Source organism: Erpetoichthys calabaricus, chromosome 7, assembly GCF_900747795.2.
Source record: "Erpetoichthys calabaricus chromosome 7, fErpCal1.3, whole genome shotgun sequence".
NCBI classification, from domain to species: Eukaryota; Metazoa; Chordata; class Cladistia; order Polypteriformes; family Polypteridae; genus Erpetoichthys; species Erpetoichthys calabaricus.
Window position 1 is genome coordinate 104,087,532 of NC_041400.2, and position 144,179 is coordinate 104,231,710.

General features: G+C 39.3%; 1 protein-coding gene across 1 annotated transcript; it reads left to right on the forward strand.

The window, feature by feature from the left end:
• The first annotated feature begins 17,719 nt into the window (after positions 1-17,719).
• Positions 17,720-106,347, forward strand: LOC127528746 (uncharacterized). The gene is made up of 6 exons (XM_051929465.1): positions 17,720-17,868; positions 26,756-27,483; positions 98,788-98,919; positions 105,833-105,946; positions 106,060-106,088; positions 106,237-106,347. The coding sequence occupies exons 1-6, from the start codon at positions 17,720-17,722 to the stop codon at positions 106,345-106,347; spliced, it is 1,263 nt and encodes a 420-aa protein (XP_051785425.1).
• The last annotated feature ends 37,832 nt before the right edge of the window (positions 106,348-144,179 follow it).

Genomic DNA, 144,179 nt, shown 5'->3' on the forward strand with positions numbered 1-144,179 from the left:
AAGAGAGAAAAAGGTGATTCCAGATTTCTAAAAAATGATCAGTTTTATTGTCATCCAAATGGAAGCTGTCTCTTCAGCACTCTTGGAAACCCCAGCATGCACACAGTGATGCTGTCTTCATCTTGCAGTCACTCCCTTCTCAAATTAAAAGACAGACTTCATGCACAGGTGAAAAAACAGCAAATGACACACAGCCAAGTCAGCAGCCGGGATTTAAATATTCCCTACATCAACCAGCGGGCGGCAGATGCATTATGCAGTGAGCCTCTGAACTTGTAGTTGCTCTAGTGGCAGACAAGCAATCCCTATTCAGCGCACAGCGCAGTTGATTGGTTGCCAGGGTCTTAAAAATCTTTAATAAACCTTACTGTAATGGTGAGCGAGTCTACTGTACTGAGATCAGCTGATGGAAAACAATGGTAATAAAAAAATAACTTTCACTTGTTTGTTTTTAAAAATACATTAGAAATCTATAACAAAAAACACAAATATTAACTTTTAAAAGCACTTTCTTATGTCCAAAAGCTGTACATCTAAATATTTTCTCTAGGAGTCGAGGGTTGGGGATTGCATTGTGTTCGTTGTGTGCCTAGGCTAATTTTGCTGGACTTACAAACAAATTGAGTTGTGAGCACACTCTCAAAACAGAACTCATTTGTATGTACAGTAGGGAAGTTACTGTGTATATACAGTATATATATAAATATATATATATATAGTGAAATAATGAGTCTCAAGACAGCAAAGGTCTGGGGCAGCCACCCATATATTGTCCCTGGCTGCAAAAGCTTTAAAGAAAACAAGAAGTTGTTGTAAGGTTGAGTTCCAGGATTGAACTGAACTGGTTTGGAAAGATGGAGGTTTTATATGCCGTGAGCCAAAAGTGATGCCATTTGAGCAGAACAGGAAGTGATGTCAGTTTGGGTGCTGGAACAGAAAGTGATGTCAGTCAAGGCACTGGAACCGGAAGTGACATCAATCTGGACACCAGAACCGGAAGTTACGTTAAATCGGGCAGGTTTTCCCATATTTGGTCTGCAGAGATAACAGAAATAGGTGTAGAGCACCCTTCCACCCCCTGGCCTGGCAGGTAATTACCTCCACGTGGTCCACTCAGTTCGCTCTTAGTCGCACGTCTGTGAGAATATATATATATATATATATATATATATATATATATATATATATGAATATTCATTTTGCTGTATTTTTAAATGATTCCAAAGAAAACAAGCAGTAAACTACAGATAATAGGTAAATGAAAGAAAGCTTGATTAATACTTTAGAACTGAGTTTATTTTACAAAATGTATCAGGACAATCAGCACACTATAACAATCTATCATATAATAAAATGCTACTGCCTGTGTATGTGTGTGCATATGTTTGCATGTCTAATTCCTCCAAGCAATCTGTTTGTCATCTTGGCTTTGGTCTGATTGGTCAGTTTGACTTCAGTGGCTCAATGGTAGGAATCAATTCCTCATTGTGATAATTTTTTTTTGTTACAAAAAAGGTGTTAAATTGGAGCATTTCAATGATAACAAAATGAATGATATACCAAGCAACATTGGGTTTCTAAATACTAACAAGGTGCAACCCAAGTCACCTTCAAAGACATGATGTAATCGTAAAAATAGGAATGATGTTTTCACAGCTGGTAATGGGGGCCTTTCTATCATTGGTGGTAATTAAAAAGCAGACAGGAATGAAGCAAGACACCTCTAAATAACAGAATCTGAGAAGCTGGTTTTACGGGAAGTCAAGCAAGAGAGGAAGTGCCAGGCAAAAGAAGTTGTGACACACAGGGATACTCAGGAAAGGAACAAATAAGTACATGTAGGGCATGAGATAGCAAATATCAATTCTAGGTAACATAGTTAGTATAATATAATAATAAATAGATAACAGTTTCATTTTACAAATAAATCCGAGTTTAAAAATGTAATTAATAATAATGTTTAATTAAAACTCTTTGTAAAAAATACAAAAACACTTAAATTCAAAATTCCTTTTTTTCTTGACTTAACTTTGAGAACTTAGAACTGATTTCTGTTAAATCCTTGGGGTTAGCTCACTGTCCATTGATTAGGTTAGAATTATATGAATCATAAATACACACACACACGCACACACACGCACACACACACACACACACATACAGAAGGCAAGGCTGTGTAAGGAGACCACTGTGTGGATGACAAGAGCTGGACAGGGGAGCTGAAGTATTATGCATGATGGGCAGATGAGGAGGCAGCAATCAGGAGCTCTAATGATTCATGTGTGAGAAAAGGGATCACAAAAAAGGTGTGTACAAGTCAACAGGTGTGCAAATGTATAATGACCTAGTGATTACTTGTATTTGCCTGCAGAGTGGACTATGCAAAGTGATGTGTGACTTTTCCCAGTATTTAGCAGTGCATTTATTGTTTTGGATGGCATTCCTTATGACCTCTAGCATAGGCACTGTAGGGTTTAGTGACCTACCTGTCCTGTGTCCTAGTGTTGAACAATAAAAATATGCACAGTGCAGTTACTCTGCATTTGTATGTGCACTTGTCTCTTCCATCACCATGCTTGTTACAGTATTAAGTATACAATTCAACGAATGCTAAGCTTTATAAACTGCATGCAGACCAGTGCAGCAAAAAGGTAGTACTCCAGCCTTAGAGCATTTTGCTGCTCATATTCTCAGGATTCTTCCACAGCTGCATACCCATTGGGATTAATAAAGTATCTATCTATCTATCTATCTATCTATCTATCTATCTATCTATCTATCTATCTATCTATCTATCTATCTATCTATCTATCTATCTATCTATCTATCTATCTATCTATCTATCTATCTATCTATCTATCTATCTATCTATCTACAATGGCAATGCACTGTATGTATCTAATATCTGCATAACCCAATATCAAAATAAGGAAGGAAAATAAGGCAAAATAAAACTTGCACCAGATGAAAGTAATGAAAAAAGGACAATGAGCATAAAGAGAGCCTCTGTGAGGATAAATACAGTGCATCCTATGATTTGGAAGATTTTCATGTGATTTAAACGAAAATTATATAAAACGATACAACAAGGTTAATGGGAGTCAGACAGCTGTATTGAATCAGAACGTCTGTAAGCCAGGGTCAGAATTTTTTAAAAAACAACTGCCCTCAAATTTTACCACATTAGTGGCAAAATGATTGATCTGGACCTGCGTATATATCTTATAATAATGAACCTAGTCTTTAATTACTCAGTATTTAAACTGGTAAGTACAGTGTAATTAGGCATTGTTACCGCATACATAATGTGTAACACAAGTAATGGTGCTTTTAAGCAGAATTTTCTCTTTCTTATTTTATACTACTTACTAGAAAGTGTCACATAAAGCATTGCTGATTGGGCAAAGTTAGGCAGAGGCCCAAAAATAACTGTAAATTGAATTAATGAGTGAGAGGGATAATGGATTAACAAAATGACTCTCACATACAGAAGCAGTGAATTTAAAGTTTGTGAGACAGTTTAATACACTGGAGTTTGGCATAGCAGAAGCGTAATTAGTAGTATGGAGAAAGCAACTATTATATAACTAATTAAATGGTGTTAAATCTGTATTTAAATTCTGAAAAAAAAGTTGCGTCCATTGTTAGTAATGGCTTTAATGGTGTGGTCATTATAGTACCTCATTTAGTTTATTTTTGAATTTGTGTAAATTAGCTTCTTGGAAGACTATATTTGCAAAAGATATGTAACTGGGATTAAAGAACTTGAGGAAGCAACTAGTGTACTCAAGTCAAACCTTAATTACTGAGATAATCAGTACCCCGAGATTGGCACAAGTTTAAACTCTAATCCAGAGATTTACAGACAGGACCCTTGCACAGAAACAGACTCCAGGCATTTGGAATTATAATTGAATAATCACTGGGTGAGAGTGAGACAGAGCCCAAAAAATACAAACAGTTGTGATGTGAATCTAACTATAACACAATATACAAAAGCACCTCTCCCTGTACTTTTGTGTAAGGTTATCAGTGCAGAATATACCAAGATTTCTGAAGATGGTCAAAAGATGATCCTTAGCGGAAAGCATTTCGGTTTTATGCAGCTGGATTTTTCTACCTGGCCAATCTTCTTGTACGTCTTTCTGTATAAGACTATCAGTGAAGTGTTAGAGGCATCCACTGTACATTTCTCCCTAATCAGGTGAACATACTTTACCTCTTCACATTCACATTTGCACACGCATGCATGCATTCGCACACATGATCATCGCTCATTCATTCCTGTTGGTAAGTAAATCAAAACTTTCTCAAGCTTTACAGAGAAATAAACAAAAAATAATGTCCTTATCTATACGTGTATGCCGGCAACTAAACTTAATGCTCCGTATGTTTCTTTGTAGTGCGCAATGACTGTGTCAGTCTTGTGCAAACCCAGTGGGTCTCTGGGACAGTATGCTACCTACAAAGGGAAACCAAATGCTGGTGCACGCCTTTGCATCACCACCACAATATCCTCTTTGTGGAGCGATTCTTGTCAAACACCCAGTAAGATCATTTTCACTTCCAATACTTATTTATATTTTTATTATAATGCATGGGTGAGGGTGACTGACCTTTTTAAATCCCCCTGAGGAATTAGACTGAAATGTCTTGTAATGGCAGGCAAAACTGAGGAACCCTAACATGTCATCTCTTAAGTTATCCTAAGAAAGAAATATATATTTTCTTATAATAAGATTCTGTTTTTATAGAGAGATATATAGGGAGGTTTGTGCCAGCATCAGGTAGTCTTATGTTGTGTGTTGCCTTCTTGGTGCACAAGAAAAAGACTTCTCTGGGTATGTGGACAAGCACCTTGCCAGAGCTGAGCTCAATGGTATCATTCGTGTCCAAATGATTATAAATGCTGTCACTATTACAATGTAGAGCTGAACTCAGAAGTTGGTCTTCACAGAAAATCTGCTTTTGATATAATATAGTCCAAAAAAGACTGTGAGGATGTGAGGTTTAATGTGAAGCTAATATTTTGTTCCAGATTAAGTGCAGTGGAGATCTGTGAGAATGTAGAAGGTGAATGTATATGTTGAGCTGGTGAGTGAATGGGTTAGTTGAAAATTGTTAAAGCCTAGAAATGTGGTTAAATTTAAGGCATTAGCCAGCCTCAAACATGTGTTTACACAAAATATAAAAATGCATGTCAATAAGACAAATGAAAGTAAGATGTCCTTCATAAACAATCCAAACAGAACTCAATATTCAGCCTCATAACTAAATTACTACTGGAGCCTAGTTGTGAAATAATAGAATGATACAATGCTGAAATAAAATATGATTTTGTTATTACTAATAAGAAAAGAATAAGCAATTTAAACAAAATTTTTTACCATGTTGTGAGGCAGTAGTGGAAACCAAACTGGTAGCCTGATTGTAATTGTTCAGTGCTTCAGGTAATATGTTCATTATAAAAATAAGCTACTTCAAATAAAATCTATTATTGTTATTCCTTGTATTCTGCTAATATAACATCCACAGTAAAAAAAACAAAGACATTAGATCCCTTAAAAAATGAGACTCTTATCTAAAGCCTTTTTAAAATTTTCCATTTCTTTTACCAAAACACAGAATATGACAAAAGCCAATAAGTGCCTTTATCTATGTTGGGGAAAATAAATAATAGTCATGAGCCAACATTAAAAAATGAATCCAATGATGAACATCCTTTATTATACCAGACTGGTGAATCCAGACAGACTGCCCTGTCTTGACAGAACAGCATCTTTAACACAGATGGAAAGTATTTTAGTTACACCAATCAAAGAAAAAAATAGATGGTGTGATCCTTAAACAGCTCTGTTCCCTATATAGTAGATAAAAGGTCCCAAAATAAAAGTAGATTAAAAGTGTTTATTAAATAGCCAGTTCAAAGAATATGACTTCTTATATGTAAATTATTATTAAAGAACAAAATAAAAAGTTAAAATGTCACATGATCTCGTCACTATAGTGATGTTATGTTATGATATGCTGCATCCTGCTGATCACGGAGACGTGGCTGAATCCACTGCTAACTTCTGTATACATAGCACCAGATGCTAATGCTAGCTCGGCTCTGGGGCTTTTGCATGACACCATCAGCAGTAAACAGAACAAGTATCCTGAGGCTGTTCACATCATTTCTGGGGACTTTAATCATGCAGATCTGAAAGCACTTCTCCCCAAATTCCATCAACACATAAAGCGTGCAACCAGGGGAGTAAAAACACTGGACAAGGTGTACACAAACATCAGACAGACCTATAGGGCTAAACCCCTAGCACACCTTGGCCAGTCTGATCACACATCCCTGCTTCTGATCCCTGCATATACCCCTCTCAGGAAAGAAGCTCCTACTATGACCAGGACTGTTACCATATGGCCCGAGGAGGCCTCCCAACATTTGCAGGACTGCTTCCAGAGAACTGACTGGGAGGTTTTCGATCACCAACACTTGGAGAAACACACTACGGCAGTCCTGGATTACATCAGGTTCTGCATGGACAAAGTCATCAGGGACAGACGTGTAAAGATTTATCCCAACAGGAAGCCCTGGATGACGAGGGAGGTCCAGAGTCTGCTTTCAGGTCTGGGGATGGGGCTCTTTACAGTGTAGCCAGAGCGAACCTGAAGGGAGCAATCCGAGAGGCCAAGGCAGAGTACAGAAGGAGGATAGAGGACCATCTGAGGAGCAACAACACCAGGCAGGTGTGGCAGGATGTCTAGCACATCACCAGCTACAAATCCAGCAACTCCTTGGCCGCTGAGGGAGACGCTTCTCTGGCAGAGGAGCTGAACATCTTCTTTGCCCGCTTTGAGGCAACACCAACAGCAGCTCCATCACAGCCGCCTGTTCACAACAGCAACATACTTATGGTGGAAGAGTGTGAGGTGAGGCGGGTGATGAGGAAGGTGAACCCGAGGAAGGCTGCAGGACCCAACGGTGTGGCTGGACAGGTGCTGAAAGACTGTGCAGATCAACTGGCTGGAATCTTCACTAGGATTTTCAACCAGTCCCTGTCCCAGGCCACTGTCCCATCCTGCCTCAAGTACTCCATTATTGTTCTGCTGCCGAAAAAATCCATCATGAACAGTCTGAATGATTTCCGCCCAGTGGCACTCACATCTGTCATCATGAAGTGCTTTGAGAAACTGGTGCGGAGTCATATCATCGCCTGCCTGCCAGCAGACCTGGACCCATTTCAATTTCCTTACAAAGCAAAGAGATCCACGGAGGAAGCTGTGGCCACAGCCCTTCATGCTGCCCTGACCCACCTGGAGCAACAGGGGAGTTACACCAGACTTCTCTTTGTGGACTTCAGCTTGGTGTTTAACACCATCCTCCCACAATGACTGGTGTCCAAACTGGCAGATCTGGGACTGCCATCACTCACCTGCAGTTGGATACTGGACTTCCTGCCTGGTCGCTCCCAGAGGGTCAGGCTGGGTCCCCACACCTCCACTGCTCTCAGCCTCAACACTGGGATGCCACAAGGTTGTGTGTTCAGCCCGCTCCTCTAAACCCTCTACACATATGACTGTGTCCCCACTCTCCATAGCAACAAGATCATAAAGTTAGCGGATGACAGGACGGAGGTCGGACTCATCTCGGGCAAGAAGGGTGAGCTGGCATACAGGGATGAAGTGGAGTGGCTGTCAGACTGGTGCTGAGTCAATAACCTGCTCCTCAACACCACAAAAACAAAGGAGCTTGTTATTGACTTTAGAAAAAACAAAACTGACTCATCATTGGCGGGGCTTGTGTGGAGAGGGTCCGGGTGTTCAGGTTTCTGGGCATTGAGCTGGAGGATGACCTGACCTGGAGTGCCAACACCAAAAATCCTCAGAAAGAACCATCTCCCCAAAAATCTGCTCCTTGCCTTTTACCACTGTTCCATCGAGAGTGTGCTTAAATACGGACTGTATGTGTGGTACGGTAGCTGCACTTCCTCAGAAAGGAAAGCGCTCCACAGGGTCGTCAGGACAGCGGAGAGAACAATTGGTTGTACCCTCCCCACTCTGGAACAAACCTACACCTCCTGATGCCGCAAAAAAACAATAGACATTTCACAGGATTCATCACATCCCGGTCATTGCCTCTTCCAGCTTTTGCCATCGGGCAAGAGGTACAGAGCAATGAAAACCAGGACAAACCGCCTTAAAAACAGCTTTTATCCAAAAGCAGTCATGGCCCTGAACTCAGAATAAAACTGCTCCATATCATTCTCCCAATATGCAATATAGACCTTAAGTCAACCAGTGCAATTTGTACATTTAACCAGTGCAATTTGTATATTTTGTAAAGTACTTTCATTACTTTTCGGTTTGTTATTATTTTCTCTGTTTTGTCTCTTTAACTCTTACACTTCACACTGAGTCAACTGCACCTTCAATTTCATTGTTCCTTTGTAAAAGTGACAATGGCAATAAAGATCTATCTATCTATCTATCTATCTATCTATCTATCTATCTATCTATCTATCTATCTATCTATCTATCTATCTATCTATCTATCTATCTATCTATCTATCTATCTTACAAATGATTTAGGATGACCTAATTAAACCAGCAGGCAGTTTGAAGCACTTTACAAATTCATAAAGTAATTTTTTCCCTTATAATCTGAAACAATGTCAAATTTGTCATCAAAAACAAGGTGTTCATGAGGGGCAGTGGGGTTGTGCTGGGGTGAGTCTGTCATGCATTCCTTATACTACTAGACAGTTCTGTGGATTTTAATTTAATTAATTGAAAGTGTACTTCTTTGAACTGTATGCTATTTTAGTAATAAAATACTTCATGTTAGTGTCAGCACTTGAATGAATTATCATCAAGACTGTCATTCCCAAGCAGTCCCATGATAATCATTTTGCTTTAGACAGACATAAACCATATCCTGTATGGATTCAGAATTATTATTCAGGAAGCAAAAATCTAGACCAGTGTGTTCCCTTTATGTTTGATGTACCATGTGGCAAAATTCTACAATGTATTTAATATCTGGTCTTCTTGTTCTTTCTTTTAATAGTAACAGTGTTTATATGCATTTCAGATGAAAACGGCTTACATTTTTATTGATTTTGAAAATGTTTATCTAAACTTTGTATCTCTTTAAATAATTTCACATATTTCATTTTTAAAAATGCAGTACACTAAGATGTTGATATGCTCTCCTTTTACTTGTGTAGTGTTATGCATCTGCGCCAGATGATCAGCTTCGAAGGCAGTACCACTCCAGGATGAGAGGAGGTGCTACCATTAACAGCCTTGTGTCCTTTTTTTCCTCACAGTATCAAGAAGACACACAATGAGATCAAGTCAGCCATTAAGTCAGCCCCTTCTAGTCCAGACAGTAGAAGAGTAGATGTCCCAGGAAGGTGGTGTTGCATTTTGGAACTGAACAGCCAGGGGTATGAAGCTCTTTTAAAAGCCTGACCCAACACAATAAATCCCAAGTGAGGCATTAATCCGGGTGATTGACTGTTTCTTTTGTTTGTGGTCCTCACCAAAGAATGTAAATTTATTTTCATTTTTTTGTTTGTTTTTTTGTTGTCAGCATTAAACAGGGTGGCCCGACTTGCACCCCACATTAATTTATTTGTATTATATACTTGCCTTACACACATTTTTTTAGTGATTCATCCTTTGAACTATATCTTAATAGAACTAAAAAATTTTCATACTGATTGGATAACAGTTGAGACTTCTGATTTAGTTCAGCTTCACTGAGAGATGACTTCCAAGTAATTTTAAATGAATGTAACAGATTTTCATTAAGGAAGCTAAGCTCACATGTACTGCTCACTTGATATTTTTCATTTTCTCTAACATAATAAAAGACATTGAATCAGCTCAGGCTTGACATGCCACTTTGCCCTCAGTACATAAAATGACCATTCTAGGCAAATCAGAGTTGCTTTTTAAATTTCCACAGACTACTGAACATTCATTTAGAAAATGTTTTGACAAACAATTTGAAAAGCAAATAAATTTGATTTAAAACAAGCATACTTTTTTTTTTAATTTAATCATCCTGACTAAACAAAACAAAGAATATAATTTAATAGGACCTACAATGTTATTTGTCTTGAACTTGATTTTAGGCAGGCAAACCCAGTGTTCATTTCCCTCTTTCCTGTAAAGAAAGAAAAAAACAAGTTTAGGCAATTTTCCATTACACGTGCATTCTTTTTTCCCATAAATAGGAACTTATTTACCCATTATTCAGTGGCACAACACATTTCATATCTTTCTGTAATAACACTTCCTTTCCTATTGTATAGATCATTGATTGTGAATCTCCACAGTAATCACAATCTAAATAAGAATCATTCTTAACTTTCCATATTTTCAGTCATTGGATTTGCGTATTGTACCTGCATCCTTTCAGGACAGCATACAGCTGACTAAATAGGATACACTCTAAATGCACTGGGTAGGAAAGGAATCAACCATATTCCTGCTGATCAAGTTATATAATTGAACTCACCTTCACCTTCATGTATTGTTTACATTGATATCTGCAATGATAACCTGATACAAGTACATAATCTCTGAGGTAAAAAGAACTAAGCTTTTCCACTCCGCCCCTTTCAAATTGAGAAAGTGCTTTTTCATGCCTTTAATAATTTGTGAAGCCACTCATATTTAAGTAAAGCACATTCTATTTTTGGATCCAAATCACTCTACACACTACCTGTAAGGAAACCAACTATGTTTTGTTTTTGCCTGTTTTGTACCTATGCACATTCAGTAAACTTTATTCTTGCCTTGTGCTTTATACATTTTCTGCTCTGCCGTCTGTCATCCACAGTATCAGAGATTGTCTGTTTTTTTAAAAAAACATTGCTGAATGTCAATAAAAAACCTGTTTTGCCTTCCTTTTTGAATTGCAGCCTCTCTATCTACTGCAGGAGTGTCAACCTCCAATCTTCTTGTAAAAACTATCAAACGGCACCATCGTGCTCAAGAGAGGTCCTTTGAGCAGCCAGCTCACCTCTAGTGCTTTGGCACTTGTCAAAAATGAGACAAAGTGTTTCTGTAAACTATGACGGCTGCAAGGACACCTGATGAACACATCACTGTTATAAACTGCAGTACAAAAATTCAGTCTCTCCAGTTATTTAAGTTGTGTGATCTCACAGTGTGGATCAGCCAGCAATCAGCTGTAATGTAGCATGTTTAAGAGGAGAGTGCATAGAATTGAGAAACAAGTGTTCAACTCTATTCTGGTACAACTGTTATGTTTCAGCCAGAGTCTCTGCATTGGTTTGTGGGCTTGCATTTAAATGTTTTTTTATGTTTATTTTTTTATTTTGTTCATTTTTATGTCAATTTCATTACTGATGTTCATTATCTGTGTAAATATATATTTATCAGTTTTGTACACTATTTAGTGACTTTGCTTTTTGAGCTATGTTCCATTTATTTTGTAGGTATTTCACCTGCCTATGATTTTATATGGACTGTCCTCCAGCCATATAAAGACTGGACAAACAAACAATCCCTTGTGGTTTATTGAATTAATTTATGGTTTTGGTGGGTTCTGCTTTGCAGAAACTATATTAAAGATGCAATTAATTCTTCATATTTCTGGATTTTCTAAACTTGTTTTGCTCTGTTTCCGACAATTCTTTCAGATTTTGCATTGGGACTTTTTTGCTACTGGATTGCCTAATTCATGCAACTCTTTCTGGGCCTTTTATGGACACATGAGTTTCCTTTTTTACAGAGCATTTTTGTTACATAAATATTTTTATTTGTTAAAATTGTTTCCCCTTTTGCTTCAAGCTGAAGGCTGATGGATCCCTCCACTTGTGGGACTTTTTTTTTACAGTTTTTGGGGAATTTAACTATTGTGAAATGAATAGCCTTGACACATGCAAAAAGGTTTGGGGCGGCCACCCATATATTGCCCCTGGCTGCAAAAGGATTTTTGTACAGCACTCATGTGCACTGTTTTGAGTTCTCCACTGAACTGCCTGGTGGAGGAAGTTGGGGGCTTTATAAGCCAAAAGGCGAAAGTGATGTCATCTGGCTAGACCTGGAAGTGACGTCAGTCTGGGGGCTGGAACCAGAAGTATCGTTGAATCAGGCAGGTTTTCCCATATTTGGCCTGTAGAGATAACAGAGGTTGGTTTAGTGCACCCTACCACCCCCTGGCCTGGCGGGTAATTACTTCCACTTGGTCCACTCAGCTCACTCCTAGTCGCATGTATGTGACACTATATTTGTCAGTTTCTAACTCTGAGGGCGTGCTCCCTAGTTACCTTCATTGGGGTTTTGATAGGAAGTATTCCTCAATTTATGACAACAAGAAATAAATTTCATTTTAATTTTTCTTCAATCTATTAAGTAAAATAATGTGACTCAGAAAATTCACTTTACTCTAATACTTATATAATATTTCAGTTTTCTCAGTTGGAAATACTGACAAAATAGTCAGTATAGTTATAGTATTGTTCATAAAAAAACACATACAAACACATACATTCTGCCAGTTTTTGATGGATGATTATTGAGTTTATACTGTTTAGTTTCAGCATTCTGTTGTAGACAGACGACCTCTAAACCTAGCATGACTGATCAATAATTGTGGATGCTGTACATTTATTAGTTCATAATATACAGATTGATTTTATTTGTGTATCCAAAGAGCTGATTATCTAAAATTATCACATTTTTGAAACTATTATATTGTAGGACAGACTGGCATTACCCATTTTGCGATGCTGTGGCATAAAAGACTTTGCTAAAAAGCAAACAGCCAGACACTCTTAATTCCCGATCTGGTTTCAGTTCTCCTCACAGGGCCTCTTTGGAATTCATCCTCTGGGCTGTATCTGATAAAATGATCAATTACAAAGTGACAATCAAGGATGTATCATCAATGTAACATATAACTTCAGTATCAGTGAAAAGGGAGACATAACTCAACAACTGACAATCTTAATGTACAAAACTTTGTACCAGTTATCAACTAAATAGTTAGGTTTATGTAGATCTGTGAAACCAATGGCAAGACATCTGCTCCTTCCTGTAAAAACCTCTGCCAGCATTAGATCTGTGCTGTCTATACATGCTCAATGCTCTTTGCCTGGCTAAAACATCTGCTCCTTTGTAGGGATACCTAGGATATGGCTGTAAAAAAGGCCGGAGAAATTCCTTTTACTCTGAATGGTAACCTGGATTTGCCTGTAGAGTTAGATGATGGTGGCGCAAGTCTAAACCTTGCTAAAGTAAAGCAAGTAGTGCTTAAGAGGAGGAGCGTACATAAATGCCACCTGTTTGGCTTACTAACATGGAGGTAGACTAATCACCATCTGTCCAGCAGACTAAATTTTAATGCTGGCAGATGAGGACACTGTGTCTACAACTTTGAAGGGAAAACTGCAGTTCCATGTGCAACCAGAAGGAGTGACCAAAGTGAAGAAACAGAAGAGCTCCTGAACAAAGAAAGTGTGCTGGAGAAAGCCATCCCAGAAGGAACAAATCATTTCTTGCCCCAAACCATAAGTACACCTGCTTTGACCCAGAGAGCTATTAATTGTAATTTAATAGTTAGGATAAAAGCAGCTAATGTATTATGGTATTGGTATCACTGTAACTGAAAATCGATAACCTTCTTGAAGGATACTTTTTTAGAAGTTATAAGTTTCTTTTCCTAAATCAAGTAGGAAAGTTCAGAGCAGCATCTCACATGCACTAGTTAGACTAGCTTTGAGAAAATAAGCACTACAATATGGGCACTAGAAACTTAATAACTAGCTAAAGAACTTTCACTTTGACCACACTATTTGAAAGATCAGAATTCATGCCTTTTTGTATAGAAGATAAAAAGTTCAACTAAACTAGTTGTTATTGACCTTTGTGTATATATCTATATACATATACAGTATATTTATACATAGTATCATATACCCATCTTCTATTATCCTTAGATTATGAGTAAATTGTATTATTTGGTTTATTGCAACAAGTATGGTTGGGTGCAGACCATCACCACCTCCAAACTATAGTAGAGTTATTTACCATTAGAATTACCAAAGCCTACAAAAACATTTCTAATTCCTGGCCCACCTTAAATCCCTTCACACCTCTCTGTCAGCATCTTTTGTGTTGTAAATGTGTCAATCAGCAAAAAAAAACCAGCAGCCTGCTATCCCATCCACCCACCAACACAGAAAGAGCAGAAAATTCTCACAGCTCAAGTCTGTTTACTTGCGTGTGAGTTGCCTAGAGTTGTATAGGGTAAATAATATATTGTTGTTTGGAATACATGCATTTCATGTGTGTTCCGTGTCTACAACAATCGTTGTAAACACATCATTAAAACAGAAACGTTTTTCATGTTTTAGTAATAATTGACAAAATGTAGACATGAAGTGTATAATGTTTCACAAAAGGTACAAGTATAACAAAACAAGTGCGCTTTTATTGAAGAATATAACTGCAGTAAAAGAACTTGTGTTAGGGTACGACATTGACACACCCTTAATGCGACCGCAATAGTGGTGCAGTGGTAAGAACTGCTGACTCATAATCAAGACGTTCGTGGTTCAATCCCAGACGCCTCTGTTTTGAGTAGTGAGCTGCTCTTATTCTTACTATTATAGAAAAAATACATACATTTGATTTGAGTCTGTAACAGCTGGTTTAAATTTATGGTTCTTGTAAAGGTTAGCTTTTTTTGTTTTATTCAGTTTTATTTTCCTAGTCACATTCACACTCACCCCGATCTGACACTGCTGTTTTCAAATAAAGGTGTGCTATAGCAGAGGTGAACTCAGATGAGGATGAGGGTTCTACATCGGAGAAAGAGAACAGAAGACCTCCCTGCAAGAAAGGTCCACTCACATATAAGAACAATGCAGCTGCACCAGGCATAAAGGTGAAAGAAAGGTTAAGAACAAAAAGAATATGATATTTCACCTATCTATTTTGAGAAAAAGAGAATAATTGAAAAAAGTGGGACAAATATTTTAAAACAGTTATGATGTTGCATATTCAAAGGGTAGCACAATTGTGTTTTGCCTAGACAAGCAGAGTGGCATGTGAGCCCTTGTAAATAATTTACATTATATGCTGTATAAGAAACACATCCCACAGTACATCATAGGTACCAATGTCATCCAACTTTGCTCTATTCCAAGTGCATGCCAGGATCTAAAGCACATAAAATCAAGAATTGTTCATATACAGCATATCATTTCACAGTGAAAGGTCAGGTCATTGTCAAAAGGTTTTTTTCAAGGTTTATTTGTGATGGGATGACAGTAGGAGACAGTTTCCATGAACTTTATAAAGCTGGCACAGGTTTACATTAGGCAGAACTAAGGCTGGCTCATGTATTCTTAAAGAAATCAGGCAGATGTCAGTGAAACATAGCTCAGAATAATTTTTATTTAAAGCAGTGTGTCATCTGCATAGATGTGGAACACAAGGCCATGTTTGCAAACCTAATGAACAAGTAGAATAGTGTACATAATGAAAGCCAGATGTGCAAGTAAATAACCCAGAGGAATACTATATAAATTCTCCATTTAAGGGCACAACTGAGGTCTGTAAGGTATCTTTTCATTTCACTAAGCTTCAAGTAACAAATCAGAGTCTACTCCCTTCTTTATCTTTTACTTCTGAGTCCATCTAGCTTTTTCCAGATGTGTCCTAATTTATAGCATGTTTTACTGTATGCTTTCCGCTACAATAAAACTTGTTTTAATAATAAACGTAAAGCACTTCAGAAATGCAAGAATTCTCTTTGTATCACTGCTGTCAGACTTCTTTGTTTTTTCTGCATTTGACAAGTTTTTTTTTTTTTTGGTCTTTTGTCAGTACTGTATAAAAACTGTCATGACTTATTCTGCTTACCTCCTGTGGTGCTTAATCAGGCAATCAACCTCTAGCTATCTTTTCACTATTCAAAAAAAAAATCAATCTACCAATTAAAGAATTCATTTAGCTTTCCTTATAAACGTGTGCTTTGGATGTGTATTTTTGTATTTAATTAGTTTTTTTTTTGTTTTTTAATGAAATGAAGTCAAGATTCACAGTGACTGAATATCATACTTTCAGATTTTTTTTCAATTGCTTTTCTTTATCTATTTTCCTTTTATAAGATACAATATATTATTGTTTCCAATGTCATGTACTGCAGCCCTTACTTTTTATTCTCCACTCCATGGTCTGTAAAAGATAAGACAGGGGCTGTAAAAGTCTTAAAATATATATGTGATAAATATACATATACATATGTGATAAATATGTCAACCCAGAATGCTATTCTCATATACTGTATGTGTGTGGGTGCTGGTAATGTGCTCCATAAATTGCAAGGATGTATGATTTAAAACAAAAATCACGGTTATTACTTTGATTTTTTCCTGATTGCACTGCAAGTTATTGAAACTTGCATAATTTCAAACCAACTCAAAGCAGACACAAATACCAGGCTCTGCACAATAGTAGAAAAACTGAAAAAATGAAGAAATTCTTGAAGTAAAAGAAAATGAATAATTGTAATTTTGGCCCAGTGCGGAATTATAGCAAGTATTGTATAAAATAATCATTATCATAAAAGAAATCAATAATACAAGTGTACATTGGAGACCAACCAACATTTTATCATGCCAAATCAAAATACTAAGACATTACTAAATTATTTGTGTTTCTTAGAGTGCATTTTTGTACATTTATGCCTTTGCTTTTGGAGTTTGAAAGAATCACCTCCAGATGTTCTAATATTCATTTGATATTATAGCCAATAAAATGTGAGAACAGCTTGATTGGTAATCTCATGCATTAATTTTTCAAACCCACTTAATACAACACTGGCTAACAAGGAGCCAAAACCTATCCTGGCAGCAGAGAGTGCAAGGCAGGAATTGCGCATATACCCAACACTCATCTACATAACGTCACTTTAGAGATGCCACTTGATCTACATGCCAATTTTGGAATATGCGTGAAAAAACGTACACAGACACTGGTAGTATGTGGAAAATTTACACAAATAGTGACTCAGGTGAAAGTTGCCCAGGTGTAGCATGCATCATGTCACCACTCTAAAACACCATGATTTGAGAAAACAACTAAGTGAAACTTAACCGGTTGCCTAATTGAAAAGTTTCAGAATATATTTGTCATTAACAGCAAGCAGAATAAGGAAATTTATATTAAATATATATATATATATTGTCGCAGGTGGCTGGGTGCGGCCTGCAATCAGCCACCTACTTAAGGAGCCGCCGCCCTGCAATCAAGGCTGGAGTCGGGTAGGAGGAGGACAAGGCCGATGCAGAGGGGGCGAGGAGAGGCCCGAGTGTGTTGTGTGAAGAAGAGAGAGAAGGCTGAAGGAGCCAAGACTTTGGGAGACTGCGGGAGGGTTTGGTGAGGTGCACTAAGGACTTTGTAAATGAGAAGGCTGAAGGAGCCAAGACTTTGGGAGACTGCGGGAGGGTTTGGTGAGGTGCACTAAGGACTTTGTAAATAATAGTAAGTGTAAAATAAACGTGTGGTGATGAACTGGAACGTGTCTGCCTGCCTGTGTCCGGGAAGCGCCCTTTCACAGTGGCGTAGTTGGCAGGATGCTCCACCTGGGTCAAGGTGGGGACCTGCATATCTGAAAATGTTTGTGAAAGGCCTGGCACAGCAGGCGAACTCACCCACGTGCCGCCGGGGCGGCATGCACCCAACCCCGCAGGGAAATGCAGTGTCACAGACCGTTAGCGGCCCGGTATCGGACTTTGTATTTCAGGTGCGGCTCACCGACGTGGTGGACCAGAAGGGGGCTGCTGAGAAGGAGAGGCTGCAGCTGGGGAAGCTGCAGCAGCAGTAGAGCTGCCCGGAGTATCGCTCTCCAGTGAGAGAGGGGAGCGAGATGGCCGGCCAGAAGTCCCTCCTCGTAACAGGCATGGGATTGGACAGAGTGTCCTGTCCTCTCGCCAGCGATTGGTCGGAGGCGAGAGCAGGGAATGTCCGTCCCGTGCTTCACAGAAACCCGAGTGGGCTGCAGGGAAGCGCCCATAGAGTGCAGTCGGTAAGTGGAACTACTGGCAAGGTAAGCCCACCGCCGGCTGCTTCTCTCTCCTTGGCAGCGTTGTTACAGGAGTTGCATGAACAACTGCGCCTTGTGCTATCGCTGCCGGCCGAGCAATGTGCCCTCCGGGCAGAGACGCTGGAGTCAGGAGGGATGGCAGCGGCGTCGGATCGAGAGCCACAGGCAAGAGAGGATCGGTGTGCTGCAGGAGCTCCTGGACGGAGAGGCACAGCGGGGAAGGTAAGGGAGACCGACCCCGTGAAGCTCTGGACGCCAGCGGGGCTGGATCTGCCCTCTTACAATGGGCAGATCCGAACCGTCGCGGCGTCCCAAAGTAAACGGAGGAAGCGGCTTGGGGAAGCCAGTTCCTCCGATAAGGGAAGACGTGCTGCTGAGTGCGCACGTACTTCAAAGGCCCGTCCTCTGCGGAGGCAGAGGAAATACCCATTGGCTGAGAGGTGGAAACGGAGCGTGATCCCACTGGTGGTCCCATGGCGGGGAGCACGGACTGCTCGGGCTGGGAGGCTGAAAAAGAGAGCATCGGGGTGCCGATCGGAGCGGAGAGCGTTGGCCCAACTGAGAAGACGAGCCGAGGGGCTGCGTCAGGGCAACATCCCCGCCCCTTGTTTTTCTGTTTTATTTTTAGGATCGGGCCCTAGGCTACGGAGTGTCGGCTTGCCGCCGAGGGGTTCACGTCCTCGCGGAACAGTCCGCTGGTCCCTGGAGGTCTCAGCTAACGGGGGAGTTATGTCGCAGGTGGCAGGGTACTACTTAAGGAGCCGCCACCCTGCAATCAAGGCTGGAGTCGGGTAGGAGGAGGACAAGGCCGATGCAGAGGGGGTGAGGAGAGGCCCGAGTGTGTTGTGTGAAGAAGAGAGAGAAGGCTGAAGGAGCCAAGACTTTGGGAGACTGCGGGAGGGTTTGGTGAGGTGCACTAAGGACTTTGTAAATAATAGTAAGTGTAAAATAAACGTGTGGTGATGAACTGGAACGTGTCTGTCTGCCTGTGTCCGGGAAGTGCCCTTTCACTATATATATATATATATATATATATATATATATATATATATATATATATATATATATAGTAAGTGCAGCAAGGGATGGACGGGCACCCCGACCAGGAGAGGGGATGGTTCCTTACTTGGAAGGGAGGCTCTAGAAGGAAAGACCGGCATCCTTGTCAAGGGAGAGAAAGATGCTAGACCTGAAAAGGACTTCTCGGGAGGATGGATGGACATCCCAACCAGGAAAGAAGATTCCTTACCTGGGCAGGAAGTCCCAGGAAGATGTACAGGTGTCCCAACCAGACATATCTGCAGTACCTTCCCTGGACAGAATGAAAGGGAAGGACATGGAAGAGCTGGGTCTATGGTGTTCATTCCCCCAGGATGCTAGATGTCAGCAGCCATATATATCTGTGCCTGTTCAAACACCAGCATGGAATGCCGGGATTTGTAGTCCAGTAGTACAGCCCTGCTAGAGTCCTGGGGTACTGTAAAATTGTGCTGTGTGGAGGTTCACTCCCTGCTATTGGGAACTTCCATATGACCTGGAAGTGCACCAAATGAGCATAAGCCCTGCCACCGGAAGTACTCCCAGGTCCTCAATAAAAGGAGCCACAGTGCCTTATCCAGGCAAGTTGGAGCCGGGAGGAAGGAAGGCAACACTCAACTGGAGAAGAGCAGTGTGGTAGTGGAGAGAACAGGAGAGAAATAGAGAAAAGACAACTCATTTTAGTTCTTGTGTATACAAGGTGTTTGTGTAATAAGACACCCTTTGTTTGAACCCAGGACCATCTTGTGTGTTCGCGTTTAGTTGTTGTTAACTATTATGTTCACTATATATACAGTGGTGTGAAAAACTATTTGCCCCCTTCCTGATTTCTTATTCTTTTGCATGTTTGTCACACAAAATGTTTCTGATCATCAAACACATTTAACCATTAGTCAAATATAACACAAGTAAACACAAAATGCAGTTTTTAAATGATGATTTTTCTTATTTAGGGAGAAAAAAAATCCAAACCTACATGGCCCTGTGTGAAAAAGTAATTGCCCCCTTGTTAAAAAATAACCTAACTGTGGTGTATCACACCTGAGTTCAATTTCCGTAGCCACCCCCGGGCCTGATTACTGCCACACCTGTTTCAATCAAGAAATCACTTAAATAGGAGCTGCCTGACACAGAGAAGTAGACCAAAAGCACCTCAAAAGCTAGACATCATGCCAAGATCCAAAGAAATTCAGGAACAAATGAGAACAGAAGTAATTGAGATCTATCAGTCTGGTAAAGGTTATAAAGCCATTTCTAAAGCTTTGGGACTCCAGCGAACCACAGTGAGAGCCATTATCCACAAATGGCAAAAACATGGAACAGTGGTGAACCTTCCCAGGAGTGGCCGGCCGACCAAAATTACCCCAAGAGCGCAGAGACGACTCATCCGAGAGGTCACAAAAGACCCCAGGACAACGTCTAAAGAACTGCAGGCCTCACTTGGCTCAATTAAGGTCAGTGTTCACGACTCCACCATAAGAAAGAGACTGGGCAAAAACGGCCTGCATGGCAGATTTCCAAGACGCAAACCACTGTTAAGCAAAAAGAACATTAGGGCTCGTCTCAATTTTGCTAAGAAACATCTCAATGATTGACAAGACTTTTGGGAAAATACCTTGTGGACTGATGAGTCAAAAGTTGAACTTTTTGGAAGGCAAATGTCCCGTTACATCTGGCGTAAAAGGAACACAGCATTTCAGAAAAAGAACATCATACCAACAGTAAAATATGGTGGTGGTAGTGTGATGGTCTGGGGTTGTTTTGCTGCTTCAGGACCTGGAAGGCTTGCTGTGATAGATGGACCATGAATTCTACTGTCTAACCAAAAAATCCTGAAGGAGAATGTCCGGCCATCTGTTCGTCAACTCAAGCTGAAGCGATCTCGGGTGCTGCAACAGGACAATGACCCAAAACACACCAGCAAATCCACCTCTGAATGGCTGAAGAAAAGCAAAATGAAGACTTTGGAGTGGCCTAGTCAAAGTCCTGACCTGAATCCAATTGAGATGCTATGGCATGACCTTAAAAAGGCGGTTCATGCTAGAAAACCCTCAAATAAAGCTGAATTACAACAATTTTGCAAAGATGAGTGGGCCAAAATTCCTCCAGAGCGCTGTAAAAGACTCATTGCAAGTTATCGCAAACGCTTGATTGCAGTTATTGCTGCTAAGGGTGGCCCAACCAGTTATTAGGTTCAGGGGGCAATTACTTTTTCACACAGGGCCATGTAGGTTTGGATTTTTTTTTCTCCCTAAATAATAAAAACCACCATTTACAAACTGCATTTTGTGTTTACTTGTGTTATATTTGACTAATGGTTAAATGTGTTTGATGATCAGAAACATTTTGTGTGACAAACATGCAAAAGAATAAGAAATCAGGAAGGGGGCAAATAGTTTTTCACACCACTGTATATATATATATATATATGGTGAAAGTATAAAATGTGCCAAATTGTTCAAATATTCGCTGTTTGCCAACTAACGGGGACCATAACATAACAACAGAATTGCTATGATTTACCATTTATGTGTTCGAACTTCAAAAACTGTTGACATCAAATCAAAGTACAAAAGTAAAAATTATTTACGATAATAATGTATATTTACATTATTCATGTGACATTCTTCAAAACTTCTTCTGTTCACGTCTGCTATGGCACACCAAAGGTAGCAAATTTGTGAATGTGCACTTCTCTGTAAAGCAGACTAAGCCATGTTGTGCCTCCAATTAAGCTGGATGTGGTGGATGTCTGTATATTAACGCAAATTAACTCCTTATCTTTTTCAGCCTGTGGCTCTCTTCTTTTTTGTTGTCACTACAGGTTTGCTTTAAAATTCTTAACTGTTCATTTTTTGTGACTTGCATTTACCTATACATATATATATATATATATATATATTAGTGCTGGGCAATGATTAAAATTTTTAATTGCGATTAATCTCACAATGGATCAATCATAAAATTATAATAGGCACCTTCAGATCAACAGCAAGTTAACATTTCTAAATCTGTTTTCTTTTTTATCTGAACATATACCAGCAGAAACATTTTCTTTTATTAGGGACTAGCAAAATACCCGCGCTTCGCAGCTGAGAAGTAGTGTGTTAAAGAGGTTATGTAAATATACATATACATATCTACATATACATATATATACATACATATACACATCCACATATACATATATATACATATACAAATTTACACATCTACATATATATATACATATGTACATATATACACATATATATACAGTATATATGCACATATATATACTATATAATATATAATATATACTGTGTATATATATATATATATATATATATATATATCACGGCATTCGTAGTCTGATTCACAATCTGATTGTATGGGTGGTTACCTACCAGGTAACGCTTGTGGTTGGCCAGCAAGTCAGCTAACATCCGTCACGGTGCCCTCAGTTGTGAGAAGCAGATCATAGAATGGTTGAAAATAGTTTACTGTCAAATAATGCAAAGAGTACGCGACACGTGTTTCGCCCTAATTCTGGGCTCATCAGGCGTACACACTCACTGCATATAGCCAAATTCCCACGCTTCGCAGCGGTGAAGTATTGCTTTTAAATATTAATTAAATTAAAATATAAATTGAGTGAAAATATACCAATAACAATTTGTTAAGGATCTGTTTTTTTGTGAAGCTGCCTTTACACAGACTGTCCGCTGTTTTATAAACGAACGCCATATAAGGCCGTCCTTTCTCCTTGCTTAGCGGTTCTGTATTGTTTTATTGTTCGTTTATTACGATTGTTATAGTTATTGTGTAGGTATTTGAGACTCACTTTTCTGTTCAGGTACCCATTTCCTTTATGTAATCCTCGGATTCTCCGCTATTTTTTGTTCGTTTATTATGATAATAGTTATTTATTGATTCCCTTCTTTAGCTGACTGCCTGCTCATATAAGGTGCTCTGCTGTTTTTTTGTGAAGCAGTCTTTACACAGCTTCTCCGCTGTTTTATAAACGAACGCCATATAAGGCCATCCTTTTTCCTTGCTTCGCCAAGGAAGCTGCCTTTTTATTTAATCCACGGGTTCTCCGCTGTTTTATTGTTCGTTTATTACGATTGTTATAGTTCTCTTTGTATACCACATTGTCAGTTCAGCACTCCGGTTGTAATATGACCAAGTCGTGCAAGCTTGTTTCCGCAGTAGCTGCACTTATGAATATGCTTGTATACATCACTCGCTCGCTTCTTATTGTTTCGCTGCCTTCTCAATTGTGTAATGAATGTTTTCTTCAGCGCTCTTTGGGGCTGTTCCTTATTTTGTACGTACTGCGTTCACAGTCAGTTCACGTGATTACGTGGGAGGCGTGATGACGCGATACGCAACTCCTCCTCCCACGGCCAGCGAGCTGCAGTCTATTACAGTATATGGACAAAAAAGAGGTTCCAGTTATGACCGTTACGCTTTGAATTTCGAAATGAAACCTGCCTAACTTTTGTAAGTAAGCTGTAAGGAATGAGCCTGCCAAATTTCAGCCTTCCACCTACACGGGAAGTTGGAGAATTAGTGATGAGTGAGTGAGTGAGTGAGTCAGTCAGTGAGGGCTTTGCCTTTTATTAGTATAGATCAGTATAAACAGTTTATGTTCAGTACCAACTCTTTGAGGGCTAATATTTTTTCCAAAAAGCTCAGTTTCTGGTTTCACACATAAATCAACATAAATGCCTGTTGTGCCTGCTGTGGTTGCCTGTTTGCAGTTTGCGGCAGCAGCGGCTGTGCGGGTGGCGGCTCAATGGCCAGCAGGAATGCACGGTGGGCTGGCAGCCTGGCTGTCTTTGTGAGACAGGTGCACAGGGGTGGCAGTTGCCATAAGACGCAATATGGTTTGTACCTCCTGTCATCGTGTCTGTCTTCCCAGACGAACGTTGCCATAGGTGCATCAGCTACATGAACGTGTTCAGCACTACGATCAGGTGGGGACCAATCATCTGATGCCGATACCTCACTTTTATTTTCGAGCTACATCTCCAGATCACTTGCATCAAAATTGGAGTCCGACAAATTAGACTCCGATTCAGTGATAATACGAAAAAAGACATCCACGGATTATTTTGCTTTGAGCATTCACTTTGGTATCTCTCCACATGCCATTTTAGAAGGTGTTTGCTCTTTGCTACTCATGCATGCATGGGAAATCAAGGTCAAATCAACAAAGCTAACTTTCCTTCTAGCAAAACCATATTGAAAAGCGCTGTAACAAGAAGATCAGTGATCTCTATCGATCACTAGCAAGACTCAGGCTTTCAAAATAATAATAATAACTAAAATTGCATTAACGCGCGACAAAATAATTGTTGGTGTTAATTAATTAATGTGTTAAAGCAATAATAACGCATTAACTTGCCCAGCCCTGATATATATAGCCTATATATAGAAATATAGGTCTATATGGATATAGATATATCTATATATAGGTCTACATGCCTTGCAATTTAAGACACTATAAAATGTAATTCTACTGTTGTAGAGATATTGGAACTTCTTCCAAAGATTCTTCATTTCTTCCTATCCCTTTCATGTCCTACAGGCTTAATAAGTAAACCACTATTCTAACACAATGCTTGTCCCTCATGGTATCAAAAAGGAATATTTTTTACAGACAAGATGAAACAATTAGTGGTTAGAGGGGAAGGAAGATTAAAAGTTGTGCCAATTTCATCATCCTTTTGTTTTATATAATCCATTGGGGTGTCAAGTTTAATTAGATAACTCCAGAGTTTATTCCTGATTCCTAAGGATGACTGTATAAAGAAAACATTCTGACTTCTATCTTGAACTCTTGCTTCCTTAATGTTCTCTGTAGGTCTGTTGGAGTCAAATTAGCAAAGTCATGAATATTGATCCATATCAATCCTAATGACACAACACTAATTATGGCTATAGAATACCAATTGTTTTTCAAGCGTAAGAAGATTACTTCTGCCATTTCTGCCTTCAATCCAGATCCACAGGGCATTCATCTGTGGAAAAAGCACATGGGCATAAACAAAAATACTGATGCAAGGACCAAAACTGGTGGTAGTCTGAAGCTAATTTTGGTAGTATTAACAGTCTGATAGACTATTAAAATATTTCATTAGTATAATGTTTCATTAGAATGACTTTCAATGAAATATCTAGAAAAAATACAAATAATATTATTGGTATAGGCACTTACTGGAATTCTTCTTAGAAAAGCAGATCAGTTAGATAGAGGTCTTGATAAAAGTACAAAGGACAAGGAATGAGTCTTGCAGTTTTCCCAGCAGATATGCTGAACTGCATTATGCAGTTCTGTTTTTATATTTTACTCCAAAAACGTCCATGTTAAGTTAGCTGGTGTCTCTAAAAAGAAAGTATAGAAGTATGCATATTAACTCCTTATCTGTTGCAGCCAGTGGCTCTCTCATCTTTTTTGTTGTCACTGCAGGTTCACTTTAAAATCCTTAAATGTTCCTTTTTTGTGACTTGCATTTACTTATTTTGTCAACTTGCAGAAACTAAACCAATTTCCTATTTTAAGAAGCCAATAAAATGGCAGTGACACTTTAATCTAGTTTGAGAGTTTCTTTTCAATATTAGTTATGTGTTATTGTGATATATTCAAGTATAACTGAAGGCTCTATAATATAACACAGATTTTCCAGAGCGCAGCTGCGAAGAAAAGTAGGAGATGTCACAGGAGGATGTCAAGTTCATGCGCATAGCCTCAGAATCTGTGAGTCTGGTATGTGGCCACTATTCTTTAAATTTGCCTTTGAAGGATGAAACACTGAAAATGCCAAATAATCGCTGTATTGCTGAACAGCGTGCTATTGGACTCAAAAGAAAACTGAACAAAAATTATATTGATTATAAAGCCTTCATGAAAGACATTATAGATAATGGTTACGCTGTCAAGGTACCCAAAGAAAGCTTAAATTGCAATGAAGGCAGAGTGTGGTACATCCCACATCACGGTGTGTATCATCCAAAGAAAAATAAAATTCGAGTGGTATTTGACTGCACAGACACCTATCAGGGAATCTCACTTAATGAGCAATTATTAAAAGGCCCCGACCTAACTAACACACTCATTGGCGTCCTTACAAGATTCAGAAAGGAGCCAGTAGCACTAATGGCAGACATTAAATCAATGTTCTACCAAGTTAAAGTACCAGATAAAGACACTGATCTTTTACGTTTTTTACGGTGGCCTGAAGGTAATCTAAATAAAGACCTTGAAGAATACAAAATGACAGTACATCTTTTTGGTGCTACTTCTTCACCCAGTTGTGCTTCTTATGCTTTGCGTAGAACAGCAGAAGATGCCAGAGATAAATTTCCTGAGGAAGCTGTTAACACCGTTCTCAATAACTTCTACGTGGATGACTGCTTAAGGTCAGTGACAACAGAAGAACAAGCTATAAAGCTGGCAAAGGACCTCCAAGCTCTATGCCTCAAAGGGGGTTTTCATTTGACTAAGTGGGTGAGTAACAACAGAGAAGTTTTATTGTCTATTCTAGAAGAAGACAGAGCTCATGAACAAAAGGACTTAGACTTGAGCCACAGTCTCCTTCCCACAGAGCGTGCCCTGGGTGTCCAGTGGTGCACAGAAACGGACAGTTTGAAATTTCAGATTAAGTTACAAAACAAGCCCGCTACAAGACGTGGTATTCTGTCTGTTGTTAGCTCAGTTTATGATCCACTTGGTTTTCTAGCACCCGCCCTACTGCCAGCAAAACTTATTCTAAGAGACTTATGCAAAGAGAAATTTGGGTTGGATGAAGAAGTAGAAGTCAAACACATTCAGAAATGGAAAAAATGGATGGATGATTTGCAGTTACTTACAGACTACAAAGTGAACAGATGCTTCAAACCTCCTGGGTTTGGAACCATAAAGACAGCACAAATGCACCATTTTGCAGATGCTAGTGAAGATGGATATAGCACTGTCACTTACCTTGTCTTAACCAATGAAGAGGGCCAAAGGCATTGTTCATTTCTGATGGGCAAGTCAAGAGTTGCACCATTGAAACAGGTCACGATTCCAAGATTGGAGCTGACTGCAGCCGTTGTGGCAGTTAAAATGGACAAAATGCTTAAAGGTGAGCTTCAAATGCCCTTAGAAGAATCTACATTTTGGACTGACAGCACTACGGTGCTAAAATACATTTCAAATGAAAGCACTCGGTTCAAGACCTTTGTTGCCAACAGAATCTCCGTGATCAGAGATCATTCACAGCCTTCACAGTGGAGGTATGTCACATCTGTCCTTAACCCGGCTGATCAAGCATCTAGAGGGCTAAGCATAGAAAACTTTCTCAAAAGCACCATATGGTCACAAGGTCCAAGTTTCTTATTAAAGCCCGAACAGGAGTGGCCAAAAAGACCAGATCAACCAAACGATTCATTCACTGAAGATGATCCAGAAGTTAAAACTTGTGCAGTCAACATGACAAAAATAGAGGAAGCAATCGAGCCCATCAACAAACTAATCACCTATTTTTCAGATTGGCATCGCTTGAAGAAAGCAGTGGCTTGGTTCCTCAAGTTTAAAGACTTAATGCTGAACTTAAGAAATAAAAGAAAAACATACCAACTAGAAGTCAGTCAGACTAAAAGTAATCCAGAAGAACAAAAATCACTCATTGCAAGGCACATGAAAAAGTATAAACTGACCTTAAAAACAAATCCAATTTCTCTAGACGACTTAGTTAAAGCCGAAACAGAGCTTATTCGCCTCAGTCAACAGCAAGAATTTCCAGAAGAATTAAAGGCTTTAAAGAAAAAGACTTGTGTTAAAAAGAACAGTCAAATCTATAAACTTGACCCGATCATACAAGATGGAATACTGAGAGATGGAGGAAGACTCTGCAAAGCTGCAATGCCAGAAGAAGCTAAACATCCTGCAATTCTACACAAGCATTCACATGTTGCTTTTCTCATATTGCAACACATTCATAAACGAATTCGACATTGTGGGCGCAACTATGTGCTCGCACAGCTACGCCAAAAATACTGGATACCTCAAGCGAATTCAGCTATCAGAAAAATAATTTCAAAGTGCACAACGTGCAGAAGATACAATGCAAAAGGTGAGCAAAAAATGGCAGATTTGCCAGAAGATCGCCTAGCACCAAATCAACCACCGTTTACAAATGTTGGAGTCGATTATTTTGGTCCCTTCCTAGTCAAAAGAGGAAGAAGCCAAGTTAAGAGGTATGGAGTAATTTTCACATGTTTAACAACCAGAGCTGCGCACATAGAGATCGCACATAGCTTAGACACTGATTCTTGTATCCAAGCCATACTCCGATTTACCGATAGAAGAGGACAAGTTAAAATCATGCGCTCGGACAATGGAACAAATTTTGTTGGTGCAGAAAGAGAGCTACGAGAAGCTATTAAAAAATTGGAACACAAAAAAATCAGCGACGCTATGATGCAAGAACAAATCAAATGGATTTTCAATCCACCATCAGTTTCTCATCAAGGTGGAGTGTGGGAAAGACAAATAAGGAGCATAAGAAAGATCTTAAATTCAACACTAAACCAACAAACACTCGATGATGAAAACCTTCCTACAATGATGTGTAGAGTGGAAGCAATACTCAATAACAGACCCCTTACAAAGACATCAGATGATCCAAATGATTTAGAACCACTCACACCCAATCACTTATTGTTACTGAAGACAAAACCTAAATTACCACACGAACTCGTTTCAGGGAATGAACCATACCCAAGAAGACGCTGGAAACAAATTCAATACATGGCCGATTTGTTTTGGAAAAAATGGACTAAAGAGTATTTACCAATACTTCAAGAACGTCAAAAATGGCTTGTACCAAGAAGAAATTTTGAACCAGAGGACGTTGTTTTAATTGTAAATAAAGCTACACCTCGCAATTCCTGGGTAATGGGTCGAGTCATCAAGATAATGCCAGATGCTAAAGGTGCAGTCAGAAGAGTTTGTGTGCAGACCAAAACCAGCACACTGGACAGACCTGTGAACAAACTGTGCCTGCTTCAAGAAACAGCCAATGTTTAAAATGAGAAATTTTTAAAATGTTTGTTTGCAGTGTTATTGCTAGTGATTTGAAAACAATAGTTAAAATAAAGCTAACTGGCTCATATTGAAGAAAAGTATAGTAATTGACTCCGCTCCTGCATAGCCAATTAGGGGCCGGAAATGTAAGAGCCAATCTTAGAAAGTTAAAGTTTTGAGTTAAACTCATATTAATGTTTGCTTTATTTAAATAGAATATAATGTCTTCTATAGTCTTAGACAATGGTATAATCTTTTCCCCCTATAAGTTAGCAAGATATAGAATCTTCTTACTATAACTGAGAAACTGTGAGTTAATAAGCTCTTGTTGTGTTTAGAACAGGTCCTAGTAAAGAGGGACTTGATAAACCCATTTTAAGTTTAGGAATGGGATAAGCATACAGTTTTCTGACCGTTTTGAAATGGTTCAGAAATTATAAGAAATTAATAACGATTTAAGTTGTAACAAGATTTAAGCTCAGAACTACATTTTTCTAAATATAATTTTCTCCTTTTTTTTGCTATTTTAATTTTTCTTCTTTTTTTTGTGTGAACTGTTTTACTTTAAAATTTAACAAAACTTTTAAAAAACGAAGATATTTTGTCTGTGGAATTATTTCTGCGTGTCAGGCCTTTGCTGAATCCCATTTTTTGAGTTTGAGCTGCAGAATTTTAGAAACTTTGGGAAAACGCAGCTACAGATGCATTAAGATGAAAACACTGCTGCTATATAAATAGTGGTTATCTAACAGAACTTTACTGTTTAGATCAATTTCTGAGTGATACACAAGTTGCAGCACTACATTTCACATTCACTGCTCTTTCTCCTTGAAACGTATTGTTATACATTAAAGTATAACTGAATGATCTGTTGATGCATCAATGTGAAGAAATGTTAAAGTACAAGAAAGACATAGCAACAGTTGGAGCTTTGCAGAGGAGAGAAACCAGATGCATCCCAGGACTTAGGACATGTCCTACTCTCCTTGGTTTTGCTGGTGTTCAAGTGTAGGTGGTTTGAGTTGCAACATTTAACAAAGTCCTTGATTAGGTTCCTATACTCCTCCTCCTGCCCACTCCTGATGCAGCCCACGATAGCAGTGTCGTCAGTGAACTTTTGCACGTGGCAGAACTTCGAATTGTATTGGAAGTCCGATGTATATAGGCTGAACAGGACCAGAGAAAGTACAGCGCTCCTGTGCTGCTGACCACAATGTCAGACCTGCAGTTCCCGAGATGCACATACTGAGGCCTGTCTGTAAGATAGTCCACGATCCATGCCACCAGGTATGAATCTACTCCCATCTCTATAAGCTTGTCCCTAAGGAGCAGAGGTTGGATGGTGTTGAAGGAGATAGAGAAGTCCCGAAAAACATAATTCTTACAGCACTCCCTCACTCTTGGTTTGTAGTGAGGCTAAAGCTGAATCAAGTTATGATCTGCTTTCCCAAGCGCAGGCAGTTGGGTGGCGCTGTATGTGTCTTTAACGTTTGCATACATTAGGTCAATAGTCCTATTTCCCCGGGTGTTACAATCCACATACTGGAAGAAGGCAGGTAATGTTTTGTCCAGTGTCACATGGTTAAAGTCTCCAGCGATTAGCACAAGCGCCTCGGGGTGCTGTGTTTGCAGTTCAGCAACAGCAGAATGGATGATGTCACCCACTATCTCCACGTCCACGCGAGGAGGGATGTAAACAGTAACAACAATGATGTGTCCAAACTCTCTGGGCAAGTAATAGGGACGCAGACTTACGGCCAACAGTTCAATGTCGCTGCAGCAAAGTGGGGTGTTTATTATTGATGTGTTCACATAAAGTGCACCTATTGCCATCATCATGTCTTGCTGCCTAGCTGACCATCTGTCTGTTCACATTGCCATGTTTGGCAGTTGCACAAAAAGTGCTGGCAGGCAAGATCTGAGCAAAGAGATCTTTATTCCGAGATATGAAGGAAGAGTACTGGGGCTCTATTCAGTAATGGAGATTTTATTCAAACACAAAGCAAACTTGGCAACTTTTTAGTTGGCTATCTTCCTCCACTGGAAACCCTTCAGATTTAAAGAACTTAAAGGCATCTTCCTCATGAGCCCTCAGGTCAACAGATGCAGGAGTAGTGACTGGAGAGAACCAAACAGAATGAAAGTGAGCAGGCTTTAAGCCTCCAATTATTGTGCAATAACGACTTTACAGTACACACTATTATCTGAGCGAATCCTACACTGGTAAACTTTAAGTCATTTAAAAGTGTGTTTTTTTGATTGTTGTCTAAAAGTATGTTTTTTCTGTGTTGCTGAATCAATTGCAGAGAACGAAAGTGCAGCACCATCGGTCACTGCATGAAACAGCTTGACTTCCAGTGAACTTATTTTGCTGAAATTTGATAGTTATTCTTAAATAATATTTTTCAGGAAAATACAGAATTCTGTAGACATTTTTAAATTTTTAAAAAAGACCAGTGAAGAATTTCTATTAAAACAGAGAAACATTCTGTACAACTTCAATTCCACTAATTTACTCTTTCAAATTTGACAGAGGTTATTTCAACATGTTTATTTTCCTCTTTTGCACAACCAATAACCACTTCAGACAGGAAAACAAAGCTCCAATGCAATTTATTTAAACTCCAGCAGAGTCAGTTGGAACACAATGTCAGCTGCTTGACCACGTGTGACTTCACCCTCCATCAGGTGATTCTTTCAAAAATTTACTATTTAAGTTATATGAAGTACATTTAGCCATAGATTGTCCACAGTCAACAACTAATAGTAGGATATTAATTGATAAACTTTTCTTTTTTGGAAGAAAATAATATTGCATACAATCAACTTTATATAACTAATGACTTCATAATCAAACTAGAATAATCAAACTAGAACAAAAGAATGATCGACTTTGTGGTCGTGTCGTCGGACTTGCGGCCACATGTCTTGGACACTCGGGTGAAGAGAGGGGCGGAGCTGTCAACTGATCACCACCTGGTGGTGAGTTGGCTTCGATGGTGGGGGAGGATGCCGGTCAGGCGTGGTAGGCCCAAACGTGTTGTGAGGGTCTGCTGGGAACGTCTGGCAGAGCCCCCTGTCAGAAGTAGCTTCAACTCCCACCTCCGACAGAACTTCGACCACATCTCGAGGGAGGTGGGGGACTTTGAGTCCGAATGGGCCATGTTCCGTGCCTCTATTGTTGAGGCAGCTGACCGGAGCTGTGGCCGTAAGGTGGTCGGTGCCTGTCGTGGCGGCAATCCCCGAACCCGTTGGTGGACACTGGCGGTGAAGGATGCCGTCAAGCTGAAGAAGGAGTCCTACCGGTCCCTTTTGTCCTGTGGGACCCTGGAGGCAGATGATAGGTACCGGCAGGCCAAGCAGAATGCGGCTTTGGTGGTTGCTGAGGCAAAAACTCAGGCGTGGGAGGAGTTTGGGGAGGCCATGGAGAACGACTTTCGGACGGCTTCGAGGAGATTCTGGTCCACCATCCGGCGTCTCAGGGAGGGGAAGCAGTGCAGTGTCAACACTGTATATGGTGGGGATGGTGCGCTGCTGACCTCGACTCGGGACATTGTGGGTCGGTGGGGGGAGTACTTCGAAGACCTCCTCAATCCCATTAAAATGCCTTCCAATGAGGAAGCAGAGCCTGGGGACTCAGAGGTGGGCTCCCCCATCTCTGGGACTGAGGTCACCGAGGTGGTCAAAAAACTCCTTGGTGGCAGGGCCCCGAGGGTGGATGAGATACGCCCGGAGTTCCTCAAGGCTCTGGATGTTGTAGGACTGTCTTGGTTGACACACCTCTGCAACATCGCATGGACATCAGGGACAGTGCCTCTGGATTGGCAGACCGGGGTGGTGGTCCCCCTCTTTAAGAAAGGGGATCAGAGGGTGTGTTCCAACTACAGAGGGATCACACTCCTCAGCCTCCCTGGAAAAGTCTATTCAGGGGTCCTGGGGCCTCATGTATAACGCCGTGCGTAGAACTCACACTATAACATGGCGTAAGCACAAAAGCGGGATTGTGCGTACGCACAGAAAAATCCAGATGCAGGAATCTGTGCGCACGCATACTTTCACGTTCTTCCACTACATAAATCCCGATCAGCGTGAAAAGTAACGCACGTGCACGCGCCTTCTGTCCCGCCCCAACTCCTCCCAGAATTTCGCCTCTTTGAATATGCAAATCAATATAAATAGCCTTCTGTGAAAAGACAATGGGAAAAGCACAGGGGAAAATATAAGAATTTCAGCGAATACCAAGTGGAGGCAAAGGAAAAACATACTATTTGTTGGTTTAAACAGTGGTATAAGCAACAAAAGGAAGTTGATCGAGTGACAGAGTGTCGGAAAAACTCGAAAGATCAAATTCACAAAGTCGCACAGTGCCCAAAATAAAAAAGAAATCACATATCAAAGTCGCTGTGAAAAGGCGAGTTGTAGCCCACCGTCTGAGTGTCATATGAAAGCTTATTAGGGTACAGAGAAAAAAAAGGCACACAGTGGGGAAAAAAGCACGAAATGTCAACTTTAATCTCGAAATTTCCACTTTAATCACGTAGTTTATTTTGCCATTAAAGTAGAACATCTTAAACTTCATCTTAAAATCGTTTAATTTACTAGTTTCTCAAATCCTATTGTAACTAAAGTGGCATGTTAAATGCTTTGTTCTGTATTTGATCTTCTATGTGCTCTATGTGTATGAATCACTACCTGCTTTTTAAACGGGCTTTCTCTTTCTCAGACGGGACACATACTCCATTACATTCTTGATATTACAGCTCTCTGAATAATTAAAATACTGAGATGTATACGTGATATCTTTTTCATGATGATAGGAATGAAAGCATGTTATTAAACATGGGAACACGGTGGCGCAGTGATTGTTCATGTCTCACGCAAGAGGCTTGCTGCGCCATGCGCAACCTTCAGTTAAATAATTTATCACAGCAGTACTGTCTCTTTCAAACGTACTAACCTCCAATTCCTGTCCTTACTTTTCTTTCTCCAAAAACTCAATCGCCACACAATAAGCTATGTAATAGACGTGAAGCCATCTGTAAGCTTAGAACTTCGATTCTTCAAAACTTTTAAGGAACATTGAAATATCTTAGTAGTACTTGTTTAATTATTCTATCCGTCTATCTTGCCAGTGTCGCGTCAGCACCAGCAAGAATACAGCGCAAGGCAGGAACAATTACTGAACTAGCTAGCGCTGCGGCACCGTGTCCTCACATGTTTAATTATTAACAATACAGATTATTTAAATGAAGTTAAAGTTTTATCTGTATAATATAATCAACATGTTTTGCTGCATTTCGTCTTAGAAATGAATACCGTCATCACATGTAAATACGCGCTTTATAAAGTGGCGCAGGTTGTGCAATATTATAACTGTAGTGCAAGTTTACAGTGAGGTAATTGTAATTGTAAGTCCAAATATTTCTACAAGGACCACTTGATGGACTGATTTAGTGTGTTTAGAGTTCTTGGGATGAAACTGTTTCTAAACCGCGAAGTCCGTACAGGGACTAAAGCGTTTGCTGTGGCTCAGGCAGCATCTGCTTCATGCTGTGTACTGATAATTCTCTTTCCAATCAGCTGCTGCTGTGATTCACACTCAGATACAGTGATATAAATACTCCGAGTGGTGCAGTGAGAGTAATGTGGAAAAAGATGATCTGCTGTGGCAACCCTTAACGGGAGCAGCTGAAAGAACATGCAGTGAGAGTTACAACGCTAAAGCAGTTCTGGTATTTGGAATACTATGGCTAGTCCCTGGACCATTATATTGCTGCAGGTTAATTACAATCAGATGCATTACACTAATAAACAATATGCAGTTAATTTCAGTGTATTTATAAAGCCGCGTCAGGAATGTGGAGCTAAGAAAGAAAGGATGAGCACACAGGAACAGTAGTTTGACCATTCTGTGGACCATTATATTGTTACAGGTTAATTACAATCAGATGCATTAAATTTATGAACGATATGCGGTTAATTTCAGTGTATTTGATAAAGCCGCCGCCGTGGATGTGGATCTAAGAAAGGGTAACCACACAGGAACAGTAGCACTGCTTTGACACTGGGTGCCGCCAGTCTGCAAAACCGGGCGGATAAATTGCGTACGCCAAGGAATGAGTTACCGTGGAAATGTGCGTGGCTTTACGCCAAGTTTAGGTTTTATACATCGCGATTTGAGCGTGGAAAGGTTCGTACGCAACATTTCTGTGCGTACGCACCGTTTATATATGAGGCCCCTGGAGAGGAGGGTCCGTCGGATAGTCGAGCCTCGGATGCAGGAGGAACAGTGTGGTTTTCGTCCTGGTCGCGGAACAGTGGACCAGCTCTATACCCTTAGCAGGGTCCTGGAGGGTGCATGGGAGTTTGCCCAACCAGTCTACATGTGTTTTGTGGACTTGGAAAAGGCATTCGACCGTGTCCCTCGGGGAATCCTGTGGGGGGGTACTCCGAGAGTATGGGGTACCGGCCCCCTTGATAAGGGCTGTTCGGTCCCTGTGCGATCGTTGCCAGAGCCTGGTCCGCATTGCCGGCAGTAAGTCGAACCCGTTTCCAGTGAGAGTTGGACTCCGCCAGGGCTGCCCTTTGTCACCGATTCTGTTCATAACTTTTATGGACAGAATTTCTAGGCGCAGCCAGGGCGTTGAGGGGGTCCGGTTTGGTGGGCTCAGGATTGGGTCACTGCTTTTTGCAGATGATGTTGTCCTGTTTGCTTCATCAGGCCGTGATCTTCAGCTCTCTCTGGATTGGTTCGCAGCCGAGTGTGAAGCGGCTGGGATGAGAATCAGCACCTCCAAATCCGAGACCATGGTCCTCAGCCGGAAAAGGGTGGAGTGCCCTCTCAGGGTTGGTAGTGAGATCCTGCCCCAAGTGGAGGAGTTCAAGTATCTCAGGGTCTTGTTCACGAGTGAGGGAAGAATGGAGCGTGAGATCGACAGGCGGATCGGTGCGGCATCCGCAGTAATGCGGGCGCTGCATCGGTCTGTCGTGGTGAAAAAGGAGCTGAGCCGCAAGGCGAAGCTCTCAATTTACCAGTCGATCTATGTTCCTACCCTCACCTATGGTCATGAGCTATGGGTAGTGACCGAAAGAACGAGATCGCGAATACAAGCGGCTGAAATGAGTTTCCTCCACAGGGTGTCTGGGCTTTCCCTTAAAGATAGGGTGAGAAGCTCAGTCATCCGGGAGGGGCTCAGAGTAGAGCCGCTGCTCCTCCGCATCGAGAGGAGTCAGATGAGGTGGCTCGGGCATCTGATCAGGATGCCTCCTGGACGCCTCCCTGGTGAGGTGTTCCGGGCACGTCTAACCGGGAGGAGGCCCCGGGGAAGACCCAGGACACGCTGGAGGGACTATGTCTCTCGGCTGGCCTGGGAATGCTTTGGGATTCTCCCGGAAGAGCTAGAAGAAGTGGCCAGGGAGAGGGAAGTCTGGGCATCTCTGCTCAAACTGCTGCCCCCGCGACCCGACCTCGGATAAGTGGGAGACAATGGATGGATGGATGGATAGAACAAAAGAAAAAAAAATCAGGAAGTTAAAAAAGAAAGCAGGAACAAAAAGAAAAATCTAACTAAACAGAATTAAACCCCTTCCTGAGAGATAGAGAGGAGAACCAACAGCAGGGGTAAAAATGTTGTAAAAAAAAAGAAATGAAAATGCAATTTTCCCCCCAGTATAAATGCTTATTCAAAACATTTATTAATTAAATCTTGCCATATTTTAAAAAAAAGTTTTAGATCCTCTAAGTGAGAATTAATTATTTTCCAATTTCAGTTAGTATAAAACATCAGTTACCCACTGACTTTGAAAAAAGGTGGGTTAGGATTCTTTTAGTTAAGCAACATAAATCTATGTGCTAGTAGTGTGGTGTAGGCAGTTACAGTGGACCCTTGACTTACGAACTCAATTCGTTCGTGAGGGCTGGTTGTAACTCAAGTTGGTTGTAAGTCAAGACTATTTTTCCCATAAGAAATAATGGAAATGCCCTTAATGTGTTCCGAACCGCCCACAGCAACACTTGCTTAACTTTTTTTAATAGAAAAGGGTTGTATAATGTGCATAATTTACCAAAAACACCAATACTTTTTCTAATGTACTAACCAAAAAGTTATAAAAAGTGCCTAGCCTACCAGAAACAACAATTTCATACTGTACTCACCATTTAAGTTGACATCTTTGGCTTGCAGGAAGGAAGGAGGAGGAGAATGAAATGGAAGGTGGTTATTGTTTGGAAGGAGTTTCCTTATACAAATCTTTTCTTTGTAAAATTGTCGAGATGGTGGATTTCGACATGCTGTACATATTAGCGAGATCGGTCACACGAACACCACTCTCATATTTCCACACAATTTCCTTCTTCGTTTCGATTGTGATCGCTTTCTTTACCTTCGTTACCTTCGCTTCCTTCCTGAGCAATTATCGAAATAAATTATATAAATCACTGCACTGAGCGAAATCACGTCCACAAACACATGTATCTGGGCTCCGACTGACGCTTACAAACGCTCTCGGCTGTTTGTTTACAATCGCACAAGCGGATACAACGTGACCGCATTCGGGTTGTAATGCAAGATGTTGGTCGTAATTCAAAACAAAAATTTTGGTCGTAAAGCAAGTTGTTCGCATGTCAGGCCCGTCGTATATCAAGGGTCGACATGCAAAAACATTATCTTTATTTAAACGTTATAATCCTTAACATTTTCCAAAGGCTAAAAACTGTGTAGGTTTGAGAGGGTTGACAAAGGAACAACAGATAACAGCTTCTCTGCCTTAAAAGTACGTCCTGCATTGGTTCCATATTCTGAGTGATTGATGGACAACTGGATTATTGGTATATTGACGATGATTAGTATTACTCGGGCACAAAGCAAGGCATACAAAAAGTGCAGCAAAATTTTACTTCTATTGCAGACCAGCCTTGTGTATATTCATCAATCTGTGTCAATTTCCAGGTTTGTATGGCTTATATATTAGCCACTCAGTAATGAACTGAAAATTAGTTAGTGCCATGCCACCTTCTGTTTTAGTTCTTTGTTAAGTCTGCTTTTGAATTCATTGAAATCTTAAATTCCAGATAAATTTAGTTAAAATTGAGTATAATTTCTTAAAGAACAATTTGTTAATAAAAGAAGCTTGGGAAGGATGTTTATCTTTACAGTGTTGATTTTTCCTGCTAATGTGAGATGGAGGATTAACCATCTGTTCACATCTTATTTGATTTATTCCATGCTGACAGCAACATTGTGTTGAAAAAGACGTTTCTTTTTATTTGTGTTTACTCCTAGATTTTTAAACAGTTCTGATAAAACGAACAGATAGATGTAATTTGCACATCACTCACTGGTGTCTATGCACTGTTTCAGCCACCACAAGCCTATTCAACCTTGATTTTTATCTACATGATATTATAAAATGCATTAAAAATATTTACAATTTAATTAAATGTAATTACATTTTATAGTCACTGTATTTGTGAATACAACTGATTGATACTAAAATTTTCAGTAAACAAAAATGTGATATATAAACTGTAAAGTATAAGTTTGCCTGTTCAATGACCAGCACTATCTCCCTATATGACTCTGAACAAGGAAATTAAACCTACTAGAATTTCAGTTGCAGAAAAAAAACCACTATAAAAAGTGACTTTTTTATGAATGTGACTTTGGATGGCATTATACTGTATGAATATAGGGATGTAATGCTTAAATTATTTTGTTTAAAAAAACTAGTATGCCAATTTATAAATTGACTTTAATATAAAAAATATGAGAAGGTACTAAGACTGAAATATTATATTTGAAACACTGTTCTATACCCCATACTAAAATCTATTTATCCTAAATTTGTAATTTTATTATTGCCAAAGGAACAGTCATCTTTAAAAATGTACAGTGTACATGTATTTAAAGTCTTGGTTAATTGTATGTAAGCATCAAATAATGTGAAACCGTATTTAGGAAATATGTCTCATCCTTGGGTTTACCTAAAGAAACTCTGTGTAAATATTTAATTTACCTTTTACTCAGATGCAATTTATTCTGCTGTATGGCAATAACTTTTTCCCAGTTTAGAAGTATAATACTTATCACATATTATTTTGTTTTATGACAAAGCTTTAAAGTACAGTTTCCTGTGAAAGACTGAAAGCAATTAAAAATAAACACTTTTAACTAAAACCTGCCAATTTTTCTATTGTAGATATCCTGTTATTTCTGGTTTGCTCCATGTTTAAGTCTGGATGTATGGTCAAATATCATATTCTTCTAACACAATTTACATTCCCTCATGGAGCTGCAATCTATTTTCCTTGGTGTTCACATGTTTGGCATGAATACTTTGCAGCTGCCAAATGGATGACATTTTTCCTGCAATCAGTGCTCCATACAACCATACCCACCCAGTAAGATTTCTTTCACAGTGAGAAACATCTGGTGCTCATCTCATTTTGAGTTTAAGTTATGGATTGCTCAGCTTGGAGGGTAAATAAACATTTATACTCTTTCAGTGAAACAACTTTTAGCAAGCCTAAATGGACTTTTTTAAGATCCACATACGATGGGGTGTATCTGTGAGAATTTTCTTTATCTTTACAGTTACATATATATTTTTATTACTGTTGATCATTCATTTTAATTTTATAAAAAAAGTATGAAAGATATAACATTCAATTGAAATAATTACATATTGAACAGGTGTAAGGATATTTAGAGGGTTTACAGTGATAATTAGATTTTTGTTTTGTTTCTCTTTTTATTTCTACATCTTCCCCATACTTAGAATACCAATATCAGCCTGATTGCCTGACTGCTATCCTTAATATTCTGTAAAGGAAATTAAAAATGAACAAAACTATATTATACGTTTTTCAGTATTTGGGCTCAGAATGTGAAAGGTGTGGGCTGTTGCTCTGATTTCTTGATCGAACTGGATGTACTCTACTTTGGTGATGGAAACTGCCTCTTAGGGCAAAGAATATAACTTCACTGGTGGGTAAGGAGCTGGGGTTCATGCAGGAAGAAGACAAATGTTTGGCAGATACAGTATTTTTGATTTATAACTACACAAAGTATTATGAACCTATAACCGTGGAACGAGGTACTCTGGAGTTTCACATATCAAATGCCCCAGTTGAGAAGAGAAATAATAATAATAATACATAATACAATAAAAAAAATTATACATACATAAATAATGCCCATGCTCAAAATAATTACTGTATAGTAGTAGTAGCAGTACTATTATTGTCATGTACAGGGAAATTCTTACTTGCATGTCCGACCAACATGCGACACATCACCACTCTCTGGCATTAATGATAAACAAGAATATATCTTTAAGAAAGAAAAATCAATTTTATTTAATAGAAAACACAAAGCTCTCCTAACTATAGTCATTAACTCCTTATGTCCTAAGGGGTTTTTGGCATTATTGTGCCTAAATTACATACCCAAAAAATAAACGGCTATTATTCTGTTTATATAATAAAGGAGGGTGGCACAGTGGTGCAGTGGTAGCGCTGCTGCTTCGCAGTTAGGAGGCCCGGGTTCGCTTCCCGGGTCCACCCTGCGTGGAGTTTGCATGTTCTCCCCGTGTCTGCGTGGGTTTCCTCCGGGTGCTCCGGTTTCCTCCCACAGTCCAAAGACATGCAGGTTAGATGGATTGGCGATTCGAAATTTGCCCTAGTGTGTGCTTGGTTTGTGTGTGTCCTGCGGTGGGTTGGCACCCTGCCCTGGATTGGTTCCTGCCTTGTGCCCTGTGTTGGCTGGGATTGGCTCCAGCAGACCCCCGTGACCCTGTGTTCGGATTCAGTGGGTTGGAAAATGGATGGATAATAAAGGAGCTGCAAATGGCTGAAGTGCAGTGAGTACAATACTCCAAATTTATAAAAGAAAGTATTTGTATGACTTGTTAACACCAACATCAACTAAATAAAATCCAAAAATAAAATTTTGCACTTTAGGGATTTCACTCCAATAAACTGGATTTTTATAGTATATAACCAAGATATTTTATGGTGCACAACCCTGAAATCAATTTCCTTTTGTGCCCAGTATATCAGCTGTCATTAAATCAAGTTTACATGTCATATACCATAGTATTGCAAAGTCATACTGTTCGGAAACGTAATTTCTTTTTTTTCTTCAATCTCTCAAAGCATTGCGTTATATATTTTTTATTTTTTTATACACAAACACATTTATAATAAACTCTGAAGCAACAAGTAAACAAATTGTCTGTGTAATTATATATTCATTTAAACCTTTGCTTTCAAAATTATTTTTCATGCTTGTCTTTGAAACATTTTTTGTTTACCACTTAACAAAGAGAAACCTTAGATTTTGTACACTAGATTAGGGTTTCTGTGCTGAAATTCACACATTTGCTCCTACTTTCTGTTGCAGTTGCCACACAAAGTTTAAGTGTGTTTTTATTTATTTATTCATTTATTTATTAATTATTTTGTTTTTGTTGTAGCTACTTTTCTCTTGCATTTCATATCTGGAATAAGCAAGTACATAGACACATTTTTGTACCTGCTTCTTCCAGTGCTGGGTTGCAGATTTGGGGACAGTACCTTTGCTAGCAGCTCTGGGCACAGGGCAAGAAATAGCGCTAGCCCACAATGACATCAGTAGTCATAAACTAAAATGAGCTGGGCAAATGAGGACACACACAGTCATCAATGGATTGGTGCAAAAGTGACAAGAGCTTTTAATAAAAAAAACCCCAAAAAAACAGTGTTCAATAGTGCAGTGCAAGTTCAATAATCCATTAAAATGTGAAAACATGGAGTGAAAATGTTGGAGTGTAACTGTGTCTTTTCCAGGTTCCCAAAATTGAGCATCTACTGAGTTGGCATGGTAGGATCCTGCATGAGTCAAAAGCATAAGAAAAGAAATTTCTAAGTCCAATAAAGTTTGTTTTAAAAGGTTAGTGAAAATTTAAAAAGGAACAAATCACAAAAAAATCAGCAAAAAAGTTATTACACAGAATAAAAGGCAAAAAGATTTCTTCCACAATTTTATCTTTCTCATGACAAACTTCAGTTACTTTATATACAGTACTTATTTCTCAATGGCCTACTTCCATAGGCTTCACTTAGTATATTCTTTACGATTCTGCACATACATAGGGTATGAAATTGTTTGCCTTCCATGTCTTACCAACTGCAAGGGATAAGAAACAATAGCAATATTCCACTTATAATTTAGCTTATGGGGGTTATAATAGAACCTCCTATTGACTATGATCTAATAAATAGGTATACATTCTAACATAACTAACGAAATGCTTCTATCAGTTTAACATAGCCTGACTCACTAATAAATGGCTCCTTAAATTTTTAAATAAATCTAAAAAAAACAAGATTAAAATCCCAGGCAGGTTTCTCCAGTTAAAACAGTCACAAGCCCCAATCCCTATTCCTAAAATCTGGCATCTCCTCACCTTATCCCATCTGCAACATGAGGAGACTTCCAATGACAGGTGCAGTCATCCACTAAATCCTGGGTTCAGGGTCCTACTGCCAGTCCATTGGCATACATAGTACTTTCTGGCAAACCGCAATTACATCTCCCTCATCCTGTCCATCATCATCTGAAGGGGAGATGCTGCATGAAAGGGCCCCTCCTACTCCCATTTGTTGCTCTTGAGTGCAGGCATGCCACTCCCTTCACCAGGTCATAATCTTGACCACCTACATCCACTCTTTACAACACTCCTGGACCCAATTAATTATTTAAAAATTGTGCCTTGCCACAGACCTTTTATCACAATGAGTGTTTTACTGTATGTGGTTTGACATAAGTGGGATCTTTGATAAAAGCAGATTCACTCAACTGTTACACATTGGTTGCTTTGGCATATGCTTGTGCAAATCACATATTTTACTAATGAAAGAGAGCAGACAACATGGACAAATAATTTATTTGAAAGAAGACAACCTTGGGTATGTAATATTCCCATTAGTGCTTTTGATTGACTTGTGGGTTTATTGTCACATTCACAAACAACTTTGAAATATAGCCACTGAGACACCATACGTGGCTACTGTGAGGGACGGCTGGCAGCTCATCTCGGCCGGGACGCCCAAAGAATGGAAGGATGGGGGAAGGCAGCTACTCTGGGGCACTGCCTCCCTCAAGGCACTACATGGTGATTTCCCTGCAGCATATCGGTGCCCTGGATTCCTGCAGGGCACCATGGGATCTGGAGTTCAGCTTCACAGCCCTGTTGGGTACCGTGGGTGCCGCCAGGAGACACTGCAAGAAGACCTCAGGATTTCTACTTTCTACATAGCCCAGAAGTACTTCCAAGTCACGGGGACAGAAGCCCCAAAGTACTTCCGGGCTGAGGTAAATGCAAGTTCTTCATCTGACCCGGACTATTTAAAGGACCCAGCAAGCGAGCCAGAGTTGGGTGGAGGTGGACAAAGCTTGCTGGAAGGTGTGGTGGAGAAAATATAAAGAGAGAATTATTGAGTATTGTGTTCATTTAATTGTTTATTGTGACTGTGGTTCTTGGGGAGACACTGTTGGAGGAAAAGAAAATAATTCAAAATCTTCTTGGTGCTTTTACCTGGTGTTCTGAGTGTCTGTCTGTTGGGTTTAAAAGGGCAACAGTGACCTCTAGCGTCCACACTACGAAAGACTTCATTGCTCATGTGGTATATTAGTGTTATGTTATGGGACATAGTATGGAGAAATTACCTGTTTTACCTGAATCTGTAATAAAAATCACTTACCTACAAATCTGAGGTCATAGTCCTCTCTCAGATTATTAAGTTTTCTAGACAAATGTACTGGTCAGTTTTTGTCGTCATCCTCACCTATGATTACATGAGTTGGATGATCACCAAAACAATAAGGGCCTACATACTGTACAAGGAGCTGGAATGAGGTTCCTGTGGGTTAGAATAGGTTAAATTCTCCCTGAAGGAAATTTATTTACAGCAGGAAAATACAAAATATAAGGCATTATTACAAAGATACAAGGAAATAAACAAAGACTCAACAACTGACAACTAGATTTATCATAAGTGCAAAAACACAAGATTAGTTCAAGAAGAAAAATTGCTTTTAATGGTACATAAAATAATAATTCAGAATTTAGCATGCTCCCCGCAAGTAACATAATTCTAAGTACCTATCTACAGCCTGAAGGCAACTGATGAAATTTTGGAAAAAGAGGATGACTACAGTCTGATAGCATTAAGCTGGCCTTCTCCCTTACCTGTTTGTGATATAGCTCAGTTATAGAGGTCTTCTGCAAACCAATAATCTTACTGTTAATTTTTATAATATCATTAAGGTGGTTTATATTCTAAATGCTATGGATAAAAAAACAATAGCTTCAATAAAGGAATTATGAAAAGTGTCATTATGGATTTGTTCACTTTAAACTATTGAGTTTCCTAAGAAAGAGAAGCTGTGTCTGCCTCTTACAAATGGTCCCTAGATATTTATAGTGCTCTACCATAACCATTGTCTCCCCTTTTATTAATGCTGATCTAGTGAGAGGATGGGAGCATCTAAGGTCAACAATCATATCCTTTGTCTTTGAGCTATTTAGCTGTAAAAAGGAACAATCACACTATTGAACAAACTCATCACTACAGGTCGATTGAAGTTTGCCTTATCTTGTAAAAGACTCACAATGACAGGGTCATCTGCAAATTTCAGGATTTGTCTGTCCTTGTGTGAACTCTTTCAGTCATTTGTATATAACATAAACAAAAGTGGTGATAGGCAGCAGCCTTGCAGTGTCCTGATAGATGTATTAAGGCTAGCCATTAACAGTCACTCTTTGGGTTCTATCAGTTACAGTGTCCAGTAACCACCCCACCAAGCTAGGGTCCAAACAGAATTGATCAATCAGATTGTCAACTAAAATATGGGATTGCATTGTATTAAAGGCTGATGAGAAATCTTTAAACAACAATTTTTTGATTGTTCCAAGTTGATTACATCTTGCCTGAAGAAGGGGCCTGAGTTGCCTTGAAAGCTTGCATATTGTTGTTGTACTGTGTTAGCCATTATGAATGTAGAGAAAAGCCAAGCAAAATGACACCTTTTATTGGCTAACTAAAAAGATTACAATATAGATAGATAGATAGATAGATAGATAGATAGATAGATAGATAGATAGATAGATAGATAGATAGATAGATAGATAGATAGATAGATAGATAGATAGATAGATAGATAGATAGATAAAATCTTTAATTTAATATTGTTTTTTTTTTTGTATCAGTATGCTGCTGCTGGAGTATGTGAATTTTACCTTGGGATTAATAAAGTATCTATCTATCTATCTATCTATCTATCTATCTATCTATCTATCTATCTATCTATCTATCTATCTATCTATCTATCTATCTATCTATCTATCTATCTATCTATCTATCTATCTATCTATCTATCTATCTATCTTTAAAGACCTGTAACGTATTAGCATAAACAAAGGCAGAATAAGGTAACTTATCTTTTAATCTTAGATGAATAGATTCACAAAACCGTTCATCTATGCTTTTTTAAGGTACTCCTTGGGAAATTCATGTTGAAAACAAGAGTTGGAAAAAGCTGGAAGAACATGCAAAGTCTCAACATACAGGAACTAAACCTGATTCCTCAGATTTGTGAGGCAACAGCAACTACTTGGGAATTTTACCTTGGGATTAATAAAGTATCTATCTATCTATCTATCTATCTATCTATCTATCTATCTATCTATCTATCTATCTATCTATCTATCTATCTATCTATCTATCTATCTATCTATCTATCTATCTATCTATCTATCTATCTATCTATCTATCTATCTATTGTAATCTTTTTAGTTAGCCAATAAAAGGTGTCATTTTGCTTGGCTTTTCTCTACATTCATAATGGCTAACACGGTACAACACCCTAGTACTACAAGTGTTCATTCAGTAAATTAAGATGTGTTGCCGTGACATCATCTCTTCCCTTATTTGCTTTGTGTGCAAACTGGTAAGCGACCATATAAACCTGGGTTTTGTTTGTTAGTGGTTTCTTAATTAACTTCTCAAAAGATTTAATTGTATGACACATTAAGTCTACTGGTTCAAAGTCATTAATTGATTTTAAGTGCATCAATTTTTGCTAATAGAGTACCATTTAGCCAGTTTCTATAGCCTGGGCACTGTAACTTTAGAAGCATCTCACAAATGGAGAAGAATATTGGACAGAGGTGCTCTGCATAAGAGTGAATCTCTTCACTTATACTGTCTAGGCCCTTGCTTTATTTAATTCTAGTTTGCTGAATAACCTTCATGACATCATTTTGGTTAAAGAAGAGCAGACTCTTGATACCATTCTGAAGTCTGTTCTTTCGCTAACTAATTTCCAATGTAAAAATCATGTGTCTTAAACCTTGTATAGAATTTATTGAATATTTGAGCCTACTGATATTCAGTTTTAACTCTTGCCAACTCAACACAATTACTGCAAATGCCAGCCACTATCTTCATGCCTTTCCATAATTAACCCAGGTTATCAGTCCACAGTTCATTCTTGATTCTGCATTTATACTTCAACGTTGCCAGCTTTATTTTATGTTTCACCACCTTCTATAGTTAAGTCTTACTTAGCAGGTAGAAAATTATTTGTTAGCTATGGTGATTGTAATTCAGAGATCCATGATATTGTATTTGGCATACACAAGGATCTATTCTGGGCCCACTGTAATTTTCAATCTATATGCTCCCATTAGGCATGATTCTATCAAAACAAAAGGTGAACTAACATAGCTATGCAGATGACATGCAGCTTTACCTATCTTTACAACCTATTGACTCTGGCGCTCTGGGCTGTCTGACCCAATATTTGTCTTGTATTTCTGAATGGATGAGTAGTAATTTCCTCAAGATAAATAAACAGAAATGTTAGTCATTAGTAAAAGTAGAAATAATGAGGATACTGGAAATAACCTTGATTCATAGCATTAAAAATTTGAGATGTAAGTAAAGAATTTCAATGTAATCTTGAACTCTGATCTAAACTCTAAATTACACGTGAACCATATTATTAAGATGACTTTTTTCCATTTAGGGAACACTGCAGACGATGCTATGAAATTATTTCATTCTTTTGTTTGTAGTTGGCTAGATTACTGAAATGAACTCCTAACTGGTGTACCTAAGAAAGACATTAATATATGGTTACAGTTAGTCCAGAATGTAGCAGCAAGAATCCTAGCCAGAAAAAAATAAAATCTCAGCACATCTCACCAATTTTAGTATCATTACATTTGTTACCCTTGTCTTTCAGAATTGACTTTAAAATGCTACTAATGGTATGTAAAGCTTTAAATTATCTTGTTTCTTCATATATTTTAGAGTGCCTATACCCCCACATTCCAAGTTGTAACCTTAGACCTTTTAATTGCTATCAGTTTATTATTCCAAGAACGAAGCATAAAAGAAGTGGTGAGGCAGCCTTTTGCTATTATGCACCAAAATCTGGAATACTTAACAAATATATATATTCCAGGCTAACACTATAGACCATTAAAAAAAAAACTCTTTTTTAATTTGGCTTTTTCAAAGCTACGTTTTAGTTTTTCCATTAATAATCTAGATATGCATAGAACTATTATACATTTCAATTAACCTGCAATTTAGCTTTACTTTGCTCCGTATTCTTTTCTAGTTTTTCTAAGAAGGTGTTCTGTGTCACCACCACCTGATCAAAGTCCTGAGCAGCAGGTTGGTGTGTGTGAATGAAAACAGATACGTCGACATGCCACTAGACCCAATGTGTCTAAACCTATAAAATGAAGCCTTAAAAAAACAAAACAATAAACTACTTAAGAACATTTATTTTAGGCAGAATGCCCAAAGAAGGCTGGGAGATCTTTTCGCTTGGAACTACAACTTATTTTATCCTTGGACTGCCATTTAGAGACTTAAAAATCAATGCTATATCTAAGGATTGTTAATCAGTCATTATCCAACCCGCTATTTCCTAACACAGAGTCACGGGGGTCTGTTTATGTCTAATGTATGTAAGTGTGCATTAATTATCTTTCGTATACTATTTATGCATTATTGTCCCTATGTAAAGTTTAGTGTGTTCTTCTTTCCATGGAACAACTTCGTTGCCATCTTGTAAAGCACTTTGAACAACATAATTTACATGAAAATAAATATAAATAGAATAGAAGTAAATGTTTTGTTTGTGTTTAGTTAATGTTCCATGTTGAAATGCCCTGTTTCTTCTGCTTATCAGTTCTTTTAAATCTCTGGTAGTCCATTGCATGTTGTTACAATATATTTTGATTGATTTTATTGGAGATTATGGTGTCCTCAACAAATTTAATGTAACTGCTTACAGTGTTATTAATATCAGTACACGTTTCTTGAAACACAGTCCAGTCTGCTTATTCAAAAGAGCCACACAGGCACTCAGCAGACTCCTCACCCCAGACTTTTATGTGTTTAATTTCTGGCTTTTCTCTTTTAAAGACTGGTTTATAGATTCAAATAAGTTCAACACAGTTATGATTTGATGAACCCACTGGGGGTTTAGTGCTATCTTTATTAATGCTCCCGTATTACTAATCAAGCACTCTGTTGTAACGAACTAAGCAAATAACACACTGCAGGTTTTTTGTTTAGTAAACACTGGGTAAAATCACTCAAAATAAGAGCATCCCTCAAATGAATATATATACTGTATAGAATATAGTTTCTTCCGTGTGACTTACTGGTAATAGCTGAGTCTCTATCCAAATGGTACTTGCATCTCTGTAATCAGACTGAAAGTGTACATATGCTTGAAGTTCATCCATGTTATTTCAGAGAGAATGAACATTTCATATTATAAGGGTTGGTAAGGTAGGTCACACTCCTCATAGCTTTTCCAGTCATTCGCAAATACCTCCTCTTTTCCCCTTTTTTCATTCTTTTCTGTTACACAACTGTTAATGTAAACTACTATATTAAAATTAGTGCTAAGATCTGGTGAGAAGTCGGGTTTTAAAAACACATTCAGGTGAGTTCTACTAAAACAAATACTTGGTGTTGTATGTATTCTGTGGAGGTTGATTAGGATGAGTAGCATGAACACCCCAGGTTAGATGAAAATTAATCCCAATAATGAAGAATAAATATTCTAAATTAGTTTACCTCCCTGTAACATAATTTGAATCAGGATAAACTCTGAAAAATAATTGGAAAGGACAGACAAATATAAAGGAAAGAAATAAAAATGTAACAAAAGATAATCTTGCTGCTGGTTGCAATGATTGCATGATTGTTTGGCTCACTTTCCACAATAAAGTGCATTGCTTTAGCCATGGGACAATGGGAGGAGACCCAAGACACAGTGGAAGGATTATATATGTCAGTAGGGAGTGTCTGGGAATTCCTCCAGTGGATCTGGAGACTGTTATTTACTTTAGGGAAATCTGCATTGATTGAAGAAGTCTGTTTCCTCCATGACTCTAACCAGATCATGAAACAAGATGTAACATTTCTGAATATTAGAGACATTGTCTCACCTGGAGTGCTGGTGCAGAAAATGATTTCTTTGCAAAGTGAAATCACTGACTGATAAGAACTACTGTATTATTAGTAGGTGATATACATGAAGATTTCTATAAAACGTGGTGAAGTCTTTACAAATAATTTTATCGTTTCCCAAGAAGCAAATGGTAATGAAAGCAAATAGTAAAAATGGCTGAAACTCTTTAAGAGGAGGCATGCTAAAACCCCAGCTCAATTACATTATGGTTCTTGAAATGCGTCTAAAGTGACAGTGAAAGTTTTACCAAGTTTTACATGACACCTAACGTTTATCAGCTGCTCATGATGTAATCTTATTTACTGTTTTGCTGATGTACTGATGTGAGGTCGTCATATTATCATATCTAGATAAATTATTATCATGTGAATCCTCAATAAATCATGTACCATGTTCTACTAAGGGCGGCACGGTGGCACAGTGGGTAGCGTTGCTGCCTCGCAGTTCGGAGACCTGGGGATCTGGGTTCGCTTCCCGGATCCTCCCTGCGTGGAGTTTGCATGTTCTCCCCGTGTCTGCGTGGGTTTCCTCCGGGCGCTCCGGTTTCCTCCCACAGTCCAAAGACATGCTGGTTAGGTGGATTGGTGATTTTAAATTGGCCCTTGTGTGTGTCCTGTGGTGGGTTGGCACCCTGCCTGGGATTGGTTCCTGCCTTGTGCCCTGTGTTGGCTGGGATTGGCTCCAGCAGACCCCTGTGACCCTGTGTTCGGATTCAGCGGGTTGGAAAATGGATGGATGGATGGATGAGTTGGAAAATGGATGGATGGATGTTCTACTAAACAGCAATGTGTGACTTATCTGTAACAGATGCCATAAACTACTGTTTGTTTATCTATTAGAGATGTAGTCAAGTGTATTTCAAATTTTTTGTGTGCATTTGGTGAACTTTCCAAAAATCAGCCCTTTATATGTACAGCAATGCCTCGCTATATCGCGCTTTGACTTTCGCGGCTTCACTCTATCGCGGATTTTATATGTAAGCATATTTAAATATATATCGCGGATTTTTTGCTGGTTCGCAGATTTCTGCGGACAATGGGTCTTTTAATTTCTGGTACGTGCTTCCTCAGTTGGTTTGCCCAGTTGATTTCATACAAGGGACGCTATTGGCAGATGGCTGAGAAGCTACCCAACTTACTTTTCTCTCTCTCGCTCTGACATTCTCTGCTCCTGATGGAGGGGGTGTGAGCAGGGGGGCTGTTCGCACACCTAGACGATACGGACGCTCGTCTAAAAATGCTGAAAGATTACCTTCACGTTGCTCCCTTCTGTGCAGCTGCTTTGTGAAGCGACATGCTGCATGGTGCTTCACATACTTAAAAGCTCAAAGGGCACATATTGATTTTTGCTTGTTTGTTTTTCTCTGTCTCTCTCTCTCTCTCTGACATTCTCTGCTCCTGACGGAGGGGGTGTGAGCTGCTGCCTTCATTGCAACTGCTTTGTGCCGTGGTGCTTCGTAGCTGCATTGGTGATCCTAAATTGGCCTTAGTGTGTATTTGGTGTGTGGGTGTGTGTGTGTGTTTTGCGGTTGGCTATCACCCTGCCCGGGATTTGTTCCTGCCTTGTGCCCTGTGCTGGCTAGGATTGGCTCCAGCAGACCCCCGTGACCCTGTGTTAGGACAGGTTGGACAATGACTGACTGACTGACTGACTGACTTTATTTGTTGTTCCACAACCCAGCACTCTGTCTGCTCCTTCTGTGATGGGCCACTCAACCACTGAGACTTTTTGTATTTTTGATTTAATTGGAGTTTTTTTATATAAAAAAAGACCTGACCTTTAATGTATGTATTTGTTTTTATGAAGTCTGTGCAGTTGTTTTCTACTCTATATATATAAAATCCTAAGCCTAAAAGTGCAACTATTTTATGTGATGTTTTTATGTTACGTTTTGTCACGCTTTAAATTGGGCTTATTTTAAAACTTACATATATATGTTTGGTATCATTCTTTTCAGAATTTAGCAAACTTTAATGTGATGTTGTTTGATGTTAAGATTCTTATTCTATTTTTAAATTATAAACTAAAAAATATGAAGAACTCACGTCTCGCGAGACGAGACTTTGTGCCAAGAGATTTAACCATGAACGGGGCTGGAAATAAATGACAAACAGTAGGACAGCTGCTGTACAGGCTTTTAAATGTTTGCAGCACCACGTGAAATGCAGATCACGTGGCACAGCAGCAGCAGCAGCAGCAGCAGCAAGCCAGCAGCTGATTGAGCAAAGAGGAGGTAAAAAAAAAAACTATTTGTGTCCCATTATATCATCATTTAAGAGGGGGTTTCAGAGGAGTGAACGCTCTCCTTGGGGTGCGTTCAGCCCACCCTCTTCACAACGCGAGTTGCAGAGATGCGAAGTGGCTGGTGTGTAGCGCAGGCCAGCGGGATGGTGAGCAAGGGGTGAACCCCCTAGTACAGTATATTATACATTTTAATTTGTAAGATTGGTACGTTTGACAGTTGTTCCATGGCATATGAATGTCCATCTGTGGCATGTTGTAATAGAACTGCCTTAGCTTTTATTATGGTTTTCTGCGTTAATATTCTATGTTGTTTCAATATGTTTATGAAATGTTTAATTTGGATTTTTCAATAGAGGTTGGAGAGGAGAAAGTATTTTATATAACACTCCTGTTTTTTTTTTGTTTTAAATAAATTATGTTGATATGTTATTACTATAAAATTCATTTACAAGGGAATCCATGTAAGTTCTTGTATATAAGTTGTATGTGCTATAGTGTTTATTTTATGTAAATAGGAGATACTGTATTAACTTTGAAAGGAAGTTGGAAAGGAGTCAGTTTTATTAGTGTGACACTCCTGTTTACTTTTGTTTTATATATGGAATAAAGTGACAGACCCAATCCAACAGCTGTCTGCCCTTTTTTTCAACATTCCACATACACTACGGAGAAGCAAACAGAACACAGTCCACTACACAGACACGATTACCATTAAACCAAAGCCATCTGGGTTGCTTCAGCTGCAGTATTTGTTGTTGCATAAGAAGTTCAGACTTTGCAAAAGAGGCCATAGTTCCAGGACCAGTGAATTAAAGCCCCTTTGATGATATTGATGATGGTGATATACTTTTATTAATCCCTGGAGGGAAATTATCTTTACACATGACCTTTGGGGGATTGTAAACCCCTTAATATCAATTCATTATGTAAACACCATATACTGGAAAACCCTAATATTAGATTGCCATGAAATGTATTGCACTCTTTGCCATGAAATGTATTGCCTTTTCATACATTTTCTTTCTTGTCATGAATTTAATTAAGTTTACTTTACTGGAGAGCTTCAAACAGGATTCTTTGTATATACACATGCACAAGTACCAACTGCAATTATTTGTATTCAACTCAGGAGCATGTTCTCCTAGTTGTAATAGTTGTTTTTTTAAATGAGAAGGGTATCTTGTGTTAGTTCCATAAACCTAATAGTATTATGCTGCAGTCAGCAAGGTATTTAGGAGTGGTTAGCATCAACAGGTAGGGTAATAATCACCAGTCTAAGCACTGCAGAAGGTGAAATAACACTTTGACACCATGAAATTAGCAGCTTAAATTAAAATAGTTGATTTCAAAGCATTGTACGGCAAAAACACGATCATCACTGCAATCTGAGTCTTTCTTTTTTTATAGCATTTAATGCAGTTGTTCATCAACACCATGATTGAGATGAGGAGCAAGGCTATGGCAGACAGTGGGCCGTAATGTTTAAGCTAGTGGATTTTAAGTTACAGCACTGCAGGAGCAGTCCTTGCTTCCAGCTCATTGTGTGTCCCTTTATAATTGACTTAGTCTGCCTGCCCTGCACTTATTAAAAATGTTCTTAAAATTTACTATAGCTCTATACGTATAAAACAACTTCATTGTTAAACATTATAAAAAAATAATTGAGTTTAGTTTACATAGGGATAATAATGCGTAAATAGTATACAAAAGATAAATAATGCACACTTACTGTACATACAATAGACATATACAGACCCCTGTAACCCTGTGTTAGGATATAGCGGGTTGGATAATGACTTATCAAAAGAACACCAATAGTCAGAAAGTGACTCTTTACTGTTCAGTGGGAGAGCCCCTTGTGGGCCAATCTCTCTTTAGATAGGAAAGGAAAGCAAAGTGCCAATCCAAGCTTGACTGGTATGATACTACTGACATTTTTATTAGTTTTATACTCTGTATTTGCACTCTCAATGTTCACATGTGAACAGTACCCAACTGCAGTAGGGTTATGTGTATGGGCATAGGGTGAAGCATCAGGGTCTAACATATCTATGTAATTGCAATATTTGGCCAACAGAGAGCACTCATGGGTTTGGAATTACAAGGCAATGCCCAGGATGATTTAAAGGGCGTGCCCCAAATGTAAAAATTTTGACTGCATTACATACTCAAAAGCACTAATCCACAACAAAATGTGCAATGAATAGGGGAGATAATGGGTTTTCATCAAAGTCTGTATGTTGCTTTGGCAGGCATTTACAATTATATTTGAAATTAGTAAAAAATGAAGATTTACTGATTTGTATGAAGAAACTGGGATAAAAGGATTAAATTCAAAGTAGCAGGAAGATTAAACAAAATCTCCCGGCACGTCATTCCATACATGTGGAAAATTTATTTTCCAACAGATGTATGATTGTATGCAAACAAGGAAATGTGTAAGTCATTTGTAAATTTGTAAGTAAATGTTTCTGACGTTTTAGGAGTGCACAGCCAAGTCCCTGAAAATAATTATTTTCTTCTGTCTATAGTGACAAGTACATATTTACAGTCACCTCTTTCCGAAAAATAATAGGCCAACTCAGGTTTGTTTGACTCTACGTGTGTATTTTTCTGTGTTTAAAAAGATACCAACGGATTAATGGTTTGTGTAGACGTAGCACAGGTCTAGTTGAGACATGGCCATCCATTATGCCCCAGCCATTTGCTGCAGGCAGCTTTCTGTTTATCATTACAGACAGCTCTCAGCGGGTACTGAGCTCTGGCTTTCCACCAGCTTTTAAATTCTCTGCAGCTGTACAGTAAATGGAATCCTTAGTGATGTCTCATACAGCCAGTGTTTGGCAGGACTGTTTCTCTTCTGAGGAGGAATTACATCTACTTAAAACTGGATTATTTTTGGAACAGGAATAAGAGAAGTGAACATGTTTTGGCTGAGAACAGAAGCCTTTGGGGGAAAGAAAAGAAACAGGATTTTTTTTTTCTTCTCAGTCTTGGCGAATGTTAAAAAAGTGGTTTTAGTACTTTATCAGTTTTTATAAACATGACAAAGACTAATCCTTCCCTGATGTTGTGAAAAGTATTGCACGTGATGTAAGTGGAGGATTACAAAAATAATAATAATTGGAAGTTACCAGTTTCAAGGGAGATTAGAAAATAGATATATGCTGGAAGGTATGCAGTAAAGTCAACAGTATGCTTTAGATTAGAAAAGATTAATCTAAAAGTGAAGAGCTTGAATAGATTTATGATAGTGTAACTGGGTTGCATGCTGGGACACAGGATAGTTTGCTTGGCTCACAACTCCAGAGACATGGGCTTGATACTTGGGCCAGTTTCTTCTTCTGTGGAGTTTTTGCATTTTCCCCATATTGACATGGGGTTTTATCCCTAAACTCTGCTTTCCTTAAGCCATGTACTTTATATTAACTCATTTGTTGAATCTCAGTTGTGTGTTTGGACTTTGTTAAAATGGTTCCCATTTGAGGGTTGCTTTATTCCTGTTACAGAAGGCTCCAGCTTCCAGTAAATGGATGGACAAAGCAGAAATAGCTCACCGTTTTGCTCATTTTCTTTTGATTCATAACTGCCACTTTCCATGCATGGATCCCACTCTTTGTGCTGATACTGAGCCATTCATGCAATAAGTGTAAAACTAATGTGACATTTTCACAGAATTCCCCAAGAAGCGTTCACACATAGCATTTCTGTTTGAAAATGGGGTACCTTCAAATTCTGAGGCATCATGAATGCAATGTGAAGCTATGTTTGTTTTTCCCTTAATTAGAGATTCTTTTTTTGACAAACTGCTTACAACCGTATAAAAAATGGTCTGAGATGCTATAGTGCCAGATTTAATTTAGACAAAGCTGACCAAAAAAGGCACATGCAGTACTTTACAGTCTATGATTAACATCTGCTTTCACACATCACAGAATATAAGAAATATCATTGTTTCCCATAACAGTGTGGTAAATTATTCATGGTTATTCTGACTTGCATTACTATATTGCCATTTTCTTAGATGTATAATTTATGTATAACCTCAAACCCTTAACTACTTCTCAGGATTTCAGTGGTTTAGTGGTGGAGCCTTTCCTATATCTGATACTTTCACATTTAATTATGAATTGTGGATCTGTCCTCAAATAGCAATATAACACTCATTGAGACGATTAAAATAAATGAAAAAGCAGCACAAACAGTGTTTGGCTTAAATGTCCGGACAGATAGAAATATATTGTTCCCTGATGTGCCATTCATGTTTTTCTCAAACAAAATGAAACATCTCATTTACCATTTTTGCCCAGGATATAAAATTCAGTATAAAATAAAAATCAGCAATAAATCAGCATGCAACAAATTAAACTGACATGACAGTGCTTCTAATAGGACCAGCTTTTTTAAGCATATCTTCTTATCTGTAGCAAGTACTTGATTATCAGGGACCTATGAAATCTTTAGCAACCCACCCCCCCGCCCCCCCAACAAACTCACTGGGAGATAATAAAACTGTAGCAGATGGAAGACAAGATGTTACCAGCAGACAGCTAGACTCGGCCATCTCCTTATATTGAGATCATTATCAATTTTTTAATCAGTCTCCATTGCCCTTTCAGAAGGCTTTTTAAAAATCAATTTTAGATTAAAGCACTTTTTTTTTTAATAAACCTATACTACATACTATGCAGTAAAAAAATGCATCATAGAGAAGCCTGGCAAAGGGCTGCTGCCTGATGGCCTATGTATCCTAGTTAATTTTCTAGCTGGATTTTATTGTGTATTTTCTGTGTGTCTGTATGTTTTCTGCAATGTCTGTCTTGCTTCCACAATTCAAAGATGTTTTGATCACAAAGCTAAATACTATTAATGTGACTTTGTATGGGTATTAGTGAGTGTTGTAGTGCGCTAACATTCTGCCCATGCTAGCATCTGCATTATCGTGGAATTGAAAAAGTAAGTATGAAATAAATGCAGGTAGTAATTAATTTTTTTAATATTGAGCGCTGTTCATTTATAAGATAATTAATAACACAATTACATTAAATAAGATTAAAACACAATTTCTTATGCACAAAGAGGTAATGTGCTGCTAAGAATGACATCGTAACACTTCTGTGCTGCACAGTAATTGAGACACTGAGAATGCCTATAGGTGGAGCTTTAGTGATGGACATTAATCCATCCATCCATTTTCCAACCCGCTGAATCTGAACACAGGGTCACGGAGGTCTGCTGGAGCCAATCCCAGCCAACACAGGGCACAAGGCAGGAACCAATCCCGGGCAGGGTGCCAACCCACCGCAGGACACATACAAACACACCCACACACCAAGCACACACTAGAGCCAATTTAGAATCGCCAATCCACCTAACCGGCATGTCTTTGGACTGGGAGGAAACCGGAGCGCCCGGAGGAAACCCACGCAGACACGGGGAGAACATGCAAACTCCACGCAGGGTGGACCCAGGAAGCGAACCCGGGTCTCCTAACTGTGAGGCAGCAGTGCTACCATTGCGCCACCATTTTGCCCGTGGACATTAATATTCAATGAATATGATTATTAAGTCCATCCTGCCGTAAGCATTCTGTACATCAATTACAGATTAGTTTATTGTTTCAAATTTTGACTGACGGGGAGAGAGCCCTTTAACTTGTATATTTCGTACACAGTGTTTTCCTCTTTTACCCGTGAGATAGCTGTGTTGGCAAAACCGATCCTCTGTAGTCAGTCTGAGCTGCTGAAACAGTAGCAGAGTTGCACCCTCATGCCCGCTGCTTACACGTGGATGTGCTGCCTCTACAAATCATTGTGTGGTGGTTTGAAGAAACCTTTATGACACATCATGTACACCATTATGACAAAATACTTAAAAACAAGAGGTGGTTTGAAGAAACCTTTATGACACATCATGTACACCATTATGACAAAATACTTAAAAACAAGAATGTCTCTTTAATGAAGAAAATAGAGAATTAAAAACACCCTAACTTTTAAAAGTTAGCCCAATTCCAGAACACACCTGAACGCTATGTTCATGGTACATTTTTCAAGTTGTTTAAAAATGAATAAGCATTATTTTGCTGCAGCTGCAATAAATAGAAAAACAAAAAGAAAACAATGATTTCTGTCAGTTAAATATCATTAATAGTACTTTTTCATAATTTCAAAGTTTTAAATATGTTAATGTAAGAAATATTAACTTTATATTGCAGCTTTACATCATGAAAATGTATGACTTGGATATAATATATATATGTAAGAATAACTTTAAAGGAAGGCAATTATTTTTTTACCGTTCATTTGCCTCTCCAGCCTAAATGTCAGATCTCTGCTCATGAGTACAGCTGAACAGCAAGATAAAGCAAAACAAGAACACATTTTTTAAAGTTGATAAACAATGGAGAAAAGATATTAAGCCAGAGTTCAAGGAGTAGTGGAAAGATGGAGTTGGGAGCCACATCCGTACAGTCTTGGAAATAATGGTTTATTAATGATATATTATGGTTCTTTACTGAATTGTGTGGATCCTCGTAGTACTATTGCTTGATAAAGCAACATTTCAGTCTGTTAAGGGTTCTTTGCATATGAAGTTCTTCCTAATATATTGAAAAAAGCTGAAATCTTTAATGTACAGTAGGCTAGCAGGACACTTAACAGATTAAGAAAACCTTACTGTATGCAACAAGAGTCCTTTTAAAATCATCAGTCATTGCTATTTCACAAATTTATAGTATATTCATGGTTATTTACTGTATGAAGCCTGTTACTTATTTAAATAAATAGAAAAGTTCTTTCTGGAACCTTCATATGGATGGGACTTTTGGAAACCAAAAATGGTTCCCTTATGGAATCACTCTGAAAAACCACTCTGGCACCTTTATTTTTAAGAGTGTAAGTGGCATAGTCAGAAATTATGTGTATTTAAATAGGCACACATTCATGGGAATACAGAATATACACAGAATATACATGGAATATACTGTATATATATACAGTATGCTCAAAAAATTAATTGAACATTTAATCATCACAGTCAAATACCAAGTCAGTTAAACTTCAGGGGTATCGGTCTGTCCAGTTATTAAGCATAAGCGATTGTGAATGAACAACACCTGCTTTAGTGCAAATGAAGGTGACATTGGGTGCAATGGAGAGGCATCAGCAAGACAACCCTTAAAAAGGGAATGGTTTTGCAGGTGGAAGCCACAGACAATTGCTCTCTCCTTATCCTTCCTGACTGATTCTTCTCTAGTTTTGTGTCCTTGTCACTGTTGGTGAATGAGATGGTACCTGCAGTTGACTCAGGTTACACAGGTAGTCCAGTTCCTCCAGGATGCCACATCTATGTGTGCCATTGCAAAAAGGTTTTCTGTGTCTTCCAGCAAAGTCTCAAGAGCATGGAGGAGATACCAGGAGATGGGCCATTACATGAGGAGAATTGGACAGGGCATCAACCCAGCAACAGGACCGGTATCTGCTCCTTTGGAGGTTGAACAGGAGGAGCCCTGCCAGAGCCCTACAAAGAGACCTCCAGCTGGCTACTGGTGTGCCTGTTTCTGACCAAACTGTCAGAAACAGACTCCACGTGGATGGCATGAGGGTCTTGACGTCCTCTGTCGAGACCTGTGCTGACAGCCCATCACTGTGCAGCTTGATTAGTATTTGCCAGAAAAATACCACCGTTGGCATCTCCGTCAATGGCATCCCATTCTTTTCATAGATGAGGGCAGGCTCACAGCACATGTGACAGACATGAAAGAGTCTGGAGATGTCGCAGTGAAAGACTAGTTTGGCGGTAGGCCAGTGATGGTCTAGGGAGGCATATCATTGGAGGGTCACACAGATCTCCACATACTAGGCAACAGTACCATGACTGCTATTAATTACCGGGATGAAATCCTCAGAGCTATCATCAGACCTTACACTGGTGCAGTGGGCCTGAGGTTCCTCCTATTGCTGGACAATGCCCGGACTCTTGTAGACAGAGTGTTTAGGCAGTTCCTGGATGACAAAGGCATTGATGCCACTGACTGATATGCACATTCCCCAGACCTTATTCCAACTGAGAACCACTGGGACATTATGCATTGGTGCATCCAATGCCACTGCCACAGACTATCCATGAGCTTACTGATGTCCTGATCCAGGTGAGGGAGGAGATCCACCAGGAGTGTACCCAGACATTATTGGGAGTGCATACAGGCACGTTGGAGCCATACACACTACTGAGTCACATTATGAGTTTCTGTGATGAAATCCACTGATCAGCCTGTGATTTCAATTTTTAACTTTGATATCTGGTGTGATGTTGAATCCAGCCCTCAATGTGTTGGTGATTTTGGTTTCCATTGACCTTTATTACATCATTTTGTTCTCAATGAATTACACTGTATTACTCACAGTATGACTACAACTTATCTGAAGAAGGGGCCTGAGCTGCCTTGGAAACTTGCATATTGTAATATGTTCAGATAGCCAATAAAAGGTGTCAATCTGTTTCACTTCTAACAGTAAAGATTTTCCACTTGAATATTTTATTCATCGAGATCCGAAATGAAAAATTGTTTAGCTATTTTTGTAGCTTTTATTTCTGTTGGAAGTACATTTTCATAAATATTTTGTGTTAGAAACATCGTTTAATGTGTAGCATATCTCTCAACAAAGTAAAGACCAATTGATTGATTGGTAAAAGTGTCAGGGTATTTGTTGATGCTTTTTCATACAGTGTTGCCGCAAGCATTGGCCTGTCATCAAGGGGTCTATTTCCCAATGGTTATTTAGATTTGACCTTTTAAGCCTTTTCAATAATGCACATACAAAGCAGTTTATTTTTTAGAGCTGCTAAATCCATATCTTTTAATTTACTTACATGTCCACATATACCATATTAAGTTCACCTGAAAAATGTAAAAAATAGAAACAAAGATTTTTTTATTTTCTGAACTTTTTCCTCTATACAGTAAAACTTCAATTATCAGTGTTTTATTTCCAGAGAAGTGAAACATGGTTTGAATAGCAAGGACTGAAACCTGCTAGCATTTCAGGTCTACATTTATCCATGTTTTGCTTTAAAGTAACAGCCTTTCTTATTCTCTTCATTATATGTTAAATACAGTACTTAATCTTGGTTTGCTTATGATGAAAATATTCAGCTCCTTCAATCTTTCTTCATAGCTTATACCCAATAGTCCTGGAGTTAGTGCTTTTTTAAGCAGCTTCTTTCTGCTTTTTGTTCTTCTGCATGTTGAAGACCCAATTTTAAAGTAACAGCTGACATCCATTTTTCTTACTTTCTTCATATTTTAAGCAATTCTTTCATGTCTTCTCTTAATTTTGATTTAGTTGAAATGAAATGATTCCTTTCTTTAATATTTTCCGTTAGCTCCTATTCTGCAATCAAGTCAGTCATCCACTGTCTGAGCCTCCTCTTGTTCAGTTGTGTCTGTTTGTGTAATGCTCAGCTATATGCCATGGCCTGGATAAGAAAGGGGAAAAGTAAAAAGAAATTAGTGAATTATATACCACCATTATTATCCATAAATGTGCTGCATTAAGTACATAACTATTTTTGTTTTGGAAAGTATCTTTCTATACAGTAGAAAGAGACAAGAAAGTGGTGAAACTATCGGGAGATCATGATTGACTACTTGAAATGGTTGCTCTCTAGTAGGACAGTGTTTTATCATGAGGTTAGCAAGGCTCACTAGATTCATTATGGATTGGCCTACTCTTGTTTTAACAAACATATAGTCTCACACACAAAGAAAAGATACATATACATGGATTTAGGCATTAACTATGACTGATATCATCATAGTCTATCACTCTGCAGTATTCCAAATAGGTATTCTCTGGTTTTGGCTTGAGCAGACTAAACAGGTGTCCCCTAGACCCCTAGACCCTGGAGGCTTATGTACCTTACCTATGGCAACTGACAAAGGTGCATTACACCTTCCTGTGCTGCTCACTATTGACAGGCATTCCTTCTTAGCTGCTAACAACCTGGGGAAGAAGTTGCAGTCTACCCCCGCCTATACTTGTTTTATTACTTTAATTATCCAATATGTGTAGACAAAGTATAATATTAAGGCAAAGCAAAATGAATTAAGGCATATGAAAAATAGGAAAAAGGTAATGAATAATATAGTAACTGAGTAACAAAATCTGGATGTAAAGCCCCATTGGCCATCCAAAGGCTTCATACTAGGCAACTAAAAATGAAAATACTTCTAATAAGGATATAAAGGCCAAAGAACTATGCCTGGAATGCAATCCTTGTCCTTGAAGGCAGTTTGTTAAAATTCAGAAATCATCCTGATGCATGGATGGTGTCTCTTGGGTCCAGCTATATGGAGTCTCTCTTTTTCACCCAATATTTCAACAAGCAGTTTCATATCCTATAATTTTACTCAGTGATGATTGGCTGATTGTTCTAATGATCGACAGGTTTACTCAAAAAAAAAAAACTTTCTTTTTATTTAGCAGTTTGTGTCCTATATATTTGTCACAAATTATGTCCTCTCAGTTCCCCTATCATCCTCTCTGGCTCATGATTATAGACTAAACTGGCCATTTTGAAGCAGAACTGTTAGACACAATAAATCTAGAAATATGCTGAGCTAAGCTTAATAAATAAAAGATTTGGTTAGTATGAATAGCAAAGTAAACGTTTAAGTTCATATATTGTTCATCACAGCATGTCTGAATATCTTGTAAACAAGAAAGATTGCAGATTGCTTTTTTAAATATAGTGCCTGCAGTCCAAAAAGGATGACTGTATGCTCCGTATCACTGGTGCTGTTCCTCTAAAGGCTGATGGTCAAATGATGACCACTTCCTGCACAGGTTCCTTTTTAACTTGTTCCAAAGGAAGGGGCAGAGCCAGAGCTGTTCTGAAAGTGGTCTTTGTCAGTTGACTTCTCTTCCATTATATGGAGGGAAGCTTAAAGACTGTGTTTATAATTACACCAAATCACATTCTTAACCTCAGAGGCACACTTAAATCTGCACCTGTAAAAGACTCACCATGTTTCTGTGTTTGAATATATAGTATTAATGGTTTTTCCTTTTATGCAAATGGAAAACTGCAGATTCAATAAGTTCTTTTGCTTTACGTATACATTGGGACCAATCTAACAAGGATCTAATCCTCACAAAATGCCAAAATTAGTCAAATCTACGTTCAGGTGAAAAAATACACATTGCAAAATTTATTTTATGATTATTTATTTTGGGAAAATCATTCAGAAACAAATGGGAGGCATGGTGGTGCAGTGGTAGCACTGCTGCCTTGCAGTAAAGAGATCAGAGTTCTTATCCTGGATCCTTCCTGCATGGAGTTTGTACATTCTCCCTGTGTTTGCATGGGTTTCCTCCCACAGTCCAAAGATATGCATGTTAGGTGGATTGGCAGATCTAAACTGGCCATAATGTATGTATGGTGTGAGTGTGTGTTTACTCTGTAATGGACTGGTTGGTTCAGGGTTAGTTCCTGCTTTCTACCTTGTATTAGCTGGAATAGGCTTAGACACACTCCGCAACCCTGTTCAGGGACTAAGCGGGTTAGAAAATGAATGACATCCAGAAACAGTGTGAGAAAAAATAAGTACAGGGCACGATTCAGGATCTTATAGAACCATCTTTAATACCAATTACTTGAAGTTATTTTTTTAGTCTGAATGTGGATTGCCAAAGCCTCAATGCAGTGCTGTAAAAATGTTCCTGTCCTTCGGATGAGATGTAAAATCTGGGTCCTGACTCTCTGTGCTCATAAAAGATCCCAGGGCATCCTTTGTAAAGAGTAGGTTGTATCCAGATGTCCTGGTTAAATTGCTCGCCATAGTTTTTTCTGGCCCCCTAATCATTTCCTGTCGCTGACTGGCTAACTATCTCTCACTCCTTCAAAACCTAACAGCTAATGTGTGGTGAACAGACTAATGCACATTAGTGGTTTTTGAAGTGGCTCCACACTCACTAAGTAATAAAAAGGAGAAATGTAATATATAAATGTAAAGAAATACTATTATTTATTATTATTATTATTGTATTATCAATAATTTACATTTTAAATACTCATAAACAAACTACAGTATATTTAAATTATTTGTTGCAATTTATCATCTTGTATTGCTTTTATTTTTGGTTATAGGTATGTACAACACTGTCAAAAGCAACTTGTGATGTTTCTCAGTGAAAGAGGTGCTATACCATATAAAATCGTCATGGCTGTTTGATTTGTAAGCACTCATTTTTCTCTGTATAATGCTCTTAAGATTATGGAAAATAGAAGTATCTTATTATACCCTGTAAGTAGTGGAAAAGAGAACAAATCAAGAAGTATTCAGCATGCTCTAATATTAAGTACTACCTATTTCAAAGCGGAATCATTCTTAATGATCAGAAAGCTTTCTGTCAAACTTATCAAAAGCACATTGAATTATGACTTAGTGGCTAATGAAGAGCCAGTATTGTCTCTGTAAATGTAACTCTCTTGAAGTAATTGCTATCATAAAGTGTAGAATATTGACCATTTTTAAAAAATCTTATGTTATACACCAAGTTTGACAAGTTCATCTGTGAAATTACAGTAAATGGCCATTAGTTTACCAAGCAAGACTTTTATTGGTGGGATTGTAATGTGCCCAAGATGTTATTCTTTATTGAATTTCAGGCAGATAGACTATGCACAGGATAAAAATCTTTTACACTGAGTAACTCTCCTCTTTGTTCTACATGCTTGGCAAGCTTTGATGTTATCAGCTTTTACTGATCAAGTTATTTAACTCTCCTTTTCAAAGACACACCCTGGAAACATGTTAACAAACTCACCCTTTGCTGATTTGAGAGCTGTTTTATAACTGACTTGATCAAAGTGTAATATTGACGTTTTGTCGAAGGGTTCAATGTGCAGTACAAGTCATGACCTAACTTGAGTTGGGGTATAAAAAGCAGCTGTTATTTTCACAAAATGGGTTTCATCGTTTTATAGTGCTAAATCTCCATAATAAAATAATGCTTGCTATTCTCTCACCTAAACAACAAGAGAAGCTTTTTTCTTTCACAGATGTGAATTCATATTTTTATTAAATGGCACAACAATGTAATGGTTAGCTCTGACACCCCATGGATCCAGTGTCCTAGGCTCAGTGTGTCATTATTTTGATGCAAAGTTTGCATGGTCTTCCTCTGTCTGGATAGGTATTCCACTCTTTCTCCAAATCTTTATATGCAGGTTAGGTTGACTGGCAATTTCAAATTAGTCTTGATTGAGCTGGCACTACACATTTAAAGTGGATTAATCAGATATGAGAATGTTGTATAATGTTATTTACCATGAGCATAAACACTGTAAAGTTAAATAAATGTGTCTTTTAATACCATATATACAAAATATAATATAAAGTACAGCTGCTTATTCAATGATAATTACTCATACCAAAAAAATCTAATAAAAAAAAATGTCCAAGTGAAAATTGCTCTTGACACCAACAACAGTTATAAGCTTCATGAGACTCATTAATCTATTTCATGCACTCTTATTTCATGACATCCAGACATCCTCTCACTGGGAGAAAATATGAAAATAACTTGCCACTGCATGACACACTCATTCACACACATACACTAGTTAATATTAGTTCAGTTCTGTCAAGCAACCTGTTTTGTATGCCTGTGCAGAGTTTTTGGGAAACTAAATACCAGGAGAAAACAAACAGAAGAATGAGAAGAATATACCAACTCCACACTGTCAGTGACAGGGTTAAGAGCTTAACCAGGGCCCTGGAACTGTAGGACTGAATCACTAATCACTGCACCAAAATTAGACTCAGATTATGTCGTTGTTATTATTAGACACTGCATAAAATAAGAAAATATCAATGGATTAATGCTGTAAAAATATGAGCTTTCCTTTAAGCTATTAATAGCACTTGCACTCAGTCCAAGAAATGAACTTCGGCCAACTACACTCTTGAACTTCAGCTTATCACAATGATATTGAGCAAATCTGAGAAGGTTATGTTACATCATAAAAGAAACTATCAAATATAAAATGGTGGTAAACAAAATCCACCCCTCCAGCAATTTTCTAACCTAATATTCCAGTATGGTGCCATGGATAGCTAGTTTCTGTTCTGACAACATTGTGTAATAACTGTAAATTCTAACAACAACATGGGAAACAAGTCATAGACAGGGTGGAGACACAAACACTGCAAAATAAGATTAAACAGTCAACACGACTGTAACTCTAGAATGTATTTCTAATTGCATTTTTAAAGATTTAATTTAAAGTCAGAATAAAAAGACTACCAAATTAACTTATGTTAAAATCACCCTCCACTTCACTACCATCTATGACTTGATGCATAACAGTTCTGACAATCCTGGGTATCTAAAAATTTTTTTGCAGACATGTTTTCCTTTGAAACATTCCCTGATATTGTTCTCTGAATATTTTGGCATGGACACTGCAAAAATATGTGAAAGTGATTTTTGTATATCAGCATCAAATTTTGTGGTTATACAGTAATCACTCGCTATATCGCGCTTCGCCTTTCGCGGCTTCACTCCATCGCGGATTTTATATGTAAGCATATTTAAATATATATCGCAGATTTTTTGCTGGTTCGCGGATTTCTGCGGACAATGGGTCTTTTAATTTCTGGTACATGCTTCCTCAGTTGGTTTGCCCAGTTGATTTCATACAAGGGACACTATTGGCAGATGGCTGAGAAGCTACCCGGCTTACTTTTCTGTCTCTCTTGCGCTGACTTTCTCTGATCCTGACGTAGGGGGATTGAGCAGGGGGTCTGTTCGCACACCTAGACGATATGGACGCTCGTCTAAAAATGCTGAAAGATTATCTTCACGTTGGCTACCTTCTGTGCAGCTGCTTCGTGAAGCGACATGCTGCACAGTGCTTCGCATACTTAAAAGCACGAAGGGCACGTATTGATTTTTTTATCTGTCTCTCTCTCTCTCTCTCTCTCTGCTCCTGACGGAGGGGGTGTGAGCTGCCGCCTTCAACAGCTTTGTGTCGCGGTGCTTCACATACTTAAAAGCAAACAGCACTATTGATTTGTTTGCTTTCCTCTGTCTTTCTGACAGACACTGCTCCTGACGCGCACTCCTTTGAAGAGGAAAATATGTTTGCATTCTTTTAATTGTGAGACGGAACTGTCATCTCTGTCTTGTCATGGAGCACAGTTTAAACTTTTGAAAAAGAGACAAATGTTTGTTTGCAGTGTTTGAATAACGTTCCTGTCTCTCTACAACCTCCTGTGTTTCTGCGCAAATCTGTGACCCAAGCATGACAATATAAAAATAACCATATAAACATATGGTTTCTACTTCGCGGATTTTCTTATTTCGCGGGTGGCTCTGGAACGCAACCCCCGCGATGGAGGAGGGATTACTGTATTGGACTGGTCAGTTTATTTCAGGGACCTAAATTATACATATATATATGTTTATTAGGCAGCTTTGGTAAGATTATGATCCTGCTCTCACTGCCAATGTAGGTTTCATGTCAAGTACGGTCCCACCTTTGAAGTGTTTTGTAGCAACACATAGACTCAACTGCCTCTGATATGGACAATATTTATTCAGCTTTTACCAGTCCAACTTTAAGACCTACATGGTCCCTTGGATCACATCTATGACTGCAAATATAACATTTCAGCTTTGACAGAAACTGACTTTCAGTGCAATGATTTATTCTCAGGAATGTTCACCCATGGTCCATAGGGCAACATCAGATGACACATTTTGGATAATTTTCTAATATACCATATGTTCAGTTAGTGAATGTTCAGTATGTCAACAGAAACATGAAGACTAGTGTAGGAAGTGTTTGCTCCTGGCTTAAAGCTCTTCTGTTGGCATCACTACAAGGTTCACTTGCTTAAATAACGATGCATCACTTTTTTGTGTATGGATGTAACCATACACTCTTATACTGACGTAAAAAGGCAAGTCCAAATTGAAGCATTTAGTTGTGTAGCATCTGACATACAGTAATATGTATAAAATGTTGGCTTTATTTAATATGATATAAAGAACACAAAATTTTTGTATCTAGGAAGATTGATGGACTGATCATTTGTCACTATATTTTAGGTAAGGATACACTGAGAATATGAAATACACTACAGTATATTAATATTTTGATACACAGCTCCATATGGTAGTTTAACAGAGATGAACTTTGTTTCTGTGTTGGTAGATGATTTATTTGAGCCCTGCTGGGCTCTGTTCACACTCCTCTGCATTCAAATATGTCCTATGCCCTGTTATGTGTCTCCTGTAGCAATATTTAGACTCAAATGTATCTAATATGGACATTTTTACTCAGTTTTTACCAGTATAACTTTAGGGCCCACCTGACCCAATGGCTACAATGATCACATCGCTGATTGCAAATATAACTTTTTAGCTTTGACAGAGACTGGGTTTCAGTGTGATGAGTTATTCCCAGGAAAGTTCACCCATTGTCCATAGGGCAACAACAAATGATTTCTAATATATTGTATGTTCAATTGGTGGACGTATGTCAGCAGAAACATGAAGGCTGGTGTAAGAAGTGTTTGCTCCTGACTAGGAGCTCTTCTGTTAACATCACTAGAAGGTGCACTTGCTTAAATAGGATGAATCACGTTTTTATGGAAAGATGTAACCATAAACTCATGTACTGATGTAAAAAAGACAAATGCAAACTAAAGCATTTGGATGTGAAGCATGTGTCATAATATGTATAAAATGATGGCTTCATTTAATAAGATATAAACAACATAAAATACTTGTATCTAGAAGGAATGATTGGCAAAAGTTCATCATTTATCAGTATATTTTCAGTAAGGATACACTGTGAATATGAAATACACTGTATTAATGTCCTTGATGCCCAGCCCCATTTGTTAGCTTAACAGAGATGAACTTTGTTTCTGTGTTCACTCTGCTGTGCCGATTGTTAGATGGTTTATTTGTGCATTGCTTGGCTCTGTTCACATTCCTCTGCATTCAAATACGTCTTATGACCTATTCTCTTGCCATATATTATGCATCTGTGTGTTGAGGCTGACTAGTGCTTATATAGGGTGTGTGTGTGTGTGACTATTGTCCCTATACTGGTAGTCTTTAATCAGTTATTGCAAGCTGGGGATATGCTGGGTGAGCCACAAGTGATGAGTGCCCTAAATAAGCAGGAAATGAAAATACACTTTTATCGCTTGCTCAGTAGCTGTCTTTGACTTATTTGTTATGAGAGAAACGTATTTTGCCAAGAATGGTGACAGTAAAGTGACAAGCAAAAATGCAGATCGATTGGAGAGGCATGCTGTATTGGCAGATGTAATCTACAAACGGGGGGAAGTTGCAAGGGTGGTTTTGGCAAGAAAAATGTATTTAAATGCTGAAGGAAGCAAGTGTTGGAAACAGCAATGTTGGTCTGTTTTATGTCACAAGATGGATACTTAGCAGAATATGCAAGAGAGAGTAGAAATATACATAAATGCTTCCAAAACTGAGTAATCAGTATTGTTGGCTACTGTGTCTTCCTGTGTTATTTATTTTTTATTTTGTTTGATTGTTTACCTATATAAATATGTGGGATGACATACAAGTGAGCATTTAATTGAACTAGTGTCCATCAAATTGAAAAAAATAACGTTTCTCCAATGTGCTTAATCCAATTAAGGGTCATGGGGCTCAGTGCCTTTCCCAGCAACCCTGGGCAGAAAGCGGTCCAGTCCATCAGAGTAAACCAAAGTAAAGTAAAGTAAATTAGAGATTCTAAAGTCCATAGCTAAAATAGACTGCCTACAGTATATCACAGAGTCTTCAGGTATTTCTGAGGCTATGGAAGAAACAATGACAAATATAAAAGATCCAACAAAGGCTTGATAAGTGGATGGAAGAAGTGAACAGATACTGGTCTTTTAGACTGGATAGTTGTTTTCTTAACCAAATAGACCCATAAAGCTGAATCAGCTGCATATACAGTGTAGCCCTAGAATCGTTACATAAAATTGTCAGTGTTCTCAAAAGGAAGGAAAGCACTAAGTGTGATGTGAGCCCAGATCAACTAGCTAGGTCTTGTTGCATTCTAATCTTTAGTGCCATTGACCTGGCATGCTCCTTTCGGCTGGGCATACCCTTAGAATAACCTTGGGAAATAAGGTGATGGTCAGGATTCTCTAAACACTTAAGGCTGCATTAACAAAATAAGTATTTTTTTATTTAAAATGGGATTGGTTTACAATGATAAAACTGTTTTGGAAAATGGATGGATGGATGGATGGATGGATGGATGGATGGATGGATGGATGGATGGATGGATGGATGGAGGAAGTGTCAGGAAAAAAACTGATCAAAGGCAGCTAAAAGACAGAAAGAAGACACAATAGTGTAATGTGCAGTGGCTCTGAATTGCAAGCAACAGAAAATTTAAAGGGGTGACATATGCAAAATTCTAAGTATTGGTAAAAAATAAATAAGTAAACGAGGACTTTCACTATTAACATGTACAACAAAATATGAAAGGTTGCAGCAAATTGGTTTATACCAAAAAGGCAGTTACAAAAGGAGAATAAAAGAACATTGGTCAGTGGAAAGAATTATCAGTCACTGCCAAGTAGAGATTTGCTAACAAGTGTGGCATGCCGCAACTGAGGTAGTTAGTTTTTATATTAAAGTGAAGATATCAATGTAACATTTGTATTAGTTACTTTGGAATGTTCTGAAATGTATGTAACAAACACAGTGAGAATTTAAACACATTATTTGACTATCGTACTTAATCTCTTTGAATTTTACTACTGCATGCCTTTAAAGTAGAAGGGTATTATTTCCTAATTTGGTTTTAGCTCCTTTGATGTCTTTCTAGATTAATAAACTGGTTCAGGTTCTATCAGGGTACCATTAAATTGATTTTTAAATATAGCCACAACACTGCTAATTCTGCAAATGGTCATTACTGCTTAAAAATGACTGATGTATAATTTATTATTCAGATATGACTCCAAAGCCCCGTTTTCTGTAGCCAGTACTCTAGGGTCATAATGGTAAACTCTCTTATCTCCTCTTAAATTAATCATATTTATAGATTATATTCTAATTGGATATTAGAGAAACCTTTGTAATTATGTTGGGGCAGCTGAAACCTGTTACTCTGCTTAATCAAGCAAATATATTGTCTCTCCTTGAGCTGCAAGGTACTGACATTCCTAAACATCAATTCTGTTTTCAAAAAGGCCAAAATGAAACACACTTTTAAATAAATATGTCAGTCTGCTGTTGTTTTAAGAAATGAAGGTTATTCCCTGTGACAGTTTACCAAAAAACTGAACATTTCATACAAAAGGTTTCCGTTACTGTCTTGAGAGAAGAAGGCAAACTAAACAGGAAGTGGAAGTCCTGGCTACAATGAAACTCTGCTGATATTCGTGTTTGCACTCCATGAGAACCCTCAGTGCCAGGATGTGGTTGATGGTAGACTTCTTAGGCGTAAAACCAGACTGTTCTGGTCGCTGGTAGGTGAGCAAGTGATTACGGATCTAGAGGACAACCCTAGCAAGGACCTTACCCGGCACCGAGAGCATTGTTATCCCCCTGCAATCCAGGCGATCACCCTTCCCTTTCCAGATAGGGACGACAAGTTCCGTTTTCCAGTCAGTTGGGATCATGCCAGTCTCCCAAATGGAAGCAAAGATTTCTTGCAATGCCAGGAGGACAGCCTTACCACCAGCCTGGAGAAGTTCACCCCGGATACCACAGATCCCTGCAGCCTTTCCTCCCCTCAGTGAGACTGGGTGGTTCACAGCTAATTGGAGGATCAACCTCAAGGACCATGGACCCAGAGATATCCAACGTCCTAGCCGGAGGATCAGCTTTGAACAACTGCTCAAAGTAGCCAGCCCAGCGGGTCATAACTGCAGTGTCATCCGTAAGGACCATTCCATCAGCCGCTCTGACTGCGACTCTCTGAGGAACGTTCCATCAGCTGCTCTGACTGCGACTCTCCGAGGAACAGATTTGGATGTGCGTAATGCTTCAATTCCTCTGTAAGCAGGATGTGGGTCGCTAGACCACAGATGGAGTACCACTTGCTCACAGATTCCTCTAACAAACGTCACCTTATCTGCCCTCAGAGACCTCGCAGCTGTCCTTTTCAGTTCCCGGTACAGACCAGAGTTGCCATTGACCCGTGCGCTGCGACTCCTCTCGATGATATCCAGGGTGCCCTGCAAGATGAAACACCTCCTTCTGGGAACACTTGTGGTACAGGAAGCTAAAATTAAATTTTCAGATTAAACATATTTACAATTCACTGATGAAAGGTGAGCAAAAAGCTTCACTGGATAATCCTTTATGTGACAGTGCTGTATAGTGTGCCTATATCAAAACTGCATATACAGTAGATAACTACTTGACTTTTACAAATACTGGCTTGTAAGTAAAACTTTAAACATTAAGCAATTACAGCAGTGGTAACTGTTTTTGAAGGCCTTTGAACATATTTAGATACAGTAAATATGTTCTTTGGGCTTTGAAATAGCCTGAATATGGTATTGATTGAATTAGTGAGAAGGCTGCAGACCTTTGCTTTAGAAGTTCAATAAGGGGCCCTGAGTCAGCTTCTAGAGTTGCCTATGCTCAGATATAAAAATATTTACTAACATTGTACAGAAATTGCCCTGTAGATTGTTTTAACAAATTGTCTTTAAAAAGAACTATATATAACAAATTAAAACATTAGTATAAGTGGTCATGTAGCTGCTTAGACACCCTTCTTTCTCTTTTGATTTTGCCTTTTTTATTAGTCTAGAAACAAGCGTCATCAATGCATTGTAAGTTATAGGTCTCAGGTTTATAAAAGTAAATAAATAAATCATCAAGGTTATAATTTATAAAATATAAAAAAAAGTGTCAAAAAACAGAAAAAATTGTAAACCAAACAATATTCAATTTATAAAACCTGGCATACATTTCTATTCAATCACAATCATCTTGTAAATGTGAATACGTTAACTTTCCTCAAACTCCTCTTGGTTGCCACACTAAAACCACCATAAAAGGAGTAAAGGAGTATGCTAATCAACCTCATACATATGCAATCACAATGCTGCTGACCTTCATTGGCTCGTAGAGCAGCCTCCTACCTGATGCATTGGAACACTACCACCTGCATTTGAGAAGTCCTTTCACAACATAGCATACAAGAGCATGCACTCATTATACCTCCTCTCCTCTACATTTTGGGGGTTCAGGAAAAGTGTAAGATGGCAGTGTCTGAGAGGGTAGCCACATTTAATTACATGATTGGTTTTACAATGAATAGTACAGGACAAATGAAAAACTGAAGGTTCAGCCAGATACTTTGCCAACCAAGCCAACTATCACCTACAGCATCATAAGTAAGTCATCCTCCAACACTACTCTGTCTCAAAATAAATGAGCCAAGGCATTCGTCACTCTCATCTTGATATAACAAATGACTTTTACGCTAATGGAATGTCATTGCTTAAGATTAACAAAAGCAGCTTCCTTCTTTTTGCAATTTGAGTGCAGGTAGTTGCTCTTATTATATTGAAAAATTAGGTGTGGTCTCCCCTAGACTTTTTTGTATACTCAGATATGGGGATGGATATTTGAGGAGTAAACCGCAAGACAATGATTATATTTTTATGTGATATACATTAAAAAAAAACATTAATAATAATTAATAATATACTGAACAATTATTATAAAAGTAAAGTTGAATAAATCGGACTCTGCAGCTGCATGAATAAAAGGTAAAGTACCACTTCCAGGTAACAGAAATTTGATAGAAAAATTAATAGAAATCTACATTTTGCACCTAATACTTGTATGCGAAATTTAGTTGACCTAAGTGAAAGCGTACTCAAGTTATAATGATTGCATACAACACACACAGACATAATTCCAAAAATGGTATTTTCTGACTCATGGAAGTCAAAAACGTCAAGATTCATCAAAATTTCGAAATGGAATTTTTGGAGGATTCCAATACTTTCCCTGTACTTCATATACAAGAAAGTCAGGGAGGTCTAAAACATCGAGATTCATTAAAATCTTAACATCGAATCTTTGGACAATTACAATACTTTCTCTATACTCCATCCATCCATCCATCCATTGTCTCCTGCTTATCCGAGGTCGGGTCGCGGGGGCAGCAGCTTGAGCAGAGATGCCCAGACTTCCCTCTCCCCGGCCACTTCTTCTAGCTCTTCCGGGAGAATCCCAAGGCGTTCCCAGGCCAGTCGAGAGACATAGTCCCTCCAGCGTGTCCTGGGTCTTCCCTGGGGCCTCCTCCCGGTTAGACGTGCCCGGAACACCTCACCAGGGAGGCGTCCAGGAGGCATCCTGATCAGATGCCCGAGCCACCTCATCTGACTCCTCTCGATGCGGAGGAGCAGCGGCTCTACTCTGAGCCCCTCCCGGATGACTGAGCTTCTCACCCTATCTTTAAGGGAAAGCCCAGACACTCTGCGGAGGAAACTTATTTCAGCCGCTTGTATTCGTGATCTCGTTCTTTCGGTCACTACCCATAGCTCATGACCATAGGTGAGGGTAGGAACATAGATCGACTGGTAAATTGAGAGCTTCGCCTAGTGGCTCAGCTCCTTTTTCACCACGACAGACCGATGCAGCGCTCGCATTACTGCGGATGCCGCACCGATCTGCCTGTCGATCTCGCGCTCCATTCTTCCCTCACTCGTGAACAAGACCCCGAGATACTTGAACTCCTCCACTTGGGGCAGGATCTCGCTCCCAACCCTGAGAGGGCACTCCACCCTTTTCCGGCTGAGGACCATGGTCTCGGATTTGGAGGTGCTGATTCTCATCCCAGCCGCTTCACACTCGGCTGCGAATCGATCCAGAGAGAGCTGAAGATCACGGCCTGATGAAGCAAACAGGACAACATCATCTGCAAAAAGCAGTGACTCAATCCTGAGCCCACCAAACCGGACCCCCTCAATGCCCTGGCTGCGCCTAGAAATTCTGTCCATAAAAGTTATGAACAGAATTGGTGACAAAGGGCAGCCCTGGAGGAGTCCAACTCTAACTGGAAACGGGTTCGACTTACTGCCGGCAATGCGGACCAAGCTCTGGCACCGATCGTACAGGGACTGAACAGCCCTTATCAGGGGGGCTGGTACCCCATACTCTCGGAGTACCCCCCACAGGATTCCCCGAGGGACACGGTCAAATGCCTTTTCCAAGTCCACAAAACACATGTAGACTGGTTGGGCAAACTCCCATGCACCCTCCAGAACCCTGCTAAGGGTATAGAGCTGGTCCACTGTTCCACGACCAGGACGAAAACCACACTGTTCCTCATGGATCCGAGGCTCAACTATCTGACGGACCCTCCTCTCCAGGACCCCTGAATAGACTTTTCCAGGGAGGCTGAGGAGTGTGATCCCTCTGTAGTTCGAACACACCCTCCGATCCCCCTTCTTAAAGAGGGGGACCACCACCCCGGTCTGCCAATCCAGAGGCACTGTCCCTGATGTCCATGCAATGTTGCAGAGGCGTGTCAGCCAAGACAGTCATACAACATCCAAAGCCTTGAGGAACTCCGGGCGTATCTCATCCACCCCCGGGGCCCTGCCACCAAGGAGTTTTTTGACCACCTCGGTGACCTCAGTCCCAGAGATGGGGGAGCCCACCTCTGAGTCCCCAGGCTCTGCTTCCTCATTGGAAGGCATGTTAATGGGATTGAGGAGGTCTTCGAAGTACTCCCCCCACCGACCCACAACGTCCCGAGTCGAGGTCAGCAGCGCACCATCCCCACCGTATACAATGTTGACACTGCACTGCTTCCCCTTCCTGAGACGCTGGACGGTGGACCAGAATCTCCTCGAAGCCGTCCGAAAGTCGTTCTCCATGGCCTCCCCAAACTCCTCCCACGCCCGAGTTTTTGCCTCAGCAACCACCAAAGCCGCATTCCGCTTGGCCTGCCGGTACCTATCAGCTGCCTCCAGGGTCCCACAGGACAAAAGGGACCGGTAGGACTCCTTCTTCAGCTTAACGGCATCCTTCACCACCGGTGTCCACCAACGGGTTCGGGGATTGCCGCCACGACAGGCACCGACCACCTTACGGCCACAGCTCCGGTCAGCTGCCTCAACAAGAGGCACGGAACATGGCCCATTCGGACTCAATGTACCCCACCTCCCTCGGGATGTGGTCGAAGTTCTGCCGGAGGTGGGAGTTGAAGCTACTTCTGACAGGGGACTCTGCCAGACGTTCCCAGCAGACCCTCACAACACGTTTGGGCCTACCAGGCCTGACTGGCATCCTCCCCCACCATCGAAGCCAACTCACCACCAGGTGGTGATCAGTTGACAGCTCCGCCCCTCTCTTCACCCGAGTGTCCAAGACATGTGGCCGCAAGTCCGATGACACGACCACAAAGTCGATCATCGAACTGAGGACTAGGGTGTACTGGTGCCAAGTGCACATATGAACACCCCTATGCTTGAACATGGTGTTCGTTATGGACAATCCGTGACGAGCACAGAAGTCCAATAACAAAACACCACTCGGGTTCAGATCGGGGGGGCCATTCCTCCCAATCACGCCCTTCCAGGTCTCACTGTCATTGCCCACATGAGCATTGAAGTCTCCCAGCAGAACGAGGGAGTCCCCAGAAGGTATGCCCTCTAGCACCCCCTCCAGGGACTCCAAAAAGGGTGGGTACTCCGAACTGCTGTTCGGTGCATACGCACAAACAACAGTTAGGACCCGTCCCCCCACCCGAAGGTGAAGGGAGGCTACCCTCTCGTCTACTGGGGTAAACCCCAATGTACAGGCTCCAAGTTGGGGGGCAATAAGTATACCCACACCTGCTCGGCGCCTCTCACCGGGGGCAACTCCAGAGTGGTACAGAGTCCAGCCCCTCTCAAGGAGATTGGTTCCAGAGTCCAAGCTGTGCGTCGAGGTGAGTCCGACTATATCTAGCCGGAACCTCTCAACTTCGCGCACTAGCTCAGGCTCCTTCCCCTTCAGAGAGGTGACATTCCACGTCCCAAGAGCCAGCTTCTGTAGCCGAGGATCGGACCACCAAGGTCCCTGCCTTCGGCCACCACCCAACTCACACTGCACCCGACCTCCTTGGCCCCTCCCATAGGTGGTGAGCCCATGGGAAGGGGGACCCACGTTGCCTCTTCGGGCTGTGCCCGGCCGAGCCCCATGGGTGCAGGCCCGGCCACCAGGCGCTCGCCATCGAGCCCCACCTCCAGGCCTGGCTCCAGAGTGGGGCCCCGGTGACCCGCGTCCGGGCAATGGAAAACGCCGTCCAAAATTGTTTTTCTTCATAGGAGGTTTGTTTAACCGCTCTTTGTCTCATCCCTCACCTAGGACCAGTTTGCCTTGGGTGGCCCTACCAGGGGCATAAAGCCCCGGACAACAGAGCTCCTAGGATCATTGGGACACGCAAACCCCTCCACCACGATAAGATGGCGGTTAAAGGAGGGGAGAAATATATACGAGAAAGTAAAAAACTGAACACTACTGCCAATTGCCTTTTTTTGTTGCCAAAAAATATGTTTTATGTACAGTATGTACACCCACTCCATGTGACCATATAGAAACCGAATGTAAAACCTCATCAGTCATTTAATGTCTTTGAGTACAGCGGGCATCATGTAGCTGAAGTTTGGCTGAGATATCCCTGACCTGTGACTCAGTTCTCTGAGAAGTAACAAGTAGCCTATATGAGCTGATATACAGTAAAAAAAAGTTCTTTATTGCAAATACACAGCACTGGCCCTCTTAAATGGGAAGCAAAATCTGTACATTATATTCGTCAGTTTTGAGTTTTAATATGTTGGTTACATCAACGCACATTACAATAACATCTCGGTGATATGCATCATCATGCATGTCAGTTGTCATTTAACTGGCTTGGCTCCATTTCCCTACCTGATCAAGGGTGTCATCATTTCTCAGTTTCTCCAAAATGCTAGTATGCATGATGCAGATTTGCCACAAATATACAGAAGTCCTCCCATCAAGTTTTCATTTATAAATCGTGACTTTTGTGTGAAGAGTTGCATACATATGTTTCAGGTCTCTTTTTGTGTGTATGCAAGTTTTATAAATCTGACTTCAGGGCTGGACAACATTTATTTATCAATGCTCAATGAATCTAGTGAATAATAAACTATAGCATGTAAGTGCTGCAAACCAGAGAAAAATCCAAAACATTATCAGACACAACTTTATAAGTACATCAAGCTGGCTTTAATTTGCATAACAGGTAAATTAATGAAAAAGACAAGATGGAGGATTGACTATTTTATTGGTCAATCACCATACATTTGGAGATCTGGTTTTATAAAGAAAAATGTAGCAGCTGTATGACAAAAGCATCCAAGATATCCAAAAGCAGCAGACTATATATTATTTTACGTAATAAAAAAGTTTGATAAGATTTCCAGGTATTGTGTATAGATTTTCAAAAAATTACTTTACTTTTGGACAGAAAACAAAGCATTGTTGTGCAATGATTTTTCTGCATTACCAGTATTATAAGGCTCAGTCCTGAGACGGTTAAGCATAGTGGACTCCTCACCATCCACAACCATTCTGTGTACAAAAGTGAGTGAAAATGCTAACAAGATGCTAAGTTAAATAAAAAGATGTCATGACAAAAAAAAATGACAAAGAGAACATAACTGTTTAACAGATAGTCCAGAATATATTGCATCTGCTTGACTAGGGATATTCAGTTATGACCCTGGAGGTCCACAGTGGCTGCAGGTTCTTATTCCAATCAGTTTCATAATTAAAAGCAAGGCCTAACAGATAATGAAACTTGGTAAATGCAGTAATTATATGGGTTGTTAGTGCTTTCAGTCTTCTAAGACAAAAATTGTATATTATTTGTTTTCTGATTACTTTATCCATATGTTTTGTGGCTCTTATCTTCTCCCTCATTTATTTCAAAACATTTCACTAACACAGATACTTCATGATGCATGTAAACAGGTTTAAATGGAAGCATGTTAGCTAGAGTTGCTGGTTCCTTTGTTATTTGTACTTCATTATTAACTGATGCCTGGTTGAGAAAATGGGTAACAATTGAAACCTTAATACAAATGTTTAAAACTAAAATAGGCTAAAAACTAAACTTTAACAAGCAAATTAGCTAAAACTAAGCCCCCAAAATATTGATTTATTAGTTAAAAAAATGGTTCTAATTAAGAAACTGATAAATACGAAAACCTGCTGCCCCTCTGGACCTCCAGGACTGTAATTGAGCACTCCAGTGCTCTACTAATTGTTGCACCTAAGAATATGATAGAATCTTCTTATATATTGAGAAGAAACAAGGTATATGTTTTTATAATTATGAAGAGAATAAGGAAGTTGGAAGCAAGGTGAACATGTGGCACAGATAGAAGCCAAGTAAGGAACAGCTTTACAGAATTTTTGGAATATATTTGTTTCCACTGAGCACTAGATAACATCAAATATTTTAATGTAGTGAAATGAGCTCAGCGGGGACTTTGATTTAATGTTAGTTTGGAAACTTTGAGCTATAAAGAATTGATAAGTTTTACTTATATGCACTTAGACTTTCATAAATTTTCTGTTCTCAAATATTTCTAAGAAAACTGATTAAAATTTTTACATATATTTAATAGGTAGTTTGTTTACAATTTGGACAACAATTTCTTGAACACAACAGATTTATTGGGGTTCATTGCTGAGTTGGCTAATATAAAATGCCAAGTATTTGTTCCATTTTGCTAATTAGTTTTAACAGAAGTGCTTGTTTATGACAATTACAGTGACAGTTGTGAAAAAGACAGCCTGACAAATAAACCTCAATAATCTCCTTATATCCTACAGCTGCCAAAAGCTTTTAACAAGCCTATTAACAAGCTATATGCGTGTCTGTTTACAGAAGCTGTTAAATCATGTATCTCTCTTAGTACCTGAGGCAGTTAGTTAAGAGACAGTCTTTATAGCATACTCACCCCAGTAATAAATAAAAGACTACTTACCTATGTGTCATGTGAGTTCAAAAAATAAAATCAACTTGCACCTTTTTCCTGCTGGTTAACTTCATTGTAGGCATTGTATTAAGAAATGTAGACATTATTTAATTTGGAAAAAAAAGGATTAATTATGCCATTGTTATTAAATTCTATTTTTATTTACTGCGTCAGATAAATCAGTATATACAACAGAAAGACAAAATGAGAGCCTCTAGGGATCAATACCTTTTTTCTTAAATATTTAATAAAATCATTATAATATTATTTGGAAGATTTCTCAGCTCTTAATATATTTGGCAAGCTCTAGAATAAACGTTGCTGGAGGTCTTAAAAAGCAATCTGCAGAACTGTGATTTGATTTATTTTCAGCCTTGCAGAAACATAGATTTAATCCAGTTTTAATTAGTAATTTCAGGTCAGGTTTGGAGTTCAACTCATTTTATTGCCCTTTTAACTCACTGCATAGATAATTCTATTGTTCATAGTTTTGACTTCAGAGATCAGACTTTCAGTGAAGTTGTTTTGGCAGAAATAAGAATATAATGTATACAATGTATATATACAGTATGAATAAAACATGCAGTACAGTTTCAAACCTGCTCAATACGATTTACTGTCATAGGGGGCTGGAGCCATTCTCAGTAAATCTCGTCGGAAGGCAGTAAAGAGCCATGAAGAAGACCCCAGTCCTGTGCAGGCCCAGTTAACGTAACCTGCATGTCTTTAAGTATGCGGCATGAAAACTGGAGTATTTTGTGGATAGCGCAAAAAAACATGGAGAGAGTACATTGACATTTTTACTTGCATATGTAAACACCTTGATTAATGAGTATAACAGCATTATCTCATATTTTCTGTTTTCCTTACCTTAAACAGCTACTTACCTCAGAACCTTTGTATTCTTTACCAATGAACATCTAAACAGGATCATTATAACAACCTTAAGCACAAAATGTTGTTATTACAAAATGATTAATGGGTTAGACAGATTTAAGAAAGATTGAAAACAAGATCTACAACCCATTGTATTTCCACATCACAAATTATATACCTTTTATCATGGACATCTTTCCTTTAAATGCTATATAAATAATTTATATCTGGGACTTTTCCCATTTAGTGTATGTACTGAATAGGTTTAAAAATGGATGGCGTGATTATTGTTCAGTACTTCACATTTATAAGTAATCACTGGAGGTAGGTACAGTAGACAGATAATTAGTGATATATATGACAAGTACACTCATTTATCAGATACCACTAAAAATAACTATCAAGTTACATTATATAGACTTGACCTCAATCCTCAGTTAAAGAATATGTGTGTATGCCTTCTTCTGTTTGTATAAAAGGTCATATTTCAGAGGAATATCACCTTTCATCTGCTGGCAGTCTGTATGAAACATGTTGCAGAATGCTCTAGAGATTAGCCTCTTGGGTCATTTATTAACGAGATGGTTCAAAATGTGAATACATCTGTCAGAGATACTCATGTAACTGCTGGTTTGCCTCATACAAAAAAAGAAAAAAAAATTAAATCAAGCATAAAACTGTTCTAATTGGGCTATTTAGGGATTTGTTAAAATTTTCCTGGCAATCTCTTAGGTGTGATTCTCTGCCCAAATATTAAGCAACAAATGACAACATATGTCATCCAAGTTTGAAATGCTTGAATTCTGCCTCAGTGGTTTCCATAGAAACAAAACAATCAATTTGTCCACATCATTCTGAATCTCTTTATCAGGAGAATCCTTTAGGGACAGATTAGAAACATTGCCATCACTGTCATGTTTGTGCAAGTATACAGAACACTGTTGTTTACCACTGCCAAAACCTATCAAGCAATTGCATAAATAAAAATTCATCCACATTAGCAGAATTATAGTTGTACAAAGCAGGTGATGATCTTTCACTTCACATAACATATAGTTTAATGAATCTCAGCCAGGGAGAAATGAAGAATCAGTAGTGACATATGTAGGTTATGTATACGGTATGTATAATTGTAAGCATGTACTCTATTTACTGTAAATTAATGCAGAGGAATATGTTTATAAAATGTCCCCCAAAATAAGAAGATATCACTAAGTTATGAGTTAAAAATAACTTTTGTGTGTGTAAGAATTTATTTTGAAGGCTAACTCTTAACATGAAGATAGCAGAATCTTTATGCAGTGTTTACTAAAAATATATACCAGCTCACTAATAAAATATTTCAATAGTTTTTTTTCTGCTGGCTATTTATTTTCACTAATACATGTCAATAGTTTCATTGATTTTATTATTATTTTATTTCCTACTAGCTGTCCCCTGCGGCTCCACCCACATAGTAGTGAAACATGACAAACTTTTAACAAACAATTAAAAAAAATGTAATTTTGGCCAAGTGGAAGGTAGGTATGCTCCAACATCAAACACTGGTACTTTATCTGATCGTGTTCAGATCTGATAGATAGATAGATAGATAGATAGATAGATAGATAGATAGATAGATAGATAGATAGATAGATAGATAGATAGATAGATAGATAGATAGATAGATAGATAGATAGATAGATAGATAGATAGATAGATAGATAGATACTTTATTTATCCCAATGGGAAATTCACAATGGGGATGATGGAGCATCCCCCACATGTGGAGAAAAGCACATGGCCATGATATCTCTGGCAATCAGCAGCTACCCTCTAAAACACATGCAGCTCTGATCTCTCAAAAACGTCAAACGTTACTCCTTAACAATCTATAGATGATAATGTTTGTTGAACAAACAGGTATTACTAGCTAAGTGGAGGCAAGATACTCTCCAACACCTGGCAAGAGGTAGACCACTCTCTTGGATTTGTGCGAATAAATCAGTATTGCAAGCAAACTATGATAATTAGCGCAATGAAAGAAGTGAAAAAATCAACCGGAATGCTCAAAAAAATTATACAAAAAACCTAATCTAAATCCATTAAGTAGTTCTCTCATGAAAAGCGGACAGACAGACAGACATAAGTTGGATTTTATACAGTATATATTCTAGCCATCCCCCATGGCTCCACGTAGTAGTGAAACAGGACAATGAGGAGGGCCGTGCTCAGCTTCCCACACCTGATGTCACCATTCCCCCTCCCCTCGGCCCTTAGCCTCTGTCTTGCATTATCGTGAATATATCGCTCATGCAAGTGAACTATAATTCTTAGTGCAATGAGAGAAGTCGCTAAATCAACTGGAATGTTTAAGCAAATTATAGAAAATACCCGATCTAAATCCGTTCAGTAGTTCTCTCATTCGCTAGCTAAGCGGAGGTTAGGTTACGCCCTGAGGTTGGCGTGTGAATGAGGAAGGCCCCACCCCCCTACTCTCAGCACTCTGGGTGTGTCTCAGGTTCGTACAAATAAACTATGATACATAATGCAATGAGAAAAGTCACAAAATCAACCGGAATGTTCAAGCATGTTATAGAAAAAAACGCAATCTAAATCTGTTAAGTAGTTTTCTTGTGAAAGCGGACAGACAGACATTGGATTTTATAGGTATAGAATAGATAGTCTGTTAGAAGTTACAGTGAAAAAATATTTACCTTCTTATTTCTTGCATATTTCACACAATTAATGGCCTTTGACCTTTACATAAAATTCAATATTATAGAAAGAGAACCTAAGTGAACACACAATGGTTTGTAAACCACTGCTTTCTTTATTCAAGAAACAAAGTTATCCAATGCCCCTATCACCCAAGTAAAAATAACTTCAGTACGTGGTTATAGCCCATTCAGAAGCAAAAATTGCAGCTAAACAATTTCTTTAATTTATTACCAAACTTTCACATCACTGTTGGGGAACTTTAGCCCAGTCTTTTGCACAAAATTGCTTCATTTCTGACACATTGGTAGGTTTACAAGCGCTGAACCGCTCATTACAGGCCCTGCCACAGCATCTCTTTTGGCTTCATGTCAATACTTTGACTAGTCCACTCCAAAACTTTATTTCTTTCTATTTATTCAATTGTAGACTTGCTTTTGTGTTTTGGACCATTTTCTGGCTGAATAACTCAATTATGCTCCAGCTTCAAGTCACAGACAGACAACCAGACATTTCAATTTCAGATTCTGAGGCAGCAATGCATCTCAAGCCATTACGGTACCCCCTGCCCTCTGTTTTATTGTAGGTATGATGTCCTTACTATCAAACAGTGTATAACTCAATTATGCTCTAGCTTCAAGTCACAGACAGACAACCAGACATTTCAATTTCAGATTCTGAGGCAGCAATGCATCTCAAGCCATTACGGTACCCCCTGCCCTCTGTTTTATTGTAGGTATGATGTCCTTACTATCAAACAGTGTATTAGCTTCTTGCCTGAAATAGTGGGACCTGTGCCATCCAAACAGTACTACTTTTGACTTGTCTGTCTATAACACATCATTTCAAAAGGTGTTTCTTCGTATATGTAACACAAGCACTGATGTTACTCCATAAATCCCATTTTTATTCAGTGTCAGACTTATCATATAATTTTAAGCACTGACCTTAGCTGAGGCTAAAGAGGACTGTAGTTCTTTATAAGCTCTCTTGAGATCCTCTGAGGCTTCTTGAATAAGTTGTTGCTGTGTTCTTAGGTAATTTTTCTGGCAGATTGGCTTTCCTAGGACTATTCCCCACTGTTCCAAATGTCCTCCTTTTGGAGATAATGGTTCTTGCTGTGATACAATGGAGTCTCAGACCCTTTAGAAATGGCTTTGTAACCCTTTCCTGTTTGGTAACTTTCAAAATATTTTTTCCTCATCTCATCTGAAATTTACCTATAAGAAAATAGGTACCATACTGTAGCAGTGCTACTAAGTAAGAACTGCATCTCCCAGCAGTCCTTTTAGGGGCTGCTGGGGTCAAAGGTGGTCAAAGGAGGTTAAAAGTAGGGCAGAGGGCAAAAAGAAAAAAAAAGTTGTTTTGTTGTTGTCCATGGTGTGTTGCATTTCTCTGTCGTTCTGCCTGCTGTTTAACTGAACCATATTTAATCATTGTGTCCTGGACTGTATTCGTTTGTTAGGGTCTGGTTCGTCTGTCTACCTGTGTTCTGAGGATGGCGTTTGGATTTCATTGGCTTTCCCGGAAGAAAAGGAGCGCTCCTGAACAATCCATCCGACTTCATCCTTTCAGCATCTACCGGTAGGACTGTGTTTTTCTTCACCCTTTCAACTTACAGATCGCTGGACTTAATTTCGTCACCTCTCATTTTCATCCAGTTTGGTTTTCATGGACTTGGCGGTGTGGTGTTCGTGTATATATGTTAAATGTAATATCGCCGAAAGGGTCAGGGGTGGTTTTATTATTTTCATTCAGTTAATTTTATTTCATTATATACTTAATTGTTTGCCTTTCCCAGTGTGCTTTATTGGTCTCTGTTGTGAGTGTGTGTGGGTCGATCCAAGGCTGGGGACGTTCCTGGGATCTCCTCTATTAAAATAAATAAATCACAGTCACCTTTGACGGTGTGAATCTTAGCGGCCCCTGACCGCTACAATACTGCAAACCAAGAAGAAGATTATTATCATAATGACAACAGAACCATAAATAGACAAATGTCAATGGTCATTGGATAAAAAAGTAAAAGATTTTTTTTTTATTCAAGCATGTTTTACATGAATATTACTAAAAGATATAAGTGGAACGCAAACACTTTTTAAATAAACATTAACTATCATTCAAAACAGAGAATAAATTATTCTGTGCCTAGAGGGGGCTGGGTGGTCTCTTGGCCTGGAACCCCTGCAGGTTTTGTTTTTTTTACTCCAGCCGTCTGGAGTTTTTTTTTTTTTTTTCTGTCCTCCCTGGCCATCGGACCTTACTTTTATTCTATATTAATTAATATTGCCTAATTTTATTTTTTATTTATTTGGTCTTTTTTCTCTTTCTTCATCCTGTAAAGCACTTTGAGCTACATCATTTGTATGAAAATGTGCTATATAAATAAATATTGTTGTTGTTGTTGATTTGTTATCACCTTCTTTGTATAGATTGCAGTTTTGCAATAAAGGTGAAATAGGTTCTGTCAGAACAAAATCTCCAATTTTGGCAGGGGTGTGTAGACTTTTTACATCCACGTAGGTAATTCAGTCTTTTACATTCTGTTAGATAGATAGATAGATAGATAGATAGATAGATAGATAGATAGATAGATAGATAGATAGATAGATAGATAGATAGATAGATAGATAGATAGATAGATAGATAGATAGATAGATAGATAGATAGATAGATCAGCCACAACATTAAAACCACTGACAGGTGAAGTGAATAACATTGATTATCACAATGTATAATAACAGTGGCATCTATCAAGGCAAGGGATATATTAGACAGCAAGTACACTCAGTTCTTGAAGGTAAAACGTTGGAAGCAGGAAAAATGGGCAAGCCTAAGGATCTGAGTGACTTTCACAAAGGCCAAATTGTAATGGCTAGAAGACTGGGTCAGTCCATATCCAAGACAGCAGGTTTTGTGGGGTTAGCACATACCAAAAGTAGTCCATGGATGAATAATCAGTGAACTAGCAACAGGTTTGTGAGCACCCAAGGCTCATTGATGCACGTAGGGAGTGTAGGGTAGGCCTTCCGGTCCAATCCCACAGAAGAGCTACTGTAGCACAAATTGCTGAAAAATGTAATGATTGCTATGAGAAAAGGGTGTCCGAACATACAGTGCATCACAGCTTGCTGTGTATGGGGCTGCATTGCTGCAGACCAGTCAGAGTGCCCATGCTGACCCCTGTCCCCCACCAAATGTGCCTACAATATGCACTTAAATATCAAACTTGAACCATGGAGCAGTGGAAGAAGGTGACATGGTCTAATGAATAACATTTTCTTTTAGATCATGTGGACGGCTAGGTGTATGTGTGTGATTTACCTGGGGAAGAGAAAGCAGCAGAATGCACTATAGAAAGAAGGCAAGGTGGTGGAGGCAGTGTGATACTTTGGGCAATGTTCTGGGAAACCTTGGGTCCAGGCATTCCCTTTAGGATGAGTAGGAAAACAAGTCTGATCCATGGAGGCTCCACCTCTCAATTTAAAGGACTGCTGTTAATATCTTGGCGCTAGATAGCACATGACACCTTCAGTGGTCTTGTAAAGTCCATGCCTCAATAGATCAGAGCTGTTTTGGTGGCACGAGGGGGACCTACACAATGTTAGGATGGTGGTTTTAATGTTGTGGCTGATCAGTGTATTATACAATGTATACAGATGACAACACATATGTTCAGGGTTTAAATTTCATCCTTTTCATTCTCCCTAAGTTTCTGAGGAGGTTGATGTAGAGATGAGGGACGCATGGCACATTCTTTGTGTCTTCCAGTGTCTAATAATACTCCAGTATCATGCATAGCAGGTTAACTGACTTCTTTAACTTTTTAGCCCTGAGTGAATTAATATTTGTCCTTATGCTCAGTCCAAGGTTTGTTCTTGTTTTGTAGTATAGGGATTCAAATTAATGCAAATATATCTTTAATGTTTAATTACATTGCGTAGTGGGTTTATCAATACTTTGATGCAGGAATATGGATCATTTTCTGTTTAATGTTTTAAATATTTTATTCCTTTTACACCCTGTACTAGTTCTTGCAGCAGAATACTGCAATGGTTTTACAGTATATCTAAACTAACACTGTTTCATACTGTACTTTTTAACGTTCACATCCCTACCAAATTATATCATTCCTTTGCTTGCTAGAGACCACAATCAGATGGGACTAAGACAACATTATCAACCAAAAATGACAGAGAGGCAAACTTTAGGTTTCTCAGACTAGATACACTACAAGTCTCTCCTGATACACCTTCAATTAACTCTCACTAATAAACACAACTTTTTTTTACACAAGTACAGGTGCCAAAAACCTGTTAAGGTCACCCTAATGAGGCATTTTTCTTGTTCTCGTCACCCTTTTATCAGCCACAGCTGCAGCCTTATTTTCCTATCAGTATCTCTCAGGTAAATCTGGAGACTTTTTTGATACCTTTACAGTTTTCCTTACTATTTGAGTACACCAGTGACATTTAATATTGCTGTCATGAAAGACACTGGCAGCCTTTCTCCTCTACAGTTCTTGTAGTTGACACCACTACGGGGATGTCTACAAACATGTCTATTTAGACTCTTAAGCTCCAGAATTCTCTTGAGATACAGGAGAAATACTTCTAGAGGTGAGAGTTTAACTCATCAGTCAATTCATCACAATCTCACCAAGCATTGTTCCGAGGCCATTGATATCAGTCCCATGAATAAAATGTCAAAAAAAAATCATAAAATATAAGAGTGAAACATTAACTTTCAGGGAAAACACAGCTTGAAAATGACCATTAAATATCTGGCTTGAGGACGGAATTTTCATTGAATTATACTGTTATGTAGCTGAGAGATCACTGGGCTGCGGTGGGTTGGCACCCTGCCCGGGATTGGTTCCTGCCTTGTGCCCTGTGTTGGCTGGGATTGGCTCCAGCAGACCCCCGTGACCCTGTGTTAGGATATAGCGGGTTGGATAATGGATGGATGGATGGATGGATGGAGATCACTGGGAAGTTAGATGTTTGTGGACCTCCATGTTATTAGTGTTGTAATCTGCTAGTTGCATGAGCATCAGTTTGTTAATATATAAATAGAGGGTGCTGTACTGTATAAATAATTCCATGTATACCACATCGTCATTTTGAATTTGTGCAAGGTGTGCAAAAACAATAAAAGGATATGAAGATATGCCAGAGTACAAAAGAAATTTAAAAAGCAAGAGACCAATAAGAAAGGACTTTTAAGAAAGACAGTATAAATACTGTATTTGTAATGTCAGCAATCTCTCCAAAGCATCATAAAAATATAAATAGCATATGGAATTACTGTGTCTGACCCATAACAGAGAAATAGTGAATGCATAAATACTTGATTATTATGGCTGTTTTAATGACTGTTTAGATGTGCTGAGTATAAATTCCTTGGTAAAGTGCAAGATGTTGCCAAAATGTTTAAGCATTTTGTGATTAAGCTACAAATAAAAGCCTCTAGTTTTCCAAGGGTTGAAGAAATAGAGACCATTTTGCGCAGAACTCATAAAATAGTAAAAGTTCATCTTAAAACAGTAAATAAAATATTACAAACAAATGTCATTTACAGTCAATTGGCAAGCAATAGAGCATGCACTTCAACTCCAGATTAATGCCAAAATTTTTTGATTAAGGCAAGAAGAAAGGATACATGCCAAAAGGATATGAGTAACACAAAATGAATATAACTACCGGCCAAAAAGGTAAAGATATGTTTAAAATATAGAAAATTAAACAATTTTTCAAAGTATATGATAAAATGTAAGCCAAATAATAGGTCTCAACCCACCATTTGTACAGTATGTTGTCTGCATACAAAATATGTAATCTTAGGTCTATTTGTCAAGGCCTGTTTAGTCAATAACCTACAAACATTCTTCCACAAGGCTAACTGGAGAAAGTTAGAAGGAATATTAGAAAGAAATCTAATATTATCTAAGGGAATGAAGGGCTTTTAGAGGAGCACACAGATAGAGATGTATTAGAGTAGAAAAACTGGGTAAAACTGGAGAAGGAAGTGTCACCGTGTGTAGAGGAAAGAACAAAATATGGAGGTGTCTTTGTTCCTATGGTTTCAGCCATATAGGGAGGAATGTAACTGTTAGAAGCCAGAGGCTTGGAGGGAGAAGTACTTATAAAATACTCAGCTGCTAACATGCAGGTTAAAGTACAATTAGCTTTAGCAGACATCTTGAAACATCTCCAGTAGGAAGTATTGTTGAATTAATATGGCCAAAATATAAAGGGTTCAGATAGGAGCACACTGGGGATAATCTGCCACAAATTCCTTATCCACACAGTCAGATATTAATGAACACCTAAATACCCATATACACTAAAAGAATAAGTGGAATACCTAATTGTGATGAATGGGGAACCTCCATGTAGATTCAGTAAGAGGATTGATTAAGAATGTAAGTCCATTAATATGATAAAGCTACAGTTAGGTCCATAAATATTTGGACAGAGACAACTTTTTTCTAATTTTGGTTCTGTACATTACCACAATGAATTTTAAATGAAACAACTCAGATGCAGTTGAAGTGCAGACTTTCAGCTTTAATTCAGTAGGCTGAACAAAACAATTGCATAAAAATGTGAGGCAACTAAAGCATTTTATTAACACAATCCCTTCATTTCAGGGGCTCAAAAGTAATTGGACAAATTAAATAACTGGAAATAAAATGTTCATTTCTAATACTTGGCTGAAAACCCTTTGCTGGCAATGACAGCCCGAAGTCTTGAACTCATGGACATCACCAGATGCTGGGTTTCCTCCTTTTTAATGCTCTGCCAGGCCTTTACTGCAGCGGCTGTCAGTTGCTGTTTGTTTGTGAGCCTTTCTGTCTGAAGTTTAGTCTTCAACAAGTGAAATGCATGCTCAATTGGGTTAAGATCAGGTGACTGACTTGGCCATTCAAGAATTTTCCACTTCTTTGCTTTAATAAACTCCTGGGTTGCTTTGGCTGTATGATTTGGGTCATCGGCCATCTGTATCATGAAACGCCGCCCAATCAATTTTACTGCATTTAGCTGGATTTCAGCATACAGTATGTCTCTGAACACCTCAGAATTCGTTTGGCTGCTTCTGTCCTGTGTCACATCATCAATAAACACTAGTGTCCCAGTGCCACTGGCAGCCATGCACACCCAAGCCATCACACTGCCTCCACCATGTTTTACAGATGATGTGGTATGCTTTGGATAATGAGCTGTTCCACGCCTTCTCCATACTTTTTTCTTGCCATCATTCTGGTAGTGGTTGATCTTGGTTTCATCTGTCCAAAGAATGTTTTTCCAGAACTGTGCTAGCTTTTTTAGATGTTCTTTAGCAAAGTCCAATCTAGCCTTTCTATTCTTGAGGCTTATGAGTGGCTTGTACCTTGCAGTGCACCTTCTGTATTTACTTTCATGCAGTCTTCTCTTTATGGTAGACTTGGATATTGATATGCCTACCCCCTGGAGAGTGTTGTTCACTTGGTTGGCTGTTGTGAAGGGGTTTCTCTTCACCATGGAAATGATTCTGCAATCATCCACCACTGTTGTCTTCTGTGGACGTCCAGGTCTTTTTGCGTTGCTTGAGTTCACCAGTGCTTGCTTTCTTTCTCAGGAAGTACCAAACTGTAGATTTTGCCACTCGTAATATTGTAGCACTTTCTCGGATGGGTTTTTTCTGTTTTCGCAGCTTATGGATGGCTTCTTTCACCCGCATGGAGAGCTCCTTTGACCGCATGTTGTCTGTTCACAGCAAAATCTTCCACATGCAAGCACTATACCTCAAATCAACTCCAGGCCTTTTATCTGCTTAATTGATAATGACATAACAACAGACTTGCCCACACCTGCCCATAAAATAGCATTTGAGTCAATTGTCCAATTACTTTTGAGCCCCTGAAATGAAGGGATTGTGTTAAAAAAATGCTTTAGTTGCCTCACATTTTTATGCAGTCGTTTTGTTCACCCCACTGAATTAAAGCTGAAAGTCTGCACTTCAACTGCATCTGAGTTGTTTCATTTAAAATTCATTGTGGTAATGTACAGAACCAAAATTAGAAAAAAAGTTGTCTCTGTCCAAATATTTATGGACCCAACTAAATATGTTTTAATAGAACTTATACCAAATGTGTGCTCTTTCTCAGAAGCTTGTCTAGTATGAAAGAATATATGCTTGCAGCACTTCAACACTGTGTACAATTCACAGCACTGTGAGGATATTCAGGAACAGAAACTCTTTTGAAGTGAAATCAGAACTGCATCATTTAATATAAACCACAGCAGAACATAATCAGTGATTCTCAATGATATATACTGTGTGAAAGGTCATCAAGCAAAACTGACAAGTCTGCTTTTTGCAGATGATGTAGTCTTGCTTGCTGCCAGCTTCATCAGGCTGTGACATCAACCACGCACTGGAACAGTCTGCAGCATGCTGATCGACACCACCAAATCTGAGGTCATGGTTCTCAGCAAGAAAAGGGTGGAGTGCACTCTCCTGGTTAATGATGACGTGCTGCTTCAAGCAGAGGAGTTTAAGTATCTCAGTTTCTTGTTCTCATGTGGAGAAATAAGGGAGCGGGAGATTGACAGGTGGATCGGAGTGGAGTCTGCAGTCATGGGGACATTGTACCATTCAGTTGTGTTGAAGACAGAGGTAAGATGAAAGGCAAAGCTCTAGATTTACCAATCAATCTACATGCCTGCCCTCACTTATATTCACATGGTTTGGATAGTGACCAGAAGAACTAGATTGCAAATACAAGTGAAAGAAATAAGCTTCCTTCACAGCATGTCTGGGCTCAGCCTTATAGATAGGGAGAGGAGCACAGACATTCAGAGCACAGAAGCTCCTCTGCAGCAAGATGTTCAGGCATCTGATTAGAATGCATTCCTTAGGAAGTACTTCACATGTGTCCAATAAGAAGGAGACCTTGGTATAATTAGAGCGAGACACCTTTGTGGTCTACCAGAGATGTTGGAGGAGGTGGCAGAGCAAAGGGACATCTGGGCATCCTTGTTCAGACTGCTGTCCCCACGATCTGGACATGGAAAATGGATGGATGGATGGAGAAGCTAGATCATGACTTTTTTTCAAAATACTACATTCAAGACATGTATGCACTATGAGGGGGTCTGTTTTCTGGTACTGTTTACAGATTAACTAGCCATGGTACCATTTGAAGACAGGCAATAGAATAGTTTAAAAATATTTGCTATCTCTTGCCCTACATGTACATTCAGTTCCTTTCCTCATTATTTGTGTGTGTGTGAATGTCTGTTCACTGGCGCTTCCTCTCTTGCGCATGTTCCACTAAAGCCTGCTTCTCAGAGGCTGTGATTATTTTCTTGCCTCCTTTCTTGTCTTATACTTTCCATATTTAAAAGTGACTCTCTCAGCATGTGTCTTTATGTCTCCTAGTACATCTCACACTTGCACTTCCTTTTTCATCACGTTGCCAAAGCCATACCCACCAATCAAACTGCTCTAAGTGACTGGACAGACAGACTTTAGTATTTTATTATATAGTAGATGGATAAGTATGATCTATTATATCCTGATATTACATGTGTGCAATAACTTGCACAGACAGGTGCTTTCTGAAATGTAATTACTCAAACCAACAAAAAACTCTACATTTCAGGAGTTTACATAAACAGTCTTGATCTTGTTTCTTCTGCTAAACTCCTGTTGGTAACAGATTAATATGAACAAACTGCTGATTGTCATCTTCTTCCTGTTCACTACAATGTTACTAAATAGAAGACATTCTCACAAGATAAGTGTGTCCTTTGGCTCTGCCATGAATCACAATTAATTTAAATACAGTGCATTTACATATACTGTATATTTGCTACTTAACAAATAAATACATGAATTTTGTGGTAGTATTCCTTTGAAACAGGGTTTGTTGTAAAGTACTGTACAATTGTCTTATTGATAAACAGCGACAATATTGTTGCAAGAGTGTTAGGCAGAAAAGCTCCAATATTGACAAAATAACACATGCTTACAGTTTTGTCTGTATGCGTTTTTCTCCTCTGTACTTTAAAATGAGATGCTCTATGTGTAATATTGGTGCAGTCCTTTTGATTCTCCTTCTACCTGACCAATCATTAAGCAAACAGTATAAATCTCTATTGTAGAAGGTGAAACACTACTCACTATTAGTAGATCAACCCCAATGAAATAAAAAGAAGTTGAAAATTTACATTAAACTTCCAAATTTGAGATTATATTTGAGAGAAAGTTACATAAAATGTACGTAAACACATTAAATATTTCCATTGCTGTGTGACTGTTAAACTGAGTTATATAATTACTTTTTTAAAAAGTGGTTTAATGCAAATAATCTTATATACTTAATTTTAGAGAGAAGTAAAATAATAAATTTGTAATTTCATAAGCTACATGCTTGTATGCTTCTAGTTACTGCATAGTTTTACATTTATATTATATATATAAACTAAGGATAAAATAAAATATTACTCATATATGAGTATAGAACAACCACAACTGTATTTTTACTCCATTAAAAGCAACAGAGGTAATTCACAGAATTCTGTGGACAATTTTATAAAAGCTACTGTGTCTACTAAAAGGGTCCCAGGGTCCCAGAATGAAAATAACTGCATTAGGAAGACAGATTGTAAATATGCTAAATGACAGTCTCCCAGGAATAAAATAAAAAAAGCATTACTTTTAAATAAAGTGTTTAAAAATGTATAATAAGCTGGGGAATTTTGTTTTGGTTGTTTTTTTTCCCTTTTCTTCACAGTTGTAACAAGATGAATTAAGAAGTAAGGAGGAAAAACAGTTTTACTTTCTGTACCCCCAGAGGACTGCAGTGCCTTTGCAAGTGCATATTATTCTAAATGACAATGAGCCCTAGTTGAGCTGATTAGATGTGCAGTCACGGAGACAAAGTAACTGTAGTTGTAAAGACCTGATTTGGAAGCCGGAGACATTAATTAGAAGAGGAGTGGCTCCGCTCCAAGGGATCATGTGGCCCACAGCAGGTCGTTGCTTGCAAGTGCCAGTTGGACTTCTTTCCTCTGGCTGTGAGCTCATTGAAATATACGCTTGAAGAGTCAGGACACTAACAGGAGGAATCTGTCATACCCCTACAACCCCTCGAGCCTGAACAAGAGCACTAACTGAATTTCCAAGAACAAATGCATGGGAATTATTATCTTGCTTGTCAATAGACGTGCTAAGTCAAATGTTAATTATGCATTAAAGAAATCTGTAAGGAAGTGAAAATCTTAAACTATAAAATAAATAATGGGTAATCACAATGACAATTAAATGATGTTTAGCCTCCTATTTACTTCTGAACAATTTTTCATGGTTATTTATTTAATTTTCAGCTTTTAATATAAGAAACTTGGCCATACAGATGTCACATTTGTTTTTGTTGTGGATACTTATGGTGAATCATATTGATTTTTAGTAATAGCCAACATACCAAATAAACACTTAAAATGTATTTACATTTAAGTAAAGCTGCATGAGGATTTTGGTGTCATGTAATTTTGTTCCCTTATTCAAATATGGTTGCAAGTGATGCATACATATCAATTCTTTTAGAAAAATGTATAAAACAAAGATTTAAAAAATTATTTGCAATAATGCAATGGCGAATATAATTGCACTGGAATTTAGAAACTGTGTTGATCATTTTAATCACATCTTACAAGGGTTACACAAGACTAACCTTTCTTATTTAAGTGTAAGACTGGCCTGAATGCTGGTTCGTTCCAAGTCAGATTGAAAAAACATCACCTTATGAATAATACTGATAATAATTATTGATCTATAAACCTAAAATTACATGCAAACATTTCCTGATAACAATGAGTAATGTAACCTCTCACATCTCTGTGAACACGCTAATGGCCAAAATAAAAAAGAATAAACATTAAAATATATTTTGGCTAAAGAAATTGACATTAAGACACCTTTGAGTGTTTAAGCTGAATCTGAAATGTGTTTTATTGTACCTGATATATAAAATATTCAGTCAGTCAGTCATTTTCCAACCCGCTATATCCTAACACAGGGTCACGGGTGTCTGCTGGAGTCAATCCCGGCCAGCACAGGGTGCAAAGCAAGAACAAATCCTGGGCAGGGCACACACACACACACACACCCACACACAAAGCACAATTTAGTGTCGCCAATGCACCTAATCTGCATGTCTTTGGACTGTGGGAGGAAACCAGAGCACCCGGAGGAAACCCACGCAGACATGGGGAGATCATGCAAATTCCATGCAGGGAGGACCCGGGAAACGAACCCAGGTTTCCTGACTGCGAGGCAGCAGCAGGAGCGATTTGTGTGGGTTTTCAAAGCAACTATCCTTCCTGATTTACTGAAGTTTAGTTCTACATGTAATGGATGTCTGTCATCAGTTGAGATGATTTCCAGTTTCTTTAGCATTGCCCTCTGACACACACTAGTCAAATCATCTACATCAGCCCCAATAACTTTAGCTGCATACTTCGTAATCTGCTGGAGCTTTTTGAGTTTTGGTTTGTCAGACTATCAAACCAGGCAATGAAACTGAAAGTGATCACAGACTGGATCATACTACGATAGAAGGACAACACGAGGTCCTTGTCTACTTTAAATACTTTGAGTTTATGGAGGAGAAATAAGCGCTGGTTGCATTTAGAAAATAATTTTTTTGTATTTGTATTCCAGTTAAGATTGTTATCTAGGTAAGTTCCTAAGTATTTATATTCATTCACTATTTCTACCTCCTCTCCCAGAACTACAATAGGTGAACATACAGATTTCTGTCTCTTAAAATCAAATATCATTTCTTTGGTCTTTTTTACATTCAGAGTGAGAGAGTTTTTGTTGCACCAGTTTACCTTACAGTCCACTTGATTTAGATAGTGGCTTTCATCCTCCCCAGATATGCATCCTATGATCATGGTGTCATCCACATACTTAATAATGGAGCAGTGGTCATTGTTCTGTCTCAGGTCACTTGTGTACAGAGTAAACAGTAATGGTGATAAGACACACCCCTGTGGACTTCCTGTGTTTGAATGAATGGCTATTGAAAAAGTGTCCTGAACTTTAACTGTCTGTGAACGATTTAAAAGAAAGTTCTGAATCCATAGTGTGATAAATGGGTTTACATTCATACTGTTTAATTTCCCAATCAGTATATGAGGCTGTATAGTATTGAATGCTGAAGAAAAATCCAAAAATAGCGCTCTGACATATGAACCAGGCTGATCAAGAAAGGTATAGATTTGATGTAAGATAACAAGCAGAGCATCTTCCACACTTCTGTTTGCACAATAAGCAAATTGATTGTTGTCTTGAAAAGACTTTGTCTCTGTCATTAAAATGTGTTTCACCAAGTGTTCAAAGCATTTCATTGGAATAGATGTAAGTGCCACTGGTCTGTAATCATTTAAACAGCTTGGCCTAGAAACGTTAGATACAGGGGTAATGATTGATTGTTTCCACAGATTAGGTACAATACCACAGGTCAGAGACCAGTTAAAAAGCAAATGAAAAACTGGGGAGAGCTGCTTAGAGCAAGACTTTAAGAGCCGACCTGATATGCCGTCTGGTCCCATTGCACTGTTTGTTTTGGCCTGCCGCAAGCCTTTTTCCACTTCAGTTAAACTGAACCCAATCACAGCAGAATACCTGGTGTTTTTATAAAGCATTTCCTTTATTTCTGTATTTTGGGTGCTGAAATCACTTGTTTCAAATCTGGCATAAAAGTTATTCAGTTCATCAGCTAAAAGCTTGTGGTCTTTGTCAGCTGGAAAATCCACATTCTTTTTAGGGCACAGTCCTGTAATTGTTTTTAGGCCCTTCCAGACCTGCTTTGGATTGTTATCATTGAACCACCTCTTGATTTTTTCCCCATACATCTTTTTATTTTGTTTAATTAACCTGTTAATCCTTTGCTGTAAAATTCGCTTATCTTCTAACTTATTTTCTTGATGTGCATGTTGCTTTTGCAATAGTAATGCTTTAACCTCTTTAGTGATCCATGGCTTACTGTTTGGGTACACCTTGACAGATTTTTTCTTAATGATCATAGACTCACAGAATTGAATATATTCGCTGACAGTATAGGTGGCCTCATTCAGTGACTGTGAGGATGTCAGCAGATCCCATTTGTACTGGAGAAGCATTCCTGCAGTTCCTCTACACTTTCCTTGCACCAGTTTTGTGTTGTTCGTATGGCTGGTTATTAGTCTTGATTAAGATTAGATTTGGTTTGGCTTTTCAATAATAGTAGCCACTAGAAATCGGATAAATGGATTTTAAATGGTTTTTAAATTTACTGATGACCTGCACTCAGCGCAAACCCAAATGTCAACTTAACTCAACTACTCTTTCTGAGCTGCAAACTTGTAAGTGGTCTAGGACAAGAACTCGGAAGCTACCTTATGTCTCCAGTAACTGGAAATGTAAGGCATGCTGAGAAAATAAAAGTTGGGTGTATTAAATACTCCCGTAATTAGCTACGTTTGCTGCAATCATGAGTGTCTAACCATTTCAGTTTTCTTGTCTCTGCAAGAGCTTTTTGTGCAAAGATGGAAAGGGCAATGTGCTGGGACAAGAAAAAAAGCAAGGATTCTGAACTGGTCTGCCACCCATTATAATATGCAATGTTGATCGCTGATGATGGATGAACTGCCTGCTGTCATAGCAGGTCATGTTGCAGTGGCACTTTGTGTTTCACAGAGAGCTGGCTTAAACCTGATATACCTGAAACTGTTTTAATCCTGGACAGATTTCATTTTATTCAAGCAGACAGAGATGCAGTGCAGTGTGGAAAAATGACAGGAAGAGCACTGGTCATCTCTGTAAATAAGGTGCAAACAGGAGCCTATTATAGTTAAAACTAGTTATTAATTGAGGCATTGAAATTTAGGCTGATAAGTTACATTATCCTTATTAATGTTTATATTCCTCCCTCTGCAAATGGGGATTCAGCAACAGAAATGTTTCACTCTGCCAACACTTTAATAATGACTCATTCTGACCTTGCAGTTACAGTCTAATATGTGGTGATTTCAACCATGTGACCTTGAAAAGAACAATGAGAAACTTCCATTAGTTTGTGTTATGTTCCACTCAAGGAAATTAGAAGCTGGAACTGCTGTATTCAAATGTTAAAGATGCCTTTAAATGATGCTTTCCAAACCTCAAGCCCTGGTTTATCAAGAAGCTAAAAAGACTCCTGAAAGAGAAAAAGAGAGCAAATCCAGTGACAAAGAGTCTCTAAAGAATGCACAGCAAGTGCTGAAGAAAAACCTGAGTGAAGGAAAGGAAACTTACAAAGGTAAAATAGAAAACTTACTCAGAACAACACGAAAGATGTCCGAAATGGACTGGGCATAATTACTTGATGCAAGCAATCCAGGGCTAAGGTGCCTGAAGGAGATGTGGACAAAGGCAATGTCCCACACCAATTTTTAAATAGACTTTTCCTCTCACTGCCACCTTCTTCAAATGACCAGCCGCCCCCATACCCCCCCCCCCCCCCCCCCCATCTCTACTATATCACCAAATTCTACTATTTCAATTGGAATGACCAGTGATAAATCCAACTCTGTAATGATCAGTATGGGTTGTCCATAACTGAAGACCAAGTGAGGAAACAACTAAATAAGCTGACAAGACAAGCAACCAGACCAGATGTAATCATTCCTTGAATTCTTGAGGCCCTTGCTGACCAATTTTGTGCTATCTTCTTCCACATATCCAGTCTGTCCTTAAGTCCCCTGACCTGTCTCCTTTTCTCTTTATTCTGTACACCACAGGTAATAAATATAACCACAGGTCATGTCATTACAGAAATCTCAGATGATTCTGCATTTATGGGGTATATCAATAAGGGGGACGAGTCAGAGTATAGGTGTCAGGTGGAATACTTTGTTTCTTGGTTTCCGAAAGAATTGTCTGCAATTTAACATCAGAAAAACTTACGCACTGTTTATTGACTTTAACTGCTCCAAAGAGTCTCTATGTCCAGCTACCATTCAGGGAGTGAATGTAGAGGAGGTGCACTACTGCAAGTATGTGGAGGTCCATTGCAATTATTTTCTACACTGTGGTATGCAGGGTAGGTAACGTCACTTCAAGAGAGACCAACTGAATGAAAAGCTAATTAAAAGGTTAAGCCATTATGGATGCACTCTGGAGGTAGTAGCAAAGGAGAGAATTAAAAAAAACTGACTGCCATTATGAACACCTGTATAAGTCCTCACTGGGACTGTGACTGCCAAGGCACATATTATTTTTTCTTTTTATTTTCTTCCTTTTTCGTCATTCTGGTGTGTGTTCAGACCATAGATATCTATCTATCTATCTATCTATCTATCTATCTATCTATCTATCTATCTATCTATCTATCTATCTATCTATCTATCTATCTATCTATCTATCTATCTATCTATCTATCATAATGGTTTATTATGGCATGCAATTAACAAACCTGATCAAAACCAAATATGTTTAATAGTCTCAATTATTGCAAACCACTATAACCTATTAGGTGCATTGGCTAAATTGTCCCTAGTGTGTGCTTGGTGTGTGTGTGTGCGACCTGCCAGGGATTTATTCTTGCCTTGGCCCTGTGCTGGCTGGGATTGGCTCCAGCGGACCCCCGTGGCCCTGTGTTGGAATACAGTGGGTTGGATGATGGGCTGACTGACTGACTATAACTTATAACATATAGTATACGAAAATGTTTCAGTCTGGTTTTAACATTAGTCATGTTGCATAGCCTGCCTTAGCTCAGGCTGTGAATAACATGTGAATTCTATGGTAACTATTGCATATTAACACTTGAAATGTGAGTTGACATATCAAGCAGTGTTCTTGCAGGACTTAGTTCATTATTATCTAAACAATTTTATGTCAGTACATGACAATACTCCATCATTACATTCTAAAGATATTGTGGCCTTCAGGGCTCCATATGGGACTATTACCTTTTCATTTTATACGAGGATCAATCATAATGATACTTTATTTGTGTTATGACTTAGTTAATTGCCGTAATGAGCTGATGCATTGCATGAAACAATATTTTCTCTTAGTACATAGAAGAACAAATTTTCTTGATCAGTAAGAATAGTAAAAACAGTAACAAGACACTAAATTTTTAATTCACAGAGACTGCATAGTAGCATGCAGCTTAGGTGTTATCTTAACACTAATTTCTTCTTTAGTACTCCCAATACAGCATTAAGACCTACTGTACCCATCTAAGAAATAATGGAAAATTAATATATTATGTCTCAATGCACAATGCAAAAAAGTAATTTATTCATTTTTATTAATTTTTTCCAAGCATATTTGAAAACTACAGCACAGTATTCATAAGCTATTCAAATTCAAAATATGGATAGAAGATCTAATACAAATATGATCAGTGGCGGTTCATAGCTAAAATTAGTGGGGGTGCTGCTCCAAAAAATTTTTAGCCTTTGTTTTAAAATTGTGTAAAAGGAAACAAACATGTGTAAAAAGAAAATTTATTCAGAAACCGAAAAAAAAATGAATCAAATAGAATAGCTGGAAGCAGGATAATAATCTAATTCTACACTTTATCACATTCAAGAATATGGTACACGGTTTTTAAGCACAACACACGCGGACTGAAAAAAAATCACTACCTTCCACCAGCACGCCAGGGTCGGCACTGCGGGAGCGACAGTGCTCTCTCTCCCTCGCAGCCTCACGTGCAGCTTCCTATGTGCGCATGCGCACAACTGCCAAACACGCCACTGGAACTATGAAGCGCACAGTTCCATACAAAGATTTTTGTATCTTTTTCATAAACTGGGGGATGGCTACTGACATTAAGCTTAAGGATTATATATTGTACAAGTATAAAGAAAGAATTAAAGAAAAAAGGACTCATTATATTAAATGTTATCGATAATATCAAGTGGAAATAGGGGGTGCTGCAGTTCCACAGTGCCTATATGCGATCCGCCGCTGAATATGATCCAGGCTTAAAGGTTTAGGCTGATCTCGAAGTCATCCTTCTTCCAATTAAAACTTTAAATGTTTTTTTAACTATATAACTTTAGTAACAAGTACTCCAAAATATACATTACAGACACTAAAAGGAGTTCTAATAAAAACTGTGGACATACATGAAACTGCTGGAGGAAATAGAGCCTTTTGCTTCAGGGCCCCTGGACTGTGGAAAGATCTGCCTGCCAATATGAAGGAATACCAGTTGGTTTTACATTTTAATCCAGTCTGAAGAGTCACTGAAGTGACTTCAGCTGCAGGTGTAAGCTACTGTTGCACCCTACGCAACTGTGTTTGATCTTATTCAGGAAAAGATCCCAGTTGCCCCATGGGAGAAAGACTTTCTGAGACTAAGGTCATAAAGCTTATGAAACCATATCTGGACAAAGGCAGAACCGTAACAACTGCTTGGAGCTTTCACCTGCAGCTAAAGTCACTTCAGTACACATGTACTTTGTGAGAATGCCTGTGTCGATCAAACAGAGGAAGATCTGCAGTCTACTTGTGACTTTACGGTGTAGGAAGATAAGTAAATAAATATGGGTAAATAACATTTGATCTGGCTTTTATATGTGTAACATATACATGGTTTTCATATAAAGACCATCACAAAACATAATCACAAACTGGACTTTGCATGATACCTTGGCAAGCTCTGTAAGCCATGCTGTTTCGTTGAAGGACAGGTGTGGGGTAGATTGACTGGTAAGATGATGCCCGACCTGTTGCTTCATCCAAATGGTGCCATCTTTCGCCTTTATGCCTTGGTGCAGGTGTGTTGTTCTTATATGTGAGTGGATGTTTCTTGTGGGGAGGGCTTCTGTTCTCTTTCTCTGATGTAGAACCCTTGTCCTCATCTGAGTTCACCTCTGCTTATAGCATGTCTTTATTTGAAAACAGCAGCGCCAGATCAGGGCGAGTGTGAACGTGACTGAGAGAATAAATCTGAATATAAAAAAAAAAACGCTAACCTTTACAAGTACCTTAAATTTTCACCGGCTGTTATAGACTCAAATCAAATGTATGTTTTTATCCTATAATAGTAAGAATAAGAGCACTTCACTTCTCAAAATGGAGAATCGAACCAGCAATCTTTTGATTACCAGTCAGCAGTTCTTTCTGCTGTGCCACCAAAGCATTAGTATTAAGGGTGTGTCAATGTCGCACCCTAATGCAAGTTCTTTTATATTCTTGAATAAAAAGTTACATTCTTGAATAAAAGTGCACTTGTTTTGTTATACTTGTACCTTTTGTGAAAAGTGTTTATTTGATATTTGGACTTCAGGCTTCACACATTAAGCATTTCATGTCTACATTTTGTCAATTATTACTAAAACATGAAAAATGTTCGTTTTAATGATGTGTTTACGTAGATTGTTGTAGACATGGAACACACATGACATGCATGAATTCTAAATAACAATATATTATTTACCCTATACAACTCCTGGCAACTCACATGCAGGTAAAAAGACTTGAGCTGAGAGAACTTTCTGCTCTTTCTGTGTTGGTGGGGGATGAGATAGCAGGCTGCTTGCTGCTTGTGTTGATCGACACATTTACAACACAAAAGACACTGACGGAGAAGTGCGAGCAGATTTAATTGGGATTACGAGTTTTTTCGTAGGCTTTGGTAATTGTAGAGTTAACAGGTAATATGATATGTAATTGTCAATCTAAAGAAATCAATGTCTCTACGGATATAAGTACTGAGTGTTTATACATGCTATTATTTAATGTATTTCTGTTATCTACATTCTAACACATTCACTGAATACTTTTCAGATGGAGGTTTAATAGTTAAGAGGTGTTTGTTTAGTCTATTTTGGCCTTAAAGGTGTCACAGGTGGCTGGGTCGCCCCGGAGGGGGGCTTATGCCTCCCCCAGACCACGTGGGGGCGACCCCCCTTGTGGCTATGGGGACCACGGGTACAGAGCTTTGAAGCTCAACCCTGTAGGGGCCCATGGTCACTGCCAGGGGGCACCCCAATGCCTAAGGAGCTCTGGACCTCAACACTTCTGCCACACCCGGAAGTGCTGGGGGGAAGAGGATCGGGGACACCCAAAGTGCTTCCGGGTGCACAGCCGGCACTTCCACCACACTGGGGAATGCCGGTGGAAGATTGTCGGGAGGCACCTGGAGCACATCCGGGTGATTATAAAAGGGGCCGCTTCCGTCCATTCGTGGGCTGGAGTCGGGAGAGAAGGAAGGACAAGGTCTTGGAGAAGGCAAGAAGGCCTGAAGGAAAAGGCATTTGAAGAGTTGGCCTGGACTTTGGGGTTGTGGTGCACAGGTGTAAATAGTAGAATGTATAATAAACGTGTTGTGGGTGATTTGAACGTGTCCGGCTGTCTGTGTCTGGGCTGCTTCCACAAAGGTAAAGTTTGAAACTATTGTGGTACTTGAACAAAAATTATTTGATTAAACAAAAATTAACAAGTTTTAACAACTTGCATATTTCATTGCATTAGACTTTTATATAAGTTTCATAAAAACATACTGCGGTTCTTAAAGTGCAAACTGTATTTTTAAGCATAGCTGAAGCTTCAGTTCAACTTGTGCTAAATATCCTGTGCTTCTATATACTAGAACGTTAACAATAAACACTTTCCTATTTCTGAAGCTCTGTATCCATTGCATGTCCTCACAAGGTGTTAATTATTCTTAAGTTAATGGTAAAGGATTCAAGATAAGCCAACTTGCAAGAATAAATCGAACAGTCTGGACCAAAGATGAGAGGTAAATTTCTAAAGAGGGATAATTTTAACAGATTTTGCAAAAGCCTGACAAATAAACACTTGCACTCAGGAAATAATGTTTCACCAGGTTTAAATAGTTGGATCTAATTGTTTATCTGAGAATGATATATGACCTTCTTGAAAGTTCTATAGAAGAGAATTTTTTAAAAACACCAATTAACTCAAGATATTGTGTATATTCAAGCACTAATAGAAGCTACATTTTGCATTAATGAATACAAGAATCAAAAATCTATTTGTAATGAAAGTGGTTCATTTATCTTATAAAACTGCTCAATAGATGAAAACGAATGTTTCATTCATTGTCATTCTTTATACTCAAACATCTTGTTACATTGTTATCAAACAGCCTCACATCTTTTTCATCTGCCTTGGGAAAGAATTAACTATGAAAAAGTCCAGTAATAAATGATTTTATGCTGATTTTAGTAAAAAAAAGGAAGCAATTTCAGTAAGTGTACTTTATGTACTTTTCCTGATGTTTTATTGATCTTTGCTTTGCAAGATAAAGTAAGTCCTTGGTTATTTATTAAGGTCTCACAGGAGAACTCAGTTTGTATTGTTTCATCTGAAGAATGATACATGCTTGCTGCTTTCAAAAGAAGCAATTGTTAAGTTAAAAAAAGAACTGAAATGAAAGGGCATTCATGGAGATGTACAGTGCATTCCCTTTAGCAATATTTATCCTGTAGGTTTTGAGCTATTTATTCTGTGAAAATATTTCAAAATCAATTAATATTCCAAACAGTATTTATTTAAATAATTTGTACTTTTTTATATAATATACCTGACACCTTTATTCAAGGCAGCTTATAAAACCAGATACATTACAGCTGTTTACAAATATTTTGTATGCTTGCAACACGTGCAGGTTAAGTGACTTGCTTGAGGTGACACAGTGAGTCACAGGTGGGATGTGAACCATCCGTCTTGTGGTTTAGTGTCTAGTGCCTTAGCTACTACACCACACTGTCTGTCAGAAATGAAATGCCTAGATTTATACTGTAGATCAAAACAGTCCTTGATATATCATAAACCATCAGTTTCATATCTCATAAGTGTTAGTGTTTGTATGACTCACACCTTCTTCTTTGTGTTTAAACACTAATGGTATACTCTATACACAGTGACAGAGTATCTCCCACTAAAGCTAAAATTAACCAGTTAACAATCAATGATGTTTCTACCTTGATAATGTATTTCGGAATTAATTACATTTAAATGTTTTTTTGTGTTGTCAGTTTTTACATTTTCAACTTAATGCTCACACAAGCCAAAGGAAATGTCAGAATTACTAACTAAGATTATGCAGAGAAACAGTCTATAATATTGTATATTGTATTCTTTCAGTTGCCTGTTATAAACAGGCCACATCGGTATGGTAGTCATGGAGTTAATATTTCACAAATGGATTATAATTAAAATTTTTTTTTTTTTTTTTTAAGAAAGATGGTTTATAAGACTTTTGGCAATGATTCCCCAAGGGGACTCCCCACCACCTGTGGCGATTCTCCATGGGGGACCACACCAGGATGACTCAAAAAAGTCAAAATTGGGCAGTGAGAAAAAAAAGTTCAAATGTCACTGTTTTAAAAACAAAATTCACCTATTTATTTGAAATTCGCAAGCAGCAATTGAATAATTTTTCCGTTTATCCTGTATCATTCTCTAGTTTGTATTCTAGACCCACTCATTACAAGGGTAAGCATTAAATTTCCATTATGGATGATTTTCAACTGTATCTGTTCCAGTATTTACCTGAGAGAAAACACCCAATCTCTTCACAACCATATGCAGGATATGATCAAAAAGAATCTTCTGTTTCTCCATACCCTCATTCTATTCCTAGATTTTCCGTTATAGCTTTAAAAGAATTACTATAACACGTGACTTGAACCATGATGACTTCATGTACTACATTCTCAGTGATGGAAAGACCAAGGTGGAATTAGTTCAGTAAGACATGAACCACATTCTGCTTGCTTTCATTCTCCAACAAGTAGATCATCGTCTCCTGCTACATCCTCTTTGAGGCCAGAAAACAATCAGGAGCTAGTTTTGAGGGGCATACATTAGCTTTAATAAGGGCGGCCCCGCATGCGTTGTAGGACAATGTAGGCATTGCCCCTTAGCATGCATGTAGAACACCAGCTGTACTACCCCCTTCTGCATTCCAGAATGGACAATAAATGACTTAAAAAATGCAGGTCCACCATTACCAAAAGTGTTATTCAAGTATGAGCTGACACATCTGCAGCAACTGTTCCAGATGAAAAGGTGCCAAAAAATTACATTTGTTATAATATTGTAACCATAAGCTGAACAAATTAGGTCCAATCATCTCTTCTGTCTATTTGGAGAAGAAAGTAACCCACTTTGTTTTGAGCTGGAAGCTGGTGACCCATTATCTTTGGAGCAGAAAATTGACCTTCTTTTCTTCAGTGCAAAAAATGACTTTCTTAGGGACTGAAGTTATTCTATGTATTTTGGAACTGGATGGCATGAAGTACATTTAACCTGCTTAGCATTATTTTACCTCTGGGAAACAAAACCAAAAATATTAAATTTATTTTCAATCAGAAAAGAATGTTATTACATGTAACAGAAACATTTAAATTCCGTAATATCAACAAAATTACAATAGGAAAGGTACGTCAAGTGTCCACTTCTGCACCAATGTACATGTCCTTCATGAGATATTGTTTGAAACAGTCACCAGAAAACAAGCAAAGCCTAATGTTGCAATCAGGACAGTAGAACCAAGTTTCTTTTCACACTTTTCTTATAATATTTTTTCTGTTGCTTGCAGATAGGAGGGTAGAATATCAGTGTCTGATCCACACAATCAATGTGCTGTCACAAGAATGACAGATAGACATCATAAAAGTTTGGGGTAGCCACCCGTATAATGTGCCTTGGCTGCAAAAAGGTAGTTAAAGAGAGTGAGTTCTTCACAAGACTGAGCCCAAAACAGAACTGTGGTATTGAATCAAGATGGGGGCTTTAAAGGCCAATGTAGGAAGTGACGTCATCTGAGCCGGAAGTGGAAGTGACGTCATTGATGGCACCGGAACTGGAAGTGATGTCATCAAAGGCGCCAGAACCCTGCAGGATTTCCCGAAAATGGTCTGCAAGGGATTGAGAAAGACAGTTAGTGCACCCTGCCACCCCCTGGTTGGACATGGAATTGCCATTATTCAGGCCCTTTAGTTGACTCCTACTCGCACATGTGTGACAGTGCCCATTGCATATTGTAGGCTACCACAATGCAAGGCTTAGTGACTTTTACAACTCCCCTGATAGGAACATTGACAGTTGCTGCATTGTGAGCAGTGCTAAGAAGGTTAACATCTTTCTTGTCCTTTCACTTGATCGCAGTCATTTTGCCTTTTTACAATACACCTACTTGCAACATGGTGAAATATCATGTGACTCTATTCACCAGGGATATCATAACAGTTCAGTTGTGCAGTGCCGTATGGATCTGTTTTACTATCCATGTCAACATCTGTTGACCAATTCACATTTCTATCACTATCACTTGATTCAACTAATATGGCATCAGCTTAACTCTCCTGCTGCTGCATTTCATGATTTTACAAAGCCTTTCTGTTTTAGTCAGATTCATCTGGAGATTCATGCCATAAATAAGACTGAGAAAAATTGGCCTGTATATGACAGAGAGTTACTGGCTGTTGTTTGGGCTGTACAAGAGTTCCATCACTATCTTTACAAGCTACTTTTCACTATTATAATGAACCATAAACCTCTCCTTGACCTAAGGCAAATAGCTATTGATGGAGATAGAACAGGTCATTGTACTCAATGGACACTTGAACTTGACACCTTTAAATGGGTTATTATTCACTGAGAAGTTAATACTTATCAGAATGGTAACACAATTCTGGCAGTCAGCTACTTGCCTATTTACAAAATGTAAATATGTGGTATGCAAGTACCTTTCCTCTCATCTGTTACTGGCCCTTGTAGTCCTTATAAAAAGGTTGAGTTACACCATTATATTTTTGGCTACAGTTACAATGTACTTTTGGCTGCTCTTGGTCCATCCACAATCTTGACACCTAGAATATAATCTGATTTCCAGAGTTCTGTTTTACATTAACTAACATCGGACATACTATATATGAACACCAGCAACATTATCCCATAGTTTTAGTTAATAAATGGATAACAGTTCACAATCAGGCTCCTTACTACCAGATCAAACACTCTGTACCTGAAATAAATTCCACAACAACATTATCCGCAATACATAATTTAATGCACTTAAATTAATGCACTCATTTTCTTTAATCGTGACCCTGTGTTCGGATTCAGCACGTTGGAAAATGGATGGATGGATTTTCTTTAATTGATATAAATTCACGTTTTGCAAAAACAGAAATGTTAATGTATCTGCATTAGAAATATACCCTATATAAAATAAAAAAAAATCCAAGATGTAGTACAGGAATTATTTGCACACAAAACACAAGTAGTGGTTTTTGGCCCTTATAAAGACTGTTTACAGTAATCCCTCCTCGATCGCGGGGGTTGCGTTCCAGAACCCCCCACGAAAGGTGAAAATCCGCGAAGTAGAAACCATATGTTTATATGGTTATTTTTATATTGTCATGCTTGGGTCACAGATTTGCACAGAAACACAGGAGGTTGTAGAGAGACAGGAACTTTATTCAAACACTGCAAACAAACATTTGTCTCTTTTTCAAAAGTTTAAACTGTACTCCATGACAAGACAGAGATGACAGTTCCGTCTCACAATTAAAAGAATGCAAACATATCTTCCTCTTCAAAGGAGTGCGAGTCAGAAGCAGAGAATGTCAGAGAGAGAGAGAGAAAAGCAAACAAATCAATAGGGCTGTTTGGCTTTTAAGTATGCGAAGCACCGTGCAGCATGTCGCTTCACGAAGCAGCTGCACAGAAGGGAGCAACGTGAAGGTAATCATTCAGCATTTTTAGCGTCCGTATCGTCTAGGTGTGCGAACAGCCCCCCTGCTCACACCCCCTCCGTCAGGAGCAGAGAATGTCAGAGCAAGAGAGAAAGAGAGAAAAGTAAAAATCAATACGTGCTGTTTGATCTTTTAGGTATGCATATCACTTGATAAAGCAGCCATATGTAAGCCCAGCAAAGAAGAGAGCAATGTGAAGGTAATCTTTCAGCGTTTTTTGAGGAGCGGCCGTATCCTCTAGGGGTGTGAAGAGCCCCCGTGCTCACAATATATTTGAGGAGTTTTATTTAATACGTAATACGCGCTCTGGTTGGATAACTTCTCAGCCATCTGCCAATAGCGTCCCTTGTATGAAATCAACTGGGCAAACCAACTGAGGAAGCATGTACCAGAAATTAAAAGACCCATTGCCTGCAGAAATCCGTGAACCAGCGAAAAATCCGCGATATATATTTAAATATGCTTACATATAAAATCCGCGATAAAGTGAAGCCGCGAAAGTCGAAGCGCGATATAGCGAGGGATTACTGTATTAGCTCTTTAGTTCATTATCGACATTTCCCTGACTAACGTTGGCGGTAGCTCTCAGGAAATGAATGATGAAATATCTTGAACCTCTTCCGGGAAACCGCTGTCTTTATAAGGGCTCCTACTGTCCTATTCGTCTTTTTTGATCTTTTCTAGTCCAACCTGGTATGCTGTTCAGCACAGCACTCATTGTGCAAGCTCCATTACCTGTGCCTGTGCTCCCCCATTATCTGTCACCTGAATGTTTCCTTACAGCACAGATTTGCTACAGAATGTGTTTCTCCATGATTTGGACTAGTGAAACCGCAACTGGAGGAAGCTCTAACTGGTGGGGTCAAGTTAAGTAGCATTGCAAAATAATATATTTATAACACATCATTACTAAGATAATGTTCAACTGCATGAGGACATAATAGTTACTGAGGAAGGGTAGCTTGTGAATTATTTAACCATGTACATAGTCTTTTATCGAGAATAAGGGTATGTTGTACATTTAACATAAAACAGAGGACCGGTGCTCATAAAAATAATTAAGAAGTTTCCACTCACGTTCAGAGTTTATTTTAAGATCTTCCCTTTGATATAAAAATATAAATAATTAAGCCCTCACTTTACAGAACTTGCAAATATGTAACTGCGAACAAAAGGTCCATTCCTGTTTAAACTTCCAAAGATATCTGTCTCAGCAATTAAACGTAGGTTGAGAAACTCACATACTTGCATCAGAGCTGCTGCTGAGGTAGTTAATGCTGTTTTTACATTTCTGGAGCAATTATTCTTATTGTCTATTATAAAGTCTCTTTCTCTTATTTATCGATTTTGGTGGCACATGGGATTGCTGGCATTTTAACCAAGTTATGCCACCTGATCTTGTAATGGGAGCTTAGAGTGGGTGTGACTAAATATGTTTAAATATGAGTAAAAGGTTTTTTCTTGTTTGTTTGTTTTATTGTGTTTTTCCCCCACCACATTGGGGAAAGTATCTGTGTGTATAGAGCTTTGGTATTTTGTATTGCTAAATAAGCACAAATCAATAGCTTTTACAATGTGCACTTGTGATGGATTTTCAGAATAGATAAATAAAATTGTGTGGCTCTAAGTCCATCGGTGTGCGTGTGTGTGCAGCCCCAGGATGTTTGATGGCTGATTGCATTTGCACGTAAGAACACAATTAGTTCAAATTACCTTATTGAGTTCCTGTGCATTGTAACTGAGATGCTGCGTGCACAAAAGGATGAAAAAGAAGCCTTTACAGGTGAAGATGGAAGAACAGGAGACAGAGAGAGAAGAGGTTAAAGAGAAAGGAATAAACGGAGACATCAGTTTTTAGAAGGATTCACCAGGGCTTGTGAGGTGTTATAGAACAGTTTCCAGCCGTTATTTTTAACCTTGTTTTAAAAGATTATCAAGGACAAAGCATTTGCACCTTTCTCTTGCTGACTGTGTGTGTGTGTCCTCATATGCCCAGCTCATCTTCAGTTTCATTATCGACATTTCCAGGTTCAAATACAAGGACCATGGAGCTAACCCAGACTGTCACGATATTGTACTGTGATGATAAAGTTAACAAATTTGCCTCTGTTTTACATGTCACTCACTCTATGATTTATACAACTATGTGATGAATTTTGGAACCTGTAAAACAATTAATTGTATTCTGTAGCATAGCAAGGGGAAGGCAAATCAGACTCCATTTTGCAGAGTGGGTTAGAAGTGATTGATAAAAAGTGAAGGTTAGGTCAATCATAAAATAATTCACTGCAAAAATTAAAACTTGTAATACTATGTTCTCAGCACAATATTCAATTTCATATCAGCATTTGGCAGCTAGCAATCATTTTGATATTTTGGTTTGTTGACCTCATCTCTCCACACTTCCAGTTCCATTTTTTTTAATGACAACATCAGTGCAGTAGAGTAAATTTTAAATTTAACAAAATAGAAAAGTATTTGAGTGGATGGTTAGGTTTCTAACCCTTGCCATTCAAGCAAAATATACATGATCTTATAAATAGCAATGGCTTTCAAAGATGCACAAATATTGATAAGAGGGTCAACTGCTTTTACATTAGCATATCCACCTTCTTGGTAAAATGTGCAAGATGTACAATGCATTGACCTGGGTAATCAAGTCTCAGACCTGTGGTATAAGCCACTAATTGTTTTCTTTCATCAGTACAGTGATACAACACATGCAATGCAGTTTAAGATATTTAATCTGCATTTGAGAAGTATATATACAGTAGAATGAAATGTACACATGAAGCGCAAAATTTAATTCTGTAGAAAAGGTCAGTTCTCTTGCTCTTAAAGTACTTCTGTTTTTTTAATAATGAGACCTTATTAGGTGGAAAAGCGCTGATTTTTGGACTAGATGTTTTTCTTATTTAATGCACTATGTCCATTATCCAAGCAGAAGTCCATTGTTGATTATTTTTAATACAAAACTCTAAATGAGCAGACTGTTTCCATTTCATCTGAAGTTTGTTTTAGTAAGCTGCATTGAATTAATGGTCTATGTGGCTGCACAGCAATTTTCAGTAAAAACTGTAGGTGTAGCACTTATTTTTCATCATCTTAAAACTAATTACCTTTATTCACTGAAACATACATAACGAATTAACTTATAATGCTGCTCTAAGCATATTAATATGATATATGGAGAAAAAATGATCTGGCTTAGTACCCATCACAATATTATTGTTTAACAAATCTTTTGTCTTCTGTACCAAAAGCAGTGTATTTTAAATGATTTATTAGATTTTACTTGTGTTGCACCCAATTATATGTTTAAATATTTCATAAAACTAATATTCAGTTCCACGACTGGTGCTGAATACATGCTAGTCATGGAACACTAGAAAAAATAATAGTTTAGGTTACTTTTTTTACAGCTATTGTTATATATAAACAAGAAAGATAACATTTTTCCTCTAGGCCTCCCAAATCATTAGACATTTTTTTGCACCTGCTTAAATGATTAGATGTTCCATGTTAAATGAATAGTGAAAGCCCATAGGTGAATAATTTTGCTGTTGGTACTATCATTATTAATGCATGCTTGTTTGGTGGTTTGATTTGGACTAACTTCATTTTATCACATTCACGTCATCCTGAATTCTATTCTCGTCTATATGAGAAATCCACTGTAAATGACAAAACAAAGCACAATTAACACATTCACTATAAAGAAAACTGAATTTAATAAGAAAAGACTCGTCGTCACTGAAAAAAAGTACATCTGACTACTCACCAACTGCAGAACCATCGTAACCTTGATGTGAATTTTCAAAAAAGGCTTAGTTCAACTCTGCCATTTGAACTGTTAAGGTTGGACAATCAAGCCAATAAACGAAAGTTGTTTAAAGTTCCAGTTACCATGATATTTGGAAAATTGTGCATTTTTTCCTTGTGCTGGTATATTAAGTATAAATGCCTAGAATACAGCACAATCAGACAGGTAGTATTTTCTACAATGTGCAGACATTTTTTGTAGTCAGTGAGCAAACAGCATTTGTGAAAGATGGATTCAAAGATTGGAAGCTCCTCAATTTTATGCACCAGGTTTGTAAACAGCAGATAAATGAAAAGGGAATATCTGATGCATTACAGGCAGATGCATAACATTAAAGAAAATGCACAATTTTAAATCAAATATACAGAGATAATGCAAAAGAATATCTTATAGAAACAAATTGTGAGCATATTAAACTGGTTCTTGACATCATAATGGTCTGTACCCAACAAGATGTCCCATTATACTAGCACAGACAAACTGATGAGGCACTAAGCCAATGTAATTTTGTTTTGAAATTTTCAAATTGCTGGCAATATATAAAATCCTAAAATTAAGAATATCCTTGACAAATTGCTAGAAAATGCAAAAATGATGAGCTCTGATATATAAATCAATTTTCTCAAGCACTATGAAAAAAAAAGATTTACAGGCATACCTATTACGCTATTATTGCTGATCAATGTAAAGATGTTTCAAAAAGAAAGCTTGTGGCTGTGTGCATTTGCTGTATTTAAGAAAGCATTATTAAAGAATGAGCTATTGGGTTTGTGGGTAGACCAGTTATTACAGCTAACAGTATTACAGAGAAAATTCTTGACATGTTAGGGCAACAGAATCTGAACTCTTCATTACATTGTAGCTCCCACTATTTAAATTGTGTTCTCTGTTCCGTAGAGAAAGTGTGTGGTCATTTTAATACTGTTTTTAAACCTTGAATTCTTTTCACATGTTTATGAGAGGAAGTAATCAACATACATCATTTATGGAGATCCAGAAGGAGCTGCATTCAGACCGCGGATGTTTGGAACTGGAATAGTCGACAGATATGTGTTGGTTCTCAAAGTCAGGCTCAGTGAAAAAGGCCTTCTTAATATGATAGTGGAGTCTCTTGCCTAATTCTCTGAAAGTAATGGACACACTAAAGTTGAATTCCAGTTCCAATAAAGTCCAATTCCTTCTGCAAAAGATTCAAGCAAACAAGTTTTTGTTTCTGCTAGTAACATTTGGAACATTTTTTGAGATAAATGATTTAGCAAACAAAGTACAGCAGTCACTTTCTCTGTCTGTCATAGACTGTATTTCATTAGTTGGGTTGCTAAGAGATACTTTCTTACACTTTAGGAGCAGCACACAAAATGATGTTGATAAGGTACTAAAGCTAACTGAAGAAATAATTTAATTAATTTGCTATTTAAGACTCAGTCCCTAAGCAGCATTGGTCCTGGAGAGCCACAGTGGCTTCAGGTTTTTGTTCCAACCCAATTGCTTCATGAGAAATTATTTATTGCTGATGAAGAAGCACTTATTGCTCAAGTGACATTTTTCTGCTTCATTTTAGTTGCCTCGCTTGTTAAGATTTTGAACCCTTAATTGCTTATTTTAGTCTTATACTGCTGTATTTATTGTTTTAATTTCTCCTTATTAGCAATGAGATGCAAATGACAAAGGAACTGGCACTTCTACATCTAGCTTATCTCCATTTCCACGTGTGTATTTATCATTCACTATTTGGTTTGATTAAGTACTCAGAAGGAAACTGAAGAGAGAGTGAAGAACTGAAAATTTCTCATCCGTTTTAGGCTTCAAATCACTGGGATGATACATGTATCATTAGAAAGGAAAGAAAAACGTATGACTTAAGAATTAACTGACATGGCAGAGTTAAAACACTAACAAGCTATGAAAATAAATAAGATCTGTTATTGGTGAAGATTGGCCTTTAATTAAGCAACTAGGTTGTAGAAAAACCTGCAACCACTGCAGCTCTTAAGGATCGGAGTTGGCCACCCCTGGGTTAGAGGGTGACGTAGAGCTTCAGGATTGATTGGCAAAATGACGCAGAGTATTAAAGGCACTTCCTGCCTGTAAGGTTTGTCTTTTGACCGAGTTGTATTGATGTAGCTCAGCCTTTAAAATACATCAAGCACAGCAGCTTGTGCCTTATTTTTGTATAGATTCACTAGGGGGCTGTGCCTCCTACTTGCTTCGCTTGCACACCCCACAACCCCCACCCCCGGGGGCACGCTTCACGCTAGCCACTTCGCGTCTCTGCTCGCTCGCAATGTGAAGGGGGGAGGGGGGGCTTTACACACACTATGGAGATGCGGACGGATCAGCTGCTGGCTGTCTGCTAGCAGCTACTGAGCTGCGTGATCTTCATGTCGCGCTGTGCGACGATCATTTAAAAGCCTGTACAGCAGCTGTCCTTTTGTCTCACTTCCTTGTCTCGTGGGATGTTAAAGTGTCTCCGAGAAATTGTTAGTAAGTAGGGCGTGACGTGCAAGAAGTCTCGTGGGACTTCAAAGTGTCTCTCCGATATGATCACATCTTGACCCAAAATTTTTTTATATAATAGATAGATATGAATGTATTTATATGAATTGGGTTTGTTGTATAGACACTGATTTTTCTCTTTGTAAATATTTTTGTGGATCTTACTATTGGAAGGACTGTCTTTTTGTGTAGTATCTTCCATCTGCATTTTTATTGAGGAAGAGTGCCAATATTTGTATATATACTGTACATTTATTGTTCATTTCTTTTTTCACTTGGGAGACATGCCATACTCACTGTAAACATTGTACACTGTCACTATTTTTTGGGACATTGTTTCTTTGTGTTTTGTGTGTCTGTTGCTGTGAGGACATGTGTAAAAATCCGCCTGACACTATAAAAACAACACAACTTTTGTTTTAAAATACAACCTTTTTCTGTCTGTGCTTCCAAGTCTAAAATGTCTAATTTCTGATCCCAATTAGTCCCGAACTACAGGACACCCAGTGTGTAGTCTGGTGCCCACGTTCCCACTACATGGGGTGTCACAGCCCCCCACCCCAATTCTGAAATTTTTGGATTCACTGTTGGTATAAAGTGCTTTCTAAGACACAAAACTACTAACTACTAGGCTATGAAACAAACAATATGTTTTTTAGATGCCATCTAGCCCAAATGTTTTTGCATAAACGACATGTCAACATTTTAAAATGATACTTAAACTTATTTAGTACCAGATCTGTATGTGTTTTTAAGCAAGTCAATTTTTTTCTTACAGATAATAACAATAATGGCAGACAACAGGGTGGTAGAAAAGCTTTATCTCAGCTGGTAGGGTGCTTGGTGTCTGGTCTGTGGCAGACCTAAGAAGGCCCAGCTTGGAGTTTAATCCCAGGAAGAGGACAAGCCACTGCAGATAATGAGTGTAAGCCAGATAACATTTACAATACGTATGTGAAATACTGCCATAGCTGTACAAGTGCCAGGGGACACAGTAAACACAATCCTGAACTCTGCCAACATTTAGCTGTACTCATTGAATTGCAAATAACTTTAATAATGAAAAAATAAAAGATTTTCAATTGCCTGACCTTGTTTACAATGCCTTCTATAAATTGATATAATAATATAGACACTGCATCAATTAAACAAGTATGCTTGTAGTAACAGCTAAACAATTCCCTTCATACATAGTATATAAATAAAAACCTGCCAATCACACAGAGCTTAAAACAATAAAAAAAGCTAATACAGATTAGTAGACCTTCTGCATCCTCAAGATGAATAAGACATTTTTCCCTTAATACCTCCTCAAACAAACTTTTTTTTTTTGTTTTTCCTCAGTAATGCATGTCCTACTGAGGGTTTGCATTAAAGTACCCTGTGCCTGAGGCTTACGATTGTCATTTTGCTGTGGTTTCCCTCAGCTATCAGCTCAACATTATTAATGAAAAAATCTTTTATTTTATACAATAGTTTTCAAAGCAAACATAATTATATGAACTTCAAGATCTAATAAACACCATTTACCTACAAAGGGAAACAATAAACAATAAAAAAATAATATGAGTTAAGCAGAGTCTGCAGAATATTTTCTCACTCACTACCATGTATTAGGTCACCCATACATGTTATATTACATAGCATTTCATTAAAATGCATTCTGAAGTGTTAAAAAGTATTGCTTTCAAGTTAAATAAATACTAATCAGCACAATACAAACATGGTTCTTAATGAAAAAAGATTTTGAACAGCCACATGATAACTGTTCCCACAGATGGGCTACAACATCGGCCAAGCGTGCAATTAATTGCATATTTCAAATGCAACTGATACTTGCTTACAGTGGGAAAAAAGTGCTAAGAATTAATTAGGGAAAAGACATTCTGAATAGCAGCAGGGTGTCACAGAGTGACCTTTATTTACAGCCAGTTAAACAGAAGTGTGACTGAAAATGCCAAGAAGCAAATCAGATTATTAATATTGATCGCCTTAAGAAAATGAATAATTTAGAAGCAGCGTCAGAATAAATATCCCTTGACAGAGATGAAAGAGCATGGGCTGCTGCATTTCTACATTAATCTATCATGCTACAGATCTCACACTCGGAAATTGAGAATTTTCACAACCAGGGAACACAGTTTTATGGCCAAGTTTATCTGCCTTATTGGTTCCAGCAGTAACCATTCTCTGAGAAGGGTTTATTTTGTTTGTTTCATGCAAATATTGGTGAGTGAAGGAAATAAAGACTTTTGAACTTACTACATAAAAACTGAGTTTTAGTTAACCTGTCACAGTTAATAACATATTTACTTTGATTATGTATGGTTACTTTAAGAGACAAATGTTTTCTGCTAATAATCTTTCTCATCTTTAAGTTATTTTTGATGAAAGCAAATCATAATACTAGGGAGGTACAGGGTCTGAAAGTGCAGGATATATTTACATAGATAAGTTGGTTCACTTTGTTCAGCACACACTTTATCTGTTTAAAAGTAGTCCTTTAAGCAAATAATTAAAAGTCAAGTAAAGTTATTAGTCAGTAAGTTTAATGCTATTTACTTACAGTAAACCTCTACAAAATCCACCAGTGGGAAGCAGCTATGGAGGTTGTGGTGCACAAGAGGGGTTTTTGGAAGAGCATATTAAAATGAATGTTCTAGCTGGCTGCATCTCAAAAGTGACCTTTAGAAATCGATTTGTTTGGGTAGGATTAATCTGGGACTTTTGTCTATGGCAATAGACTTTAAACCTTATGGGTGTTGATTCTGGCATGCTACATGACAATAAAAACTGCTCCAAGTGTATAAGGATACATGTCAACTACTGTCTTGCATTCTAAGTTTGAATATTACCTTGCATAAAGGCTTCAGCCAAACAGGCAATATTAAAAATAATTGAAGCCATTTTTGTGCATTATGAATGCATTATGTTTATCCAATTTTTTCATGTTACTTGCCTATTGTACAGTCGCACTTTATAAAATTGAAAATCAAACAATTGTCTATTTTTTCAGCTTTTGGGAACTAACAAAACGTGCAGCACAAAATAATAATATCAACAGTAAACCAACAATAAAACTGTAATCTTTCGATAACAACCTTAAGGAGTAGTTAAACTGTGCACTATACCAAATATATTATTTTACACTTTACATATAATGACAAATAAATTATTAACTGAAGTCACTTACAAAACAAGAGATTCTATGCAAATCCTGGGTTTCTTCTATCTACTATTGTAGAATATTTTCTCCAAACTAAAAAAAGTGTTGCCATAATAACTTAATTAAAACTCTCTTGCAAATGAACATATAGATAATGAATTTCAATATGTTTTTTGACATAAGTAGTTTATTAATTATCTACTCCAAAACAGGACGCAAGAGCCTAGAACCAACCGTGTATGAAATACTAATCAATTAGATACACACACACACACACACACACACAAATGCAAAGCCAGTTTGGAGTTGTTAGTAAATATAACATTCACAGCTTTGGAATTCACATGGACAATGGCAGAACATACTGTCTCTGTACAGGCAATATTCATGATAAGGAACAAAATCAGATAATTGAAGCTCTGAGGGAGCAAGACTAGCCATTGTGCCACCCAGGTTGAACCATGTTAAAATAATTGTTAAAAAATACTTTTAATTCCTTACATTATGAATTTACTAGTACATCAAATTCAAAAAAATAAACAATGAAAAAGTAAGCATAATTTTAAATTTTTCAGAATGAAACATTGCAGAATGAATATATATAACACTGTTCAAAGTATTTTTGTTTTCTTCTATAAGAAACCTTAGCCACTGCTTTATTTTGCAAGATTTGAAATCATATGTAGAACATTAAAATGTATTTATTTTGCATGATTGTGTTAAATGATTTCTGCCAGCATGGTACAGACTGATCAGCCCAGCATGAGGAAGAAATGTGTTAGTATTATCTAATTTGACGTGCAAATTAATTTGATAAGTGCACTTCCTCATTAGAATGTAATAATATTGTGACAGCGTCTTATGCATAATGACTTTGACCAATGTCTTATTTATCTAGCAAGCCAATAACATTGGAGCTACAGTGCATGACTCATTTGTAGATAACATAAGGGCTAATCTCATCCCTTGGGGCAAGATCGTTGCTAACATTTACTAAGTGGCTATAGCTCAAAAGCACAAATGATGTGCCATATCTTTACTAGCAGCTTGGAATAAACAAGTTTCTGCTTATCACTCATATTTCAACATATTACACATATTTCTAATATGAAATTGACTAGAAACAAATTGACCGAGTCACTTATGATCTTCTAATAAGATTTCTTTCTTACTGTACACCAAACTATTTTATATTATAAATGAAACAGTGTTGCCCTTATGAATTAAGATATACTGTAATTTTGTTTTATGGCAATTAAATATATTCCAGCTGTTTGAATTCAATCATAACAAGAATGTTTTTTAAAGTTGTCATTCTGGAATGCAGATATACTGTATATATATATATATATATATATATATATATATATATAAATATATACGTATATTGTCACACACGTGCTCATGGTAGGCAGCTGAAGGGTCTGAGTGAGAGTAATTCCATGCCAGACCAAGGTGAGGTGGAGTGCACTGACTCTTTTTCTCACTTCAATGCAGACAAGTTATGGGAAATCCAGCCTGGCCCTAATGACGTCACTCTTGGTTCTGGGGCCACTGATGACGTCACTTTGAGTTCCGGGAGCACTGATGATGTCACTTCCGGGCACGGGCCCAATGGCATCACTTCCGGTTCAGATTCCAGGGATGATGTCACGTCCTCCACTCTCCTTTTAAGCCGCCATCTTTGTGCCAACAAGGCAGTTCAGTTGTGGACTCAATCCTGTACAATTCTGTACTAAACAATTATCCACTGCAGCCAGGAACAATATATGGGTGGCTGCACCAAATCTTTTTTTTGTGTGGCTCTTTATCATACTTATGACAATATATATACTGTGACCGGTGTCTCTGCTGATTCGCCGTCTCTCACAGCAGTACCAGCTGTGCAAAGACAGTGTGGTAGCTGCTCCTCTGCATTGTCTCTGTAACACAATTGTCATTCGAAAATCTCCTTCTTAGACAGTACTTCAATAGGAAACGTGCTTCTCATAAAATGCTTAGAAGATTTCACGCCGACTGTCCTCTTTGCTCCAGACTATGTCTGCCCCAGCCATTGCTTCCAAGCCACTGTACCTGCTCAACGAAGATGGCTTTGTGTTCTTTTAATCTGAAGAAGGGAGCTTTAACTTGTATGTCTGTGAGTTGAAGAAAAAACCTTGTTTTGAATAAAGTCTTGAGACTGTTCCTACTTTCTCAGCAATAAACTTACTCTTTCCTTGGAAACCTGGTCTCATCTTCCTGTCTTTCGAGCAACTCTGCAATTCAAGCTTGACTATATATATACAGTATATATATGTACCAGGTGAGTCAAAATTATGTTAACATTTGAATGGTGGAAATGATTCACAAAACATACTTCATATGTGCAAGATGATTTACAAGAATGTCTCAACCTGTTCGCCATCATGTTCAACACACAAAAACGAGCAACAGTACCATTTAAAGCCCAGACAGACATATTGTGGGGAATAGATGATACCACAGTCTGTATTCTGTCCTTCAGGTCATTGATATCACGAACTTCATTGACCTGCAAAGGTGTGGTCAAGATAAAAATAATCCATTAGTGTTAACATAATGGGTGGCACGGTGGCGCAGTGGTAGCGCTGCTGCCTCACAGTTAGGAGACCCGGGTTCGCTTCCCGGGTCCTCCCTGCGTGGAGTTTGCATGTTCTCCCCGTGTCTGCGTGGGTTTCCTCCCACAGTCCAAAGACATGCAGGTTAGGTGGATTGGCGATCCTAAATTGGCCCTAGTGTGTGCTTGGTGTGTGGGTGTGTTTGTGTGTGTCCTGCAGTGGGTTGGCACCCTGCCCGGGATTTGTTCCTGCCTTGTGCCCTGTGTTGGCTGGGATTGGCTCCAGCAGACCCCCGTGACCCTGTGTTCGGATTCAGCGGGTTGGAAAATGGATGGATGTTAACATAATTTTGACTCACTCCTTATACAGTATATATATATATATACAGTATATATATAATTTGATGAAGAAAGATGCACTGGCAGTAACTATTAAGAATAGCATAGTGCTAAATCTGAATTTTAAAATATGTTATTTGTTTAATAAACAAATTTACTAAGTAAAGTAAAATCATAAAATTAATTAACATGTATTATTAGCCCCACTTACCATGTCATGTTAAAAAAAATTACATGCATGTCCATCCATTTGCCCATTTAATGTAATTGCTTTGCACTATTTTGTATGGAAAGTGCCTGACTCTAGCACAGCAGGATTTGGTACAATGCAGGAAATGGCCGGGGATGGGACACCTATCTATTGCATGACACACGCACATACACTTACTCATAAAGGCACAATTACTAAAATGAGCCCATTAATTGTATTAGAACAATGACTGCATGTATTGAGTACAATCTGTATTGTGAAGTGCTTTATATGATTGTCTGTTCAATATCTGATCATATAATATGCTTGTTCAGAGAACCACCCATCACAAATTTTGCTTCAGTCTGTTCAATTTTACACTGAAACTGTAAGTGAAGCTAATTGCTGTGCTTGTGTTAGTTTTTCTTCTGTAAGTAAGCTTTTTCTACATATCCATATATTGCGTATCTTGGACAACATCTGGTGTGGCTGGGCCCAATTGGACCTTAATATAGAAAGTGGCACGGGGTTTACCAGAATTATGTTGCTTTGATGTGACCAGGTAGAGATTGTTTAATTAAGGTGGTGTGCATCTGTTGTGAAAATGAGTCTCAGACATTGTGAAAAGGTGAATGAAGCCTCCAAAAGACCCATAAAGCAGGCCAGGACCTTCAATGGCCAACACAAAAGAGGCTCAGCCAAGCCTGCCAGTTCCCCGACTTCTACCTGCAGCCTTTGGCCTAGATAGGCCTATAAATGACGGACTAATCCTGACTGAAACAAAACAACAGTAAACTCTGTAATAACTCAGTGCTCCACTGCTGGGTCTTGCTTCTGACTGAGGAAATAGAACCAGAAGGAGGACCCAGGAACAGTGAAATCAGGGTGGTCCTGCCTCCTGGGGCTCCACTCATAAACCACTTGAAATGGCAACACATTTAAATTTACAGTACACTATTAACAAAAATAAACAAAGCAAACAGAAATATAACATGAAATGTAAAAATGATGGCCCTTCGCAAACAATAATGAAAATCTATTATAAAGGTTAAGTAAATATCAAAAAACTGCCAATATAAATATGTGTAGAATGACACCCTAAAGCAAATAAAGCAAAATCCACAAAACATAAATCAGTAATCAAGAATAGAAATGTGAAGCTTAAAATCAAAACAAACAAATAGCTCACAATAACTCCCCAAAGATGCAGTCCCAATCAAGGAGATACAATATGTTATTGCAGTATGTTATGGTGGCTCATCCTCCAGTTTTAAGGGGACAGGGTACATAACTAATCACATTAACAAAAAAAAAAAACTATATATATATATATTGTAATAAAACAAGGACAAACATAAAGGGTTGGGGTGTTTAGCCCCATATACTGTAATAAAATTAAGGTCAGCAATTTTCAAACAAAATCACCAGACACATAAGGATGGGTAGATGGACAATTTATAGGGTTGGACTGGAAATTAAACAGTGGGATGCTGGGAAAAGCGTGGTGATGGATGGGAGGTATGGGAATATATATATATATATATATATATATTGTGGCACGTGGCTGGGGGTGGCACCCAGTCGGGACGCCCAGGAAGACAGGAGGAGGGCTCATTCCTCCTCCAGACCACGAGGGGGCGTCCTGGTTGTATTGGGGGTATAGGGCTTGGAAGCCCTACAGGGTTGGGCTTCCAAGCACGTGGATCAGCCGGCACTTCCGCCACACAGGGGATTGTCCACAGAGAAGTGTCGGGAAAGCACCTGGAGCCCATCCGGGCATGTATAAAAGGGGCTGCGTCCCTACAAACGATGACTGGATTCGGGCGAGGAGTGGACATGGTTCTGAGTGAAGGAGAGTGGAGGTGGCCTGAAGGAAGCAGGCACTGGAAGAGAGGCCTGGACTTTGGGGAGATTGGTGCTGGAGGCACTGGGGTTGTGCACTTATTGACCTTGTAAATATAGGAAATAAACGTGTGGTGGACTTTAAAATGGTGTCCGTCTGTCTGTGTCCGGGCTGCTTCTCACAGTGGTGTAGTCGGCAGGATGGTCTGCCTGGTTCAAGGTAGGAACCTGGGTTCAAAAAGTATTCTGTGAGCGGCCCGGCGCAGCAGCGGAACCCACACACGTGCCGCGGGAGCAGCACATGCACAACTCCGCGGGAGCGATTCTCCCCAGGGACCACCAGCGGTCCGCATAAAGGCTTTGATCCCCGGGTGCGGAGGAGCGACAACAGGCGTTGCCAGAGTGCAGCGGGCTCTGACCGACGCGCTGTCAGAAGCGGCGGTCAGGACTGCATCGCGGATGGGAAGGCCCCATTACAGCGGTTACAGCTGACGGACGGGAGCCGGAAGGTAAGTGCCCTGCCTAACGGTGGTCGGCCCTGCAGTGTCGGAATCACCTCTTCTGTTGCAGGCAGGGACTGCCCAGTTCCGCGTCCGTGACAGAGGTGTGCCGGTACACAGGCCATCGGCAGTGCGGAGGTGGCAGTCGGGACAGCTGCTGAGAAAATAGCACTGCAACTCCAAAAGCCAAAATGCCGCCACACCAGGGGGAGAAGAGCCAAAATGGCGGCGGACCAGAAGTCCCTCCCCGTGGCAGGCACGAGATTGGATGGTGTGTCTTGTGTGCCCGCCAATGACTGTAGAGAGGTGGGACCTAAGAATGTCCATCTCGTGGCCAGAAGAGACCCGATTGGGCCTGAGGAAAAGGGCCCCAAAGAGCAGCAAGCGGTTGAGGCTGACGAAGAGGTAAGCTCACTGCTGGCTGTTTGTTTGTCCATGTCTGCAGCTCTATGGGCACTGGTGATTGACCTGCGTTCTGTGGAGTCGCTTCCACAGAAGCTGTGTCCCTCCATGCTGAGGTGCAGAAGCCGGAGGGGAAGGAAGTCGTGTCACAGCAGGTGCTGCAAGCGCGGACGGAACGGTGCGGCGATCGAACCTTCTGCCGGAGCAGTACAGCGGGAACGGTAATTGCAGCTGATCCCGTACAGCATGTTGGAGGTCCCACCAAAAGGACCCGCGAAACCCGTGACCGGAGTCCAGTAGGGGAATCTCCTACAGTAGATGCGGCGATGGGTGCTGCGTGCATGGCGAGGGGAGAAACAGCGAGGGGGTTGGCAGGACGCAGGCTGATAAGTGCCCTGGGTCCTAGCGCCCTCCACCCTAAGCCGGCCGCAGCCTCGAGCCGTTCTACAGGGACGCAGACGCGACAGGGTCTCTTTCTTTACCATAAGCAGACTCAGTCCGTCACCGCGTCCCAGAGGAAAAGGGGGAGCCAAGGGAAGAATGCCGGTTCCTCCGATAAGGAAGGACGTGAGGTAGGACACTCACGTCTGGAGAAGGGCCGCCCTCTGCGAGAGCAGAGGAAAAACCTACGGCAGGCTGAGGTGACGGGCACGCATGTGGTCCCATCCGATATCTCACCACGAGGGGCACGGAGGTCATGAAAGGGGGGGCCGAGCTAGCAAGCACTGGGGTGCCGGTCAGAGGGGGAAGCATTGCTTCTATAGAAGACAGAGAGACGGCGAGTGGCGGCGTCAGGGCAACGTTTCCGCCCCTTGTTCTGTTTTCTGTTTTGCAGGACCGGGCCCTGGAGCGGAGTATGTCGGCTTCCCGCCGAGGAAGACCTGCCTTCGCGGGACGGGCTGCTGGCCCCTAGGGGTCTCAGCTTGTGGTGGGGTATTGTGGCATGCAGCTGGGGGTGGCACCGAGCCGGGACGCCCAGGAAGACAGGAGAAGGGCTCATTCCTCCTCCAGACCGCGAGGGGGCGTCCGCCCTGGTTGTATTGGGGCCAACCCTGTAGGGGCCCGTGGCCACCACCAGGGGGCATCCCCCTGCCTGAAGGACCCCGGCTGTGCTCCCGGAAGCCCTCCGGGTGTCCCCAGTCTTCTTCCCCCCAGCACTTCCGCCACACAGGGAGTGTCCGCAGAGAAGTGTCGGGAAAGCACCTGGAACCCATCCGGGCATGTATAAAAGGGGCCTCCTCCCTACAAACGATGACTGGAGTCAGGCGAGGAGTGGACAAGGTTCTGAGTGAAGGAGAGTGGAGGCGGCCTGAAGGAAGCAGGCACTGGAAGAGAGGCCTGGACTTTGGGGAGATTGGTGCTGGAGGCACTGGGGTTGTGCACTTACGGACCTTGTAAATATGGGAAATAAATGTGTGGTGGACTTTAAAATGGTGTCCGTCTGTCTGTGTCCGGGCTGCTTCTCACAATATATATATATCGTGAAAGGCGCTCTATAGCGCCCCACCCGGCACAGACTGACGCAGAGGCACGTGTATAATAAACAGTCTTTTTATTTTTTCCTTCAGCCGTGGGGCACGCCTTACCTGTGTCCCACCGGCCCAACACAGTCCCACAAGCACTTAAATATAGCACACCAAACAACACTTTCCTTCCACTTTGGCACCACCACTCCTCCCAGGCAACCTCGTCCTCTTCCTCCCGATTCTGGCTTCCGAGTGGTGGTGGCTGGCCCTTTTTATACCCCACCCGGAAGCGTTCCAGGTGCTTGACCATCTGGTCCTAATTGCATTTCCGGGTGGGGCTGAAGATACGACCAGCCAGGCTGCTGACTCCATGCAGCTCCCCCTAGTGGCCATCCGAGCCCCCAACCAGGCTGTGGAGGACTCCATCTCCCATGGAGCCATGCGCCAGGTTGGGGAATCATCGTCTGCCAGGGAGGCTGCCACCAAGCATCCCAGGGGAGGTATTGAACTGTCCATGCAGCTCCCCCTAGCGGCCATCCGAGCCCCCAACCAGGCTGTGGAGGACTCCATCTCCCATGGAGCCATGCGCCAGGTTGGGGAATCATCGTCTGCCAGGGAGGCTGCCACCAAGCATCCCCAGGGGAGGTATTGAACTGTCCATGCAGCTCCCCCTAGCGGCCATCCGAGCCCCCAACCAGGCTGTGGAGGACTCCATCTCCCATGGAGCCATGCGCCAGGTTGGGGAATCATCGTCTGCCAGGGAGGCTGCCACCAAGCATCCCAGGGGAGGTATTGAACTGTCCATGCAGCTCCCCCTAGCGGCCATCTGAGCCCCCAACCAGGCTGTGGAGGACTCCATCTCCCATGGAGCCATGCGCCAGGTTGGGGAATCATCGTCTGCCAGGGAGGCTGCCACCAAGCGTCCCAGGGGAGGTATTGAACAGTCCATGGCTGCTCCCCCGGAACAGATGCAGCAGGGGCGTCCCTGCCAGGCATGGGACCCGGCTGTCCATTACAATATATATATATATATATATATATATATATATATATATATATATATATATATATATATATGGTTGAAATAGTTTTACTGTCAAATAATGCAAAAAGTACGCGACATGTGTTTCGCCCTAATTCTGGGCTCATCAGGCGTACACACTCACTGCAATCCCTCTCGGGAATCGAACCTCGGACATCAGCGCTAGAGGTGAAGCCCCTAATGTTGTGCCACGCCGTGTGGTTTGTTCATTTGACAGCATGTAGATCGGGGTAATTACATTCACGGCATTCGTAGTCTGAATCACAATCTGATTGTATGGGTGGTTACCTACCAGGTAACGCTTGTGGTTGGTCAGCAAGTCGGCTAACATCCGCCACGATGCCCTCAGTTGTGAGAAGCAGATCATAGAATGGTTGAAATAGTTTTACTGTCAAATAATGCAAAGAGTACGCGACACGTGTTTCGCCCTAATTCTGGGCTCATCAGGCGTACACACTCTACTGCACTCCCTCTCGGGAATCGAACCTCGGACGTCAGCGCTAGAGGCGAAGCCCCTAATGTTGCCGACTTGTTGACCAACCACAAGCGTTACCTGGTAGGTAACCACCCATACAATCAGATTGTGATTCAGACTGCGAATGCCGTGAATATATATATATATATATATATATATATATATATATATATATATATATATATATATATATATATATATATATATATATATATATAACAAAAAAGAAAAAATAACACATAAAACATAAATGTATAAGAGATAGGGGTAAAACCTTGGCTAAACCATAACAAGTACACTGTAGTTAATAATGCCACCCACTTACCTTGTGCTCATATCCGTTTTTTACGATTGAGAAGCTGTTTTTTGTGCCTTTTTTGATGTTAGGTATAGTTGTCTTCCTTGTTCTAGCTGTGTTTTTACAACGGTAGGCATTGTGTAGCAACTTGTGCCAGAGATGTTACCATGTGCATGCAAAGCACAATGGATCTTGTTTGTCATGCTCCTTCATTGAGATTCAGTGAGGATTCTTCTGATTTTCAGTTAATATATTTTGGAAAATAATGATAAGGCACAGAAGTCCAATAACAAAACACCACTCGTGTTCAGATCGGGGGGGCCATTCCTCCCAATCACGCCCTTCCAGGTCTCACTGTCATTGCCCACGTGAGCATGGAAGTCTCCCAGCAGAACGAGGGAGTCCCCAGAAGGTATGCCCTCTAGCACCCCCTCCAGGGACTCCACAAAGGGTGGGTACTCCGAACTGCTGTTCGGTGCATACGCACAAACAACAGTTAGGACCCGTCCCCCCACCCGAAGGCGAAGGGAGGTTACCCTCTCGTCCACCAGGGTAAACCCCAATGTACAGGCTCCAAGTCGGGGGGCAATAAGTATACCCACACCCGCTCGGCGCCTCTCACCGGGGGCAACTCCAGAGTGGTACAGAGTCCAGCCCCTCTCAAGGAGATTGGTTCCAGAGTCTAAGTTGTGCGTCGAGGTGAGTCCGACTATATCTAGCCGGAACCTCTCAACTTCGCGCACTAGCTCAGGCTCCTTCCCCTTCAGAAAGGTGACATTCCACGTCCCAAGAGCCAGCTTCTGTAGCCGAGGATCGGACCACCAAGGTCCCCGCCTTCGGCCACCACCCAACTCACACTGCACCCGACCTCCTTGGCCCCTCCCATAGGTGATGAGCCCATGGGAAGGGGGACCCACGTTGCCTCTTCGGGCTGTGCCCGGCCGAGCCCCATGGGTGCAGGCCCGGCCACCAGGCGCTCACCATCGAGCCCCACCTCCAGGCCTGGCTCCAGAGTGGGGCCCCGGTGACCCGCATCCAGGCAAGGGAAAACGCCGTCCAAAATTGTTTTTCATCATAGGAGGTTTGTTTAACCGCTCTTTGTCTCATCCCTCACCTAGGACCAGTTTGCCTTGGGTGGCCCTACCAGGGGCATAAAGCCCCGGACAACAGAGCTCCTAGGATCATTGGGACACGCAAACCCCTCCACCACGATAAGGTGGCAGTTGAAGGAGGGGGGGGGCCGGGGGGGGGGACGGGTCCTAACTGTTGTTTGTGCGTATGCACCGAACAGCAGTTCGGAGTACCCACCCTTTTTGGAGTCCCTGGAGGGGGTGCTAGAGGGCATACCTTCTGGGGACTCCCTCGTTCTGCTGGGAGACTTCAATGCTCACGTGGGCAATGACAGTCAGACCTGGAAGGGCGTGATTGGGAGGAATGGCCCCCCCGATCTGAACCCGAGTGGTGTTTTGTTATTGGACTTCTGTGCTCGTCACGGATTGTCCATAACGAACACCATGTTCAAGCATAGGGGTGTATATATGTGCACTTGGCACCAGGACACCCTAGGCCTCAGTTCGATGATCGATTTTGTGGTCGTGTCGTCGGACCTGCGGCCACATGTCTTGGACATCGGGTGAAGAGAGGGGCGGAGCTGTCAACTGATCACCACCTGGTGGTGAGTTGGCTTCGATGGTGGGGGAGGATGCCGGTCAGGCGTGGTAGGCCCAAAAGTATTGTGAGGGTCTGCTGGGAACGTCTGGCAGAGCCCCCTGTCAGAAGTAGCTTCAACTCCCACCTCCGGCAGAACTTCGACCGTGTCCCGAGGGAGGTGGGGGACATTGAGTCCGAATGGGCCATGTTCCGTGCCTCTATTGTTGAGGCAGCTGACCGGAGCTGTGGCCGTAAGGTGGTCGGTGCCTGTCGTGGTGGCAATCCCCGAACCCGTTGGTGGACACCGGCGGTGAAGGATGCCGTCAAGCTGAAGAAGGAGTCCTACCGGTCCCTTTTGTCCTGTGGGACTCTGGAGGCAGCTGATAGGTACCGGCAGGCCAAGCGGAATGCGGCTTTGGTGGTTGCTGAGGCAAAAACTCGGGCGTGGGAGGAGTTTGGGGAGGCCATGGAGAACGACTTTCGGACGGCTTCGAGGAGATTCTGGTCCACCATCCGGCGTCTCAGGAAGGGGAAGCAGTGCAGTGTCAACACTGTATATGGTGGGGATGGTGCGCTGCTGACCTCGACTCGGGACGTTGTGGGTCGGTGGGGGGAGTACTTCGAAGACCTCCTCAATCCCATTAACATGCCTTCCAATGAGGAAGCAGAGCCTGGGGACTCAGAGGTGGGCTCCCCCATCTCTGGGACTGAGGTCACCGAGGTGGTCAAAAAACTCCTTGGTGGCAGGGCCCCGGGGGTGGATGAGATACGCCCGGAGTTCCTCAAGGCTCTGGATGTTGTAGGGCTGTCTTGGTTGACACACCTCTGCAACATCGCATGGACATCAGGGACAGTGCCTCTGGATTGGCAGATCGGGGTGGTGGTCCCCCTCTTTAAGAAGGGGGATCGGAGGGTGTGTTCCAACTACAGAGGGATCACACTCCTCAGCCTCCCTGGAAAAGTCTATTCAGGGGTCCTGGAGAGGAGGGTCCGTCGGATAGTCGAACCTCGAATTCAGGAGGAACAGTGTGGTTTTTGTCCTGGTCGCGGAACAGTGGACCAGCTCTATACCCTTAGCAGGGTCCTGGAGGGTGCATGGGAGTTTGCCCAACCAGTCTACATGTGTTTTGTGGACTTGGAAAAGGCATTCGACCGTGTCCCTCTGGGAATCCTGTGGGGGGTACTCCGAGAGTATGGGGTACCGGCCCCCCTGATAAGGGCTGTTCGGTCCCTGTACGATCGGTGCCAGAGCTTGGTCCGCATTGCCGGCAGTAAGTCGAACCCGTTTCCAGTGAGAGTTGGACTCCGCCAGGGCTGCCCTTTGTCACCGATTCTGTTCATAACTTTTATGGACAGAATTCCTAGGCGCAGCCAGGGCGTTGAGGGGGTCCGGTTTGGTGGGCTCAGGATTGGGTCAGTGCTTTTTGCAGATGATGTTGTCCTGTTTACTTCATCAGGCTGTGATCTTCAGCTCTCTCTGGATCGGTTCGCAGCCGAGTGTGAAGCGGCTGGGATGAGAATCAGCACCTCCAAATCCGAGACCATGGTCCTCAGCCGGAAAAGGGTGGAGTGCCCTCTCAGGGTTGGTAGCGAGATCCTGCCCCAAATGGAGGAGTTCAAGTATCTCGGGGTCTTGTTCACGAGTGAGGGAAGAATGGAGCGTGAGATCGACAGGCAGATCGGTGCGGCATCCGCAGTAATGCGGGCGCTGCATCGGTCTGTCGTGGTAAAAAAGGAGCTGAGCCGCAAGGCGAAGCTCTCAATTTACCAGTCGATCTATGTTCCTACCCTCACCTATGGTCATGAGCTATGGGTAGTGACCGAAAGAACGAGATCGCGAATACAAGCAGCTGAAATGAGTTTCCTCTGCAGGGTGTCTGGGCTTTTCCTTAAAGATAGGGTGAGAAGCTCAGTCATCCGGGAGGAGCTCAGAGTAGAGCCGCTGCTCCTCCGCATCGAGAGGAGTCAGATGAGGTGGCTCGGGCATCTGATCAGGATGCCTCCTGGACGCCTCCCTGGTGAGGTGTTCCAGGTACGTCTAACTGGGAGGAGGCCCCGGGGAAGACCCAGGACACGCTGGAGGGACTATGTCTCTCGACTGGCCTGGGAACGCCTTGGGATTCTCCCGGAAGAGCTAGAAGAAGTGGCCGGGGAGAGGGAAGTCTGGGCATCTCTGCTCAAGCTGCTGCCCCCGCGACCCGACCTTGGATAAGCGGGAGACAATGGATGGATGGATGGATGATAAGGCAATTCAAAAAATAACATTTTTATTCTGTTTATTGAAAATGAAGGAGGCAGCTTTTGATTTGTGAAAAGAGCTTAGAAGAGGGCATTGTTGATCCTTCATCAACTGAGGAGATGATGAGGTTAAAGTTGATTAAATATAAGCATTAGCTTTCATTGCTGTTCTTCTCATTATTGGCCGGATATATATTTTTGATTTGAGTAATGTTTTAGATATGAAACAAATTTCCACCCCTGCAACATAGTGGCCAAATAAAAGAATAACAAACATTTCATTTTCTTTGTTTTATGACATCAGCAAACTTGGTTTGATTTTGAAAGGACTTACAATATCTAAAAGATGTGACCCTTTCTCGATACATATGAACTCAATATCTTGTTCCAGTTCTTGTTCCCTCTGGTTATGACTATTGCAGCTCTCTGTTGGCATGGCTCCAAACAACTTACTATTTAACCTCTTAAATTTATCTAAAAAGTTGCTGCTCAGCTAATATAATCTTTCACTTGCTACAGATTTAATACTCCTTTAATTTATTTTTATCCATTGGCATCCTACTGCTCCTATGATCAAATTCAAACCTTTTCCTGATCTTCTGATATTAGAATAAATCTGATTCATACTAACTCCACTCTCAGGGCACTTCATAGGTTCCCATGTAAAATCTAGCCTTCTGTGTTAGCCTGCCTTTAAACTGTTATTCCCACTTGGCAGGCTAAAAATGCTGCTTTTCACTTCTTGCTTCCTCCTCCTGGAAAAACATTCAGCCTACTGTTATTCAGGCACCTCTCCAATAAAACCTTAGAACTAGTTAGGCATCCTTTAGGTATGTCTTACTCCAGTAACAATTAACTGTGGTTTTACTCTTTTCATACAGTATTTCATGATATTGAAATACTAGCTTCTTGTGCTTTATTTTACACTTCATTTTGTTATACCTCCATGTTCTTGAGACTGTGCTAGGAGACAGAGCAAACCTTCTTGCAATGGCATGTATAGATGAGCCATCCTGGAGGAGCTGGACTACCTGTGCAACCTGAATCAGCTGCCGGTACCGCTTCATGCTACCAATAGTGACAAAGATACTAGCAAAATGCAAGACTAGAGACTAACTAGTCAGGAAGGATAAGGAGATAATAATTGTCTGTGGCCACCACTTGAAAAACCATTCCTTTTTTGGGGGTTGTCTTGCGGTTGCCACTCCAGTTCACCTGTTGTCACTTTCATTCGTATCAAAGCATTTTAAAAGATGAGATTTTGGACCTGATACCAAACTTTTGGAGTATATGAGGAAATAAAAAAAAACAATTAAAATTGATAATTGTCCTGTGAATAATAGCTTTGTAATTATAGCATAGTTGTTGGAATATTGGTTTGATAGCTACAGGGACCATAACTCAAGGTCTGCCGCAGTTCCTATCGGTTTTGAATGTAGGTGTCTGTTGCGGCAGCAGTACACACCCAGGCAAACATCAAAGAGACAAAAGGTTAACAAAAATAAACTCAAAAGAGAACTCAAAGTACACACAGAAGAACAACAAACCTACAGCCTTTTTCAGTTTGTCTAAATGGCTTTTGACCCCATCTATCTGCTGGTATGGCATATCTTCTTTCCTATAACAGTTGCACTCTTCTTCTCACCTCTATGGTTTTTCTCTTTCACTTCCTCTCTATAGACCCCTGCCTCCCAGGTTTCACTTTCACATACAGGGGCAACATTCCATACTTCTCTCAGGCTACAACTCTTTCTTTGTCACGCAGCACACATACAGGCAAAATGACCCCTAAGGACTCCTGCATTCTACTATTGACATATGCACCTCCTGCTGTCCAGCTACCAGTGTGGAAGCTTTCTTTCTATTAAAAGCTTCCCATGGAACTCATTCCTACATGATTGCTAAACATATTTTGTTACCCTATTGCTTGTTTCTTATGTATGCATGTGTGGATTATCCAGGATACGTATGCGGGTGTGAGGACTTGGGTTAAAAGCAGTGTTGGTGTAACAGAGAAGATTCCAGTTAGAATAGGTCTGCACCAGGGTTGTTTCTTAAATCCTAACCTCTTTGATCTGGTTATGGATGTGTGGAGTCATGGGGTAAAAGATAATTTCCTCAAGTGCATGCTTTTTGCTGACGAGGTTGTGCTGTGTAGCACAAGAAAAGAGGAAATGAAGAGAAAGTTGAAAGGATGGAGAAAGGCTTTCTAAGATAGAGGACTGAGAATAAATAGTGAGAAGACAAAATATATGAGGTTTAATCGAGGTTGATCAGGTTTCAGAAGTTACCTTTCATTGATAGCTATTAAAAATTGTGGATACATTTAAGTATATTAGATCATCGGTAGATCAAGATGGAAAACTAGATGCAGAAATAACTCATAGAGTCCAGTGTGGATGGAACAATTGGAGGAAGGTAATAAGAGTATTGTATGATCAAAGAATTCAGGTGAAGATTAAGAGTTAAGGTTTTTAAGACAGTAGTAAGACCAGCAATGATGCACTGAGCTGAAACACGGGCAGTAAAGGGAGCACAGGAGAAAAAGTTAGATGAGGCAGAAAAGACGATATTGAGATGGATGTATGGAGTTACAAAAAAAGGACAGAAAAAGAAATTAGACAATCAGAGGTACAACAAAAGCGGGAGAGATGTCAGAAAAATTAGAGGAAAGTAGATTGAAGTGGTTTGGACATATGATGAGGACAGACAATGAATATGTGGTAAAAAGAGTCGTGGGAATGGAAATACAGGGGGAGAGAAAGTGAGGGAAGCCAAATCAAAGGTGGATGGATAAAGTAAAAGAAAATGTAAAGAAAAAGGGTTTGACTGGCAAGGAGGTGTAGGACTGAGCTGTATGGAGAAGGTTGATCGAGTACATCAACCCCAAATAAAAGTGGGAAAAGATGAAGAGGAAGAAGATTGCTTGTTTCTTACCTACTTGTTAAGGAGTTCTCAGAGATGATTACTTTATGACACTATTCTTGCAATGTATAATAGCCATTTGTAATTCAAAGAACACTGAAAACTTATTAGAAACTGGGAACACTTTTGCAGTGAATAAAATTGCCATCACATAATGCTTTGACTCTAATGTGTTTTTCAGAATGCCAATTCCAAAAAGCTTTACATAGTGCTGTAGCCAGACCTGTAGTTTTGAAAGGTCTGAAATATGACTGGCCTCTGTTTCACTTTGCTTTTAAACTTTTTGCAAGCATAGTATGTTTGACTGTGTGATCACTGTATAAAATGGCCAGGGTTAATGCTAAATGTTATGCTCTGAGGATGGGGAGGTTGGCGTGTGGTAGGACTTTGTTAACATTTAAGAAGAAAGCAGGGTGGCTTTGGGATTTATTAAACTGTGGAAGATAGTACGGGGGTTCATTCCTATAAGTGAAAATAAATCATTTTAAATAGATTACTTGTCATGATCAGCAGGCAGAAAAAAAAATATATATACATGAAATCTGCCGAATAGTCTCCAAGTAGCTGTGACAGGGAGAAGCAAATACTCAAAACAGGTGGTATATAAAACTATGACAGACTGTATCACTAGCTTGAAAAATTGGAAAGTAAGAAACTAAACTACCTAATTTACCAATCTCCTATATAAGAATTAAAACTGCAAAGGGCGATTGAAACTGAAATTATACACAATGTGCTGAAAAGCTTTTAATATTTTAATGTGCAAAAGTACAAATACGAGCATAAATGCTGCAATTAAAATTAGATAAAATAAATAAATATCTAGTTTTTTCAAGAAAAGTCAAAAGAGCTGATGATCTAACTACACTTCCAGCTATGCCTACAGTTGATCTACACATCAACAACAACAACAACAACAACATTTATTTATATAGCACATTTTCATACAAAAAGTAGCTCAAAGTGCTTTACATAATGAACAGAAGAAAAATAAAAGACAAAATAAGAAATTAAAATAAGACAACATTAATTAACATAGAAAGGAGTAAGGTCCGATGGCCAGGGTGGACAGAAAAAACAAAAAAAAACTCCAGAAGGCTGGAGAAAAAAATAAAATCTGTAGGGGTTCCAGGCCACGAGACCGCCCAGTCCCCTTTGGGCATTCTACCTAACATAAATGAAATAGTCCTCTTGGTAGTTCGGGTTTTTCACGGAGTCACTTGATGCTGATGGTCATACAGACTTCTGGCTTTTAATCCATCCATCATTGTTGGAACATCATGGTGCTTTGGGTAGATGGTGGTGGCGCAAGCCACCACCAACAGGACACCGGAAAAGGAAACAGAAGAGAGAGTAGGGGTTAGTACAGATTTTGAATGAATAGTTATTATAATGAATTAGATATACAGAGTATCAGGATTAAATTACAGTGAAGTTATGAGAAGGCCATGTTAAAATAATGTGTTTTCAGTAGTTTTTTAAAGTGCTCCACTGTATTAGCCTGGCGAATTCCTACTGGCAGGCTATTCCAGATTTTACGTGCATAACAACAGAAGGCCGCCTCACCACTTCTTTTAAGTTTTGCTCTTGGAATTCTAAGGAGACACTCAGTTGAGGATCTGAGGTTACGATTTGGAATATAAGGTGTCAGACATTCCGATATATAAGCCGGGGCGAGATTATTTAAAGCTTTATAAACCATAAGCAGAATTTTAAAGTCAATTCTGAATGATATAGGTAACCAGTGTAGTGACATCAAAACTGGAGAAATGTGTTCGGATTTTCTTTTCCTGGTAAGGATTCTAGCAGCTGCATTCTGCACTAGTTGCAAACGATTGATGTCTTTTTTGGGTAGTCCTGAGAGGAGTGCGTTACAGTAATCTAGCCGACTGAAAACAAACGCATGAACTAATTTCTCTGCATCTTTCGATGATATAAGAGGTCTAACTTTTGCTATGTTTCTTAGGTGAAAAAATGCTGTCCTAGTGATCTGATTAATATGCGATTTAAAATTCAGATTACAATCAACGGTTACCCCTAAGCTTTTTACCTCCGATGTACATGTAACCACAGTGCAGCAACACAGATGCCCACTCCCCAAGACATCATGTTGTAGTGGACATCTTGGATCCCTAGAAATAGTAGGAGATGACCACATTCAAACTGTATTCCTGGTATGCTGGAAATAATTTCTGGTCAAACAGAACCACTGTCAGACATTAAGACTGTTTTTCCATGGCTTCCTCAACCAGCCCCAGAGGTCCTCGACACAACTGCCTGCCAGAACTACAATTCCCAGGAATCTTTGCGGGAACCCAAACCAGTGTTGCCACTGTCTAGCTCTTGAGAACATGTGACCCGGTTCCTGCATTATGTTGACCTCCCATCAAGGAAAGGTACCAGTCAACACTTGAGAAGTCACCAGCTCTTCTGCATCCATTCATATTATATGTAAGTAGATATATAATTCTGTTAGATACTATCTTGAATTACTACAAATAATATGTTGTCTTGGGGTGTACAACTGCCAAAGAGAAAATATGGTACATTTGCCCTGACATGCCCAACTGGCATTATTTTCCATGTAGTACTTATGCATGTCTGGAAGCAATTACAGTAGTATTCTGTAATTCGGAAGACACACACGTCTGGACCTGTTCCATAATCTTTGCTTGCCAATTTGCAACTTTAAACGCAAAGGAATGGTTATAATAAAAATGACCTTAATCCGATGGACATTCTGAAAAAATAATGAGCGCTGTTCATGAGAAAAACTATTGTAATACATTTTATACAAAATGAAGTAGTTTTTTCCACAGTCAGGCATTATCACACATAAAAAGAAAAAGAAACATTCAGCAAGATTATGAATCCCTAGGTAGAAATAACAAAAATGAAAGTAATGCTGGGCTCAGCCTAATTATGCTATCAACAGTCTAATCAGTCATGTAATGTGTTATAAGAGTTAGTAAATGATTTAGCATTCACACTAGAGTTCAAAACTGACACATTAATTGAAATGTTTCAAGTGAATGTTATTTTAGTTAAATGCTTTAGAAAGTAGAATTGTAGTAATTGTGTTTTAGGGTTTGCAGTAAAATGTGGCCATATGGTCTTGTACTGCTGGCATGATATATAAAAAGCAGTATGCCACAAGTTTTAAAAAGGTTATTTTTAACATTTACTAGCCAGGTAAACCCTGACTCAAACATGTGAAACGTGTGAACCTTCACATAGTCTGGTGACATGATAGGCTAAAAATACATTTGTCATAATTGTACATCAAGAATTAAATGTGAGCGTGGAATAAGAAAAGGTTTCTCTACTGCTTTTGAAGAATCAAGAAGTAGGCTTCTATGAGAAATGTAATGGTAAAAAATACTTCTTTTTGTTTTGAAGATATGATTTCTGTGTATTAGAGATATTGTGGGTATTGAGCACAACTTGTTTTTGGTACTAGATAGATTTAAACATTTTTTGTTTGTTGGTAATTTGTATTATATTCTTGTTATTACTTCTGTTAGGCATAGGTAAAAGCCTTACACAAAACAACATTTATTTCTACAACACTTTTTCATGCAAAACATGAAAGTTCTTAACAAGAAAAAAACTGCAAGTAAAAAGAAATATAATAAATTAGCATCAAACCCATGTGCTTTAGAAGCAGCTTAAGGACTCTGGTGACGGTAGTTACCTGCCTAACCAGGGGTTGGTGCTATGTTTTAATGCCCTCTTTCTTCTTTCCTCTGCAAAACAGAAGGTTGATGGCTGTTCAACCTCTGATGTCACTTCTGTTGTCAGCCCTCCTGGACCCACTCCTTCCTGCCTAGAACCCATATGAATAGCTTTTTGGCCATCTTTGAGTCAGTTCACTATCAGACTCCCATCTCAAAAAAAACATCTACTTTATCTTTGTAAAAAGATTGTAACATCATTGATCTACAGTATTTTCATTATATGGTGTCAAGGACATGCTCCAAACCATTTTCTTTGTCTGTTTTACATTATAAATAATCTGATTCAAACCAACTTTATTCTCAGTGAAGGAAAATTTGGTTTGTCAACAGGTTTTACAGAGAAGCTACAAAATAACATTAAAACCAACTTTGCCATCAAACATAAAACTTCCATCCATCCATCCATCCATCCATCCATCCATCCATCCATCCATCCATCCATCCATTATTCAACCTGCTGAATCCTCCTCACCACTTTTTTATGCTCAGCTTTTAGAATAATAAGCAAACTAGTGTTCAAGGATCTAATATTATGACAGGGAATATAAGGGGACATGTACTCCAAAATATAAAAAGGAGCAAAATTATTCAGAGATTTATAAACTGTTAAAATTATTTTAAAATTGATTCTAAAGGACACCAAGGTAACCAATGTAAAGATGCTGGTGAGATGTGGTTGGATTTTCTTTTACTGGTTAAGCTTCTCGTTGCTGCATTCTAAACTAACTTCCAGAGTGGAGAAGAGTGTCAGAAGTAATCTGTGACAGAGGGTCCCAGCAGGTGAAAGGGAAAGTTTACAAGACATTACTGAAACCAGCTATGTTATATGGGTTAGAGACAGTGGCACTGATCAGAGAACAGGAGACAGAGCTGGAGGTAGCAGAGTTAAAGATGCTAAGATTTGCACTGGGTGTGACGAGGATGGATAGGATTTGAAATTAGTACATTAGAGGGACAGCTCAAGTTGGACAGTTGGGAAAACAAAGTCAGAGAGGTGAGATTGCGTTGGTTTGGAAAAGTGCAGAGAAGAGATGCTGAGTATAGTGGGAGAAGAATGCTAAGGATAGAGCTGCCAGGGAAGAGGAAAAGAGGAAGGCCTAAGCGAAGGCCTATGGATGTGGTAAGAGAGGACATGCAGGTGATGAGTGTAACAGAACAAGATGCAGGGGACAGAAAGATATGGAAGAAGACGATCCACTGTGGCAACCCCTAATCGGAGCAGCCGAAAGAAGAAGAAGAAGATTTACTGCATTAAGAAAGTTTATTAAGCACAGTTGTAGTAGTATTAGTTTTTATTTTATTTTTATTATCATTAGTAGTAGAAGTTGTATTTTATATTATTATTTTTATTATTAGTAGCAGCAGTATTATTAGTGGTAGGATTAAAATTGTTTTTGTTGTTGCTGCCTCACGTCACAAGTGATACTATTAGCTCTATCAAATAACAAAGAGTGACAGCACATTGATACCCTGGGCCATTGTTATTATTGTTATTACTAATTAAGCCTACATTTATGATGGAAACAAATCACTTGGCATATCATTGCCATTAAATACCATTGAAGTCCAACTTCATGGGTTGCCCTCCAGTTTGCAGTAACCCTCCCACTTACCAAGTTTTTTAAACCTTAAGCACATCAAGACATACATGAGATCCTCCATGGTACAAGAATGTGTAAGCAGCTTGGCTTTCATCAGCATCATCTCAGTCCTTGCACAGAAGCTATTGTGTGATGTTGTAATAGAAAATGTAGACGTGTATTCTTGTGATATGTTGCAACAAAGAGACCCAAGAAAACCCCTAAACATTCACTTTCAACCTCTGATTATTTAAAAAAATGTATTTGTATTTTAAATTAAAAGCTACAGTTAAGTTTGTGATGTGTGCTTCTTTGTTTATTTATTATTTATTTATATATTTATTGGTAATAATATAGCTGTTTAAAAGAAATACTAACGTAGTGGATTCAGGAAGATGGTGGGTCGGGATGGGGGTGGGGATTTTGGGAAAGCCCCAAGAAGATTCCGTTTTGGGCCCCAGTTTGGCTAGGGGCAGCACTATAAAGCACATGCTTTGGAAACAATAGAATGATGTTTGAAAGAAGCTTGGATTTTTCAGGAGAGGATACTACATAGGTGTTTTCAACATGTGATTAGCCTGTTCCAAATACTATTCCCGATTAAAAAGATGAAAACAGAAATCAAACCCTGTGTCTCACCACCTAAGTAAATTCAACATAATACCAGAAAAGGATATCATTACTTTAATTGGAAATAATTAAATCTACTATCTGTCCCTTATACCCAATTCCAAGAAAATTAGTAAAAAGCTCCATTGCCATTCTCATTATATCTATTCAAAACACTTTCAATAGATTTCTATTGGTCTACAAAAAAAGTGTTTATTGTTTGGATATAAACCCACATATGCCTAGTATTTATAAGATGTGTTTCAAATTACCCTTTTTTAGTTTAATTCTAACCTTATATAATAAAACTTACTTGAAAAGTTTTTGTGTGACTAATCACACTACAGAAACACCATTAACTTGTGTTTTCTATGATATTTTAATATCTACTAATGGAGGAAATGCAATAAATATTTGTTAAGTTTAAATGAAACATTTAACAGTTTTGACCACACTATTCTATTAAACATATAGTTATGCAGGATCTCCTTATGGGCTCTATCAAGGTACATAATAACCTGCTGGGACAAGAGGGGGCGCTATCTCTAACATTGTCTTCTCCTTCTCTCCTCACAGCACCAAGAAACTGCCCAGAAAGGGCATCTGACTCCGCCCCTTACGGTACCCTATCCATAAGAACCATGGCTTCCAGGAAGATGACGTCTCTTTTGCAGAGGCGAAGTGCCACACGTAGCTTCCAATCAAACTGACCTCACCGCTAAGAAGCCAAGGTTTAAATTTCTGCCCAAAGACAAGGACAACAATGCCAAAATGGGTGTTTCTTTTGTTTATTTTGCTTGTTCATTAAATAGGATAACCCAGTTGGTGCTTCAAATTTTCTTTAGGCTCTCTGTCATTCCTTCACTCGACCACAATAGACAAAGTGGAATCTGTCTGTTCGAATAAGTTTTTCTCAAATGCTCAAACTTCGCGGTTCAGTTTTTCAAATCAAGTAACATTGGAATCTCTCATACCAGATTAATTTTCTGTACTCAAAACCACGGTGTGATCCACAAACTGAATTTCTATTGGTTTGTTTACAACATGTCTGTTTCATAAACTTAAAGCTCCATGTGCTTCTGACACATTGATTTTCATATCCTTCACTCACTTTAGCCCATATGTTGTACATGTACTTCTACTCTAATAAGCAACAGCATACTATATATTAGCTCTTTTTTTCCCAAAAACATGAATGCATTTTTTCACAAAAACTTTTAATTTGTTCTTTTATGCCAAACACTCTTTTTTCCCCACTGGACTAATTAGATCCTTGTTATTTCCACAAACTACACCGTAATACCTTTCACTAAAGCTTATTTCTGGTCTTTTTATTTTTCCAACAAACTATAACTCAACCCAGAACTCACTTTTGGAGAAACTTTGACCTTGATTGGTTCCCTATATGAAAAGAAAAGCCACTGAAGCCTTTTTTCACAGAAAACACTGTTTTTTCTTTGTTATTTCTAAACAAAATAACTGCACTTATCAACAGACATTTTTTAGATTAGATTTGTATTATTTATCAGCATCAGGAATAAATTACAGAAAAATAATCTCAAACAGGGTTTCAAAATAGACAAAATCGGAAGTATAATGGATATGTAAGTTATATATATATAACAGAATTAACCTGTCTCCTCACCCTGGTACCATGAAAAAAGCTGTCTGTGAGGTAATGGGGAAAAACATGGCTCCCCATAACCCCCAGGACTATAGGGACAGAAAAGCAATGATGACCGCTCACAACCCGGGCTCAAATGTTGCCACTTACAAGTATTGGAATTGCATGACTGGCTAATCTTAATCATTTTTAAAAAAAAAAGTAAATCTACCAAAAGCAGATACTAGATGATCTCATTCATGAGGTTAGCTTTGCAGCAATTGTATATAAGGAAGAAAACTTCTGTGGAATAGATTCATGGACAGAGAAGACAGGTCCAAAAATCTAAAAATACATGAGTTAAAAAGTAATATTATTTGACAGGATGGAAGTTTGGAAGATAGAAATTGTACAACAGAATGTAAATTCTGTAAGACCTTCCAAAAACCTGTGAAGAAAGGTGCCTGGTGTTGTTACAGGGCAAAACTGCTGGTATGGGTATGTGTACAGCTGTATATTTTAAAGTTCAGACACTAGAACAATATTCTTGAATGCTGAATTCCATGAAATGTGGGAATCAGAGAAATGATCTCATTGTCAAATTGACTGAACTGGTTAGGACTGGGGCTTAAAACAGAATTAACATAGGGCGAAATACTGTTTGGGCCAGGCCCTGCCATAACAAGTCCCAAAGGCCATGCTATTAAATGAGGACCAAAGATAAAATGGATCCTGGATGGAATATGATTACATTGGTAGAGGTTTATTGAGGGATAGATCTCTAGTAAAGGATCAAAAATAACATCATATTCTTAATCACCAAGCTTCATATGCTTATGTTTGAAATTTGTCAGTTTAACCTTCTGAGAGTGGCTCTTGGAGGGCGAAGATCATTGGTAAGGAACCAAATGTCAAAAACATTATTATATTCATGATCAGAAACCTCGAAACATCATAAAACGATAACTCTACATGCCTACATTACTGATCATCATTTTTTTCAAGTTTTGTGATAAGGAGTAACTTTCACCCCTTGTATCTTATTACGGGATGAACCCCTGGGGTCTGTTGATGTGGCATGCTCAAATTCAAGTCCTTCTGGTCATTTTTACAGAAGACACCTATTGGTTTTCCCTTTATCTTAAGGATGTATTTTCCTACAATAAATATGGTTAAAAAATGGCCTAAAAATTTGTTTTGTTGTGTCCAGAATGCCAAAAATAGGAGGGGAATCCCAAAAAACTCAACATCTTGCATAAGCAGACTTCAAGATGAGTTGAACGATATTTATATGTGGGGGGTTTCCTCATACTGGTGAGTCAGGAGGTGCAAGACAAAAAAAGCTTAAGTGATTTCAAAATGTTAATAAGTAACTTTAATTAACATGAAAAGAACATTTTATAGTTAAGTTACCACGGACTTAAAAAATTTTATGTAAAAACTAGTCAGGAATATTGTTGACAGTATCTTTAAAAGCTTCGCTATTATTTCCAAAGAAGATTTTATACACTTTCTAGTGCTACTGGATTGGTCTTCTTTTTCAGAGAGTTGCTTTGACTTGAAGCACTCTTTTACAGGGTACACACATAGCAAGAAAAAAAATTTCAAGATATCAAGCTGCAATCAGCCCTGGAGAGGACACTATCACAAATGAGATGCATCATTAACTGTTACATTGTTCAACTTTTTAATACACTTAGCACTATTTCTTCTTCACACGGCTTCAAAAAACAGTTTGTTTTGTCAGTTACTTCTAATTTTTCACTTTCTTTCTGAAGCTGAGCATTTCAGATGTTTCTGGCTGTGTGTTCAATGAAAACTGCATAAACTTCACTGTGCATACAAGTTACATCTGCTACAGATGGG

What these genes read in the sequence shown, in the direction of transcription:
- LOC127528746 (XM_051929465.1), top strand. Translation starts at nt 17,720, where the DNA reads ATGCACCCAACCCCGCAGGGAAATGCAGTGTCACAGACCGTTAGCGGC. An exon ending in CTGGGGAAGCTGCAGCAGCA is followed by an intron (nt 17,869 to 26,755) that starts GTAGAGCTGCCC and finishes GTGCACAGAAAC; the next exon opens with GGACAGTTTGAAATTTCAGA. An exon ending in AGGAAAGGAAACTTACAAAG is followed by an intron (nt 98,920 to 105,832) that starts GTAAAATAGAAA and finishes TTTTTTTTTAAG; the next exon opens with AAAGATGGTTTATAAGACTT.